This window comes from Uloborus diversus, unplaced genomic scaffold (assembly GCF_026930045.1).
Source record: "Uloborus diversus isolate 005 unplaced genomic scaffold, Udiv.v.3.1 scaffold_370, whole genome shotgun sequence".
NCBI classification, from domain to species: Eukaryota; Metazoa; Arthropoda; class Arachnida; order Araneae; family Uloboridae; genus Uloborus; species Uloborus diversus.
The window spans coordinates 1-144,179 of NW_026558539.1; the positions used below are offsets into that span (position 1 = coordinate 1).

The 144,179-nt window shown below is 34.8% G+C and overlaps 1 pseudogene; it reads right to left on the reverse strand.

Annotated features, from left to right (window-relative positions):
• Window positions 1-188: 188 nt before the first annotated feature.
• On the reverse strand, window positions 189-62,659 carry LOC129233389 (neurogenic locus Notch protein-like; annotated as a pseudogene).
• Window positions 62,660-144,179: the final 81,520 nt, after the last annotated feature.

The window sequence follows — 144,179 nt, forward strand, 5'->3', positions numbered from 1 at the left end:
TGAATTCAAAATTAAATTACCATTAAAAAAAATGTTCACTTCCTTATAAAACAGGAGAAAATAAGACACAGGAAATCGTTAAACAGAGCCACGTAAAATGTGAATAGATTATTAAATGAAATATCAGTTATCTTTACGAGGCAAAATACAAAATACAAACAGCCAATATAATGCATTAAATTACTAACCTTTGAAGCCTGGTGGACAAGAACAAGAGTATCTTCCAACAAGATCTTTACATGTAGCTCCATTATGACAAGGCTGTGAAGAACATTCATTGATTTCATGCTGACAATAACTGCCTTCATACCCAGTTACACAAATACATCTATGACTGTTGCCTATATCTTCACACCTGCCACCATTTTGACACAAATTTCCAAGTGAAATACCTACAAAGGAAAAAATAAATCTGCATTAGGTCTGTAATACTGGAAAAACAACTTTTCTCCGGTGGAAGGAGGTTTTGTCAATCATAGGTCCTTACATGAAAATGTTTTTCATGTAAGGGCCATGGGTGAACATACACAAAATTGCAAGGGGGGGGGGCTCAGATATTTTAACTATGGTTTAGCAGGATAATTTCCCCATGGAAACAGATTTCAGGACAGATTAGTGTCACTAAAATTTGAAATTTTTAATAACTTATTCATTAACGTCTGGAGAAGAAATGTTTTTACATTTTTTCAAAGAAAAAAGTACTGAAAGCAAGGAAGTTCTAGTTTCTAAGGGGGGCTCGAGCCCCCCCCCCTGCCCCCTTTATAGGCGCCCTTGGTATATAGGCGCCTTATGATTGGTATAAGCAGTGGCGGATCACCGCATAGGCGCATGAGGCGATTGCTGGGGCCTCTAGCAAAGCAGGGGGCCTCGGAGCCGCCAAGTGTTACATCCTCAAAATTATGGTTTTCCATGATAAATCCTCAAAACTCATGGAAATTGATAGATAATCATGGATTTTAGGCGCGGGATAATTGTTCATTGCTCACAGTAGAGATAAGGCCCCCTGAGTCTTAAGGGGCCCCAGGCTTCAGGTGCCTTTGTTTAGATTTCCCCAGGAGTTTGGATTTTGCTCATTCTTCCCAGAATTTTAGTACAAAATAGTATGTTTTTAAATACTCCACAAAACTATTTAGTACTTTCCGATAAAATGCAGTTAGTCTTGCTAGAATAATTTTTACCGTTCCAAGCAGTTTTTTGGCTGAGTACTCCGTACACTCAGTCACTTACTACTCGGCTGAATAAAGAATATTCATCTTGTTTAAAAAAAAAGAAGTATTGATCACGAAGATATTTGCTTTAATTTGAATAGCCAAGGACAGGCCCGGATCTGCCCCGCAAATCCCGCGGTGCGGGGGTGGGGGGGCACCTCCGTAAAGGGCCCAACGGCCCATGAAATTGAAGGAAAAATTAAAAAAAAAAAAAAACTAGCACTAAGGCTTATTAACATTACAAATATACACTGCTGACCTCTAGAGAAGGGCCCTACAGATTTTGATGCAGGGGGGGGGGGCCCAAAATTTATGGATCAGGGTCTGGCCAAGGACGTGTCTAGAGGGGGTTAGACCCCCCCCCAAACAAACGATAACCAGTCGTCATTTGTCGCAGCATTATATCAGTCCTCAAAATATCCCAGTCGTCATTTGTGAGATTATGCCCGAGTCGGTGTTTTTAAGGCAAGTAGGACTTTTACTAAATGGGATGTAACTCGACCTCTTCCAATGGTCACTTTTCTTGACGAACTTATATATTGCCCTTCCATATCTAGAAGGGAGCCTAAGGGAGCAGACAGATCTGTGGGGGGTCCAGATCGAAGCCATCGGCACAATGGCACAGCTGTGTTTTCTTTCTTTACTTTTTGCAAAGTTTCCCGCTTTCCCACCAGTAACCAACCCGTAACAAGATAGCTTTATGACGTATTTAGTTAAATAAGTAATTTGGAAACGGCGGGAATTTTTTCTTTTTCTTTTTTTGGAGGAAGAACGAAGAACGTTCGTCATTCGCTGTTTTGATTCACTCGTGGTCGTGAACGTGCTTTTGCTCTGTCTTCAATCCAGTGGCGTAGCTAGACCCGACTTTCGGGGGGGGGTTACTTCTTTTATATATATATATATATATATATATATATATATATATATATATATATATATATATATATATATATATATATATATATATATATATATATTATATATACATATATAATATATATATATATATATTATATATACATATACATATATATATATATATATATATATATATATATATATATATATATATATATATATATATATATTATATATACATATATAATATATATATATATATATTATATATACATATACATATACATATATATATATATATATATATATATATATATATATATATATATATGTATAATCGCTTGGATTTTTTCCCTTTTCTTCTTTTTTTTTTCTTTCTCTTCTCTCTTCTTTTTCTCTTTTTTTTTTTGAGACTAACTTTTCAGGGGGGGTTTTGTCCCCAAAACCCCCCCCTTAGCTACGCCCCTGCTTCAATCAACGACAAGACCATTCTTTTTGAAATAAGTTCAATAATATGTTTTAACAACTTTAATTTTTAGAATTATGCTGCTATCATGATGTTAAATGATGATATGGTGTTTTGAATATAATAGGTTTAATGGTACAAAGGTATAGCTTTTGGGAAAAAAAAAATACTGTTCATTCTTCTTTAAATTATATTTCCATTACAGAGAAAAGGAACATCTGTTAATTCATTGCAAAAACGCTTTATAAAATTACTATAAAAAATTTTAAACGCCTCTGCTGCGAAAGTAGTTGATTTTGAGTGTTCTCCTTCTTTCACTGGTGCCATTTGTTTGTAATATATTTTACAATTTCTACTTCATAAAGATTGTTTTTTTCATTAAAGACAAACGTTTTATATATAAAGTGTAGTTGGGGCAAACCTAGCCTGACAACGTCGTAATGCAATAATTAAGAATTAGACCTGCGTAACTTTCACAATGCTGCCAGGTTAGGTTTTCCCCAACTATAGAAGTGTTTCAGTTTTATTTTCAGGAGTGTACATATGCCATATCCTATGCAGGTAAAGAGCGTGTTTTAATGCTTCGAAAAAAATGATGGTAATGATTTTTAAAAAAATTTAAAAAAAAAACATAGGCTTTAAGGTTTACTTGAAAACTTCTGCAGAATAAGGATTTTCGAATTTTGAATTTCAGAAGAAAATAAATAATTCCAAGAAAATCTTCTTCATCAGCACAACAGCCTGGTGCAGGCCAAGGCTTTCTCCGTCTGCTTCCTCCAGGCTCCAAAAATTGCCCGAAGGATCTTTCTTTCAAAAATGAGAAGTCTGTTTTCCTCTGTTTTATTAATTGCCCATGTCTCACTACCGTATAAAATGATCGGTCTTATGAGGGTTTTGTATAGGTTTATTTTTGTATTAATGGAAAGGAGCTTAGAATTTAATTGGCTCTTTAAGCCATAGTAGCATCTATTTGCCATCAAAATTCGATTTCCAATTTCAACTTTAAACTCATTATTACTGGTAATAAGCGTACCCAAGTATTTAAACTGGGTGACTCCTTCAAAAGTATAGTTTCCAATATTAAATTCCAGGAAAATACTGTCAAAAAATCTGGATACTCAGAAATTCTGATGTTTCTTTTATATTTTTTTCATTCTGTAAACGTAATACGAAAGAAATTCATCATTCAACTGAAGTCAAAAAAAGAAAAAAATAAATAAATAAATAAAGGAACGAAAATAAAAGGGCTTCATTGATGACTTATTAAATGACCCTCGAAAAATTACTGGCCCTAATTTTACAAAATATGGACTTAAAAATCGCCTTTTTAAGACTTAAATTTCAGGAAACATTCGAACAAAGTTCCCCGAACTGCCTTCCTTTAATATTATAAGAAAATCAAGTTTTTTAAACTACACTGGCGCCATTTGTTTGTAATATATTTTACAATTTCTACTTCATAAAGATTGATTTACTCATTAAAGGCAAAAGTTTTATAAACTGTAGTTGGGGCAAACCTAGCCTGACAGCGTCGCAATGCTATAATTAAGAATTAGACCTGCGTAACTTTCACAATGCTGCCAGGTTAGGTTTTCCCCAACTATAGAAGTGTTTCAGTTTAATTTTCAGGAGTGTACATATGCTGGTGCAAAGAGCGTGTTTTAATGCTTCGAAAAAAAAATGATGGTAATGATTAAAAATTTTTCTTTAAAAACATAGGCTTTTAGATTTACTTGAAAACTTCTGAAGAATAAGGATTTTTGAATTTTGAATTTCAGAAGAAAATAAACAATTCCAGGAAAATACTGTTAAAAAATCTGGATACTCAGGAATTCTGATTTCTTCATTCTGTAAACGTACTACAAAAGAAATTCATCATCCAAATGAAGTCGAAAAATAAATAAATAAATAAAGGAACGAAAATAAAAGGGTTTCAGTGATGACTTATTAAATGACCCTCGAAAAATGTACTGATTACAAAATATGGTCTTAAGAATCGCCTTTTTAAGATTTAAAATTTCAGGAAATATTCGAGCAAGGGTCCCCGAACTGCCTTCCTTTAATATTATAAAAAAATCAAGTTTTTTAAACTACACTTAGAAAAAACTTAAGTGGAATAACCCCTGAGTAAAAGAGAAAAAAATTGCTGAAGCTTAGCACCATAATTTTTGAACAAATTTTCACGGAAGAGATTCAGCACCTATTTCTTGAAAAATTGTTTATCATGTAAAGTTTGTCTACAATTGCGTTTTTGAAATTTCAATTTCGAAAATTGGGAAGGGGGGGGGAGAGAGAAATTGATTTCGATGTATTTGTAAAAAAAGATTGACCGGGGGCACTCCCTTAGCTCCATCCCTTACCCTAACGTTGATAAATATGGCCTATAATCGCGTTTGTAAGGCTTCAATTTCTACTACTTTCCGCTGAGACACCTGCACCGTTTTGTCCCCAAGCATCAGCAAAGAAAGTCTAAAATTACGTTTTTAAAACTTCAAGTTTCAAAATTTTTCCGGGGGCGAACCCCCGGACTCCCCTTCACTTCTCAGATCACAGGTTTCCTCTTTTTTTTTTTTTTTTGTTAAGTGCCCCGCCCTCCTAAGACTTTTTTCTGGTTGCGCCACTAAATTACACTTGCATTGAAAAACTGGGTAAAGCTGGGATTTTGCTAAATGCCAGAAATCGGGGTTCGGTGGAAATCTCCTCTTGCACTGACTAAGTTAGGAAAAAAATATAGTTTTTTTTTTGTCAGAAATGTCGTTTTTTCCCTTTTAAAGAAGAATGTAACTGATCCCCCACTTCTTCCAAAACTTGTTTTTTATCCAATATATATATATATACATATATATATATATGATTTTTGCATTGTGAATATTGATAAACTATATCGTTTTTGTTGTGTCAATAAGAGGGCCTCCGGATCAGGCTGCGCCTGGGGCCTCACAATCCCATGATCCGCCACTGGGTATAAGGCCCCTATATAGGCGCCTTATGATTGGTATAAGGCCCCTATATAGGCGCCTTATGATTGATGTTGTGGCATGAGATTAGAGCTCGAAACCATGACCTTATCGGCGCATTGTTTGTCACACAAAAGCAGTACTGTTTGGATAAACCAAATGAATGTATTTTGTGTTTAGTGACTGTGTTGTTTCTTTTTTTTTAAACTGTTTTATTTCCTGGTTCGTTTAATACTGTGTTTGTAGGAATCTTCGCTAAAAATACATTTAGTACACAATTTTTATGAGCTACAAAATGCACATTTTCATATTAAGACGTTTAAAGATTTGTCAAAGACCAAATCTAAACACAAGTGGTTTTTAATGATGTAAAAAAAAACTGTATACAACATTAACAGTAGAATTAGCAAAACAATGCCAGCATCAATTACTACTTTAATAAGAATACTAGTCGACCCGTGCGGAACTCCGCACTGTGCTTCAAATCGTTTCATAAGGCATTTCGCTCTTTAAGAATTTCAAAGAAAGAACATTATGAAGAAGAACCGAAAAAAAAGTAAGCGCAGAAGAGAAGGCATGTAATTTAAAGACATCAGTAACAAAACCTCGTTAAATACAACGTTGTGATAATTTGATCATAGCTCCCCTTTTAATCGTACATATTTTCAATGCAAACATGAATGTCATTAAAAGTGTGGCTGAGTGGTGACTCGTGAAAAAGCAATAATTGTGCATGTGAAAAAACAGGTTGTGGCAAATACAGTCCTGCACATGTCAGCATCTGACGGGAAAAAAAGAAACATTAAAGAGATATTTATTGGCACGTATTCGAATTGGCGCCATTCTGACTAACAGCCCGACACCCCAACAAACCTAGCAATTGCGCCTTCCTTTTCGAAAGCTATTCATTGATGGAATGCGTAGTAAAAACAGCAAAAAAGCTTTTTTCCAAAAAAAAAATAATAATAAGATCATGCATCTGTGTTTTGTCATTAACCAGCATGATACGATTTAAAATTATTCGCAAAGCATGGAATTTGATTAAAGAATGACGAAGATTTCACGTAGCGATTGAAACAAACATTCTAGAGAAGTAATAAATTTGATTGAAAATAAGTGTTTTTATCTTTGAATATTGAACTATTTCAGGTAAAAGGTTGCTTTAACCGTTACGGCTTAATGCCCTCACATGTTTCTCTTTTAATCGAACACTTCAAAAATTCAAAACCAAAACCAGTTGAACTGAGTCCGTTCTTAAGTGTAATTTTTCGAACGTAGACAAAATGTATTTTTTTTTCAGCAGAAAGCAGAGGAGTAGAAAATAATTTCTTGCTAATGAAGTTGATAATACTTTTAATGCTTTATATCGTATTCGCGCGAATAAAAAAATAAAGGTTTACTGAGTGAAACTCATAGTTTTAATCGGGCGTAGTATTTTTTCATTTGTACAAAAGGTCGAACACTGCTATTAGAAACATGTACATTTTAGCATACAATAAAAATGTTTTTCTGCACAAAAAGGATTTCTTTAGGTAAATCAAATACTTTTTTATGCTTACATTATGTTGAGTGGTCTGGCTGTAGTCAAAGAACACAGTTCGATTAACAATCAAATTATCCGAATGATAACTGTAGCCTGCATAAAGGAGTCGAAACACCAAGTAGCATTCCCACTGCATTTATTTTATTAGGTGTGTTTGTTATGAGCACATGTAATGCGTAATACTAATATAAATTTGATATTATGTCGGACAGCCCAAGCTTGCCCGAAGTTCAGATAGTTTATAGCCGAACGCTCTACCGATAAAAATTATCAATTAAACCGAACAACTAAGTCCAGTGCTGTTAAGCTTTATTAAAATATGAACACACACAAAGGCTATATTATTTTTTTTGCCGAAAACGACGTAAAAATTGGAAAACTGCATTAGAACTTTGCTCTAAAAAATGCATAAGAAGAACTACAGGCAGCATCAAGGTTTTGAAACAGCAAGAGGCGATTTCGAAAACTTGAATTTTCGACCGTAAGTCTTTTTTTCGTCATTGGACAGCCTGATAAGTTTTAAAATGAGAGGGGATTAGTATATAAGATAAGATATTGAAGAAAATTTTTTTTTTTGAAAATTTTTACAATTTGTTATCGCAGGCTGCATAAACCGTTATAACTTAGGTGGCAGCACGTGTTCATCATTTAACAGCACGGTTAAAATAAAAAATAAAATGAACTATGCTCTTTTTTAAGCGTAGCTTTTCGAATGTAGTAAAAATGTGATAAGCTATTTGTTTTTTAGCAAAAAGAAGAAAAAATATATATTTTACCCTTCAAATTGAGGTAGTATTTTATTTATTTGTACAAAGAGTCAAAAACTCATTAGAAGAATATATATTTCAATATACGGTTTATTATTTTTTTTCTGAACAAAAAACAATTCTATTGTAGTCTGAAATCTTAAACCTGTTACGTATATTTTCGCTTACATTATGCTTTAATTTTCTTTCCAGAGACAAAGCTTCAGAAAAAAAAAACCGTGCAATTTCGAAGTAATTTAGCACAAAATCACTGAATGTTTTCATATCAGCAAGGAGCATTTCCTTCGCATTTATTCTATTCCCTCACAGGTGTTATTCATTTAATTCAGTATTCATGTAATGCGCGATATTTCTCTAATTTTTTTTTTGCAGCTTGTCCGGACGTGGGCCCGAACACGTAATCTCCTGGTTACGAAGAGAACGCTCTGCCGATCAAGCTACTCAGCTCCGTCGGTCATAGCGCAAATTAAAGTTATAAGTTTGACCGAAAACCTTATTCTGGTTCTTTAAAACAGGTTTTTCGGCTAAAAGAAACAATTTTTAGACCTTGGGTCTATTTTTCGTCAGTAGCCAGCACTATAAGCTATAAAATTAGCCGTAAATCAAAGAAATCGATCAAGAATTGAGGAAAATTTGGCGTAGAAACCAAAAACAGGCTACAGAAATAATATATAAAGATTTTCTTATAACTTTTTACTTTGCTTTCAGATTTACTTTTAATTTATTCTAGTAGAAAGAGCATTAGTTTATTTAATTTTGAAAAATACAGTGAAGCACCATTTATACGTTTCTGAAGGGACTGTATGAAAAAAGCATGCAAATGAAAAAAACGTATAGCAGGATACATTAATATGTATTAAACTCTGCAGGGACTAAATTAAAAAATGTATAAATGATAAAAAGGTATAAAAGAGAAACATATAACCGGTGCTTCACTGTATTAGTCATAAAGGTTACAAGTAAAATATAAGTACATGAACATTTGGTATCAACATTTTACAAGCATTGCTTATTTTGAATGACTTGAATAGCTTAACTTTTGTCCATATGTTATTCCAGCGCACTGCCACTCAAAATTATGGAAATGAAATTTCTTTACAGTTATACTGGAATTTTAATTTTTCCTTTTAAAAAGTAATTTCCTCAGATTTGGAAAGAGAGAAGACGCAATGAAGGAAAAGATGTAACCAGACCTGTAATCAAAATAAAAACTAAAATGATACCTTTCTTCAAAGCTGCATCTGAGCAAGAGACCATGCTAACATCACATAACAATCCCGTCCATCCAGGCTTGCATGTGCATCCATAAGTATTATTAATCTGCTTACATGTTGCTCCATTCATACAAGGACTTGTGCTACACCAATCTACAAAATTCTGCATAAAAATAAAAAATGAAAGAATTAGAGAGTAATAGAACAGTAAATTCAAAATGATTTATATCAGTAGTTCACAGCCTTTTTGAATCCATTGTCCTCCTCTAGAGGTTGTCTGACACCTCCGCCCCCTTCTTCCTTGAAAATAACGTAACATGCCGCAAGTGGACAATTATTAAAAATATAAATGTCTAATTTTAATTATAAATAAAATCTATGTGGTGAACAATTTCATCCAAACTTAATTAAAAACAAAAATAAACATAAAAATAAACATCTTTTGTACTTTTTTTCTTCTTTCTTTTACAAAATTGACAAATATTTGAAGGGAAACACTTAACTAAGATCATTGACAAACTTTTTAGAAACAGAAGTACATTTTTTATGAAATTACTTTCTTTTCTAAATGGGAGTTTGGAGGAATTAAAAACTCTGACACTTACAATTAAAAAAAAGTGAAAATTTGAAAATTCATTAACTTTGAATGAATGATAATATATGTACTTACTTATGGCTCAACTGAGGCGTGAGGAGGAAGCTTATGAACTTTAATTTGTCTCTTTTTTAACTTGTGATTCCCAGTCTGAACTCTGAACAATAAGTTTCATATAAGTTTTCAGTTTTGATATTTGCTGGCTTTTTATTATTATAATTCTACCTTTTAAATACTCATCATTCCCTTATTGCCCCCTTGAGGAGCCAAATCGCCCCTTTGGGTCCAATCGCCGCCCAGGTTGGGAACTACCGATTTATGTCAACAAAAGATGTTTGTGGATAATAAAAGATTTAACAAAAGAAATAAAATAATAAATGCAACTTACTTCACACTGTAAACCTGTGAATCCAAATGGACAGTGACATGTAAAAGAGCCGATGTGGTCAACACAAGTGGCGCCGTGGCGACATGGTTGTGAATCACACTCGTTAATATGAAGTTGGCAGTTACTTCCAGTATATCCAGGAGCACACCGACAGGTATAATTATTTATGCCATCAATGCAAGTGCCTCCATTAATACAAGAGCTAAAAACAAGGTTATAAACAGTGTATTAGTATACATTTTTAAAACAATCACATTTATTTTGTAGTAAACTACCGCCCTAAGCTAGGGCTAAAGCAGAAATACTGAAAATACACCACCAGCTCTCATTCCATCCGAGGACTGCAGTGAGTTGAACAGCACCATTGCTGTGGTCACTCATCTGGTGTGCTAATTCTACATGAGCTATCAGTTTGTTTGGCTCTGTTGGCTCTCTTAAGAGGTTTTTCGCCTCCAGCTCATGTGATTCCTATTCCGAACTGATGAGTGCTAAAAAGCACGAAACTGCAGCCCTCGGATGGAAAAACTGAGCTGGTGGTGTATTTTCAGCAATTACATTTATGTTTGTGAGGAAATATTTATTTCCTCATTATCACTTATGTAAATGTAGTAAAACCTTACATTGGTACACATTTTTAGAAAAAATACATTTATGTGTTTGTAGGGAAATATTTTTTTCCTCGTTATCACTTATGTAAATGTAGTAAAACCTTATATCTAATGTAGTGCTATCAATATAGACAAAAGCATTCAAGTCATGACTATAGTATTTAAAAAACATAAACAAACAAAACCAGACCTGGACTTGCCAATCTTACAAAATTGAAAATCAAGAAAAATAAAAATGAAAAAGTAAGAGAATTTTTTGTACTTGAAACCAAATGATTGTTCATACAAAATTGATAGTTTTCATGTTCTTAGACACAAATCACAAAAAAAAAGACATTTTAATTTTTAAATTCAAGATTTATTTACCATATTACAACTTTAGACATAAATCACAAAAAAAAATAAATAAATAAATAAATACAGTAGACTCCCGATTATCCGCGAGCGGTTTATCCGCGAATCAATCAACAATCACGAACATGTATTTTCGCAGTAAAAAGCGAATACCAGTGGCTTTTTTTTTTTTTTTTTGAAAAATTGTAAATTTACACTCAATTGTTTTTGCTTGATTGATTCAATTTAGTTTTATTATTATTATTATTTTTGTGCGTTCTTCATCGTACATACACTTGTTTGTTATTGATGCATACACTTGTTACTTCCTTTTACAAAAAAGGAAGTATTGTATTCGCGAAAAAATTTTCACTCAAAAATCGCCCTTAATTTCCATTTTGCTCACCCCCAAATGAATGTTGAGTTTTTTTTTCGATTCGACCACATGCGGAAAAGTGCCTAAGAATGTATAGACACGCGAAATATCCATTTTGACCATCACCGAGGTAATTACAACGACTTTTCTCGTGACGTCTGTATGCATGTGCGTATGTGTGTATGTGCGTATGTGCGTATGTATCTCGCATAACTCAAAAATGGTATGTCCTAGAAAGTTGAAATTTGGTACATAGACTCGTAGTGGGGTCTAGTTGTGCACCTCCCCTTTTGGTTGCTTTCGGATGTTCCTAAGGGGGTCTTTTGCACCTTTTTGGGGGGAAATCATTGTTAATATCAATGCAAACTTAAGTGGTGTTATAATTTGGTAAACACTTGGTGACGTATCGCCAAGCTTTTGGTCGCCAAGTTTTTTCGCCAACTTGGCGACGATTTTTTTTTTTGTGCTTCTTATAAATTAATTGTTCTCCTGCCAAATATACCTAGCCATTCCTGATTTGTTATTTTATAAGAATGAGATTAAAAAAACATATATTCAGCTCAGTGGTGACTCTTTTTTACTTCCTTTTACAAAAAAGGAAGTATTGTATTCGCGAAAAAATGTTCACTCAAAAATCGGCCTTAATTTCCATTTTGCTCACCCCCAAATGAATGCTGAGTTTTTTTTTTCGACCCGACCACATGTACATATGTACCTAAGAACGTATAGACGCTCGAAATATCCATTTTGAAGTTTCCCGAGTTAATTACAACGAGTTTTCTCGTGACGTCTGTATGTACGTATGTGCGTATGTATGTCGCATAACTCAAGAACGTAATGTCCTAGAAAGTTGAAATTTGGTACGTAGACTCCTAGTGAGGTTTAGTTGTGCACCTCCTTTTTTGGTTGCATTCGGGTGTTTCTAACGGGGACTTTTGCCCCTTTTTGGGGGGAATTCATTGTTAATTTCGATGCAAACTCAAGTGGTGTTACAATTTGGCGGACACTTGGCGATATATCGCCAGTCTTTTGGTAGCCGTTTTGTTGCCAAATTTTTTCGCCAACTTGGCGACAAATTTGGCTATTTTTTTTTTAAATCTGGTTTTAATGTAGCCATTGTTGGTGATATTTAGAGAGTTAGAGAGAGAATCACATTAAAATTGCAATAATAGAGAAATAACATTAAATTGGTGTAAAAGGAAGTCATGTGATGCACACATCAGCTCGTTTGTTATTGATGATAAGTTCGGTTGTGCAAAAATCCAAGCATTTGTACCGTACTCTCTATATATTTTCACTGTTTGCTGCAGAAAGTGTTATGCATCAATACAGTTAAGAATTTGAGATAGGACAATTTTTACCTGATTTGTCCCTCTTTTTAGTCTTTTTGCGGTTATCCGCGATTTTTATTATCCGCGGCACTTCTGCCACCCAATTCCGCGGATAATCGGGAGTTTACTGTAAATAAATGAAAATAACAATTCACAAAATATGACATTTTCAGTTTTAAGTTCAAGATTTATTTAACGATCAGTTAGAGACTAAAAATAAAACAGTGAGTTAAGCTATGCTTTAATTCACTTACTTACAAAATAAGTAAATTAACTATTCATTAAAAACTGGAATATGATTTCTCACCTTAGATTACAATCTTCATCGTTAGTCTGACAATTGGTGCCACTAAAGCCAGATGGGCAGGTACAAGTATAACTGTTGACATAATCATTGCAAGTTGCTCCATTTTGGCAAGGATCACTCGCACGTTCGTTGATGTCAGTTTCACAATGCAAACCCCCAAATCCGTCCACACAAAAGCAAGTGTATTCACCAACTCCGTCGAGACAGGTGCCACCATTTTGGCACGGAACTAAAAAGAAATAAGCATATCATTATATAATGAAGTTCATTCAAGTCATTTTAGGTTAAAATATCAATAGTACTTCTACAGCTATAATGAGGAATATTTTTTTTACTCGCAAAACACAAGTCAGTTCTGAAAATTTATAGCTGTAAATATTTTGCAACTGAGTTTTGAAAATAACAGCGTAATATAAGGATACTATACTGATCACATAAGTGTTTTAAGGAATTAAATGTACTAAGGCAGATTGTCAATATTTTCATTGATAAAGCTTTATTACATGAATTCCAAACGAATAGACTCGGCAGTAGGCTTATTCAGACCCGGCATTTCAAATTTTTCGAGAGGGTGGGAGGAGGAGGGCAAGGGTATATACTCAATGCAAATTATACCAAAAACTATGCTCACTTTAATGTAAGTATATTAATATTTCAAAATTCAGGCGGGGGGCATTGACCCTCCTCAGGCCTGGGTTTATCATGCAAATTAGAACAGTGGCTTTGTAATTGTTCTGATTTACAATTGCTGTTTTGTAATTTGACAATTAAACATAAAAATTATTTATTGTAGTCAATAGATCAATAAATAAGGAGCTAATTAAATTTTTAAAAAGTTTCAAAATTAAGAATTCTTTAGTAATGTCCTAATTTATTTTGAATGAGGAAAGGAACTTTGGTTAGGCAAAAATAGCTTTAGCAATCAAAATATTTTTAAAAATTGGGAGAAAAACTTTTCAAAGGATAATAATATAGTCAATAGATCAACGGTTTAAATTTAAAATAAAAGGAAAAAAAATGATTTTCCAAAATTTGGTAAATAAATCAATAAAAAGTTATTAAGCATTATTGACTTTTTTAATGTTTGTAGCAGGTGCAAAGCATTTTAATTGGGATCTTATTTGTTTACCATAAAAAATAATACATTTTTACTTCCTTTTACAGAAAAGGAAGTATTGTATTTGCGAAAAAATTTCACTCAAAAATAGACCTTAATTTCCATTTTACTCACCCCTGAATGAACAGAGTTTGTCCCTGAGTTTTTTTTTTCGACTCGACCACACATGGATAAGTGCCTAAGAACGTATAGACACGCAAACTATCCATTTTGACGATTCCCGAGTTAATTACAACGATATCATTCAAATGTACAGCTGTCCCTCGCTACTTTGTGCTTCGAATTTCGCGACTTCACTACATTGCGGTTTTTTCGTTTTTTTTTTAAATATAGTAATTAGCCTTTTTTTATGCACTCGTGTAAACTTTTTCCTACAAAAGAAGAACATAGTACGTCTTCCAAGTAAGGTAAGCTCTTCTGAGGGGCTGTAGTTGTACTAGTTGAGGAAGTGGAGGTATAAAATCGCCGAAGAAAGTGTAGGAATCGCTATTTCATTTTAACTGTTAAACACTATAACTGGAAAGTATGCATCACCAGTCGATAAATTCATCTGTAATTGGTGTTCAACAGTGTACTAGCTTTTTATGTTGTATGCGCAATACCTTTAATGAGGATAAATGTAGAAGAAGAACGGGGACACATATGATCACTAACTGGCAATTAATTCTTTATCGAACAAGTTATGCTATTTTCATAGATTAGTAGTAGTGTGTAAGAACTGCATGTGTGTATGTAGTAGTTTTATTTTCCAATAAATAACTAAGTAATATCTATTACATCTAATATATCTCATTTTCTCATTAAGTAATGCAAATGTAATGGTGGCTTAGGGTGCTTTTTTATGTCTAGGGGGCTCTAACTATGCTAAAAACCTATTTAAATTGCCCTAAATAAGTTAATGCGCTCTAGTTAAAAAAATATTCGGTTTATGAATACAGAATCCTACTTCGCGGAAATTCAGTTATCGCGGTAAAGCCTGGAATGAATTAACCACAATAAACTAGGGTTGATTGTATCCACCTTCGTGTAGCACAAATAAGGTCTTCGCAATGGAAGATTTTATTTATGCTACAGTGGAATATAACTAATAAAATATAATGAAAAATCCACTTACATGAGGCACAGTCATTAATTAGACAATCTTTCCCTTCATAGCCCTTGGAACAAGTACAGGTGTAAGATCCATTAGTATTCACACATGTGGCCCCATTGCGACAAGGAGATGAAACTTCACATTCATCTATATCCTCATCACACAATCGGCCTGTCGGAGAAGAAAAGACGTTTTAATGATTCACAAGTTATTTTAGAGATTATGAAAAATATTTTAATTTAACGAAAACCACCCTCCTCGGTTTATAGTTTTGGCTTATATCGGCTTCCCATGTCCTTTCGTTACAAGTTTTGAAACTTCTTTTGGTTTTGTAAAGTATTTATTTTCAATATGAACAGAAGTAAAAATTAAGTAAATAGCACTATGGCCTAGTTGATGTTTAATTGGAAAAATAATATAGTGACATAATATTATATCCACGATTAAGATTTGCATACCAATGCACAATCTTACCTTACTGAGAGATAAAAGCGCAGCTGGTACTTGGGGTTAAACAGCACATGCGATATTTTACACAAAAATAATGTAATACATTTATTTTCTGTTTTCATTTGGTTTTAAAGTTATTATTTATAGTTTTTTTTTTTTTTTTTTTGAGCAATTAGCTTTGACTTTTCTTACAATGAAAAGTGCACAGTAAAAAGTTTGAATCTAATGTTGTAAAGTTTCCTTATAATAAGAAATCAAGTCAAAACCATCATTGTAATTAATGACTGATTCTTTCATTAATTTTTGTTAGGTAATTTTGTTATCTTTTGATTGTAACTAATAACTGTTTTGAAAAGTAAAAGCCTGTGGTGAAAGGCGGTGGTCACTGTGTCCAGACCCCTCTCTGTGCAAAATTAAATTATGCCTGCTTCTATTTACAATTCAAAGTATCACACTTTTTTTATGCCTCCTCAGTTGAGAAATTTCTTATTAGATCTCTGGTAAGCAATCAATGTATTTTCTCCCCTTAATAACAATATCTCCAATTGTGAAAAAATTATTGTTTCCTTATTACTAGACCCGGAAAAAATAAATAAATCAAAATGTTCTTACCAGTATAGCCTAGATTACAACTACAAGCAAAATCTTGGTAGTTAAATGATGGAATGCATTTTGCACTGTTTTTGCACTTGTTTGGACTGCATGGATCCAATTCGATTTCACAATTTGTTCCTGTAAAAGGCACTTCACATGCGCACTGGTAACTGTTGACAAGATCAATGCCATGAGCCACCATTTAAACAAGGATCAATTGCACAGTCATTAATGTTGATTTCACAGTTCTTCCCAGAATATCCAGGAAGACAGGTGCATGTGTAGCTAGCTAAAGAGTCTCGGCAACTTCCCCCATGTTGACAAGGGTTTGACTGGCATTCGTCAATATCCATTTCACATCGGCGTCCCTCCCATATCCTATAACAAATTTACATAAATTAATGATGGTCAATTTATGATAACAATCACTGGTGATTCACCAAAAATATTGAATCCTTCACCAATGTCTTTGTTATGTGAACATTAACATTCACTGGCGGATGTTGACATTGACCAGTTTTCTGTCCTTCACAGTAACATTTTAATATAATTTATTTTCTATTCTATACAACAAAAGCTTTTTTATTTATTGCAGTCATAGTTAGGAACTTAGTTAGTCTCTAAACAGACATAAACAAAGAAGAATTGCATGATCTTTTCCATTTGTTAAAAGGAAGTAATTTTAGTTAGCGTATTATAAAAATATTTCATAAACTAAGTTAAGAGTAAAGAAGAGATTTTTTTTGTTTGCAATAAGTTTTATGATTAAAATAGGACTCCTACATAAAAAGGAACAAAAAGAGTCAGAGCGGACATGTTTCATATTCATGCACATATTCAAGGAGATAAATTTAAATTTAATTCTTTACAGGATTACATTCAAGCAAAAGGGCTGAAGGGTCTATTCTGATTCATTAGAATTTTGTGAACAGTAGGTAAGAGTTCCGATTTCCTCTGGCCAGACCATTGTAATAGAAGAGTTGAACTCATTCAGAAAATTTAAAAGAAGTTAGTGAATTCAAGAATAAGTCTACTTTGCCTTATTGTAAATTCAGTATTGATTAGGAATGTGTTGCACAACATAAACTCACCAGGAGGGCAGTGGCATATAAATCTATTAACTCCATCTTCACAAGTTGCTCCATGGCGACAAGGATTACTGGCACATTCATTTACATCGGATAAGCATCTAGCATCATAATAACCACGAGGACATTCACAACGAAAACCATCAATAAGGTCAGTGCATATACCACCGTTAGCACATGGATTACTTGCACAGTCATCGATATTTGATTCACAATGTAAACCTAAATAAGTTTCAAATAATCACATCAAAATATATATGCACTAAACAGAAAAAATATATAGATAGTATATATGAATAAAAATGCAATAAACTACTAGTAAATGTAGGCCTATTTGTGAAAGAAGAATGTTTTGTGTTGTTGTTGTGCCTTATTCCCCCTGATCTAGTTGAAGCTAAACCAGGTCCATGAGTTTATGTATTGTTAGAAAGTTGTACACTAAAAGCGGATTAGTCGTTAGATCTTTGTATGTTAGTCCCAAACAAGCAAGAAGGTGGGAAGGAGAGGCCTCAGCTGAAGAATGTTTAAAGATTATTCTTTCCTACTGCACTGATTTTGTTTCGATTCTTGCACACAGACACCTTGGCCCCAGAAGCAGTTTTTTTCTTCTTTTTTTTTTTTTTGTAAAATTGGGCTGTATTACTGACTTTTAAATATTATTGATTACGTAAATTAGAAAAACGTGGAATATGGCATCAAAAATCGGGGCAGATGGCCACCTAGACTTTTCCCCTTTTCATTCCAGTTTTAATTCTTATAAAATAAGATGAAAAAAGTCCATTTATTTAGAATTTTTAATTTTCACTTTCATGAAATAAATCAGTCTACCTTATAAAATTTACTTTTCAATTGATCATTAATTTCTCGCTCCGAAAAGTGAGGGGGAAAGGCCCCTACACATTTGGAAGTGAGGGGGCAGTTGACGCCCCCCCCCCACGAGCTACCTATGTATAGTATGGATGAACATGCAAATGCTGTTTCACAGAAAATGTTTAAAAAATTGCACATATTGACATTTTTTTTAAGGAAGCTCATTATTTACCCTAGCTTTCTTTCTCTAGCATTTTTTGATTATGCTGACTGGGCGATAATAGATTCTGTTACATGTGAAGCCGACATTTTTTTTATCATGATGTTTTAGCTATCATACTTATCTCATCGTGGCATTTCACTTGCATAGAACTTAAAATTTTTGCTGTTGGGAGATATAGGACAGCAGGTGCATGGGGTTTTTCTGGCAGAAAATTTTAAAAAATATATTTGAGTTTGTAGATAGTTTTACATTTTATCAAGAACTGGTGAAGAAATTGTTTACAGTTTAAAAAATTACCAGTAAATCCAGGATGGCAAACACAGGTGTAAGAATTTATTCCATCCTTGCAGTTAGCTCCATTTCGACCAGGATTGCTGAAGCATTTCATTCACATTGTGCTCACAGTTAAATCCAGACGTTTCCTGGAAGACACCTGCACTGATATCCATTCACAAGATCTTCACACATGCCATCATTCTGACATGGGTTGCTCAAGCATTCATTGATTTGGGTTTGGCAAAGTCTTCCAGTGTATCCTCATTGGCAGTTGCAGTGGAATGAGTTAATACCATCAACGCACTCCCCATAACGACAAGGAAAAGACTGACAGTCATTGATGTTGATCTCACAATTGATGCCAATAAATCCTGAAAATGAGATTAAATTTCCATTAATTTATTGTAAAGTTTGATACGTGTTGTACTGATTCATGCAATGTAAGTCTACAGAAAATTATGCACTTTTGATACATGTATAGCATGGGCACCCATGGGGGGGGGGGCAAGTGGGAGTATGATCAAGCCTTCCTCCCCCTAGAAATTAAAGCTTCTTTGCTTTTAGTACTTTTTTCTTTGCAAAAATGCAATAACATTTCTTTTGCAGCCATTAATGAATAAGTTATTAAAAATATCAAATTTTAATGACTCTAATGTGTCTTGATATCGGTTTCTATGGGGAAAATATCCTACTAAACCATGGGGGAAATATCTGAGCCTTCCACCCCCCAACTCCTTACAATTTTGCATATGGGCGCCCATGATGTATAGTGCAAGAAAATTGGAAATAATACTTAATTGCAAAGAAGGTGGTAAAAAAATAAATTCTTTAACCAGGGTCTAAGAACAAAGAGATATGCTGACTTGAGCAGAAAAACAGCAGTATCTACAAATTTTGTGTATGTTTTTCTTTTTTTTTCTTTTTCTTTTTTTGCATATTTGGCATTATCTTACTTCAGTTTTACTGTACATTCATGATGATTTAGTTTCTGTTGAAAATAAAGCATTAAACAAACTTAAAAATTCAATATTCACTGTTTTTTTTCGGGAATCAAAAATATATATCTTCAAAAATCTCTATGATTTTCTTTTTTTTTTCCTAAATTGTAGTTACTACCATTTCATTTCGCAACATTTTAGCAAGGTAGAAAAGCGGAATAACTGAACTTTTGGGGCTAAGCAAATTGGTGACAAACAAATCAAAATTCCTTTATAATTGAGATTATAAATACGGTTCATTGCAATTTCAACAGATTCTGTTTTTGAATGCATAACATTAAAAAAGATGAAAAATTAACTAAAATGGAGTGGTAAAATTTGATCTCTAAATTTGGAAACAACCTTAATATGTAAATCATACATATGTTACTCAAAACGTATGAAAAATCATATGTAAAGGGTAAATCAAACATAAATTATACCTGGAGGGCATTGGCAAATATAGCTGGCAATTGCATCAATACATCTGGCACCATTTTGGCAAGGATGACTTAAACAATCATCTTCATTTATTTCACACTTTTTCCCAGAAAATCCTATGGGACACATACACTGGAAACCATTTATCAAATCAGTGCAGATGCCATTGTTAAGACAGGATCTTGAAGAGCATTCATCAATATCTTCTTCACAAAATATTCCTTTATAACCTGAGAAAAGAAATATAATTGTGATAAATCAAAAACTTTTATTAAAAACCATCAATAGTTCATTTAAAAAAGTATTTCATGCATCCACCAAAGTCTTTGCAAAATTAAATATATAAAAAACTAATGTATTTCTTGAAACTTGTTGATGATTTATGATCTACAGAGTTGGCTAGCATTTAAATTGTGGATGAATCCAACTTGTTTTCAGTAACAGCTTAGGAAAAAGATTTGTATTTTCATAAGAGATAGCTGAAACTAGTTTAAAGCATAAAAATATCCCTTAAAAAAGGAACTTAAGTTATAAGCGCCATTACACAAAACATGACTTATGATCGCCTAAAAATTTTAATACTTTAATTTTGGAAACTTTTTGAAAAAATCTTCCTACACCCTTCCCCCTTGAGTCATCCAAAGATAGCCCAAAACAAAGCTCTTAAAATTTCAGAAACTAAAATATTTCGGGCTGGGGGTGCGGAATACCCCCCCCCCTCTCATTGTGTTTACTAAACGCAGTGTAAGTTTTTTGTTTAAGATTTATTTTTCTATTGAGAGAGCAACTCCCTTCCACACATCGCCAAAGACAACCCAAAGTTTTAAGACTTCAATTTCAATGCTTCGGGGAGAGAGACCCCTTCCCCCCGAACTCTTTCCTCTAAGGTCACTAAATTTTATTTAAATTTGCGGTTTCCCCCTTTTCATCACCGAAGATTTAAGAATTTAAATTCTAAAACGTATTGAGAGAAAGCCTTCGCATTCCCTCTTCTTAAATCTTCCAAAGATTACCTAAAGCTGAGTAGTGAATACTTTAGCTTGGAATATTTTTCGGGAAAGGAGAACCCCGAACCCCAAGACGGTCCAAAGTTGCGCTTTTAAGACTCCAGTTTCGGAATTTCGCCTAAAGAGATCCCCCCTCCCTCCCTTTTGACATTGACAAAGACAGCCTAAAAGATTTAAGACTTCAGTTACAAACACTTTTCGGGAGAGGGTCGCAAATGCCCTTTAACTTAAGTCATTTCAGTATAGCCTCAAATAGTTTTTAATATGTCAGCTACAAAACATTTTCATGTTAGAACACCAAAACCATCTCGCATAAATTCACCAAAGATTGCCTAAGTTAGTGTTTTTAAGACTCCAGTCTTCGATTTTTTTAAAACACACTTTTACATCATTAGAGATAGCCTAAAACTTTTTGACTTTTAAATTTTTAAGAGGTTGCAGAGGAGAAATATCGAATCACTCCTAGCATCAAAAATATTTTCAATTCAGTTTTTCGATATTTTATACTGTACACCCCCCGTGAGTAAACCCCCCCACCCCCCCCAGATTGTTCAAGATATCAACGTTTTAAGACCCCAGTATCGTGGGTTAATTTGCGGACAGATTACCCACTTTGCAAGAGCAGCGTTTTTTCGCAAACTCGTGCTGCCGTCATTTTCCTCCCCTTTCCTTTCTCTCCCCCCCCCCCCCCCATCCCATATTTCCATTCTAGCGAGTGTTTGATTCAATGACATTAGAATTTAGTGATTCCTCAAGTCATTGTCAAAAATGCAGGAACGGTTGTCCATCGGTGTTTCCAACCAGCTTGAAATCCCCCCCCCCCCCGATTATTTCCCAAAATTCTCATTTTCATTAAAATCTTCAAAATCCTTGATAGTTTCTGTTTTACCTGGTATGTGGACGCCCTTTGCTTTGGCGAAAATATTTTCATTTATTTTTGTCAATCACTCTCATTCGGTGATGCAGATTCAACTCTTAAGACATTTTAAGAGCGTACATAATTTTCATTTATGCGTGTAAAGTTTGCAAAAAAAAAAAAAAGCAAATGAAATAAACGAAAGAATGATTTAAAATAGCATGAGAAAAGGCTAAATTTTCAATTAGAGCCGATTGCCTCGAAAAATCAGGGAGAATAGCGAGCAATTCCTCGGTCTGCAATGCAGTGAGTTGGGTATAACAAAGCTATACCTAAAAAAAAGTCAAACGGCGCGAGTCAAAAAGCCACTCCTCCAAAAGCACGTTGCAAACAAAACAAGCACATGGCGGAAAACCGAATGAATGTCAATGTAAATTCGTGGTTATGGAACGGTCCAGTAATATTAAAGCATATTTTTCAAACACTCAATTTTTCTTTTTTCATTAAAAACTAAAAGAAAGTCATTGAATTTCTTTCCGTCCCGACCTCCGTCTCGGAAATTTTGTCAAGACAGAAATCCGTCCTGAGACGGAAGGTCTTGCACCCATGGATATAATTATTTCTATATCAGGTTGTTCAATAGATATCAGGTTAGATATATCAGGTTGTTGAGAGACAACACCACTGATTATAAAGGAATATAAGTTGCTCTTTTTTCTTTTGTTTCATTGAAATTATGATTGAAATCAAACTTAGTTAATCGTGCAAAATGGGAAAATTTCATTTTACAGTTATTTTTGAAAAAGAATCAAGTCCCTGCTTTGAGAAAAAAATGTCTTCAGTTTGGCAATTTTTCAGTTAAGATATAAAATATTAATGAGCAATGCATTTTTCCCTGCAGGGTTTTTCAAAACCTAATTCTAATCTTAAAACAAGTGTAGGGAACCTTAAGTGGTTCCCTGTTTCCACTTATGGAACGATCCTTCCACCTTTGATCTTTCCATGTACGATATATGAGAGTGGATCAAAAGAGGCCAGTTTCACTAACCGGTATCTCTGTTAGAACTTCCCTTGACAAAGTCTCTCGTTGTTTAAAGATTCGTGAGACATATTGGGTAAGTACAAAAGTTCACGAGGAGGAGCAAAACATGGCGTTAGCGTTGTTATTAATACGCAGCTTTCATTTCAAGCAAAATAATTTTCGTACATACAAACCGCGATCAAGCACCAGCTTAATGAACTGCGGAAGATGGTTTACGAAATTTCACTGCGGAGAGATCCTGAAGACGATCTTCAGGGACGGTCGACGGTGTTGTGCGCACTTTAGTTCAGAATAAATACTGCACTAGTTTCAACAGAGGCAACTCTATTTGCTCAATGTATGGGTGCCCCATTCCACTAATCACACGCCTAATCACCATGTGATTTTTACTCACAATCCCTTTTATTTCATGCTGGTCCAGGCTGAGGATTTGTGGTGAAGAAAACCTTTTGTAACACCAACTTATTTGTACAGCAGATAAATTTGCAGGCTCTCTGCAATTTTCTAATTCAACTTTTCATTGAATTTGTCCCACATGACACAATACACTGATGAATACAATAAAACACAATGAAATACAATAAAATTATGTACATTAATATACAATAAGAAGAAGCAATCCTTCGATCGATTCGGAATTCTTTTCCCATTTGATTTGGAAACACGAGCACAAGGGTGCAGCGAACTTTTTTTATGCATAAAATTTCTAACGGTGCGGAAAAGTGGCCTCGTATAGAATTGAACTAAGGATTCTAATTTAAAAGAGTTATAATATTAAAAAGACTATGAAATATTGCAAAATTAATGGCACTGGAGGCAACTGAAGGTATCAACTCGGATCAAAAATTGTTGGCACAAATACTAACAATAACATTTGGATACTTTACCGGGCTATTGCAACTAAGGATTCCAATTTCTTACTTTAAAGAATATACATTGAAAAAACGATAAAATTAACAAATTTTGTGCGATGGAAGGCAGCAGAGGCAACTGAAGATGTTGACGAAGATGAATAAAATTTTGCGACGTAGGGGAAAATGACCCATATTGGACCACTGCCCGAATTGGATTTCAGACATAAAAACTAATGTAACTCTGTGTTGCATTTTAACAAGGGGAAGGCAAGAATTTTTGGGGAGCAGCATGGAGAGAATTCTGGGGGAGCATTCAGACTATGCTACCCCAAATTTTGAGCAGAATGATAAAAAAATAGATAAATTCAATTTTTGTAAGTCATAAATCAGTGTTCGTTGAAAAAAAATCTCTCTGGTTTTCAGTAATAGTTGATTAAACTCGGCACATTTCTAGGCACGAGCAAGTTTTTTCCCGTAATTTGACGATGACTTGGGAATTCATGAAGCATTTTCTTGCCTTTTCAGTACAGAAAAAAAATGACGGAGAACCATGGTGAGCTTTAACTAAAGAAGTAATTTTCCTATATAGGATAAATACTTCATTTTGTGTGTCCAGTGTAACGGTCAGGCCCAGATCTATGACTTTTGGGCCCCCCTGCAACAAAATCTGTAGGGGTCCCTCTCCAGAAGCCAGCAGTGTATATTTACAACGTTAAGTCTTAGTGCTAGGTTTTTTTTTTTTCATTTCCCCCCCCCCCAATTGGGCCGTTAGGTCCTTTAAGGATGTGCCCCCCTCCCCCCTACACTGTGTGGTCTATGGATACACAGAACGGGGTCTGGAAGGATAGTATATATATTATGAGAGTAGTAATAAATTCAAGATCCTTAGAAAACAATTTGGATAAAATAGTCAGTTGTTTAGCACATTAGCCTCTAAAGTAAATCAAAATAAGATAATATTCTAAAGATTAAACTTAGCATTTTTAAAGACAATAATTAAGAATAATTCGAAAAAAATTGCCACATTTTGCATTATTTTCAACAGTTTACATTGCAATAAGCATCCAATTCCTTTTTGAAAACGTAGGCACTTAAAAGGCTTGCGTACCAACATCTCAGGAATGACCAAGCTTGGCAGCTATGCCAAGAATTGAGATATAAATTTCTGAATTTGTTGCAAAAAAAAATTTAAAATTCTCATGAGACTACACTTTAGTTGAAAAGTTTTTAGCGCTTTTGAGTCCAAAGCAATGAGGATAAAGTGAAATTTTAAATTTTTCCATTTCTTAAGAAAATTAGTTGAAAAAAAAAACGATTTGATACACATTGAGTTATTTTCATTACTTTGCAGTTAAATAAGCATCCAATTCTGCTCTTCTTGGAAAACTTTGCCACTTAAGCGTCTTATCTACTTCAATTTTGTGAATGACCAAATATGGCGGCTATGTTTCTTGCTGAAACATCCATCGCCTTTCCGGTCAAAAAACGATCTCCAAACGATCTTTGCCCTAGTTGATTTTTTTTTCTTTTATTTTTTTTTCTTCTTCCTTTCTATCTATTCTTTGGTAAAATTATCTGCAGGCCGTTTCTGCTACCGGGACTAGCTGGAAAATAGTTTCTTACTTTTTTTCTTTAGAAGATGATATTGACGTAACTTAAATGAATCAGTATTAAAATTTTTACGAAGTAGATTTCCTTTTACGTTAAACTGTTTTTTTTTTCCTTTTTTTTGGGGGGGGGGAGGTTAGTTTCAACTTTGTCAAACAACATTTCTTAGTTTCTTAACTCAACGTTTCTTAGTTTTTTAACTCAACAAAAGTTTTCTTCCAAACTTCACTTGTCGACCGATCATTTGTTACTTAAGGCTGCGTTCATTTTTATGGTTCTTAATTTTAGAAGGTGTAGAAAAAGGGAAAATAATGTGACTGGATGGATGAAATGATGGAAAAGAGCACTTTTGATTGTAGGAACAGTGACAATATTCTAGTACCTGTGCTAAACTTAAACCTTCCCCCGCAGACTCAATGACGTCAACATGAATGCTTTCGAAAATGAACAGCCAGTCGAAAAACACTTCTTCCCTTACGTAATGAAAATTATTTCGTCAACCATTCGGACGTGTGGGTGTCCGATTCGGACATCCGTCCTTTTGCTTTCCGATTGGCCCGAGCGAATAATCTATCGCACAGATCTGATCGAGCCGAAAGTGGAAATGGGAGAAAGCGATGGAATTCAATTTTTTCCGTAGGCAATTGCAGTTGAAAACGAATGCAACCAGAATGCTTAATGTAGAGTGGAGTTTTACCAAAGACTCCCAAAGATGTTGCCATGTGGGGATTTAATTGACCACCTTTTACTTTCATGTGAGAGTACACCAGTGAGATTTACCATTCAATACCAAATAGGAGATTTGTTGGGCACATTTAATGGATTAATAGCAATCCTGGGATTAGGTAGTGGATGGTTTTACCAAGAACAGAAAGTTTGCCTTGTGAATAGCCAGACATTCCAGTGGCGGACATAGAACTGAGAAGGAGACGAATATGTCACAGAGTGTGTGGCACTGAAGTCTTTGTCACACAAATAAAGTTAAAGCTATAATTGAGAGCATGAAATTTTACCATCAATAACAAGTCAAGGGGGCCCAAAACCAGAAAAAAGGAACTCTGTATAAAGCAACTGTACAGTTTTATTCTAATTTGTCCCATTTTGGAAGCGCAAGGTCCGTTTCAGGAATATATGTTCCTAATGGACTTTTTCAACTTTGATAGGAATATTTTATTAAAAAAGTACTTTCACATTTGGAGCAAATGTATCAACAAAAATTGGTTCATAAAATTTAGAATTATTTTTATTTTACTTTACATACAGCGACATCAGCCACCTGTCCTTAGGGGGTCCAAAAAAGACAATATTCCCCTACTATCCATAACAGAAGGCAACTTTTCCGCACTGTTGGAACTTTGGATTATGACTTCTCATTTTTTTAAAAAGATACTGACAAAACGATAAATTTTTAATTTTGCATAATGATGCACAAAAAGTCCAAAAAAGTCTCTGAATGTGCAAGTGCAACTGTGTTTGTTGACATGCTCGTTAAGATGCATTGGGAAAACTTTTTAAATTCCGATATCAAATTTCAAATAATGTGGAAAAGTAGCTTGTTTTTGTCGTTAGAATGTGTGCAGCATTTTGTTGAACTGAGTTGATATCTTCTGCTGCCTGTGGAGCCAATCATCACACAAAAATTCCTAAATTGTCAATTTTTCAATATTTTTTTAAATAAAAAATTGAAGGCCATCATTCCAATGTTGCAGAAAAAAACGCTTTACATTAGTGTTCAAAGGAAAAACAAAAATAAACGAGCAGATGCGTGCATCACATATCTTCCTTTTACACCAATTTAATGTCATTTTTTTATTAGTGGCAATTTAATGTGATTCAATAGTTGACTCCCTAAGTATCACCAACAGTGGCCAAATTGAAACCGGATTTTTTAAAAAATCGCCAAATTGGTGACAATAACTTGGCGACCAAAAGACTGGCGATATATCGCCAAGTGTCCACCAAATTATAACACCACTTGAGCTTGCATCGATATTAACAATGATTTCTAACCAAAAAGGTGAAAAAGACACCTTCAGAAATACCAGAGAAGGCAACCAAAAGGGGAGGTGCACTACTAGACCTCACTAGGATCTACGTACCAAATTTCAACTTTCTAAGACATACCGTTCTTGAGTTATGCGACATACAAACGCACATACCGAAGTCACAAAAAAACTCGTAATAAACTCGAGAATTGTCAAAATGGATATTTCGGGGTGTCTGTACGTTCCTATGGTACGTCCTGTGGTCGGATGGGATAAAAAACTCAACACTCATTCGGGGGTGAGCAAAATGGAAATGAAGGTCGATTTTTGAGTGAAAAATTTTTTCGCGAATACAATACTTCCTTTTTTGTAAAAGGATGTAGAGTTAAAAGTCACATTTCATGAAGAAGCACTTTATGTAGACCAATTTGCTCTAAATATGAAAATATTTTTTAAATAAATTATTTTTACAAAATACAAACTGTACGTACAGTTGTTCTACAGAGTTTTCCAAGTACAGTAGGACCTCGATTATCCGGAGGGGACTGCTACTGCCTCAGACTTGAATAATAGAAACTTTGTACAAAAACTTGTCAGGATCGCAAATTTCAATAAGTATAAAAAAAAAAAACACAAAGAATATTCTTAAGGGATGTAAATGAACGCATAAAAAGGAATGTTTTACAGTTAAAAAACTAAAAGTGAAAGTAACTTGTAAGCTTTATAGAGTCCAGAGTCCATTAAATATTTATACAATATAAAGTTTAAAACAGAAAAATAAAACTGAAATTTACGAAAAATAATTTTATCTCAAAATTAAAAATTCATCATTTTATTAATGTACATTCAGGTTTTTAAAAAAACACCTAAAACACCTGAAAAACAGAGAAATGAAACTTATCTTTGTCAGGGCTTACCTATCTACAAAAAATAGACTTCATCATCGGCTCGGTTAACAGAAACCTCGGTTAATAGAAGCTCGGTTAATCAAGGCTCAACTACCCGTGGTTTTTACCATCCTGCCCAAAACTGTCAGAAAGTGTCCAAAACGACATTACTAGAGAAACTTATTTTGCGAGGAGAAACATCAAAACATAACAAAATGTGTCAAAGTTATGTTTTATATTGATCATTCAAGTATAAATATATATGTAACTTATTTATACAGCTGATTCTAATGTAGTTACGTACAAGTTACTATTTATTAAAAATTTAAATTTGTACGCATGAGTTTTTTTTCCTCCCAGAATAGTAATCGAATTTTTCGACATTTGTGCATGCTTGCAAAAGAAAATGTTCAAAACAAGTGCAATATTTGATTTTACTACAAAAATTGTCATTTATTGCATTTCCAGAACATATATTGAAAATATGAATTAAAAAATAAATTGCACTAGTTTTAAAATATAAGTGCTATATTAAATCCATTTATTGTTCGTTAATCTATGATTTTTTTATTAAAATATAATGTAAAACTAATGCGTAAAATCCATTTTTTTAAAAATCAGCCTTTTTTTGCTGCATCTAAATATTACACATTTAATAACATTCCTTTGAGTTACAAACGGAAATGAAAGGAGTTGTCTTGGTGTGTGGTGAATTTCTTTTTATAATTCTACCTACTGTTACACAAGGAAGTTTTTAATGTAACTGAGTTACTTGCAATCTCTTAAAGTAAAATATTTTTTTAACGAGCATTTCGGAACAAACATTATCGAATACTCCTTAATTAAAAACCATTAATATTTATATTAATGCATCACCAATACTGTAGTAAACACGAATTGATTAGATTATACCCCTTTAGCTTTTGAACACTTTTGGACAGTTCAAGACACTTTCGGACAGTTTGAGATAAAAACCACCTGCCCTGTCCTAAACCAGTTTTGGACAGTCCAAAACCCAACCCTGCTCGGGCCTCTTTGGCATGTCATTGAGGCAGTCACCGGTAAGATTTGATGCACTAAATTTTTAATCTGACTTCATTCAGGTGACAAAGTCGATGCCACACCCTCTGTGAGATGTTTTGGGCTCTTTCTCAGTTCTATGTCCGCCAAAAGAAAGTCTGTGTCCATTCACAAGGCAAACTTTGTCCTTGATTAAACCATCCACTATCTAGTCCCAGGATTGCTGTTAATCCATTAAATGTGCCCAACAAATCTATTTGGTATTGAGTGGTAGATCTCACTGGTGTACTCTCACATGGAAGTACAAGATGGTCAATGAAATCCTCACGAGCCAACATCTTTTGGAGTCTTTGGACAGAACTCCAAACTTTGGACAAGCAAGTGCCAAACTCCACTTTAGCTACATTAAGCATTCTGGTTGCATTCGTTTTCAACTCTGCAATTGCCTACGGAAAAAAATTGAATTCCATCACCTTCTCCCTGTTCCCGCCTTTGGCTCGAGATCAGATCTGTGCGATAGATTATTCGCTCGGGCGATCGGAAAGCAAGAGGACGGATGTCCGAATCGGACACCCACGTGTTTGAATGATTGACGAAATAATTTTCACTACGTCAGGGAAGAAATGTTTTTCGACTGGCTGTTCATTTTCGAGAGCATTCATGTCGACGTCGTGGAGTCTGCGGGGGGAGGTTGAGGTATATCACAGGTACTAGAATATCGTTGCCACACCGCTGTTCCTACGAAAAAAAGCAAAAGGGCTCTTTCCATCATTTCATCCATCCAGTCGCATTATTTTCCCTTTTTTGACGCCTTCTAATATTAAGAAATGAGCACAGCCCTTAGGAACGAAATGATCGGTCGACAAGTCTAAACAAAACTTTCATACATTTAAAAAATCAAGGAATTTTGTTTGACAAAACTAAAACTTAAGCTTCTCTCCTCCACTAAAACAAAAAAGAAAAAACATCAATTTGAAGGCAGAAGCAGTTTTTAGGATATCTGCTTGATAAAAATTCTAAATGCGATTCACTTAAGTTACGTCAATACATGGTCCCAATAGATGGCCCTGACGCTCAAAGGGCCTCAACAATTCACGACTCTTCCGTGTCAAATGGATGCAGTTCATGCTTCCACCAATCAATGTCAACCTTTCAAAGTTTATTTTTGATTGGAGGTCCAGAGGCGCTGCGCACAACCAATGCATCCACCAATCAATGGCAACAAAAAGGGAACAGGTTTTCCTTGTAGCGCCCTCTTTGTCGCCATGAGTTTCAGCGACTGTCACGGCCAATGAGAATTAAGTGGGGACATGGTTGATTCTCTAAGGTGGAAACTCACTTTATTTTCATATTTTTAAAGCCGGCTGGGAAAAAACATCGGTCCAATAAAAGAAAGCGAGTCATTTTTTGTTCTGCTATTCAAAACCAGTTACCAAGGCTCAGCGGCTCGTACGTAAGTACATTGCTGTAATACCTTTTAAATACAATGTAAAGTACTATAACAGGGTTCATACACTTGTGGTTAAAAAAAAATTCCCTGACTTTTTTCAGGTTTTCCAGGTTGTTTTTTAGAAAATCCCAGGTTTCTAGCTTCATTCAAAATTAAGTTCAAAAAGCATAATTTGAAAAATAATTGAAATTGTTTCAAGTAGCCCCCAATGCAGAAGAACTGAAACTTTTCCCCTTAAATTAAAAAGAAAATAAAACAAATATTCGATCTAAAAATATTTGGGGGGGGGGGGGGAAACAAATACTTGAATTTTTTTTTTTCCTTTCTTTTCTCTCTCAAAATTTTAAGTTTTTTTGTAGTTGTTGTTTTAATTGAGAACTTTCAACTTATTTTAGCGGTTCTTCAATGTCACGTGTCATGCGTAATATTAGCGTCTTACTGGAGTCGTGCAGCCATCTTTTTGCATCCACTTTTGGTTTACAATTCTTCCTTTTATTTCTTATTGTTCACATATTAAAAGATGCTTACATTAAAACTAAAATTTTTCTTCTGTAGAAATTTTTTTAAATATTTATAATTTGTTGCACATTTTATGTTACTTTCAACAGTTTACATTGAGATAAATATCCAATTCTGTTATTTGAAGTTTACGTTTACTTCCACTGTGCAAAGGACCAAATATGGTGACTAAGTGAAAAATTTAAGATAAGTAGACTTTTGAATTTGTAGCATCAAAGTAATTATAAAAAAATTGATAATCCTGAAAAAACTACAATTGAGACAAAATAGTCTGTTTTAGCACATAAGTGTCCAAATCGATAAAATTAAAAAATATTGTGATGATAAAATTTTGAATTTTTCGGGTAAATAATTATGAATTATCCGAAAACAAAAGGCACATTTTGTGTTGTTTTCAATAGTTTGCATTGCAACTAACATCCAATGCCCTTTTCGGGAACTTAGGCACTTAAAAAGTCTTGTGTACTTCCATCTTGGGAATGACCAAATATGGCGGTTAAGCTCAAGATATAAGAAATAATGTTTTGAATTTGCAGCATGAAAACAATTTTTTGTAAAAAATCCATCTTCATGAAACTACAATTCAGGTGAAAAATTTTGAGCACATTTGCTTCCAAGGCAATAAAGGGTAAGATTAAAGTTTTAAAAATAAAATTTTTCATTTTGCAAGAAAATTTAGAACAATAAATAAAATAAAATCAATTTGCAGCACATTTTGTGCAATTTTCATTGGTTTGCAGATGAAAAAAACATCCAATTCTGCTTTGTTTTCGGAAACATTTAAAAATCATGTCCACTTCCATCTCGTGAACGACCAAACGTGGCGGCTACGTTTCACATGTAGCTGATAAGACTTTCGGATCAAAAAAAAGGACTTTCCACGATCGACCTTCCCATCTTCAGGCTTTGTGCTTCCGAAGCAGCCAAGTGTCTTCTCCCCTGTCGAGTTCGTGCATCATTGTTCACACGAGGAATTTTTTCTCGGGAACGATGGAGGGTCAAAAATGGCGACCGCAAAACTTCTTTTGGCTCGCCACTTTTACTGCTAGCATAAGTTTGCCTCAAAATTTTTACTTTTTTTCAGGACACATCTTACAGGCTCGAACACTTGTGCTGCCTTGAACTTTAATCCTCACTTCCAAAAATTTGTCAATTTTATCTTTTTTTTTCAATGCGTATTTTTTTAAAGTACGAAATTGGAATCCTTAGTTGCAATAGCATGCTAAAGTATCCGTATGCTACCGTTAGCGCGTGTGCCAACATTTTTTGGTCCGGGTCGATCCGGAAAGCCCATCCCCCCGTCCGGACCGAATGCGCCCCTTTCCCTCGTCCACACCAAATCCCCCCCCCCATCCGGACCGAAGACGGCACTCCATCTATCCCCACCAAATGTACCCCCCCCCCGATCGGACCAAATGCCCCCCCCCCTGTCCGGTCCAAATGCTAAAAGAGTCACCGGATCGATCGAAGGAATCCCCCGTGAGGCACTCACCTGCTCAGCGGGGGCGGGGGCGGTAGGTTGCAGCCCGCTGTCGCGGACGCCTGCTTGGGGGCGGCAGGCGACGAGGGCGAGGCAGCGAATTGGCGGGCGCCTCGTACCGCTCGACCGGACGCACCGCTCGCCGGGGAGGCAAGCAGGGCGGCGGCGGCAATACAGTGCGGCGCCGCCGCTTCGCTGCCACGTCCCCATCACCCACCACAGCAGGACGCCTCGCGGCAGGCGGGGGGATGACGTTCGAGGGCTGTGCATTGTCCTGGGCGGCAAAGTCCATGTCGACGGCATCCATGCCGATGTCCCCCTGTGGGTCTGAGGAGGAGGACGACGACGAGGAGGAAGAGGAGGAGGAGAGCCGCCGTCCGCGGCGTGCCGTCTGGGGGGTGGCGGATGATGAGGACCGCTGCCATGTGCGGCCTGCCGGGATTGAGTCCACAACCGGAGATGAGGTGGTGTCATCTGTGGGAGAGAAAGAAAATCATAAGAATTCAGTTCCCACGGCAACCGAGTTGTCAGGGATTGAGGGGGGATTGAGGGGGGATTGTGGCGTTCACTGGTGTTATTTATTATAAATTATTTAATTTTATTTTGTCTATTTTCTTTCATTTATTTATTTTGTGCATGTAAATGTGTGTATGTAACTGGCTTAGCACCAAACTTTTCTAATAAAATAATAGTCAAAATGCGTAATTTGATACGTAAAATTAAGGAAAAAAGTACCAAGTTTTTTTGGGGTTTTTTTTGTTACCGACGGAAGGATGCCGAAAACGCTCCCAAAATTGAAACAACGCATTCCTGCAACATAACAAACCACTAACAGAGACATGTTAGAAAAAGTGTGGAATGAACTAGATTATTGAACGGACGTATGCCGTGTGACAAGAGGGTCCCATAGCGAACATTTATAAGGTAAAAAAACTTGGTACTTTTCTCCTTAATTTTTCGCATTAATTATTTTATTCCATCGAGAACGTTTGAAAATACGATTTTTTAAAATCGTGTCCATTATTTATAGACACCCTGTATCTCAACGCCTTTACATTAAAAGACTCAGTAAAATAATTTTTTTCGGCATCATGGTTTCACAAGCCATCAGAATCGAAAGAATCTGCAACACCATTGCAGCTTTCAACCATGAAATTTTTCTACTTGGATATAAATTACTTGAAAACAATTTCCCAAACAGTCTCCTCAACAATGTTTTCGCTGGTATAGCCTTTGATCAACACTTTGCCTCACTGTAAACAGTTTAACTGTTTCTAATGTAATGACTTTTTTCTAGCAAACCACAACATGTGGACTTCAGTTAATGATGCTTTAAGGAATTAGTCTTTCGGTCGACTTTGCTCGTTTTATGGAACTGGTTTTTATGGATAAATCTTTTTATTTGAATGGATCTACGTATTATCGACTTGAATGCACAGACTTGCGGGACACGGTACAGAGCTCTCACCTGGAATATTCGGCAAGACCTTTGAATTTCTGCTGGTGGTACGGTGGAGGACTATTATCGATAGCCATTGGCATACTCGAGATGAAATCCCAGGGTATAGTTTTAGGTCCTGGTTCCGAGATGTGTTCATTTATCGCATATGGTGCGTTTAGCCCTATGTATTCCTGAATGCTAGCTTTTTCGGAACTGGACATCCTCGCTTTAGTTTTCAATTTAAAATTTTGAGTCTGTTGACCTAAGGATGAAGGTTCCACCACGGCAGAGGAGTTTTCTGGCTTCATCAACTTAAGTCTTATTATGAGTTTTAGTATTTTTATTTGTTTAATTTTGTAAATCCCTTATGTATATCCCCCTATATATATATATATATAATCTTTCTGCAGGATGTAGAAAGCATGTGCGGATCCAGGGAGCTGGCCATGGCCCTTTCAAGAAGTTAAACTACCCCTTTTTTGAGCAAAAATGCAAAAAATTTATCTTATAATACATACAAACCACGTTTTAAAAAATAACGTGTAAAAGTTTCCAGGAGAGGGTCCACTACCTCTCATTTTCCCCAACATCAATCAAGATTGGCCTAAATTTTGTTTTGAGTGCTCGAGTTTGTAAATGTTTCCAGGAGAGAACTCCTCCCTCCCTAACACCATCAAAAGTCTTCAAGAATTACGTTTCTGGAGCTTCGATTTCAAAAAATTGCTGGTCCTCTAAAAGTTACTCATGAATCATGGATTGCCTACATTTGCAATCTTGTTCAGTTTTGAAAATTTTTGGGAGTTAACTGCTGAATCTTGTAGAATAAGTCTATAAATTAGTAAAATTTCCTCGAATGAGCCTTTTAATCTCTCCAAACCTTAACATCACAAAAAATAGTCTGAAAAAGCCAATAATTTTGGGGGGAGTGCTCCAAACCTCTTCTCCCATACCATTACCAAAGATAATTAGAATGCATCTTTTGGACTGCAAATTAGAAAAATTTCTTGGTGTGTGCCGTCGAACTTCTCCTCCACGTATAATTACGAAAAGATTATACTAAACTGCGCTTTTGGCTCTACGATGGCAAAAAAGCCCGCCACAGAAACCCCGAACCTCCTTTCTGACACTATTGGAGATAATGTTTGCATTTTCAAAGTTTCAATCTTGAAAAATGGGCGGGGGGGAGTCTTACCCGAGCCCTTAATGTTACGAAAGACAGTTAAAATGCATTTCTAAGATTACAAATCAGAAAAATTTCCTTAGATGGGCCCTTAGATCTCTCCTCTTTCTAACATCATCAAAGACAGTCTAAAACTGCATTCTTAGAGCTACTATTTCGAAAAGTATACAGGGGAGGGACACTGGACCTCTTCTCCCCTCGCATTACCAAAGATAGTCTAAAATATGTTTTTAAAGACTTCAAATTCGAAAATTTTCTCCCCTGACCCCCTCTACTTCGAAGTTAATATTATACTTATGGTTGGTTCATATCGGCTCAATCTTAAATCAGAAGTCCTTTACAGTCGCCTCGGAAACACAGAAGTGATTACAGGAATACCACTTTGAGGCCACGCTACTTGCACATGTTTGTTGAGAAAACAGGAAAATTATTGGGCCGTGAACATTCCTTAAAAAATGCTCTAGTTAAAGGTGGACTATAAAGTAGAAGACCGTTATAACGCCGACCTATATAATGCAATTCTCTATAAACCGCACTACTTTTCAGAAGTAAACACTAGGTTTTGAAGTTTAAAAAATCCCTCTGTTTTACTTTGCAAACATAAAAATGGTTAGGCAAATTAAATTTTGAAAGTTTTTCATCTTTCCATCTGATTTCAAAGCTTTTAAATTGTAAATTGGTACTCATAGTAAACAGAAAATACCAGATGGCTCTGAAAAATGCAGCTGTTATGCCAACCATGAAGCTAGCAGAAGTGCAGGATTTTGATTGTGAAACATATTTATTTGTGAATGAATTACTCATTGTAATATTGGTGCTTTAACACTCATTGCAGATAAAACTAATTCTGAAGTGCTAATATATAGATATGTTATGAATATTAGTTTCAAAATTTGTGAAATGATCTATATAACGCAAAAACCTATATAACGCAAAAGCTCTGGTCTCAAGGTGTGGACTATAACGGTCTTCTACTGTATTGATATTTGTGAAAAACTCGAAAATTTTTCCAAAGCATCATATTTTTCCAAATGGCCCCCTTTGAGAATTCTGTCTGGATGCACCCCCGGTAGAAAGATTGAAATCTTGTTGATTGAATCGATTCCGGCAAAGCTAGTGTTCCGCCCAATCAAGCATGTTTCCCAAACGTAAGTTTTTGGCAGATATCCGGTAGAGAAGATTGAAGGGGGAAAATAGAAATAAGAAAACGGGGACCAAAAATTAAGAAAAATTGGGATGTTTTCAGTTGCAGGGGAAAATTAGGAGCGTTTTGAGGTTTGAAAAGGGCAAAGTAAGGAGGATAGTTAGCAGAAATCTATGCATAGCTGACATCAGATTTCATACTCAATTTGGGTGAAAAAATTTCATGACTTTTCCAAGTCTTTATAAAAATTTTCATGACCTTATTGCACAAAGAGAATAGTACCATTCAATGTCAAACTTGCCAATTTTCGGAAATACGCTTTAGAAAAACTTATGTGAATGTCACTACCTCATTGGAGCACTTGTAAAAGAAAAAATATCAGTGCACATTGCAGAAACTAATAAATTATTCTTGTTTGTATTTAGGATATAAATCAAAGTAAAGTAAAATATAGTGAAATGTAATACACTGATGTTTAAATGTCTAATAAGTATTTAATAAATATGGCAGAATAGTAATAATGGGACAAAAATCGAATGAGTCATTACTAAGTTTCCAATAATAAATTCACTTCATAAAAACATTGCCCCCCCCCCTCCCTTTGGTGTCAATAGTGCACAAATCACCCATGTAACTTGACCGTATATTTGTTCATTAAAGGAAAGCCACGTTTTTCAGTAAATTCATTTTTCTAAACCAGATATTTCAGCTGGCAACAATAATCAGTTTTGCGAGCTGTATATTGGGCATCACTGTTTTAGAATAATATAATTCCCTTATTTCCATGTTCTACTGCCTGACTAAAGTCTTCAATTTCGAAAGCCTTCAACATATTGAGATAAACTCTGATGAAATTATTAATGAATTTTTACAAGTAATTGAAGCGAATCGGATGCAATTTAATTGCACTTTTTGAGGGGGCGTGGCAAAATTAAAAACGTGCATGTCTACTAATACGGAACATAAAATATAAGAAGTGCTGAAAATGATGATGAATTCAAAATTAGTGATGCCTCAGTAGTAAAAACACATTATGAAAATAGGCGAGCGACTGTTACGGAAGCAGATGAAATTGGATTCCAAAACTCGGATTTGCTTCTGAGATCGTTCGATTTACATGCAATATTAATAAATCACTCAATATTTCTAGCGCTCTTTTAGCTACTGTTATTTTCTTACTACCGAAGACATTTTTCCATGACTTAAGAAAATATTAATTTTCCATGATTTTTCCAGGTCTGAATTTTTTTTTTTTTTCCATGACCCATACGAACCTTGCAACATGCCAACTTGAAAAATCTTACAATGTACACGGAGGCTATATTTTTACGCTTTTTTGAACATTGTAAAGCAATGTATTAAAATTTAAAATATAATATTTTCAAATCTTCACCTTTACTTGATCTGTGCTTTTATAAGCAAAAAAAAAAAAAATTAAAAATAAGTAAACTTTTATATCTTTGAACTAAAACTTTGAAACGTTCCCGACTTTGCAGATTTCAAAAATTGTCTATCAAAAACTTGTTCAAAATAATAGTTCCTCTGTAAGTTCTTAGAGATTCAAATGTTCTCCATGCTGTTATACCATAAAGAAAAACGCAGCTCTGTCTAGTCCTACATAAGTGAACTTTCGAATACCACGCGTAAATCTAATGATGTGCGTGATATGTAACGCGTCAGAGAGACTAAAACCTAAAAATCGTACAAATCTACCCTAAGACCTGTAGAGAGAGTCGTACAAAATGTCCGAAAATCTTACAATGTATGGTTAAATTGTACAAGTTTGCAGATACAGTGAAGCACCATTTGTACATTTTAAAGGGACTGCATGAAAAAAGCGTACAAACGAGAAAACGTATTAATAGGTATAGGTTAAAACGTATTAGACTTATTAACAGGGACCAATTTTAAAAACGTATAACTGATAAAAACGAATAAAAGAGAAACGTATAAACGGTGCTTCACTGTATGTCTGTGCATAAGTCATTAAAAAAAATTTTGTCGCCTAAGAAGTCGTAGCCTCAGGCAGCTTGAGTAGTAATCAGGCCCTGCTTGTAAAAAAAATGTCTTAGTTCTAGTGATGTTTAAGAAAAAAAAGGGGTTTTTTTGCTCAATTAGCAAGAAGCTGAATACTGAGACTGTATATCAACTTTTAGCATCTAATATCTAAAAACAAAATTCAGCAAAAATAGTTTTTTGCGTCAGAATCTTTCTGTAACTGAGAACTAGGAATGCGTTTCACAGGTTGAAGACACTCCCAAAGGTCCTTTCGTTACCAACTGTGCTGGACGTGAGAAATTCACCTATCGATGAAAATGTTTCCTACAAATATTCCGTTTTTTAATTTATTTTGGAAAATTCTGTTGATGAAGTGCAAAAACTGAGAAAAAGGACAGTGACCTATCAGGAACTGGGTTTGGACCCCCCCCCCTGCACATTAAAAAAATTAACTATTTACTTACCTGCAAGGACCTTATCCTCTTCAATGCGCTTCTTTTCAGCAGGACCTGAAAGCAGATAAAAGATATTTTTAATTCCTTTCTGTTGATTCTCCTGGTCATTGAAGCTTCAAAGCAACTTCAGCATCTGCCATTTTTACTTTCTTCTATATCAAATACATAGAAGAAAGTATTGGATTCGTGCAAATTTTCGAATTTTGACGTATTCGAACGTTTTGAGGTGTGCTGAGTCCATTTCGACTATTTTTGGAAAATGTCTGTCTGTCTGTGTGTGTGTATGTATGTGTGTATGTATGTGTGTGTGTATGTGTGTGTGTCACGTCTGTGTGTGACCAGTTTTTTGTGGCCGCTCTACAGCAAAAACTACCGCATGAAATCGAACGAAATTTGGTACACATATGTGCCCCTATGTGAACTTGTGCCCATTGGTTTTTGGCGCGAATTCCTCCAAGGGGGGTGGAGCAATGGGACGTTTTTTGAGTTACGCGTGCTTGCTGTTCCTCAGGAAGTAACTGGCGGAATCAGACAAAATTTGGTCCATATGTTGCCATTAACAGGAACAGGTGCTGATTCAATTTTGGTGTCAATAACTCAAACCGGGGGTTGAATTATAGAACGTTTTTTGTCGTCAATTGTGACTGCTGTATCTCAAGAAATAACAAACGGAATCAAACAAAATTTTTTTGACAAGTAGCCCTTAGTGGATATAAGAGCTGATTTTATTTTGGTGTCAACAGCTAAAAAGGGGGTAGCGCAATCGCCCGTTCTTTTTTTACATTGTGAGTGCCCTATCTCAAGAAGTAATGCTACGTTCTGGTTGAAATTTGGAATATATGTTAATCCATACGTAAACAGGCTTTGGTTCAATTTTGACGCCAATCGCTCCAAGAGGTGTTGATTTTTTTTTTTTTTGCGAATAAAAATAGCTTTATTAATGCAACAATAAGAAAGATAAATCGTAATAGATTGTCGTCTGCGTATTTCTCGTGATTTTAATTGTATGGAAATGATCGGAAATATTATTTCAATGATTTAAAATTTTTAACTGTTGCCATCTTATGTTTGTTAACAAATAAAATATTTGTAATTAATTCAAGCAAGGCTTTTAAAATAACTTTCAATTTTCGCTCTTTGCTTTGCTTTTACAATAATTCAGACAGTGGGATGGTCGTCAAGTTTTTGCATGTGTAATTTTGTTTTTGTTAGGAATATTGCTTCCTCGTCAAGCATGGGGAGGGATCAGAAAAGGAAAAATATAGAAGAAAGTTTCGTGATGGCCACAACATCCTAGTTTCCCTTGGTTCTTACCTTTTGAGTTTTCTGAGTACTCAGGACCCTCTCCCACGAATTTGCTTAAAATAACGCGTAAACGCGAACCCTGTCTGATTTTTTTTTTTTTTTTTAAATAATGGCAGAGTAAAAATAAGGACTTGGGACATTGAAAGAAGGACTTGTAAGCACTTATAAGGCAAAATATTAAAGTAATGACTTGCTTACCGATTACAGTAATTTTCTTTTATATTAAAATAAGTCAAATTATTTAAAAAATGGTCAGATCCTATGTTTTTAGTAGTTGCTACATTATAAAAAAGTACCGTAAAATGCCTCTAATGTGGACACTAATGGGACAAATTTTTTTGTCCGCAATAAAGGTGTCCGCAGGACAGGGTTTTAATAAGGTTATTTGCATTGGAACTGGGGAATTAAAAATTGTCCGAATAAGAGGGCTTTCCATTAGGAGGGGTTTTACTGCAGTTGTATTTTCCTAACTACATTTTCAAAGTAATTTTAGTTTGCTACAAGAAAAAAATGTAGTTTTTCTAACCACTGGGTTTAGCTATACATTATATATATATATACACATACACTACTAGTATATTATCTTTTCTGCAGGATGTAGAAAGATTGAAATCTCAAAAAAGGCATGCCGTTTCTGGCGAAACTAGCATTCGACATGCCCCCAAAGCATAAGTTTTCGGCAGATATCTTGTAAAATAAAGATTCGAGGGGCGAAAATATGAAGAATGAGAAAACAGAACCAAAAATTAAGAAAAATTAGGAATTTATTTTTCTTAACAGTTCCCTTAGGAAGACATAGCCAGCTTCAGTAGTAATCAGGCCCAGCTTGTAAAGAAATTGATTGCTCACCTTAATTCTTGTGATATTTAACATAAAAAGGCTTTTTTTTTTTTTTGCTCAATTAGCAAGAAGCTGAATACTGAGAATTAGGGCTTATGATTTTTTTTAAATAAAAGTCTGATTTTTTTATTTAAATCTGATTTCGATTTGAATCAATTTTTTTTTAATGTTCAAAAATTTGTAGACCTTTTTTTACCTTACATTTATAAACATAATATAATTCATACAATAAATGAATCCATTCAACTTACTTTTAAAATTAAGATAAGTTCTCGTAACTGTTCAATAATATTTTAAGATTTATAAATACATTATAATGCTTAGATAAGATGTGATTTTATTTTATGCTTTGCTTAAAGATATGCTTTCCTTGATAGCTGAAAGATATGCTTATCATGTACGTTTTTAGTGTCAAATAATGTGTTGATCAATTATTTTTCTGAACTAAATCAGTCATGGTGTATAAGAAAAGCTCCAAATTTTTACTTAGTTCTAAACTGTCATTTTGGAGTAAGAGCAATAGAGTGAAAATATGTTACACACACAGAAAGAGGGATCTAAATAGTTTTGCCTGTTGAAGTTAAGATAGTATAATGCAGTCCGGTTAAATTTAGGGCAATACAATCTAAAAATGTAAAATTAATTTATAAAAGTAAAATCAACTGATTTTAATTAACGATTTTGTTAAAAAAACTTAGTTAAAAAATCACTTGATTTAAATCATGATTCTAATCACTATTCAAGCTGATGATTTAAATCAGCGAACCCTGTATGAGACTATGTCAAACACATGTATTCAGCATTTGATTTAATTTTAATATATAAAAACGAAGTATGCCTCTATCAGCAGAAAGTTTGTTTGAATCAGAATCTTTCCGTTACTCAGAACTAGGAATGCGTTCCACAGGTTCCAAAGAAACCTCTAAAGGTCCTTTTGTTCCGAAATGTGCGGAACGAGAAATTTGTCTATCGATAAAAATATTTCCGACAAATATTCCATTTTTTTTTTCATTTTGGAAAATTCTGTTGATGAAATGCAAAAGCTGAGCACAGGGACAGTGACCTATCAGGAACTGGGTCGGGACCCCATGGACCCCCCTCCCTGGCTGCACATTACAAAAAATATGAACTATTTACATACCTGCAAGCACCTTATCCTCTTCAATGCGCTGCTTTTTTGGAGCGGGACCTGAAAGCAGATAAAAGAAAATAAGAATCATAAGTCGCAACAGGCAGAGAAAACGAGCAACCTATCTCGGCAAATCAGAGTTGAAATCTTTGCCCTGTCAAAACACAAGCTCTGGTCCAATAAAGGTTATTGCAAAACCACGCCTGCCGACATGTCGACGTTGAAAATCTTACAATGCATTGGTTAAAAAATTTCTGGCAGATTTAAATAGATATATTTTTGATGAAATAAAAAACATTATGAATGAACTGTTCTTTAAAGTATTTACTGTAAAAGGCATGTGACTGAAAATTACACTTTTGGAAGAACGCCCCAAATAGTGAAAGTATAGAAGTAATGTGGTTTTACTTACATAAATAATAAACATATTTGTGTACTATAAATAATAAACATATTTATGTACTATTAAAAACAACTGATTAGAAAAGTTTTTTATCAGTAATAATTTTAAAAACAAATAATGCTTCTTGAAATTGTGATTGCAGTAGAGTAATTACTTCAAGACAAAGAGTAAAGGCAAGGGGGCTAAGGCATTAATAACCACTTCCTCTATGCCTGTAGTGTGTTTTATGCAGCATGGGGAAAAACACAAGAAAAAACACAACTGTGTTTTTAAAAACACTTTACAGACACAGAAGCAATTAGGAATTTCATCCTGTGATTAATAAGTTAATATTCAATATTTTTATGTTGAGGAAAAAAGATGCACAAATATGCGACAGGGTATATTCGCACCTCATTAATTATATGTATTTTAACTAATAAAAACTGGCAAAAGTTAAATCCCCCCCCCCCATCCCAAAAAATTTTCATTTCCATGTCGGCCAGTAGCGAACTCCGTTCTGTGTGAATGAAGGCTTAGCTTTATTTAAAACCTGCTTTTAAGAATCGATATAATTTTTATTCTATGTAACATGAAAGTTCCAAACACATTCTTTCAGATGCAGAAAAAAACTTTATTTCGGTATTAATTTTCACCACAAAAATAGAAAAAAACTTTCGAGATTTTAAATAAATATATTTTTTAATTAATATCATCCAAGACGCAGCATAGCTAAAAAGACTCCATCAACTCTCTTTTCAAACAAAATTTTTTTTTTCAAAATTTGTCCATTCATTTAGGAGGCAGAGAGCCGCAGACAGATAAACCAGAGAAACACTTTTAACATGAAAACGCTCAGCAGGAAAAATCTGTTAACGCAAAGTCGCATAGCGGTCTGGACAGTATAAACTGCGTAATATAATACATATCTTTTAACACGAAATTCTTTAAACATGAAATATTATTTCAGTTCCTTAAGCTTCGTGTCAAATGTTTTCCACTGCACACCTCCAACTTATAAACCCCTTCCTTTGTGTGTATGGGTAGAGAATTCAGGTGCTTAATTTTGCAAAAAAAAAAATCTTCATTTAATCATATTTAATTTTGGTTATTTTTTCAAAATTCCCAGATATATCCCTGATTTATCCCGGATAAATAAAGCTCCTTGACATTTCCTTGAATTCCCCAATGTGTCACCACCCTGTACTATGTGCTACACTTTTTTTAAAAAATTAGCTATTTACATACCTGTATACCACTGCAATCTTTTCAAACTGCGGGGCAGCTTTTCCAAATCTGGAGCTAAAAGCAGATAAAAGAAAATCAACATCGTAAGGCACAAGCAGGCACAGTTGTTCAGAAATCAAGCAACGTATATTGGCAAATTGGAATTTAGAGCTTTGACCATGTCAAAATACAAGCTCCCGTCCATTATAGGTTATCGCAAAACCATACCTGACCGACATATGAACTTTGAAAATTTCACAATTCATGCCGTGGCTGTACCAACACACAAAAAACCATTACAATATTTTCAAACCTTAACCAGCAATTACTCTACTTTTATCAGCAAAAAAGAAAGAGAATCCAAGAAAAAGAAAAAACAACAGTGTTGATTTACAAAAGAAAAACAAAGGATTACAATTAGCAATTCGTTTTAAAAAATTAGGTTGTGCATTAGTAAAACATTGTTAATATTTTTCTCAAAGGTGCACTATTGATATAAAACATCAAGAATATTCTTTTGGGAGAACCAACCCACTAGCTTGTCGTACTTTTTATTTTGCAAATTAATATAGCCTTCTGCTTTTGCTGAAACGACTTTGACTGGAAGTTAGGCTTTCATAAGTTGCTGTCTTAATAGCTTTCAAAAATTCTTTGAAAAAACTGTGCATAAGTTTAAAAAAAAAATTATACTTCATTTTTATTATAATTTATTTACTTTTTTAGTCATAAGACATTTTCTTTTTTCCTTAGCAATGTTTAATATTTAATTCGGTACTTTTAATATGAATTAAAATTGTTACATTACTAATAATTTTATGAATATAAAATACGAGTAAAAATGGAATATTATATTACTTTGTTATATTGGATGATGTATGATACATCATAAAAATTTAGTACATCACTTTTTTGGTTATTTTTAATAATAAATGAGCAACATTATTATGATTAATATACTTTTAATACCATAGTTAAAAAAATAGTAAATATTAAAAATATCAAAACATCATGATATTTTCAAAATTAAATATACAGTATACTCCTGATTATCTGTGTGCGGATTATCCGGTTTGTGGATTATTCGTGCATCATTTCGGAATCACACTTTTCTAAAGCTTCGATGATGTTATCGATAATATCGATATCATTCTGGAAGGTAAAGAAATCGAAGGTTTCGAATCAGTTGACGCTAAAAATGTTGAAGAGTGGTGAGTGTTAAAAGTGACGAATGTGAATCAGGAATTCAATGTGTAACTGACGAAAACATCATTGAACTTGTTACTGAATCAAACACAAATGATACCAAAAACGAAGATGAAGAACATGAAGAAAATACAGTTTCACATTCTACTGCTCTACAATTTGTGGAACATTTATTGGATTACATGAGTGAAAGAGGTTACGATTATGGAGAAATAATTGCAGTAAGAAAAATTCGTACGGACATACGCAACAATTTAAACAAACAAAGAAAACAAAAATGTATCACCGATTTTTTTAAGCAATAAATATTGAAGAAAAGTTCCTGGTTTGTGTGAGTATATATATTATTTAGTTTTTTCTGATTTCCCCTCAAATAGTTACCCTGCATATTCCTTAAATGATTTTTCGGATTATCCGTGTTTTTCGATTATCCGTGCTACGCCGCCCGGCGATAAGCACGAATATAATCGGAAGTATACTGTATATCTACTGTATATCCTGACATACAGGGTGTTCTGTTTTAACCTGTAAGACCTTTATTTTCGCAGTCATAGATGCATACTTCCAGTTGCAAAAATGTTCAAAATCAGATGCCGAATTAAGATTTTGAAAATTTGAAGCAAAAAGAGAAATGAGTCAGAAAATACAAAAATTTAACTTTTTATAGGCGACAAAAGATTCCTATTCGGTTTCTTTTTTAGAGGCGACTCTAAAAACAAGTCAGGGGGCGCTAGGTCCCTTGACTTGTATTTTAATAAAAAAAATCTCCATTGAAAACTATTAATTGGGAAAAATTGGAATCTTTTCAGATCAGGATCATTATGAGGCCTGAAAGGTTCAAAAAACAGGGGGGAAAGATTTAAACGCCGACAGACAAATTAGGAAAAATCTCACCTCTGTGGCAACAAAAGGGCTACTTGCAGTCCCTGTTTTCCATTACATTGTCATTGATTGGTGGATGTACAGGAGGGGGGGGGGGGGGGCTTGGGTTCAGCTACTGTTGCAGTCAAAATGGGCAACATCCGAAACTTCGCATTTTTCGAGAGCAGATCATATCTGCATCGGTTTGGCACAGAAAAGTCAAATTGTCGAGGCCCGTAAAGAGTCGGCTCCATCTAGTGGGGCCCATGCATCGAGCTACCTTACGTTTATCTACACAAATGTCATTTAGCGAACATCAAAGAAAAAAAGAACAATTGAAGAGGTGCCATGCAAAAGCAAACAGGTCCACTTCAAAAAACTGTCGGGAAAACAAGAAAGACTATAATTTATTTAATGTTGAACTTGGCACCAACAAAAAGTTGTTGAATATCGTTCAGTTTGAACCTAGTTATGTGTAGGACGTTTTCCAAGACAAATATAGCACACATTTTGTGAATAACTTTGCTATGATAAAATTTAAAAAATACATAGTTTATATTATCTAATAATTCTTGCACTAATTATTTCAGTCATTCTAACTGCTTACAGTTAAAAAACTCGAATAAAAATTGTAACATATCTAGAATAAGTTTCCTGTTCCGGAAAAAAACTGACTTTCGTAGGAAAAATATTTTTTAAAAAAATTTGAACAATGTGACATCTATTTACTTTTCGTTACAATTATTGATAACATGATTTAAATCAAGATACAAATGATATCTTGCTTCAAGGTCATCCGCCATCTATCTGCGGTCAAGCTTTAGTCCCAACTTACCAGGTTCAGGCTCCTGCCTTTCTTGTTCCCGCCTGTTTCGATGTTCTTGTTCGCGCCTTTCTTTCCTTTCTCGCTCCCGCTTTTCTCGTCTTTCTCGACGTTCTTCTTCCTGCCTATTTTGTTCTTCAAGCTGCGCCTGAAGGGCATCCCTCTCTGCATTCAGTTCTGCGAGAACTGTCGAGAAGAGAGAAAGTTTTCAGACCCCGGAAAACGTACATAATATTTTTCACATATTCAGGTCAAGTTACATCCACTTATGTACAGGGAGAATGCTTGTACGCAGGGTTCGAAAATATCGTGATATTTTCCAAAATATCGAAAATATCCGATATTTTGATATCCATCCAATATTTCATTTTACATTTCTATCAATTTTAATGGAGTTCATTTAGCATCAGCTGTTTTACTCCTTTTTCTTCTATTAGCTACTTTTACACAGTTATATGATTCAAAAATAAAAGACATGCATCTGTCACTGCACAATCATAAGACATTTTCAATTCTTTTTTGACCAATGACAAAGTGCATAACTTTTGGTTATTTTTAATAATAAATGAACAACATTAGTATGATTAATATAATGTTTACATTGAAAATACCATAGTTGAAAAAATAAATATTGAAAATATCAAAATATCATATTTTCAAAATAAATATCGGATATATGTTGTGATATATATCATGATATATATTGACTGATATATGTTTGTGAACCCTGATACGTATAGTAACTTTTGTTTGTGATACACAAGTCATTCCTGATCAACCTTCAAGACCTTCCTTTTCGCTACTTTTCGGCCCAAAACGCTTACTTCCAACTACAAAAATGCTCGAAATGAGGTGCAGAGTTAGGATATTTAAAGTTTGACGTAAAAATGGGTCAAAAAATACAACATTTAACTTTTTATAGGGGCCCTAAGACCCCTAACTTAGGGAAATAATCTCCATTGAAAGATATTACTAACACTAAGAACTTTATATTTGTGCAGCCAAAACTTGGAGATATTCAAAGTTTCAAGGGGCCATACAGAAGATGAGATTGGTACTTATCGCCCTTTCAAAAGAATGACAGGTTGTCCAAGTAAAAAGAAACAAAGTACTATTCAAATTTTTCATTGCTATTCAAAAATAAATGCATATTTTATGCCATGATACTCAAAAACTCTCTTTACCGGAAAAGTAAGCAATTGCAATTCTGATTTATACACAATGTGACTTGAGGCTGTGAAGATCTCCTACTCTTTACTAGTCACAACGTTCTCTTTTTTTCCTACCGTAAAATAGGATTTTACAGTACTGATGATAAAGCGTTATCAACAAGCCATTTTTAACCACCAGGCAGTTGTTGCAGAAGAGTGATGTCATAACCAGCTGATCTTATTTTGCAATAAGTTTTGTTTCTACACGCATAGCTGCCAACTTGAAAAATCTTGCAAGGTACGTGGTGGCTCCATTTCTATTGATTTTTTTTTTTAACCATTATAAAGCAAGGTATTAAAATTTAAAAATTTATAATATTTTCAAGCCCTTACCTTTACTTTATCTGTGCTTTTATAAGCAAAAAATAAATTTAAAGAAATATAAGTTAATTTATTTACTTATTTTTAAACTTTGAAAAGTTGAGACTTAGCAGCTTTCAAAAATTGTCTATCAAAAACTTGTTCAAAACAAGTTTTTCTGTAAGCTCTTACAGATTAAAAATGTCTTCCATGACTTATCCGATAAAGAAGTGTGCAGTTCTCACACAAATCACACAAAATCTTACAAATTTGCCATAAGACCGTACAATACGTTCGAAAATTTTACACTGTTGGGCTATATAGTACTAGTTGGCACCAGGGCTGGCAAGCTTTTGGTCACTATGGTAAAAACCACGGTAAAATCCTGGTTTTGACCACTTTTGACTGACCTGGTTTTTCTAAAACCCTTGTGTCCAAAACTGTCTCAAAGTGTCCAAAGCTATATTTTTTGGAAATATTGTATTTTGTGAGTAAACATTAAAAACAGAATAAAATGTATCAAAGTACTGTTTTATATTGAACATTTATTTAATGAGAACATTCAACTTATTTATGCAGCTGATTTTAATTTATTTACATAGAAGTTGAATTCTTGATTAAAATTTTAACTTGTATGCAACTTGCATGAGTTTAATTTATTTTTTATTCTTTGATAATAGTATCAGGGATGGCAAGGTTTTTACCATCCTGTTCAAAACTCTCGTGTTCGAAAGTGTCCAAAACTATTTTTTGAGAAACTATATTTTGTGAGGAAATATCAAAACCAGAACAAATTGGTCAATTTTTTTTTTATATATTTATTCAGTGTGAACATTCAAGTATAAATTATATTATGTATTTAATTTTTTTGGCTGATGTTAATTCGTTACATAGAAATTAAATCCTTCATTACAAATTTAAATTTGCATGCACGAGGTTTTTTTTTTTCCATTAACTAAATTTTTCGATGTTTATGCATGTGTGCAAAAGAAAGTGTTCATAACACAGTGCAATAATTGACTTATTGCAATAAATTACAATTTTTTTTAGTTACAGAATGTATTACATTTTTTTAAAAAAAAATCAAAAAAAGAATAGCACAAGTTTTATAATATTAGTGTGTAATCATCAATTTCTTTTTCTTTAATCACGAGAAAATTATCGAAAAAGTTTTGGAGCACCTGTCATGGTGGCAACAAAATCCTGGAAAAAAGTTCTCCGATTTTACAATCGTGGCAAGCAGTAGATTTTAGTTTGAAAAATATGAGGAAAAACAAGATTTTTAAATCAGAAAACAGTAAGATTAACATTAAAATACCTGAAGTCTAAGCTTTTTCAATTCAATTTTTTCCAGTTTAACACTTAACTTTCGATATCTGAAAACCCGCACTCAAAATGATTAGAGAATTTCAATTAAACGCTTCCGAATTGAGGTTCAGCAAAAGGTTATAAACTAATTTTATTTACAAGCCTTCTAACAAAACTTAATAATCGGAAATTAATAAAAAAAACTCCAAACACATATGAAAAAAATATTGAGATCAGGAATATGAAACAAAATATCAAAATAGTACTAAAAATGACAGACACTACCATTAGAACTTTTGAGTGCGGCAAAAAAAAAAAAAGTGTTCCTTATCAAAATGTAAAGAAACATCAGGGAGGAAAACTTCAGAGGTTTGGCGGTCAAAAATTATATTTTTCCCTGATATTTTAAAAAAACTTAAAATACCCTGATAATTCCCCGATTTTCTCCAAAAATTAAAATTTCCCTGAGAATTTCCAGGTTGTGTTACCAGCCTGCCTGTTCTATGCATTAAAATGAAAGAATGATTCAGGACTATGAAAAAGATGTAAAAAGAGACGTATAAACGTGGTTTAATGCATCAGTTGATCCAAAAAGAAAGGAAGATGAAGCATTTAGCCTTTGAGAGAAAGAGATCAACTTACGTTGGTCGTTGGAGGCTATGCCTCGCTGGAGCTCTTTCAGTTCAGCCCTGATTTCGTGCAGTTGGCTCCTTGGGATTAGGAACTCCTCCACTGAAAGTCAAAAGGAAAGGATTCAAAACATTTCCAAACAACCACCAAATAGGGTGGTATCAGAGCTACACACAGTAGATCTGAAAGTGAAAAATCCGAAGCACAAAAAGCCTGAATGGAGTCCCATGCAGTTTTAATCCTTTACACGCCGCTCTATGATTCAGACATAAAAAAAGAAGTTACCTCATAAAAATAAGATCCCTTTAAGCAATTAAAGAAATTTTCCAAAAAAAAAAAAAAAAAATTCTCATATTTTGGACATGTTTCCATTTGGGAATATTGGCGTGTCACATGAAGCTTTTTTTACTGAGGCAATTAATGGATTACGCTTTATGGTTTTAGCTATGATTTTGTATTTATGCAAAAAATAGTTGATGTAATTTATGCTATTAGTTACATTCACATGAATTTCAAATGGTAAATAGTAAAAAATAAATATAAACAGGAAAAAATTAGGATAGTTATTAATCATTCATAAGTAATTATATAAACTTGCTAAAACCAGTAACAGACATGCCTGAGACATCGCTCTCAGGTTAACTCTATTTTCTGAGCCTTTATTTTTAGATCTAAAGCCTCGTTAAATTCAAACGAACATGAAACACCGGCAGACCTCGTCTAATGGTTGCACATTGAAAAAAAATGAAATAACTGTTTACATACCTGGAGCGTTCTCCTCCGCATCCAGATGCCTCCTTTTGGGGGCGGGGCCTGAAAGAAGAAAATAAGAATTATAAGACTATATTACATTAAGAGTTGTTTAGAAATTAAGCAACTTATATTGGCAAATTAGAGTTTACAGCTTTGCCATGTCAAAATACAAGCTCCCGTTCATTACAGGTTATCGCAAAACCACATCGGCCCACACGGGAACATTGAAAATTTCGCAATGCATTCCGTGGCTGTACATTTTAAACCAACACGCAACAAATCATTAAAATTTATAGCATTACAATATTCTCAAACCTTAACCTGCAATTAATCTAATTTTATCAGCAAAAAAGAAAGATTATCCAAGAAAAAGGGGGAAAAAAACACTAGCAGCGTTTATTTACAAAAGAAAAACATAGAATTACAATTAGCAGTAAGTTTTAAAAAGACAGGCTGTGCACTGCTAAAACATTGTTTAATTTTTTCTCAATGGTGCACAATTGATGTAAAACATCATTAATATCTTTTTGGGGGAACCTACTAGCTTGTTGTACCCCTATTTCTTATTCTGCAAATTAATATAGCGATATGCTTATGCTGAAACCATCTTTCAAAACAAGAACAGTGAAGCATCGTTTATACCTTTTTGAAGGGACAATATGAAAAAAGCGAACAAACGAAAAAACGTATAACAGGTATAGGTTAATGTGTATTAGACTTTGCAGGGACCAATTTTCAAAAACGTAAAATTGATAAAAACGTATAAAAGAGAACCGTATAAACAGTGCTTCACTGTATTTTTACTTTCCTTGGATTTTTGACTTTCTACCACACTAGTAAATGCCCAAAACGGTTCAATCAACTTTGATGACTGTCAGTGGTGAAGGGATGAAAATGCCAAAATTAAGAAATGGGAGATAACTAGTTCACTTTTAAGAGAACTTCTGTTTCTGGGCTATGTTTTGTGCTACTAACACTGCTGCTGATGCGGTTCGCCGATATATATCACAGTATATATCCAATATTTATTTTGAAAACACCATGATACCTTGAAATTTTCCATATTTTTCCGTAAATAAGATATTTTTAATATAAAAATTATGTAAGCCATATCAATAGTATTCATTTGTTATTTCAAATGACCAACAAGTAATATTTCATACTTATACATGATGTATTAACTAACCTATCATAAATATGTTTGCATTGTATCTCATACAATGATGTTTATCTGTGATATTTACAGAAAACACGTAAATTAGTTAATAGTAGTATGTAATTAGTTTTACAGAGTATATGAATAAAAATCCTAACATGCAATGCCAATAAGTTACACATAATAATCTATTTTTTAACATTAATAAATTTTTACATGAAATATAGACATAAAGAAATTATTATATATCATCGTCTCAGAGCAACAGTAAGATATCCAATACCAGAAATACACTAAGATGACCTTACTGTTGCTCTGAGATGACGATATATTTCAACAATAATATAGGAAGTGAAATGACAGTGATTTGAGGTGCATTTACTAAATCCAAAGGCTTTAGTTTACGTTGATTGAAAATATTAGATACATACATATCAAAATATCAAGATATTTTCGAAAATATCTTTTTGAACCCTGGTGAAAGCCTACCCTAGGACTTTGAAACAATATCCATTCTTAGCTATGCAGTACGTGTACACATACAGTGTGTCCAAAAACTACGTGCTGCACATTGAAAAAAAAAATCAGCTATTTACATACCTGGTACACCCCCACTGCTCTCCAACGTCTTCCTTTTTCCACCGGACTTTGGCTTACTCGAGCCAGGAGCTGAAAGCAGATAAAAGAAAATAAGAATTGTAAGGCATAGCAGGTACAGTTGTTCAGAAATTAAGCAACATTATTGGCAAATTCCGAGTTTAAAGCTTTGCCATGTCAAAATACAAGCTCCCGTCCCCAAAGAAAATTATGCACTAATAAATTCAACTTTATAAAATTATGTAATTCAACTTTTAAAATACAAACTTTAAGTTAAAATGTTAAATGCTCAATTGCTTGAATTTAATTTCTTTTCAAAAAATCTCTAATAACCGGAAATTAGCAAATTATAATTAAAATCAAAATTGCAAAATTAAGATAGTGATTAAACAAAGCAAAAGTAATTAAATTTTTAGTTATTAAAGAATAATATCAAACAAGCTATTCCAGCGTCGCCAACCTTCTAGGAACTACTTGAGGAGCATTTGTGGTGATTTTGAGGAGCATTGTGAAATTTTGCGGAGCAGCTCGGTAATTTGCATATCGATATTAAAAATTTAAACCTTTTATCTGAAATTGTTTTTGAGCTTTAATAATCATTTTAAGCGCTGGCATAAGAGAATAAAAATAATTACTTTTAAATAAATAAAATGGCTTTAAGCACTGTCACGCTTTGAGTATTAGAATTTTTAATTTCTCATGTTTGCATGCCTGTCATAATAAACTAGCAAAATATAATTTTAAAAAATTTAATTTTACTAAAAGAATGTGGTAAGCCTGGTTAGAATTAAGACCAAACGGGAAATGCGGAGCAAAATAACTCCTTTACGGAGCTGCGGAGTTTTGCTATTTTTGAGGAGCAACTCCGCAAAATGCGGAGCAGTTGGTAATCTTGCTATTCTGATATAGCATGTGTCAAAATAATTTCTAATTCTAACCCTAATATCAAATACAGTAGCCCCTCGTTATATCGCTCATTCGGATATATCGCTCTTTTCTTCTGTCTCCCGAAACATTAAAGCAGAAAGAAACAAAGAAAGGACGAACGATCTAGACGAGCAAAAGTTTTCTGTAAACAATATGGTTACTTTTACTTTTCACATCCTTTCTACAGCAAGTCAAACGGATTAGAATGTTTATTTTGAATAAGAGGGTACTGGAATGCTCACTCGTCTTGCGGCAGCTCAGAAAGATCGTCTTTATTCGCCATTTGATGTTTTCAACTTTCTGACGGTGAAAATTTACTTAAATTTCAATCGATGTGATACTACATTCGTGAACTACATCAAAACCTTTAGAAAATCATGTCGAAAAGAACGAATGCTAATTTACTTGTGCATTGGACTAATAACTATTTTTAATGACCTCCGTTATTCGCTCATTCGGATATATCGCACTTTTCTTCTGTCTCCCGAAACATTAAAGCAGAAAGAAACAAAGAAAGGACGAACGATCTAGACGAGCAAAAGTTTTCTGTAAACAATATGGTTACTTTTACTTTTCACATCCTTTCTACAGCAAGTCAAACGGATTAGAATGTTTATTTTGAATAAGAGGGTACTGGAATGCTCACTCGTCTTGCGGCAGCTCAGAAAGATCGTCTTTATTCGCCATTTGATGTTTTCAACTTTCTGACGGTGAAATTTACTTAAATTTCAATCGATGTGATACTACATTCGTGAACTACATCAAAACCTTTAGAAAATCATGTTGAAAAAAACGAATGCTAATTTACTTGTGCATTGGACTAATAACTATTTTTAATGACCTCCGTTATTCGCGCTTTCGGATATATCGCTCTTTTTCTTTGTCCCCCGAAAAGCGCGATATAACGAGGGGTTACTGTACATCAAAATATCGGATATTTTTGAAGATATCATGATTTTTTTGAACCCTGGTGGAAGCCTACCCTAGGATCTGCACTTTGAAGATGTTTTATGCCAAACTTAAAAAACATCAACTTCCATCGCTGTACATTACAGCCAGTACAGTACAGATTCAGGGCCGTAAATGATCCCTTTAGTTAGGTGAATTCCATTTCACAACACTACAAATTCTTAGCTATGCAGTATGTGAACACATACAATGTGTCCAATGACTATGTGCTGCACATTGAAAAAAAAATCGGCTATTTACATACCTGGTGCATCTCCATTGCTCTCCAACGCCTTCCTTTTTAAGCCAGGTTTTGGCTTCTTGGAGCCAGAGGCTGAAAGCAAATAAAAGAAAATAAGAATAAGGCATAACAGGTAGATTAGTTCAGAAATTAAGCAACTTATATTGGCAAATTTAAGTTTAAAGCTTTGCCATTTCAAAATACGAGCTCCTGTTCATTATCCTATATACTCACGTATATGTAGAGAAAATTATTACAAAAAATGATGTTTAAAGTTGGGGGTCAACTTAAAAGTGGATCAGAATTTCTGAAAATTTTCGCCGCTACTTTTTTTGGAAAAAATGCTTGAAAACGAACATTTTCCCGGTTTTATTAATCCATCCCTTTGAAGCAAACGCTAAAGAAGTAAATAAGCTATGATTTTACATGGCCTGAGTGTGAAATAAAGAATCTACTTTTATCAGCAAAAAAGAGAATCCAAAAAAAAGAAAAAAGCAACCGTGTTGATTTACAAAAGAAAACATGTGATCACAATTAGCAATTAGTTTTAAAACAACAGGCTGTGAACTACTAAAACATTGCTTAATATTTTTCTCTAAGATGCACTATTGATATAAAATGGATTTTAATAGGAAAAGTGATACCAGGGAAGAAACCAGGAAAACTTTACATTCACTCTTTATATTATAAATACAAAAGCATAGTCCTTGGATAACTTTAATTTCAGGCAATTATATATTTAATCAAAGATTTAATTATTCTCTTCAGTTGTTTGCTGGCCAAGAAGCAGCATTGTAATTATTGTAAATAAAAGAATTATTTTATTTATGATGTGATGTTCTCTGTTTTAGTTTAAAACTAACCTAAATTGAACGGACAGCATCATGCAAAGAGTATATATAAGTTGCAAATAAAACAGTAAAGCAGGAGTGTCTACCTGTTTCGCATTCCTAATCAGGGTTGCCAGGGTGTAAAAGGTGCCCAAAAATGAGTCATTTACCCATATCGAGCTTTCCATAATTAATATCATAAATTAAGAGTAAAAGTCACAAATAAAATGGTAGAGTAAGGGTGTTCCTTTTTCAGGATATACCTTAACCTGGATTGCCAGGGGTTGAATGGCGCATAAAAATAAATGAATTTCCCTCATCGGAATACCACATAAATATAAATATATATATATATATATATATATATATATATATATATATATATATATATGGAGGTGTAAGTAACATGTAAAAATGCAGATAAAACTGTTACAGACAGGATGTAAACTGTACCAAAGTCCCCCGCTTTTATGGTATGCAAAAGTTCTTTATTTGTAGATCTAAAACCTTTAATAAGGGTTTAACTCATTTTCTAATTCCATTTCAATCTAATTCAAATTAACATTAAGCACTGGCAGACCTCTTCTAATGGCTATACATTCAAAAAGAAAATATTTACATACCTGGAGCTTCTTTCTCCGCATCCATATGCCTCCTTTTGGGGGCAGGGCCTGAAAGAAAAAAAGAATTATAACATATAAATATTTTATTAGAGTTGTTCAGAAATTAAGCAACGTATATTGGCAAGTTATAGTTTTAAGCTTCGCCGTGTCAAAATACAAGCTCCCGACCATTATAGGTTATCGCAAAACAACATCTGCCGACAGGCGAACATTGAAAATTTCACAATGCATTCCGTGGCTGTACGTTTCAAACCAACACATGACAAACCGTTAAAATTAAAAGCATCATAATATTCTCATTCCTTAACCTGCAATTAATCTACTTTTATCGGCAAAAAACGAAAGCGAGTCCAAGAAAATGAAAAAAAAAAAAAAAAAACAATAGCAGTGTTGATTTACTAAAGAAAAACATAGGATTGCAATAAGTGTTTAAAAGACAGGCTGTGCACTGCTAAAACATAGTCAACATTTTCCCTCTAAGGTGCACTTTTGATATAAAACATCATGAATATGTTTACATTGTATCTGATACAATGATGTTTTTCAAGGGCGCCCATATGCAAAATTTTAAGTGGGGCTCAAAAATTTTCCCCATGGAAACCAATTTCATTACAGATTAGAGATTAAAATTTGACATTTTTAAAAACTTATTCATTAATGGCTGGAAAAGAATTTTTTATACATTTTTGCAAAGAAAAAAGCACTAAAAGCAATAAGGAAGTACCGATTTCTAGAGAGGCTTGAGCCCCCCTATATGGGGGCCCTTGATGTTTTTCTGTGATATTTACAGGGAACACATAAGTTAGTTAATAGCACTATGTAATTAGTTTTACAGAGCAAATGAATAAAAATCCCAAGATCCAGTACCATTACAGTCGACGCTCATTATAACGACCACACATTATAAAGACCGTCCCATTATAACGACCAGTGGTAAAAGTCCCAACTTTGTTCCTATCAACTCTACGTTAATTTGCCTTCGTTATGACAACCGTTCTGTATCGTCTAATCAAATACAGCGACCGAATTCAGCGGACGTTATTTCTAGTGTTCTTCCCAATAAAACAAATTTGTAGCTTGAAATGGCCTTGATTATTGTTTACGGACATCTGCCTGAAGTTTTCAATGTCAAATCCAACTTTGAGAGGGGGTGCAGGGGGGATTACCATTCACCGCAGCTAGCACAAAAAAATTAATGGGAGGAAAAATCGAGAAATTTCCAGGTTCCTAAGAAAAGGGAGTTTACAGATGTGTTGCTAGTTTGGTATTTGAATCTAGTGGTTTTAAGATTTGGGGGTTCTCGAGGGACTTTTAAATGTTTCTTTGAAAAGCAAGAAAAACACAATTTATCACCTATATCTGAAACAGAAAATAATGTTTTGCAAAAATCACGTCTGCTAAAAAGGCAAACATCTGTTTCTAGTTTTAGAAAATGTAGTGCTGTAGTGGTAGCAGTAGTAGTAGCAGATTTGTAAGTGTGTAACATTTTCCTCCCTATATCTTCTAACCGAAAATTTCTTTAATGTTCTGTCATAGTATTTTGCACACGATTTTTCTAAAAATTCCTATGATAAAAATAATTTGAGCATTTAACTGGAATGTTTGAAAAAGTACCGTTTTTTTTTTTTGGAACAACAGGGCGTGAATGATGACTGTATATATATTTTTAAATTATACCTCTTATAATGACCACTCGTTATAAAGACCTTTTTCTCTGGAACCGAGATGGTCGTTATATCGAGCGTCGACTGTATAAAGTTACGCTCAATAATCTATTTTATTAAACTATCAGATTTTGCAAATAATTGTAAATATCATTTTAATAAAAATACTATTTAAAGTACCGAAATTTTTATATGAAATATAACTTTAGATATAAATAATGAAAGAAGTTATATATTGTCGCCTCAGAATAACAGTAAGATATCAAATCCCAGAAATAACACTAAGATGACCAAATGTTGCTCTGAGATGAAAATATATTATAAGAATAATACAATATATCATAACAGTGATTTGATTGAAAACATCATACATATCAAAATATGGAATATTTTCGAAAATATCATGATATTTTTGAATGCTGGTGAAAGCCTACACTATGATCTGCACTTTGAAGGCGTTTAACGCCAAACTTAAAAACGTCTACTTCGGTGGCTGTACATTACACACAGTACAGTATCAGGGCCTTAAATGATTCCTTTAGTTAGGTGAATTCCTTTTCACAACACTACCAATTCTTAGCTATGCAGTATGTGTACACATACAGTGTGTACAATAACTATGTGATGCACATTTTTTAAAAAAATTAGCTATTTACATACCTGATACACCCGCATTGCTCCCCGATGGCTTCCTTTTTCCACCAGTTTTAGGCTTCTTCGAGCCAGAGGCTGAAAGCAGATAAAAGAAAAGAATTGTAAGGCATAACAGGGACAGTTGTTCAGAAATTAAGCAATGTATATTGGCAAATTCGAGATGTAAGCTTTGCCGTGTCAAAATACAAGCTCCCGTCCATTATAGGTTATCGCAAAACTATACCTACCGGCATGAGAACTTTGATAATTTCACAATGCAGGCCATAGCTGTACTTTTTAAACTAACATACAACAAACCATTACAATTTCAAGCATTACAATATTCTCAAACCTTAACCAGCAATTAATCTACTTTTATTAGCAAAAAAGAAAGAGAATCCAAAAAAAAGAAAAAAACAAGTATTGATTTACGAAAGAGAACACATGATTAAAATTAGCAATTAGATTAAAAGACAGACTGTGCACTACTAAAACATTGCTTAATATTTTTCTCTAAGGTACTACAAATGAAAATTTAAAGAGCAAATTTCAAATATTTTTAACAGTGTTGAATTTAATGCACAAAAGTAATGAACAATAGTTTTAAAAACTTTGTTAGGTACGATGCCAGTTAGTTATGCTCCTAGATAATATGATTGTCATTTAATGTTGTAAATGAGAGAATTATACTTAATGATAGTCCATTAGCAGAGATCATTAACCAATTCAACAAGTAGTCTAATTTCCAACTTGATCTTCATCCAGTTTTTAAAAATTGCCATCATTAATGAAGAGTAAGAGTTGCAAATAAAACACCAAAGCAGGGGGGATCTCTACCTGTTTTGCATTTCTAATCAGGGTTGTCAGGGGCTAAAAGGCAGTGTTTCTTTCAGGCTTTTTGCTCGGGGAAGGGGGGGGCACTTTAAAAGTTTGAGGGGGCAAGTGCATATTTAAGGGGGCAGGGCACTTTAAGAGTTTGGAGGGGGTCAAGGGCGTACTTAAGGACTAAGACGCGACCCATCCCCCCTCCCTCTCCAAGAAATAAATTCAATATTACCCCCCTCCCCCCGATAGGCATTTCCATTACAGCCTGCCAAAGGTAACACAAAATAGCTCACTATTCCCGCCCCCTCCATACAACAATTGCTATCCAGGATGCTTTTGACATCCAACCAGAATGTAGCATGAGTGCCCAGTGTCCAACAAGTACATATCAATAGCTGTCAACATGTCGACTTAAAAAATCTTACAATGTACACGGTGGCTATATTTCTACGCTTTTTTTGACCATAATAAAGCAAAGTATTAAAATTTAAAATATTAGGTAATATTTTCAAATCCTAACAAATTAAAAACAAAAACCTAAAAATCATACGAGTCTGCCATAAGACCTTACAATCGTACAAAGCGTCCAAAAATCTTACAATGTACGGCTAAATCGTACATGTTGGCAGCTATGGATATCTTAAGGTCACAAACCAGACTGCTCCCACGCATTCTTCGAGTTTACATTTAGATAGATGCCATAGTTCCAACCACCTCATCCAAAGTCAATAGCTATTCAATGAAAATGTAACTGTCAATTGATGATTGTTTACGAATTCAGGTACCATAAAAATAGCGAACAGTTTTATGTGTATGTAACGTTCGCCACCTGCTAGCTACAGAAAACTTCCTAGTCAATTAATTACTAATAGTTTCTCCGTAACACCACAAGTTTTCACGAAATTATTGAAACTTAAACAATGGTGAAAACTGTGATTTGCCCAGATTGCTTCATACTATTGTTATACAGGCGTCCCTTGCATAACACGGTACTCGTACAAAACGGTTTCGATATTACACAGTACCAAATTTTCGATTATCATAACACTGTTTTGATATTACACAGTACCAAATACGCGATTATTACAGCACATTTTCAATTTTTCACGGTACGAAACTTGAATTTAATACTTCATGGCTTTGATATAACACGAATGTTATCTTTAAAAAAGATGGAATTTTATTTTTGTTTAATACATTCTATTAATGTTTGGTAACTCGAGTAAGGTTTTACTTTGTTTTTATGAAACTTAGTTTCGATATCACACGGTACGCATCCCTTGACTTACATTATTTCTGAGTCTCGTATAACGCGGTTTCGATACAAAACGACACATAGACATGATTTTTACCATGCAAATGATTAATTAGTGTTTAAAATAAGTTAAACCATTTTTAAGAAAGGCTCATGTATCACCGTTTCGATAATACATGAAACAAATTAACCGTGTTTTACTGGGATGTCAGTATTTATCATTTCATTAGATATTTTTGTCTCCAAAAAATAAATAAATAAATAAATAAATAGATCATTAAAAATCTTACCAGAAGTTGCCTTTTTTCCTCTTCGTGAGGATGGCGGGTCTGCTCCGAAGGCCCGCGGCTTCTTACTTCGAAGATGGCCTAAAAGAAGGATGTAAGTTGAGTGATTGTCAGGACAGACGGTTTGAAATGCAGAGTTTCTGCTACGGTCACATTTCTCATAAAATGCCAAAACACCATCTAAATTACGAAAATCAAGCAAGGCGTTTGCACTTTTACGCTCAAAAAAGAAAACATGCACTATCCGAGAGAGAAATATGGAGCTTCATCTTTTTATAAATCTTAGCCGACAAGATTAATGTATCGTTAAGTTCAACAATACTTCGTCTTAATGGGCATTACGTTTCCCCCCAATCATTGCATCATTGGTGTTTTAAAAATCAAACTCGTGTCCTCTAAATGCTACACAGGGTTCAAAAATATCATGATATATTTTTGAAAATGTCGAAAATATCCGATATTTTGATATATATCGGATGTTTCGATACAAATGGGTCATTCTTCAAAAAATAACTTTTCTGTCGCACACCTTTAACAGAAAAACTTTAAGGAACAATTCATTTAACAATGCTTTTTAATTTCGTTAAAAATATATCTATTCAAACCTGCCAACAGTTTTAATAATTATTTTTATTTTAGAACATTTTTGGTTGACAACCTGTGAATTCTCACCTCTGTGACATGTTACACACCTTGTGTGACTGTTAATGCTGTTTAATAAAATTAAAAGTATGTATTTATTTGTTATTCCTTTCACAAGTATCTCAAATACTAATTGTTTAAGCATATTTAATTTTGCCTCATTTGTATTTTTTTCTTCAGTTCAAAAGCTGTCTTTATTACATTAAAGTCAATGTTTGCACTATATTTTAAACACTTTCATTTGCACACATGCATAAAAGTCGAAAAATTTGGTTACTTTTAAAGAAAAAAAATTCATGCATACAATTGAAATTTTTAAGGAAGAATTCAACTTCTATGTCACTAGATTAGAATCACCTGTATAAATGAGTCACATATATATTTATACTTGAATGTTCACTAATATTTAACATCCGCTGTGTTTTACAATAAATATTTATCAACTTCTCGTCTAAAATGTGTATATTTCTTTGTGTTAATTTAATTATCGACTGTTCGTCTTTTTTTTTTTTTTTTTGTAATGGCAAAGATAATAGAAAATGTAGAATAGTGGAAATGTTTTGATGAAATATGAATGTTGTCGGCAAAAAGTATTACTTTATATTTTTACACCAATAATTGTTCTTTCTTAATTTATAATAAAAAATATTTGTGAATGATGGACTATTATTGGACTAGGAAGTCGCCCGTCAAGGTTTGATTTGACAGGTAAAAATTGCTTCTACTCTTCCACATTTTAACGAATCAATTACCTGTCGGGTGATATTTTGCTGGTCGAAATTTTAACCCTAACTCCAGTAGGTAGCGGGCATTCTTGACTATTGGGGACTAATAACTGGACTAGGACCAGCCTAGCTGGGCCCAGAGCCTGTTGCTGGTCGTCGCATTTGTATTTGCATAAATAAAGTATCAATAAATTAATCTTTGAGTATAAGTGCTAAAAAGACGCTTCTAAATCTACTTTCAGAAAAGTATAAAAAAAGAAGGTACTTCTAAAAATGAGAAATTTGTACTTTCAAATAAGGCATTGAACCTTTTAAGTAATGTACATTTTAAAGTATTTTAAATAATGAAAAGGAAAATTTTCTCACCGTGATCCTCTACGATCGTCATGGTCTCTAGGTCAATGACGTCGTCCTTCTTGAACTTGCGGCTATACTAGAAAATTAAAAATACAACAGTTTTTAGATCGTTGTTTGTTAAATCAATTGTTGATGCTAGAAAAAATATGTCTAGCATCAACAATTAATAGTACAGTACAGCTGCCTCATACACACGCAAAATGTATTTCATTCCTCCACATCAGGGCTTCTCAAATGGTGGGTTGCGACATCGGGGGGGGGGGGGGGAGTGTCCAGGGGGATTGTGAGATGTGGAAGAAAAGTTTGAAGAAAAATTTATTGCTGTGTTTTTCGTACCTGCGTGCAATTATAGAACTTGAAGGAGCTCAATGTCAATAACTCTCATAAAACTTCTTCAAGAATATAAAATCAGTTAAGTCTACAAAGGTAACAGACATGCTTATGCTTAAGACATCGATCTAACTCGGGGTCTCATGCAACTACATCTCATCTAACATTTGGCTGCTTCTGGATCCTCTGAATGAGTTAATTTGATTTTTAGCTGTTCAATTTCGAAAAAAGGTCCGACCCCAGTAACAGACACCAACAATTCTGATGACACCCAGCAACAGACAGGGTGAGGGAAGGATGAGTCATGGACGAAATTCCCCTTTTCTCTCCACAGTGCGCAAACGTTCTTTATTTTGGCATCTGAACCCTTATGGACATGAAACACTGCCTCGTAAAAACCAACTGGCTCATGAAATTCACTCGAATGAAACTAGTTGGTTGCACCGTATTCATGGACCACAACAACATCCGTTTCACCATCCTAGAAATCTCATTTAAATCCAAACTTATACTGTGTTACTTGCCCATTACCCTAGTGTCTTATTATAAAATAATTCAAGACACAAAAATTCATCTTTATTTTACTAGCTTCTTGTGTTTTTAAGGATAAAACTTAACCATTTGTTTAGTTTTTAGTTATTGTATTAGCATTCAGACAGAGTTAAAACTTCGGGTTTGGCCGAAATACTTTAGTCTGAAAAGGGGGGTCACCATATTTAAAAGTTTGAGAACCCCTGCTCTACATGTTGTCAGCATCAGGAGATTAATACCAGGGCCCAATACAGGTTGATTTTACTACCCCTTTTTGGTATTTTCACAAAAATCTTATTTTAAAATCGGTACTTTCACAAAAATCAAGTTATAAAATCAGCAGCTTTACAAAACTAACTTTGAAAATCGACACATTCTAGAAACAATATTTAAAAAAAAACGAAAGTTTCACAAAAACCCGTGCTTTAAAATAGAAAACATGTTTTTTTCTGTTTAAAACATAGTTGACTCATAAAATAAAATGCTAAGATGATTTATATGAACAATCGCTTATGTAACAACTTTTTCATAGTATTAAACTCAAGTTTCACTAAGATAAATAAATACCTTTGTGCTGAACAGTAAAGTAAGACAAAACAACGTTAGAAGAATTGTCGGATGTCTTTTCATCCATAAGCTCATTATTTTTTGCATTGAAAAAGGCGTTCCCTGTAACGCCGAAACACGTGTCTGCTGTAATTTACAAATAGTCTGCTGTAATTTTGTGCTTCTTCTAACGTTGTTTTGTCTTACTTCAAGTTTCACTGTTTTTCGCCAAATTGCTTTTAAGCAAACCCAAAAAAAAAAAACGTTCGAAATATTAGTTAATGATATTTGCACTTTTCAAACTAACGTTTAAATTGCTCTAATTTTCCGAGACAAAAATTAGAATGTGCCTTTAAAAGATCACAAAATCAATGTAAATTTAAAAAGAAAATTTCACAAAAGTAGAATATTGATACAATACTTTTACAAAAATAGGTAGCGAGAAAAAAATCCTGGATTTGCCCCTGAATACAGTAAGGCGTAGTTTATTCATCTTTCAACGAACCGACCTGAAACGACTTACAAATGAGAACTACGTACAATCGGAACACTGACAAATCACTTTGATTTTCACAAGTTCAAACAAACAAATGCAAATTTCTGTAAGCATAAGTTTTGGGGGTTCTTACAAAGGATTCTATATAACCCATATAAATTGGTATCTAATAGTTTTACGCTAAAGATGAAGGACTTTTGCAGCAACCCCCGAGAAAGCTTTTGAAGTAGAATTTAAAAAATGAGATCATATAAATCACACCTTTACTGCAGTGGCATCGCTAATGGGGGGGGGGGGCAGTTCGCCCTAGGTCACACCCAAAATGTATTTAAAAGTTGATGAAAAAAATTATTTTGCAATTTTCCTTAAAAATTAATGTATCAAAATTGGCCCCGGGGGAGACAGCGCACTTCTGGGGGTGACACACAAATTGAATTTTTGAGTTTTAATGGAAAGTACACATACTTCACTTTTGAAAAATTTCTCTATTATTTTTAACCAATATTAAACTTAACGAAAGCAGTAACATCACTACGGGGGTGTTAGTGCCGGGAGACACTCTTGAAATGATATGGATTTAAGAGTTGATGAAAAAAATATTAATAGTTCAATTTCAACCCCCCCCCCCCGCAATGTTTTTCATTATATTTAATTCATGAAACTCTGTAGAGTCACTGGGAGGGGAGGAGGGGGTATCACCCAGATGGACTTATCACTCCCCATTCAACAGATTAATTCTTTACATGAAACACAACCGCCAGCTCAGTCATTCCAGCCGAGGATTGCAGTTTCGTGCTTATTAGCACTCATCAGCCCGAAATAGGAAATGACCGGAGGTGGAAAACCTCTTACGGAAGCCAAGAGTGTCAAACAACTGGTAATACAGAATTAGCGCGGACCAGGCGAGTGACCGAAGTTCGGTTCAACTCTCAGATTGAAGGCAAGGCATGGTCATTTCTGTAAGTTACCACCCAGCCAACAGTCGGGGCTAAAGCAGAAATACATGAAATACATTGTATGCAACTGTATTTTGTGTATTTCTGCCTTAGCCCTGGCTATAGGACGGTAACTTACTGAAATTATCAGTTAATTCTCAAAAATGTCACCCTATATTTAAATTTACGTTTGAGCGATCCAATGCTTTAAATTTTATTGCTAATTATGAGTTCATTGTGCAATTGCTCTCACTGTCTTTTTTCAATTCTTTTCATTAAAAATTTTCTTTCATGTTGTTAAAGTAGTGGAATCATCATCACTCGAACTAAATAAGATAAAGTTTATGAAATTGAATCAATATAAAAATTGAAGCAGGGGTGCAGGTACAAAAGGTTATTGCTATATTGCATTGTTTAGCCACTTCATTTTTTTCTTTCCTTGTTTTAAATCATAGTATGTATTTATTATAGTCTTATCCTGTACTCTAATTACTCAATTTCTCATTACAGTAGACCATCGTGTTACGCGGGGACATTTTACGCGGTTAAGAGATTTGACACCTTTATTTTATTGTATGCGGATGAGTTTGTTATCCCAGTTATAAGCGTCCGGATATCAATGACATCATCGACCGGGTCTTCCACTTAATACTAGAAAATGATAAAACACACAACTTTTTAAACAACAAAAAAAAATCTAGTATCGGCACTCTATAATAACCCAGTAAAGCTACTACAAAATACACATACAAAATGAATTTTATTCCTTCATTTCTTTTTCAACATTAGGAGATAAGATCAGTATATTCTGCATTGGCATGAAATTAACAACAAATATGCTCGTCTGTTCGAAGAATTTTTTTTTTTTTTTTTTTGAAAGAGAATAAAGTTTTACCAGGCAAAATTTTTAATTTTTTTGTGTGAATTTATACAAGTATGAGGGGGTTTTGTCAGAAACTCTAAAGGAAGATTTTGCAACAATAGTTGAAGGAAAAGAATCAGGGATTTAATCTCTGCCTAATTTAAAAATAATTAATCTAACTAACAATGTTTTTGGAGCATTTAGCTAGAATGGATAGTATGCAAAATATTTTCTTGAAAATATTATCGCATAACGAAATGAAAAATGTTTAACTGTGAGAAAGAACGTTTAGCATTTGAACTAGTGAAAACCAAAGTTGAATTTTAATTGCTAAAATAGTGTGCTAACTTAACTTTATTGCCTACATTATTGGCTGAATAATTCTCGCCAACAATTTCTTTAGGGTTATAGTTTTAGTATTGTGCGAGCAAAGAACCCTTAGCGAGATTCAGCAGTTATTTTGAACCGTTTACATGATGTGTGAATTAAAATGATAGAAAGATAACAGAATTCAATAAGTTTATAAGAAAACTACCATCATATCTCCATGAGAATTTTATTGATGATTTGCATAGCATTATAGAATAATATCATAATTCAGAAATTAGAAACATATGAAAGAGAGAAAATTAATATTAACAGATTCGGTAATTTGAGAAATAACTCTGCTACAAATCTTAAATAATTAGCGCTTGCCAAACAAAACAAAGAAGCATTGTCTTCCTCTTTTGATAAGAAATTGTAATGTCATATATTTAAATTATCTAGCATTAAATGCTATTCTTGTCAGTCTTATGGCCACAGTGAAAATGTATTTCTATCAAGAATTGATAAATATGGAATTCAACATCGTGGAAATGGCTGCTTTCTACGTGGAGCAGAATATCCACAAGACTTAAAAAATTACGTTAAAAAAATGAAACAAAAAAATAACTAGGCATAAAAACAAAAATTACTAGTCTTAATGCCATTTTATACGCTACAGCATGCATTTGTTTTATATTTCTCATCCGCCATTAGACGACGGCTGGCTGCAGTGCCCTGTAGTTAGCTGAAGTTGCGAATTGCTAGGTATACCAGGATCGCCTTAGTGTTAAAAACGCAATTTTAAATTTTCTTTGCGGATGCGAAGGGGAAAAAAGGTGTAGGTGTTTCAGTAGAAAATGTCTAGAAATTGAAGCCTTAAAAACGCTTTTATAGGTAATATTTATTGACATAAGGGAGCTCAGAGACTATATTTAATCAAACAGTAACATCACTACAAAACCATTTGCGTCGGGCGACACTCTTTTGAGGGGCAACACTGGTATGGATCTAAGAGTTGATGAAAAATATAATTACTTCGATTCTAAAATCCCTCCCCCCAATTTTTTCTAGTAATATTTAATTCATGAAACTCAGTAGCATCACTGGGAGGGGAGGGAGTGCACCCGAATGGAATAAACACCCCCACACATAATATCAATTTTTTTTTTTTGCAAAAATTCCTGCAATATTTATTCCCCCTATTATTCCCCTCTATTTCACAACTGCACCGACTTTTTATTTATTTATTTTCAACCATTTTTGTTAAAATATTTCTTTCATGTTCAGACAAAAAAAACATGCCCTTCACTGGAGACTGCCCTAGAGACAGTACCTCGGAAACTCATAAACAACTTGATTTGTATTTTGTAATTTTTGTAGCTTTTTTTATTGGTTAGTTAAACTGGGGTTTTTGGTACAAGAGCGTTAGTAGGCTATTAGCCACAAAAATTCTTCCCAGTGAAAATTTTTGGAGTGACCTGCCATGGAAGTCAAGACCTTAGATCAACAATACCCTGCTACCTGCCTGCGGATTGGACCGTTTGGCGAGGGATGACACCACAGCCCCAAGTTTTATCAAAGAATTTCAGCTGGAAATTAAAATATCTTACCTTGGCAAAAAACCTTTCCCATTGATCCTCTCTCTTTTTAAACCATGCTTCATCCAGTAAATCCTGAAAGTAAAATGCATGAATGATCAGAATTTGAGCGAACAAGAGCAATGTTGACCGTTTCTAACCCAATGGGTTTTTACAAAAAAAAGCCATTCAAAATTCCCATTGTTCCACCCGCTTTAGTTCTCAAATTTTTAAGAACTTTTGATTTAAACAAACAGAATTAAATACTTAACACTCATTTACTAGCCTCCAAGGCGGTTAGATTAGTTGCCTGGAAGACTTATCTAATAACTTGACATGTGTACAAAAATTCAGAACTATAAACATCATCCTTACCCATGATTAAATGCTGAAAAAAGTTTGCCAACGCTGTAATTGAAATTCATGAAACATAAGTTCCGTTTTTGGAGATGGCCATGTACAAGGCAAACCATCCTCTTCAAAAAAAAAAAAAAAAAAAATGCTGCTAATCAGTCTTGCATAATATAGACGAACGCGCGAACGGCGTTTGCAGAAAATGTTTGGCTCTGCAGAAATTTTTTGTCAAACTGCTAATGTTAATAAAAAAAATAAAAACAATAAAAAAAAATTTAAGTAAATTTTTTTTTAAAAATCCCAGTTTATTTCTGTTGAAGCCTTCCTCCAAAAGCCTTTTAAAGCACATGTGTGAAAAAATAACGGTTTTAGCAGTTTTCTTCAGTTGGTGAAAATTAAGAAGAAACTATGTTATTGTAAAAAAAATTAAATGATTGTTTTTAGCTTTTTTTTTTGTCTTTTGTCATATTTGAATATAAATTCTTAGAATTTTAATTCTTTATTCAAGGGTGAGTTAGACAAAATAATTATTTGCATAAAATTTTCCAGTTTGGCTTTGTGTTTGCGATGCTTCGTGTGGTAATCGAGAACTCGAGATCTGATAATCGAGAAACTCGTGATAATCACTACTAGGCACCGTAACATGAGTGATTATCACGAGACTCAGCAGAGGAGCTGTTTCGCAGTGCTGCCATCTATGTTCGAATACTCGAGCTAGAAACTCTTAAAGTCATATTCCGCTCTTGGGGCAAAAGCGATTTTAGAAGCATTTTGAAGTTATTGACTATCTTTGCGTAGTTGTTACAAAGTCAAAAATATCTATCTGACCATGCACATTTGACAAGAAACGGTTTTGACAGGAAATGAAAAAAAGATTGGGGAGTTACGTCCCAGAAACGAAAGTTATTTGGTAGTGCTGCCATCTACACTAATGACAGGAAACTACAAACGGACCCCATGCAGGTCTATAAGAAACGAATTGATGTGTGCATCACATGACTTCCTTTTACTATAATTTAATGTCATTTTCTCGTTATTATCAGTTTTAATGTGGTTCAATAGTTGACTTTCTAAATATCAGCAACAGTGGCTAAATTGAAACCAGATTTAAAAACTTAATTAAAAAAAATCGCCAAATTTGTCGTCAAGTTGGCGACTAAAAGACTGGCAATATATCGCCGAATGTCCGCCAAATTATAACACCACTTGAGTTTACATCGAATTTAACAATGATTTCCCGCCAAAAAGGGGCAAAAGATCCCCTTTGGAGAATCCGAATGTAACCAAAAAGGGAGGTGCACAACTAAACCCCACTAGGAGTATAAGTACCAAATTTCAACTTGCCAGGACATACCGTTCTTGAGTTATGCGACATACATATACGCATATATGCTATGACCTACAAAACAAATCCGCGAAACCCACGTTTTCCCAAAATGGTTCACGGTGATGAAATTTAACGTGATCACTGTAAAAACGGTTCGAAACCACAGTACCCGTATTTCTGTTTTATGGGGCTGACCCACTTCCCCCAACCAACACTAACTAGTATTAAAAAAACATGCACTCACCTGCACCTCTTTCTTCTTATCAGCTTTGCCTTTCCCTTTCTTCGAATTCTTGATATTATCTATTTGAATAAAATCAAATTATCAACACATTTCATACAACTAAATTCCGTCACAACTGCAATATTCACATAAGACAGCCAAATAATAATTTGAAAAAAGATATTTTGCAACACAGCAGAACGAGTTGGAACTGTCCGTTCCCGAAGCCACTCTCGAACGATTGCATTTTAGAAAGGGGCGATGGGCCGAGGAGGCGCCATTTCCGCACACCGAACTTCCGATTATCCGTGTGCGGAGTATCCATCCACCTGTGGATTATCCTAGCAGCCAAAAATTTAAGTAAAAAAAGGCAAAACTACAAAATTCAAGCTAGAAATATGTCAAATTTTATTACATACTAGTGGTACCCGCACGGCTTTGCCCGTAATAGAAAAATCAAAAGGTCTTTTGGTTCGCCTGTATATTTACAAATAATGCATGGTGAATTCTCTCGCCAGTTGGCTTGTATCCGCGTTACGGTTCTACGCTATGATAATTTCGTATCTCGCCAATTGGCTTTTGCCCACGTTACGGTTCCACGTTATGATAATTTTGTACCTCGCCAATTGGCTTTTGCCCATCATACGGTTCCACGTTATGATAATTTCGTATCTCGCCAATTGGCTTGTGCCCATGTTACGGTTACACGTTATGATAATTTCGTAATTTACTCGTCCATCTTACGATATTTTTTTCTTAAAATTGGAATAGAAAAAGAACCACATCGAATTTTCGAAACATCGCTTCGAGGTGCACACCCCCATGCTACATACTAACTTTGTGCCAAATTTCATGAAAATCGGCGGAACGGTTTAGGCGCTATGCGCGTCACAGACATCCTACAGACATCCAGACATCCTCCGGACAGAGAGACTTTCAGCTTTATTATTAGTAAAGATTTCATTACTAGTACAAATGCATTACTTTTTGTATTAGTAGAGAATTGTAATGACACCCGATGTATTTTATGTACATTAAATTTTTACGTAATTTACTTTGATAAATAGTTTTCTATTCATAATCAGCAAATTACTTATTCGTGTTCTTAGTTTGATACATATGAGTAATTAATTCAGCATTTTACTGGGTAAATATTTGGATTTTTTTTTAACATTTCTATTCTTCGAATAGTTTTTGGGTTATTAATGTTTCACAAACATTAGAAACAGATTCATTGCTTGTGTTTTTACAGTGTTCGCGCTCAACTATCCGTAACATGGGTCCCGGGGACCCATTAATGAAATAGATTTGGGTCCTTTGGTGGAAAAAATGAGTCCCTTAAATTTTAAACAGAAAATCTTAGTGTGTAAATAAATAATATAAAAATATTTATACTTGGGGGGGGGGGGGGGGAAGGCATGAAATAAAATAAATTGGTTATTTTTGTCCTAATTTTTTTTGTGATTTTATCATTGTAAAATTATTTTCAAATAATACACTTGCAAGACTCAGTTATGTGAGAAACTATTTGGTCAGTTACAATGAGATTAACTCAAAATTTACTTTAAAAATGGGTTTTAACATAAAATATAAAACAAGTGCCCCTGATTGATCAAGCAAAAAGCACTCCCTTAACTTTTGTTTTCCTGGAAATTTTTCTTAGTGAAAAAAGCAAACAGACCCCCCTCCCCCTTCCCAATTATCATTGGCAATTACATAATAATAATAATAAATCGCGAGCGAATGAACCCAACGCAAAAATCGCGATCGCAAAAACGAAACATTTTCTCATATGAGTGTGAAAATTGCTCATTTGCAATCTTAAATCAGTATATTTGACTTTATTTTGACTTGTTCAAAATATCTGTTTTGATTTTTGTTCTATTTTTTAAATCGCGCCATTTTGAAAATGGCGTGCAAAAATGGCGCGATCGATTAATATCCGACTTTTGCAAGTCCAAATAAAAATAACCCATCAGAAAGAGATGAATTATTAGAAAAAGAACAAGGTTAAAGTGCTTTTGTATAAAATTCAAGTATTCATAAGCAATTTAAGAAGAAAAAAGTAAAGTTCCGAACTCTTTGTGTTTAGCGCGATCTGGAAAATGTTCGCCATTTTTTTTCTGGTTCTTATCTTTTGGGTTTTCTGGGTCCCTGGGACCCGATTTTTCGCGGAAGTTGCGTCCCTTTCCCGCGAATTTGCGTAAAAAACCCGCTATAGCGCGTAAACGCGAACCCTGAGTTTTAATTGTATTATGCACGGCCCTCTGATTCTCCAGTTCATTAATATGTAGAAAATGCTAGCAAGCGTTCAAGCGCGTGATGCACCGATGTTGCCCCGGTGAAAAAATTCCACATGCTTATAGCTGTTCTCATATTTTGTACATGGTCATCAATGGTCTGTATCCTTGCCTGAAAGAGAAGGGGGTCGTTTCAAAATTTTAAAAGTATTTTTTTTCTCTGAAAGAGCATGCTTAAAAAAAGATAGGATCTGACCATTTTTCAAATAATTTATTTAAGTTTAATATTTTTTAAAAAACTTACTTAAATCTGTGCGCTTTCGTTGTTTACGCTTCTGCCAGTGACATCACAAAAGATGAAATGCCATTGAGTGTTGCCATTCACGGAGCAAAATATTTAATTCTCATCTTTACTCACGTGTATTGGCAACGATAGGGTTGATTGCATGCGTAAAGAGCAATTTTAATTCGCTTCTTGATCATCATAACGTGGAAACGCGGAGAGATGCGCCGAAGTGCATCATTTGTGACGTCATCAAGACCACGCCTCGTTCGAAAAATCGGACATTTTAAAAAATTAATTAATAACATTACTGTTGGGAAAATGAAAATATTTTCTGGGTATGTTATTTATTTATTTATTTTTGAGCAATCACGATTGCTTATTGTTCTCCAGGTTGCATCCATGTCCTACACACGCGCATCCATACACAACTACACACGCACACACACATACACAAACACATACATACACCTATACACACGCATACATACAGAAAATTATAACTACTTTTCCAATTCCAAACCACCTTACATTCACTCCTGGACAGATTTGCCCAAAACAGTTCTTTCCTTTCATGAAAGAAATCGATAACAAAAAAAAAAAAAAAAAACAATTCTGCCTCCCCACCCAAAAGTTTCCCCTTCCATCCGGAACAAAAAAGCCACCTTCTTGGTCAGTGGCGTTGACAAGGTGGTTGCCAAAAGCGCCGCCCTCCACAAATGCATCCGCTTCCACGAAATACTGATCATAGGTTGAATGGGATGGGTATTTCCATAGCTCAATACTGGTTTGCATCTTCAATTTTAATTTTTCTGCTCGCACTGTTTATCGCACGGGCTCCCTTTGCCCGTGCCCTGGGCATGACATTTCCAAGAAACAGGCCCCCTTTGTTTACTTCATCTGTCGACTCTCGCTGATTGGGTTTAGCAACCTTTTCCTCAAGAATCCAACATTAGAAGGTGGGAGGGCAATGGGAGGGCAATTTTTCATACTTCATTTAAATTATTTTTCAAAAACTATCCCAGTGCTTTGAAATAAATTCTTTAATTCTTAGTATTCCTTCCTATATTGTTTTCCCTTTTTCGTTCGGTGAGGGGGGGGTGTAGTTTATAATGAATTTAAAACAAAGAAGCAAAAATAAAATAACTAATGACTAAAATTAAGAGCAGCTGCAACATAGGTTTTGGTATAATTGGAAAAAAAGGGATCAGACAGTGATAGGGGTGGACGGGCCCGCCGGCCGATGCGCCCTCAATGCACCTTCGTTATTATTATTTTCTTTTTTGCACCCTCAAATTTGTGTGACTTCGGTTTTTTTTTTCCCCATTCATTCATTTTTTTTTTTTTTTTTTTTTTTTGCACCTCCTCAATCCTGAGCCTCTTCTTTTTCTTTTTTTTTTCTTGCTTCCTCAAACCTAAGCTCAGTTTTTCTTTCATCCCTTGAACCTGTGTACCTTCGGTTTATTTATTTTAGTTTACTTAATTTTTTACGGACTAAAACCTGTGCGCTTTAGGGGTGTCCCCCCCCTTAAACCTGTGGGCTTTCGAGGGTTTTTTTTTTTTTTTTTTTTTGAAACCTTTGGGAGTCAAGGTTGGTTCTATCTTGGGGAATCCTGTTCGCCCATGAATAGTTATGGATTTCAGAGTGGTTTTTTAAAAATTACCTATGAATTCAAAATGTTATGCATTTTTTTTGTTATTTCATAATCAGTGATGTTTATTGAATGAAATTATTTAAGAATGTAAATTAATTGGAGATTAATAAAAGATATGCATATATTTGATGACTTGTGCATCTTTTAATTAATTGTGCATCAAGTCGAAAACATGAAAGGGTTGGCGGTGCATATCTTTGATGTTCAGTTTCGTATAACGCATATTTTTCCATCTAGAGTTGCGCATATATTCTACAAATGCAATTATTTCAGTATATGTATTTATTGCAGCTTATTTCATTTATTTGAATCATAAACATCAGTAATTACATAGTTGATCATACTTTGAATGTTCATCAGTGGTATCCATTTGAAAAGTCACAGCCAATAGTTCTTGGAAATATCAGTTTAAAGTAAAGGTTTGATCTTAAAAATATTTCATCGGATAATATTTTTGGGGGGTTATTAAAGAAGCGTTATGTATCAACCAGCTTCTGATATTCCGTACTTATTCCTCTATAGTTATTTTAATATTCTGCAAAAATAATATTTTAATATATGTATTTGTTGTAGTCATTTATGTACACAGCTATTTGCATTTTGAATCAACATAGTAGTTCCTTATACACGAATCTTTCCATTATACACGAGTAACAGTACTTGGGAAATATCTGCTTGTAATAACAGTAATTGCTTTAAAAATGCTTCATGAGATATTTAATTTTTTTCATAAAAGACGTATAAATGAAATATTACCATGTGGTAATCAGTTTCTGAGTATTTGTATTTTTCCCTCTATGTTGTTGTATATATTTTATAAATGTAAATATATAACTATTTTGAACTAATATAGTTGCTATATATTATTAAATTCAATCATTATTCATTGAAAAATTCGTTTTTTACTTCTTAGAATTAATATTAATTTATTATATTATTAATATTAATCATGATTCTTTCTCTCTTCTACAAATTTTTGGATGACAAACTTTAAAGTAAATGAATAACAGTAATTTCTCTTTCAAATCAGGAAAAGATTTTTTGTAGTAGTTTACGAATTTAATGACTCAAATAGATTACCATTTTCTTCTAATAAAATTATTTTAAGTTGTAGTCAAACTTGGTTTAGTTTCATAATAATTATCGTTTGAAATCACTCATGATCAAGTTTTGTTTTTCCATTTTATTTGAATTCAAAATAATTCTCGTAAAATATGGGTGAGACACTAGTATCAAAAAAGGTAAATTAAGACACGAAGACTTATTTTTTTTTTCCAAATTATGCTTTTATGTCCAAAAATAGGAGCGAAGCAATGCCATTTCCTATTGAAATCGTCTTAAAGTGCTCCGCGAGTGCTTCCAGAGCTACGTCACCAATTTCATTCCCCCACAACCTGTTTCGGGAGATGGTCCAACCCTAGTCTCCTCTTCTAAAGACCCTGGGGAGAAAGCGCGATCCTTTGCTTTTTGGGTTGTAAAAAGTAAACGTTAATCAGCAAAATGGTCCGACACATTCTCGAGAGGACCTTTTGATGGATTCGATGGAATCGTAACCCTGTTCCGCAGACAATGCCAGCGTTGAGCTGAACTATGACATTGACAAGTGTCAAATCCTAATTTGAAGTCTCAACTCCAGAATTGCCGCTAAACGTTTTTTGAGAGTGTTGGAACATGGCTATCTGCGTAGGGCAGGCCAATCGCAGACAACCGTGGTTGGAAGGATCACTTGCCATGGTGGGTGAACTTGCATCCCCTTGCTTTGAAAAAAAAAAAAAACTTCAAAAAAATAATGATTAAAAACAATTTTTTACACTAAGAAAAAAAAAAATTAAGCAAATGACAGACGCATGAGGGTGCGCTCTCACGTAAAGGCCTTTAAAATAAAATTAGTTATTTAAGAAAGGATTAACTTAAAAATGCTGCAAGAACTGCAAGTTGAAATGATAGTTTGAGACACCGAAACTGGTAGTACAAGGTTAATTCGACGATTTGAAAAAGAAAGGGGGAGGGAGATTGCTTATCAACTACTCATATAGATCATAACCATCCGATATGTAATGAAAAGTTATTTTAAAGCTATGATTTTATTACTTTTAATACATAATACATTTATTAGACAATTTTTAATTTATGAGAACTTTAAGGTTAGGAGCAGCTCCCCACATCGCACACACACGCGACTAGGATCCGCAAGAGGGCGTCAACAAAAGGTGCAAAAAGAAAAAACGATGATACACAGGTTTACGAGTTTAAAGAAAAGGGGAAAAGAGCGAATGCAAGTCGCACAAGTTTGTGAGCGAAAAAAAGGAAAATTGTACGAAATTATTAAAACAATAAATTTAATAAAAAACGTTTTTTAACTAAAAAAAACGTTTTTTGAATAAAAAAGGTGTTCAGGCTCGTAAGGGCGCATAGGCGGGAGGGTTCATTGGCCCGCGTCCGCCCCTGCGCTAAGAATATTATGTCAGCATATAACATTTTGTTCAATGGTAAACCATGTAATTAATTGAGCACGAGTTGATTTCTTAAACTCCCAAAACTGGACGTTATGTCCTAGCTGTCTAAAAAATGTGGACTTTTTGTCCGTCGGACCTTATGTCTGCTGGACGCAGGGCCTGATAACTGAATAGGCCAATAAGGCTATGGCCTAGCCCCCCCCCCCCCTCACTTTTTAGTGCCCTTCAAGTGGCTATTTTTGTAAACCAATAGCTAAAAATGTTTTCGCCAAAATACCTTAGCTTTGCCATAGTCTTTGAGTAGAGCCGCACCATTGTTGCAGTCGCTCATCTGGTTTGCTAATTCTGCATTAGCTTGGCTCTCTTGGCTGCCTTAAGAGATTTTTTGCCTCCTGCTCCTGTGATTCCTATTCTGGGCTGATACGTGCTAAAAAGCACGAAACTGCAGTCCTCGGATGGAATAACTGAGCTGGCGGTGTATTTTAAGCTTTTAAACCTTGTTTGTACTTTATCATTTAGGGGGCTAATAAGTTGTCAAAGGGGTTTTCCCTCCGCATGCCCCCCCCCCCCGTAACTCCGCCTATGCTTCGTGTATAGTTTAACCTGAAGTGCATAACACAACAAGAATTTTTGAATAAAATATTATTAATAAACTGTCTAAGAGGGAGGGGTCCTACTTACCCCGTAAATTTTCGTTATAACGGATAAGAAGCCTTCACTATGGGCCCGGTAGCAGAAACTTTCTAGCCAGACTGCGACACTATTTTGGGGACAATCAGGGTTGGTTTTCTGCCGGCAGAAACTAGTTTTTGCCGTGCCAGTGGCAGAAACTGGTTATAACCGGTAAAAACCGGCAGAAACTGGCAAAAACTTAAAAGCGTCTTTAATAACTTAAAGTAATTATTAAATGATATTTGCTTAAGCTAACTAAAAAATGAAACTATTTCATAATTTTAAAAAATAAAATCCTATGTTAGTGCCCTTGATTTAGTTCAGAAAGGGAACTTTTCAATTGCAGATGCTAGAAAAATTTGGATTGATATAACAAAGGACGACAAATAATACGGGTGTTCAGGAAAAAGGAGTGACATACAGAATTAAACAGGCAATCAGTGATTGTAATTTGCTAGCTTATACGCTTCATCTAAATTGCTTGTGATTGAAATTATTGTATGTTTCAAGAAAGTGCCAGAATTTTACTTGCCAATATTAACGTAGATTTTGTCGCTATGTCACAGCTTTATAAAATAAATTGGCCCTATTTCTCAAAACTTATTCCTCCAGTCAAATTTTTACCATTACCCCAGTTACTGCATGGTGGACCAGTTTAGAAAAAATATACAATAGATGAAAGTTTCACAAACATTGCTAGTTCCTTGATGCATTGCCTTCTAGCTCTTCTGTAGCAAGAATATTTCAAAATTTCTTGTTTGTGCACATTAAATTGAGAAACTGTTTAGATTTTAGAAAACACATTTTCTAAGAGGCAACTGCAGGGTTAAAACAATGTCACATTTAAGTTTTAACTGTGAAGATATTGTAATAAGTGTGCTTTGGGGTTAACAACTATTTATGTTTTTCCATGCATTTTGCATTTTCTACTGTATGTCAGTAATTAATTTTTTTTCATTTTGTGAGTTTTTGCCAGTTTCTGCCGCAAATGTGGAAGAAAGTGGTTTTTGCCATGCCGGTTTTAACCGGTTTCTACCAGTGGTTTTAACCGCCTCGGCAGAAACTTGCCAACCCTGGTTACAGTTTAAAATAATCTGCCGCGTTATTAGTTTTATTTTCAGTTTTCATAAAATACGCAGGTCCCGGGTAAAGGTCAAGTCTTAAAAATTCTCCAACTGGCCAGTGACCACTAGACCCAAAAAACTTAGTAGAGTCGCCGACACTGTCGCCGAGTTTCAAACATAAAAGGGGGGGAGAGCAATTTTCACTACTTTCACAAAAATAAATAGAACTCTGCGCAGTATGAAAAACAGTTATTCAATACATGTTTATTTAAATCTGGAAAATTTAAGTTAAAATAGTTTTTTTTTTTTTAATGAATAAATAAAATCCCGAAAGTAACACCCCCTATCGATTATAGCCCCCCCCCTTTTCTTGTGGAAAGTGAAATCACTTTAAAATCCTAAATATACCCCCTCCCCTTTCACCTGAAAGTTTTCCCTCCAAAAAAATAAGGATAACATTTTCTGCTTTACTTGATGGAAAGCATTTACAAAGGTTTAGTTTCCCGCGCCATGTGCAGTTTTGCTTTTCTATAATAATAATAAAATTTAAAAAAAAAACACAATGATTTAAACAAAGGAAAAAAATGGTCTCCACGGTTTATTCCTTCCAAAACGTCTAGACTCTTTTTGATGCAAGAGCGCCTATTTTTTTTTTTTTTTTTTCATAAGTATTACAAAAGAAATTTATACGATTGTACTGCTTTTTTATTCAATTTGGAAAGAGCATTTTTGTTGTGATTTGTGAAACTGAACGATCTTCAACACGGCGCCATTTTTAAAACGTGTTGTTAAAAAAGTAGCGAAACTTAAAAATACCCTTTTTTTAAAGGAGAAATTAATGTAATTGAACGAGTTTAAGATCATCAGAAATGTAAATTTTACTAAATCGAGTAAGAGATTTGTCTGTGGTTGCGTTCGCGAACTTTGTAAAGCTCGGTTTTCGAAATTACGATCGTCGTGCGAATTTGCGGCCGTGATTGCGATTTTTGCTTCTATTCTGAAACAAGAACATTAAGATTTTGCATATTTTACTGTAACCTTATTACATTCAGTACATAATGAATTTTCACGCCGAAAATCCTTTCTTTCAAAAAAAATGGCGCCTTCACGCAATTTATTACTACAAGCAAAGTATGAAAGGTTTTTATTAATTAATTGCTCTCTCTTCATTAATGTCAACTCTTATTTACTTATTTCTTTTCTATACTCGAAAATTAATACTACTAAAAACAATTATTTTGGCGAATTTTTCAGAAAAATCTCGATTATACCCTCCCCCCTTCTGAAATCAGGGGGGGTCGGTCACTTTCGGGATTTTACTATGTAAAAGGGAAGTTGGCAGGAAACTGCATTTTAGAGGAACGTTTTAGCTTCACAGCAAAGCTTCCAAAGCAATGAGAATCAAATACAATTGTTCAGATAACAATCACATGTATCATGAAACGAATTAAAAATATATATATATATTAATTTGAATTTTTTGGCATCTTGAATTCAAATTATGTTTTTCGCAATCACGAGCGTGTGTGTGTATGAATGAATGCGAGTGTGTTTGTGGTAGGCGCATGTATGTGGGTGAGTGTATATGTGTGTATGTATGTGCGTGTTGTGTATGCAGTGCTGTGTGTGTACGCGAGCGCGCGTGTGTGTAGGCGTTCGTGTGTGTATGCAGGCATATGTGTTTGTGTCTGTGTGCAGGCATGAGTGTGTGTATGTGTAGGCGTGTGTGTCTGTGCGCAGGCATGAGTGTGTAGGCGTGTGTGTGTATGCGTGTGTGTGTAGGATATGGACGCAACCTTTAGACGGTTTTCGCAAGAGGAGCAGCATCGTGAGGCCAGTCGACGCGACGCACAGTGAAGTATTTAACTGAAAATCCTGGCCAAAACTAGTTAGAAATTTTCACTCTTCTGAAGGCGACATCCTTGTGTGCGTTTGTGCGCTGTACGGCGAAGCTATCCCACTTATAGACATGAAACTTGGTATACAAGTTGTCTGAAATGTCTAATGTTACAATTTGAAACTCGATTTTTAAAATTTGAATTAGAAAATGAAATATTTAATATTTTTATCCACGGTTTAGACTTTTGCATGTTTACGACCGTAAAAACGATCCTAGTAAACGAAGAAAAAAAACCCAATGCATCACTAGATAGGAAAAATAATTTTAATCAAGATTATGGTTTGTTTGAAGTTCTAACGTAATTAACTGAATTTCTAAGAATTTACAAAGGGAGGTCACTTTTTCGACTTTTTTCAATTATTCAATCCATGTAAACTAAAATTCTTGCATCCAATATTCTAATAATGTTATGGCTCTGAAACTTTTTAAGGAAATAATATAAACACCTTAACTTCATTTACAGCGAAAACGGTGAAGTTATGTTCTTTCACTGATTTATAATGAATTTTTTTTCAATGAGTTGAAATAAAAATTTTCAATCATTTTCACTCGATCCAAAATGAACGCCACGGTTGGCTCTTTGCCAATAATGCTTAGACAAGTGATAAGTAAAACATGTTCGATGCGAATTGCTGTTTTCCTTTGAAGATTTGTAATTAAGTGCACTGTTCGAGGGGGGGAAAAGAGCAAAAAGCGGTTAAAAAAATCCTAGTATTCTGTACAAAACACTAATTTGAAACCAAAAAAAAATAATCAATTTTATTCTTTTCGTTTGGTTTCAATTATTAAAACCCTGAGTTAATCATGCACAAAAAGAATTAAAGACAAGGGTTTCGGGGTTACAAAGAACCTTTCTTCTATTGAAAAAAAAAATAAATAAATAAATGAACTAGGATATTATAACTGTAAAAACACTCGAAAATGGATATTCAAAAGCTCTTTGTTTTTGAATTGTATATATTGAACTCGTACCTTGGGTCGATCCTTAGTTTTACATCGTGTGATGTGTCCCGCTAAAAATTGTACGAACAAATTTGGAACTAAAATTTTATATAACTTCAATTTCACAATGAGTAGGTAAAATGTCTTAAATATGGATAGCTCGCTAGCGTAGGAATGTTAGGAGACAATTACAATTGTCTCCTCCAAGTGTGTGTGGGGGGGGGGTATTTCCCCCCTTTTGCTACGTATAAGGGGGAAAGACCCCCTCCCCCGGCACATTATTTGCAGCAATGAAATGAAAAAAATATAAATATTTATTTATTTTATCTAAAATCTATCTCAATTTTAAGGAAGAGCAAATTTTCTTAGCGAGATCACCAAAATAATTTAATTTATTAACTCATTAACGTACATGAGAAAATTAACATAACTGAACGCTAACACGTGTTTTAGGGGTGCAATGAATTCCTTTAGCGAAGCATGAAGGCTAGCATTTTCGAAATTAATTGGATGATTCTCATTCCATAACTTACATCTTTACACATTGATGAAGCGTTTCTCATAACCATGAAACTCGTGTCTGAAAATTTTATTGTTGTTTGTGCGCTCAAATATGTCGATCTTTTCATTCAGTAGTACTTATGATAACTTTTTTTGCAAATTTATTAAATCTTTTGTAGGTAAATTCAGTTTAAAATCATGACTTGTCACAAAAAGATCGGATTATGCACTTTTTTTTTAAAAAATCATTTAAAAAAGGGCAGTTGTAGGCGGAAGATTTTTTTGCTTAAATTAGCACTAGAGACTTTGCCAAATACGATGCAACTTTCAAAACAGCCCGACCAAGCCCGACACCCATTTAAAAAGCTTTCTCTAGTTATAAATTAAGGCGAAAAGCCTTTAAAAATCTCACGTACCAAGTTTTCTTTATTTTTTTCACTAAAAGAAAATAAAAATATTTACTTTGATTTATAATTAGCACTAAGCCCTGACATTTCTTTATACCGTAAAATTGGTTTGGTTCAATTCCATTCATTTAGAAAGCCACAAAAAATCTACATTGAAACGTAATAATTAAGCTGAAACGTAACAAAAAAGCGAAAATTCTTATAGAAATCTCATTTTTTACTGAGGCTATGAGCAATTGTATGTGACTCAAGTTTCCAAAACAGGTGCCGATCGATGCACCAGTTAGTCAACTATCCGACCGCCGCACTCAGCCGTGCGGGGGGCCCGCTACGCGGACCCCCCGGGCGGTGGAACCTAAGGCCTACGGCTAAGAGGTGGGGTGCGTGCGGAGAAAAGTTAGTCAACTATCATGGAATAAATTTTCACAAAAATCGAGTAAATTCTTAATTTTGGACTTTTGGCCAGGATTTTCAGTCAAATACTCCACTGTGCGACGGTGGTGCTGGCAGACGGTGCTGGTGGGAAAATAAAATCAGCTAACATCAAAAACAGTCAATTGAGAACAATAAGCAATCGCGATTGCTCAAAAAAACATGATTTATTGTACATTTTATGTTATCTTCAATAGTTTGTACTAAGGTGAAGATCCAATTCTGTTTTTGGAAACTTAAGCAAGTAATAGGCTCGACTATTGCCATTTTGCGTACGACCAAACATGGCGTCTAAGCAAAAAATTCATGCTTATAGATTTTGATTTGTTACATCAAAATCCTTAAAAAACGACAATTTAGATGAAATATGAACTCAGTTTTTAGCACTTTAGCCTCTAAAGCAATGAAGATAAGATAATATTCTAAAGATAAAATTTTGCATTCATTTTCAATACAGTAATTAAGAATTATCGGGAAAAATGGCACATTTTGCATAAATTTCAATAGTTTGCATAGCAATAAACATCCAATGCCGTTTATGAAAACGTAGTCTTTCGTACCGACACCTTCGGAATGACCAAATATGGCGACTGCGAAAAAAATTAAGATACAAATTTCTGAATTTGTTGCAAAAAAATAATTAAAAATAAAAATCCTCATGAGACTACACTTTAGTTGAAAAGTTTTTAGCTCTTTTGGGCCCGAAGCAATGAGGATAAGGTGAAACTTTAAATATAAAATTTTTTATTTCTCAAGAAAATTATTTTAAAAAATTAAGCAAAAAACGATTAGCTGCACATTTTTAGTTCTTTCCATTAGTTTTTAGTAAATAAAACATCCAATTCTGCTTTGCTTTTCGAAACTTAGGCACTTAAACATCTTATGTACTTCCATCTTGTGAATGATCAAATAGGGTGACTATGTTTTATGTGAAATGCTGTCATTGTTCATTACTAATTACAAAACTTCTTGCATAGGTGATCCCACGAGAGGGGCATTAAAATTGTTATTTGGGTGTTTTGGGGATATTTTCGGGGGGAGGTGAGTCCTCGTTCTAGGGAGGGGTTCCTCGTTTTTTTTGCGTGTTTTATTGACCTTAAGAGGGGGAATGGTCTTTTTTAGGAGAGTAGTGCAGGGTGCCTTTAAGTGAGATACGTAATACTCTAAAATTACGGTCCGGGGGTTTCTTCCCCGGAAAAATTTCGAAAAAATGATGTAAAATTCTGCATTTTGAAGCCTTTTAAGGGAAAATTGGAACTACAAAAATATCAGAAAAAAATAGACAAACAAAGCTTAGACAAATACACAAAAAAGATAAATATTATAAAGATATATATAATCGTCAGAAAATTAAGATAATACACAGTAAATATTGCTTTGGGGTCTACAAATCAATGATTGCAGTCGGCAGAGCGAGGAAGGAGAAAAAAATTGCTTATGTTTCTTGCTTACATCAACTTTCGGTGTGTGTGTAAGAAGGTGAGTGTGATTTTAAGAACCTATTTTTTTATATTAGAGGAAGGCGGTTCGGAAACCCTTGCTCGTATATTTTCTTAAATTTAAGTCTTAAAAACACGATTGAAGGACCATATCTTGGTATACTAGGGCCCGGAAATTTTTCGAAATTAAAGCTCAAAAAACGCAGCTTTTTTTGAACTTGACCAATAAGCTGCAACTATTAAATATTTTTAATTCAAAGATTTCTTTAAAAGAAATTAAGATTTTCCCCCGGACAGTATTATTTTTTTAATTGAAATTTACGCTTTGTTTTCCCATTATACGTGTTCTTTTTTCCTCTTCAATAATAAAGAATAGTTATGAAGAAAAAAAAAACATTTAGCTCAGCATTCTGGGTGGGGGGGAGGTCTGTGGGGGTCCCTCTTCTGGTTGCGTTACTGTCCTCCAACCAAAAATCTTTTAATAGTTTCAAATGAATTTTGCAAAAGGAGCCTGTAAAGCTTTTGACATTTTTACTTCAACTGAATACATTTCATTGACTTTCCTGCTTCTTTTGAGCGAATTAAAATAGTATTGATTCCCGATACACCACTGACAATATTAAATATTTTATTATAATAAAAGGAAAACATGATTTTTTTGGATGTATAATTATATTTAAAAATTGTGATTACCGTACCATAGTCTACAAGACATTGTTCTTTTGGTCAAAATTATGACCACATCCGAAGCTAAAGTAACATGGCTAAACATAAGAACGTAATACTATAATGCTATCTGCAAGTAACGGAAAATTTATAAATAATTGTGAATAAATTTTACAAAATAAGTAAATGAGCTGAAATCAATAACGAAGATTGTGGAATCAGGTAAGAGAAGATATGAATTAATAATACATGTACATAATGATTAAAATGGAAAAACGGACATTTCCCTCAAAAATGTAAAAGGTTATAAATATAAAGTTTGGAGGAATAATTTAATAAATTATCACACAATGATAAAAGTTCTCATTTCTTGACTTCACATAGTTCGTCAATATATTTTTCATTGTAAATTGCAAGAAGTTTCTGTTGTCTAAAAATTCAAGACGGCAAAAACAGATCTTTCTAGAAAGGTCCTCTTCTTCTGGGGCAGACCCAAATCTACGTACCCGCAGACGCTGCAGTAGAGGGGGGGGGGAGATAACAGAAAAACCCACGGTCCGAGTGACAGAAGAATATTTTTAAAAAATAAATAAAAAATGTGTTGTTAATTTAAAAAGTTGAAAATATTTTCAACATTATTATAAAAATCAGGATTAAAAGTTCCTCATAAATGCTCAAAACCTTAAACTAATAATAATTACAAATAAATTTAAACAATTTAAACAAATGAACTCATAATTAAGGTAGAAATATTGAAGCAGTTAAAAACAAACAATCACTCGTTTAACAGAATAGTCATTGGGGAGGGGGGGGGGCTATACAGTGGCCTGTTGGGGGCCCTGAAGATTTTTTTCAGGGGGGGGGGGGGCAGAATTTTTAGAGGCGAGGAGTTTTTTTTTTAAGAAAAAAAGACTTTTTGTCGCAATAATGTGAATGTCGTGTAAAGCGCGGAAATATTTATTGTTACAAGAGTTACAATAAGGCTGTAGGACAGTTTAAAAAGACTGAAGGGCGCAACTAAAAACGCAACAGGGTGCTTTGCTTAAAAATTAACGAGTACAGGTACGGTGGGGCGGAATGTTGGTCGTTAAAAGATTGGGAAAAAACCTCTCTTCTCTGAAAACATTTTTTTAAAATGTTTTAAAATGTCCTTTTAAGTCTTTTTAAAATGCAAGATAGCAAAAACGGACCCTTCAAGAAACTTGTAGCGTACGACAGTATATAAAAAATGGGATTAAAGACCTGAAAAACGGAGGTGGGGAGAGGGGGAGTTTTTCAAGGGAAAAAGCGGGTCTGCGGCGGCAATTAAAAAAAAATTGACTACGGCTCTGATTCCGACTCCGGAAACTTTAGAAGCTTCGACTTCTACTGGTTTTCCCCCAAAAAGAGTTCGACTCCGACTTGGACTCCGCAAGCTCTGTCAGAGTTGCGGACTTCAGGGGAAAATGAGTGACTATTTCTCTAACTTCAACTCTTGAAATTTTAAACCTTCGACTCCCGAATCCGACTCCTTCACCCCAAAATCAGTCCGACTCCGGCTCTTCGACTCTGACTCCGCAACCTGGAAAAAAGACATTTTTGTCGAGTTGTCGCGATAACGTGAATTGAAAAGACTGAGGGCGCATCTAAAAACGCAACAGGGCACTTAGAGACTAACAATTGCAGGTATGGGATGTTTGTCTTGATTCTAGATTTAAAGAGCTCTCTTCTCTGAAAATGTTTTTTTTTTTTTTTCAATGTCTCAAAGTGTCTTTTTAAGTGATTTTAAAATTCACGATCGCAAAAACGAGACCTTCAAAAACTATTCTTTTAAAGACCTGAAAAAAAGAGGGGGGGGGGTCACAGTATGACTGCTGGGTGCTTCAGTATGAAGACAGAAGGGCGCACCCGGGCGTTAAAACAACAACTATTACAGGTATGGAGTGTTTGTGTAAGAAAAAAAATCTGCAGGGCTCTTTAGAAGGCAAAAGTGCGCTACAGGATGTTGCTTTCTACCAAATAAAGAGGAGTCACCTCGAGATGCTCGTTAACTGTGTTAATGCCATCGGAGGTACGAAAGCAAGAAAATTGATGATTAAAATTGCAGTAGAAAATATTACGATCCTGATACACTGTTACAGAAACAAAACAAGCTATACAATTTTTATTTCAGAAAAAAAGGGAGGCAAAATATAAATAACTATTAAAAATGGTAGCGTAATATACAACTGATAATTACTTTTCAGGAAGCACTCAAGAAAAAGGCTGAATAATCTTCTCTCATGTCTACCCACTCTCCTCACTCCAAATCGCCTCTATTAAATTTCCGCCAGAATTTCGCAGGTGATTCTGGGTATTGAGTAAGCTATCACGGTTCCTAGAATTTATGATTTACTCGTCAAGATCCCTGTTCAAGGCAGTGGGGGACCAAGGATTTTGACCCCCAAATAACCTTCAAAGTCGCACCAGTGAGCAGTGACAATGATTGAAAAGAAAGGAACAAGTTTTGAAAAGAAAGGCAAAATAATTCCACGTTCTTCAGTGATTATCCAAGACATATTACCGTAAAACTTTTGTACTTAATAATTTTGAGGTGTCAGGAAAAGAGAGAAGAAAAATCGTCAGTTAAAGGGGGAAAAAAATTTTTAGGAACAAAAAGAAAGGGGGGGGGGATAATTCTTTTGTAAAGAATATTTTTGAACCAAACAAAAAATATATATTTTCTGGCGTAGGGGCGCATCGGCCATGTGGCCGGTTGCCCGGCGGGCCAGTCCGGCCCTGGAGACTGGAGTGCGGACTCTCATAAGCTTTTCTTATTTACTAATTTTTAAATATACTCGAGGACAGACAGTAAACGCCGTATTGGCTGAACAACTAATACATACATACGAATAATTGATTTTCATACTCAAATGATTTGTGAACCTCTAATATTTTAGAACTTAATAGTGCAACCTGAAATTACTTTCTGGGTGATGTTTTTGTCTTAACCTCCCGAGGAGGGGGGGGGGGTGTTGACTTCAAAAAATCTTCTCTGGCAATGCCATTGGACTTTGATATTTTGGTTTCTTCCCATAAAAAAAAACTTTCATGAGTGCTTTTAATATTAATTTGCTGATTCTAGAAAATATACTTCTTTGAATACGGAGATTGCAAAATTAAACCTCTTGAGATCTGCTTCTCTTTATAACCGAACTTTTCCAACATTTTCAGAAAAACTTTCGACACTTTCATCAAAGTGTCTGTTGTAATAGAATAAGCAATTTTGTTTTGCTATACTTTTTTGTATTATTGCCTTATTTCTATGTTTGCCGTAAATGAAATCTGAAGGCAAAATTTTGAGAACAAATTTATGATATTGCCTTGAAAAAAATTTTTTTGCCTTGAAAAGTACTTGAAAAGTGCTTGAATTAATTTCTCCCTGAATGGTATGAACCCTGATATTTTTTAGCAAAAATTAATTTTTAATCAAACTACTGTATCGCATTTAACAGTTTATTAAAAATACGAAATGCAACTTGATAGAAAAGTGTAAAGCAAGTTGGATGTGGGGGGGGGGGGGGCTACGTTCTTAAGTTTTGCTTCACCTCGGAAAATTCCTAGCGGGTAGGGTAAATTCATGTAGGGTAAAGGCACTGCCTTTTACCCTACATGAGACTTAGTCGCTGCTTTCTCCTCAGCGCGAAGAAATCGAGTTGAGAGTTCTTGCGGGATCCCAATTCAAAATTATCAGTGAAGAACGGAGAATCATACTTGTTCGAATATAAAATCGTTCAAAGGAATCACTCAAAAAAAAAAAAAAAAAACATTCAACAAAAATAGCCCGATTCAGAAGGCAAAGGACTCTCCTTTTGTGGCTCCTACTACGGAAGGGGGAGGGGATAGATAGCGCACCACCCCAAATGGGAGAGGTAGGTCAGAGATTCCCCCCTATCGATTATACCCCCCTTTTTGTGAAAAATGAAATCATTTTAAAATCCTGAATATATCCCCCCCCCCCCTTTTCACCTGAAAAAAATCATCTTCCACTCCCTCCAAAAAAAAAAAGGATTTTACAGGAAAAGCATTTACAGAGGTTTATTTCTCTAATCAGCGGCCATGTGCAAGTTTTCTTTTCTAAAAAAAACAGAAAGAAAAGAAAACAGAATGATTTGAACAAAAAAGAAAAAAAAATGGTCTCCACAGTTTATTCCTTCCAAAATGTCTAGACTCTTTTTGATGCAAAGGCGCCTGTTTTTTTTTTTTTTTTTTTTTGTTCATAGTATTACAGCAGAAATTTATATGACTGTTCTGCTTTTTATTCATTTTGGAAGGAGTATTTTTGTTCTGACTTGAGAAAATGAACAATTTTTAACACGACGCCATTTTGGAAATGAGTTCTTTAAAAAATAGCGCGAAACTTAAAAATAACCTTTTTTAAAGGAGAAATAAAGTAATTGAATTAGTTAACCATCATCAGAAATGTATATTTCACAAAATCAAATAAGAGATTTGTCTCTGTTTGCGTTCGCGAACTTTGCAAAACTCAGTTTTCGAAATTACGATCTTCGTAACGATTTGGCGGCCGTGATAGCGATTTTTGCTTTTATTCTAAAAAAGAACATTAAAATTTTGCTTCTTTTACTGTAACCTTATTACTTTCAGTACATGACGAATTTTCAAGCGATAAATTATAGGGCCCCCCCCCCTTTTGCCAATTAAGGTACAAAATCCTTTCTTTCGAAAAAATGGCGCCCACATGCAATTTATTACTACTAGAAAATTGACAGGTTTTTATTAATTAATTTCTCACTCTTCATTAATATTAACTCTTATTTACTTATTTCTTTTCTGTACTCTAAAATTAATACTACTAAAAACAATTATTTTGGCTCATTTTTCAAAAAAATCTCGATTATAACCCCCTTTCCCCTTCTGAAATTAATAAGTTTTGTTTTGAAAATAGTGGGGGTTACTTTCGGGATTTTACGGTAATTGTTTTGCAATTGCTCCGTTAGTTAATTCACGTTTAAAATTTAGGATTCACTGAAAAAATACTGGGCTACAGGTGACTATAAAAATGGAGATAAAAGGAAAGATGAGTATGTTCCATCGTTTTCGGATATACAAACGCATCGGGAAAATTATTTACCGCAGTCAAGATACATTTACATTTAAAATGCTGATATATATTTCAGAGATTATGCAGATGATGTTAGGACTCTAAAATCAAAGCTTTTGGGAGTGAAACCAAGCTGGAAAATATCTGAAATTTAAGAAATGAACACCTCTTTCATTTAAAGAGATTAATATTATGAAAGAAATAGCTTATTTGCTATGATCATGAAGATGATGCAATTAAGATTCCCCTTAAAAGTGTTCGTTCTAAACGCATTATTGAAAGCAACTCATTCATTAAAAAACTAGTATGTTGTGGCCATCACGAAACTTTCTTCTATATTTTTCCTTTTTCTGATCCCTCCCCATGCTTGACGAGGAAGCAATATTCCTAACAAAAACAAAATTACACATGCAAAAACTTGACGACCATCCCAATGTCTGAATTATTGCAAAAGCAAAGCAAAGAGCGAAAATTGAAAGTTATTTTAAAAGCCTTGCTTGAATTAATTACAAATATTTTATTTGTTAACAAACATAAGATGGCAACAGTTAAAAATTTTAAATCATTGAGATAATATTTCCGGTCATTTCCATACAATTAAAATCACGAGAAATATGCAGACGACAATCTATTACGATTTATCTTTCTTATTGTTGCAATAATAAAGCTATTTTTATTTGCAAAAAAAAAAAAAAAAAAAAATCAACGCCTCTTGGAGCGATTGGCGTCAAAATTGAACCAAAGTCTGTTTACACATGGATTCACATATATTCCAAATTTCAACCAGAACGTAGCATTACTTCTTGAGATAGGGCACTCACAATGGAAAAAAAGAACGGGTGATTGCGCTACCCCCTTTTTAGCTGTTGACACCAAAATAAAATCAGCTCTTATACCCACTAAGGGCTACTTGCCGATAAATTTTTCTTTCATTCCGTTCATTATTTCTTGAGATACAGCAGTCACAATTGACGACCAAAAACGTTCTATAGCTCAACCCCCGTTTGAGCTATTGACACCAAAATTGAATCAGCACCTGTTCCTGTTAATGGCAACATATCGACCAAATTTTGTTTGATTCCGCCAGTTACTTCCTGAGGAATAGCAAGCACGCGTAATTCAAAAAACGTCCCATTGTTCCACCCCCCTTAGAGGAATTCGCGCCAAAAACCAATGGGCACAAGTTCACATACGGGCACATATGTGTACTGAATTTCGCTCGATTTCATGCGGTAGTTTTTGCTGTAGAGCGGCCACAAAAAACTGGTCACACACAGACGTGACACACACACACACAGACAGACAGACATTTTCCAAAAATAGTCGAAATGGACTCAGCACACCTCAAAACGTTCGAATCAGTCAAAATTCGAAAATTTGCACGAATCTAATACTTTCTTCTATATATTAGATATAGAAGAAAGTAAAAAAGACTTTACTGTTTAAATAATATAATACTAAATGCTACAGGAAAGGTGATGCACAACCATAGCAGTTGCATCTAAATTAGGCAGCAGAAAGAAAATTTATAGAAATAAATGAGCATAGATTAGTGTATGCCCATTTATTTCTATGGATTTTATTTCTGGTGCCTAAATCAAATGTAACTGCTAATATATGCCCATTTATTTCTATAAATTTAATTTCTGGTGCCTAAATCAGATGCAACTGCTATGATTGTGCATCTAGGACATTAAATTGAAAATACAATCTGAGAAATATTTGGGTGGTTGATAACATCCTGCACTTGTACTAAGAAAGCACTTTGATCAAGGATTTTAGTGGCGTGTGCAAAGGGCAGGCCCGCGCCGAGCCTGGTCGGCGCCGTCGTGCAAATGTCTTCCGAGCGCTTTTATGTAGTCGCATTCCGGAAAAAAAAAATGTGGTTAACACCCGCAATAAGGTTTTGTAGACAAATACAAAATGGAGAAAAATACTTTTGGCATTTAATTTATTAAAAAACAATGCGTCAATATTTATTTTTGGAATACAGTGTACGTTTTTTCTTCATGTTTCGAAATTATTTCGAGTTCAATAGCTCCTCTGATTTGCTAATGCGTTTTGGAAGAGGAAATATTTTAAATATCAAAGTTAAACGCCTCCCAAAAATATCTCTCTAATCTCTAATTGATGGATAATTGATCAAACTCTTACGCCTATCAAATTATGACAAGCGAGTCCACTTTTTATTTCTAAACTGAAGTATAATAATGTAGAGGATTTCCCACCATAAAATCTGAAACAAATAATTCTAAAGTACAGAATCGGTGAAAGGGGCTTTTTGAAATATTTACACATAGTTAAAGAAAAGGAGGGGGTTGGAAATCGAGTAATTGTGGTCATGTCCAGTTCCGGAAGAACGTCGATTTACGCCCCAGACCAAACTTCGTGATTACAACCCACTTCACATTTCTGAAGTAAATCGTATCCCCCCCCCCCCCCCCCCCAACGTTTAACAAGAAAAGGCAAAGGATTATGTTTTTATTTTATCCGAAGTTTTTTTGGAAAGAGTTCGGTTATGCTCGCCTTGAAATTTTTTCCGAAATTGAAGCTTTAAAAATGCAATTTTAGGCCACCTAAGTCGATTTTACGGAAAGTAACGGGATTACGGAAAGTAACGGGATTCGGAACTCGACCGGTAATTTTTCGAAACTGAAATCAAGCAAACGCATTTGTAGGTCATCTTTGATTATGGTAAAGAGAAAGATGAGTTCAGGGATTCTCGCCCCCCCCCCCCCTAAAAATTAAAATCTTAATGACAAAAAGTTTGACGATCTTTAATGATTTTGGGGGAGGGCGTAAGTCGGGAGCCCTCTACTGTAAATTTTTCGATATTTAAAGTCTTAAAACGCAACTCCAGAGTATCATTTTTTGTTGGGGGGGGGGCGGGGATCGACTCCTCGAGCGCAGAAGTTTTTTAGAATCGAAGATTAAAAAACTATAGGACACCTTTTATCACGCTGTGGAAATAGATGGGTTTAATCACTCCTCCCCAGAAATTTCCGAAATTGAACATCTAAATGCGCAATAGGAAACCATCTTTGATAACATCAGGAGAAGGGATTAGATTCGGTAACTCTTCCGTAAATATTACCAAGTGGAAGTAATAAAAACAAAATTTTAGATGATTTCAATAATGTTGGAGAAATGCGGAATTGCGTTCTCTGGGAAAAATTTGAAAATTGAGTTTCTAAACACGAAACCTTAGACGATCTTTAATGAGATGGGGGGCAGGGCTGAAGTCCATGTCACCCCGCGAATTCACAAGAAAACAATACACAAATGTTTTTATGTATGATAACATGAAGCAGTTGAATGATCACGAACAATAGCTTGAAATCACAGACATATTGCAAAGTCTAATACAACATAATTCAACTCGAGAACCGAAATGGTGAGCAGCAAGTTCAAGAAATTGGCCTCGTATGCTCAACCTTATGTAGTATCGAAATAGCATTTACGGCTCCACATTAGGAAGAAAAATGCTAATGCACGCATTAAAGTAGCATTACGTGCTCTCAGTGTAATAAACTTTTGCGCTTTTGAATAGTATGTTTACACACAACAAGGCAATAGCTTTTTCTTTTAGATAGACAGCGAGACAGATTGCTTGTTTCTCCATCAGCAGTATAATTTCATCACCACCATTAGATATAATAAAAAGGAAAATTTTAATTTTTTTGTTTGGAGATCTTCTCCATTTGGAGCATTTTGAATCGGTAGAACTCAACGTCTTTGAGGCTGGCGCCCGCACATAAGGACGGCGCGGCCCTGGCAATGGGGGGGGGGGGGATGAGGCAATATCACCTCCTGAAAAGCAGAATTTGTCCTCTTTCGACATGGAACACGACTAAAACTACTCCCTCCCCCATTTAACCATATCTATCTCATATATAAGAAATTGAAGCTGAAAATCTCTTTTTTCACTTCTTCAATGAAAGGAGTTTCCATGTGATAAATGGTCTAACTCAAGGTGGTGCATTGTAAAAAAAAAAAAATCACAAATTCGTGGATTAGGCATACTTAATTACGCATCTTCTGTCGAGTTAAAAAAAAAATGGTTTTCATGATCTCTAAATACTCTCAAATGGATACTAATTGTGTTGGGAAGGAAGATAAAGCTGCATGTGCTAAACTTTACTTTGATCGAAATATTTTCTGAGGTGAAACTTCATTTAAAATATTGAATCTTTTGAAGACTCGCTTTACTTCGCTGGATATTTTGCAGAATGATACAAAAATTAGTTAAGACTCTTCAGCGCTAAATGGAATAGAGACATTTTCTAGAAGTGGATTGTTGATTCCAGCAAAGGCAGAGGAGAAACGGTGAGAAAAAAGGGGGAAGTTTACCAATTTATCAACAATAATGAGAAAATAATTCCAAATCTAGCCATATTATATTTAAATTTCAAATATGCGCAAGGATTAATTTTCTTCCTTCCCCATAATTTATTTATGCAGAAAAAAATAATAAAATTAAAAAAAAAAATAAACACCTGTGAACTTCCAATGAGCTAGAATTTTCTTCTCATGATTTACTTTATCTTGAATAAATGAGAAGTTCATAGTTTGAAGAGAAAAATTAACTATAGTTTGAAGAGAAAAATTAACTAATCTAATAATCTAAAACTAGGGCAAAAAAAATACAAAAGGTGAAAAAGTTAATAAATATTAGAGTAAGAGAGAAACCAGACCACGTCATAGCTTCCACCGCATGGAGACCGCCCGCTGTTTTGCAATCTCTGATCTACCTACTCGGGGCAATCTCTTCTGAATCACTTTCTTCACGCTACAAATTTTAATAAACGCGCTGGCTGCGTCGCCCGACTTTGCACGGTCTACCTCGAAAATAAAAGTTATATCAAGTGACGCGTGTTGAACAATAGGCTTGAACAAAAAAAAAAAAAAAAAAAAAAGTAAAATTTTGTGGCAGATTGCGGAAAAATAACCATAAAAGTAAAAATTTTAAATCCCCTGGTAACAGGAGAAGCTTGAAAAGCCAGAATTTTATTTGTTCATATTCGAGAAAAAAAATGGCAATATATCTTTCGTTTCAATGTTTTTCTTCACGCTATAGCTTTTAATAAAAGCATTGTTGCGGAAAGTTGAGACGAAGCACTGAATAATCATTTAAATGGAGGAAAGTCTTCGAAAAACAGGCATTTTATGTCTAAATGTAAGTAGCAGAATTAATTAATAGTTTTTGATTCATATCTCCATTAATTACGATCGGAGGATGATGCTAAATAGTCAACCATAAAGACGGGAAAATGACGAATCCATCAGGCTCGTTGGTCAGTTTACTGGCGTGCGGGAAAAGTAAATCGGGCATAAATACATAAGTACTCCGTACATACATACGCTCACCTTTTAATTATATAAGATTGTTGCGGAAAGTTGAGATGAAGCACTTAATAATATGAATGGAGGAAAGCCTTCGAAAAATAGGGATTTTATGTCTAAATCTAAGTGTCATAATTAATATAGTTTTAAATTGATATCTCCGCTAATTATCAGAGGATTATGTTAAATAGAAAAACAATAAGACGGAACAGTTCAGAATTGACTGTACTGAGTCAAAAGGAGAAACTGTCGTTTGAAGTTTTGATACTCCATGTATTTGATTCAGATGCAAGTTTGTCAGAATTTTTTTTCTACTATTTCCTATCTTCCATAAAAACACTGTATTTAAGTCAAATATGTAACAAAGAACCAGGGGTGGGGACTGTAGCAAATGACTTTTCAGCGCTCCCCTCCATTTTGTTTACCTCTTAAAATTATTGAACCCCCTTCACGCTCGGGACAACAGGTGTCCTCCCCCCCCGCGCACGCCCCTGCAAAGAACCACAGGGTGACCGTAACTTAATTTTTATAAAAAGTACTAGCTATACCCGACGCGCGTTGCTACGCCAACAAAAAAATACATCATTATACTGATTTTCATGACAATCGGTTGAACGGGGCAGAAGTTGCTACTCTGCAGGGCCACCTGGTGGCGAGTGGCTTCTATGAGCATATTATGCGCTCATTGAAATATACATATGGAGTGGAAAAATACATATATAAAGCAATTTTCATAGTAATCGGTCCAGGTATCAAGTAAAGCCGTGACTATACTCAAATTTTGCACTCACGCAGTTTGCAAGATCAATCCATCGCTAAAAATATCAAATAGAAAAGTTTAAAATCCCCCCCGTTGCATGAAAGGCCATAAAACAATAAAGAAAGAATTTATTTGTTCAAACTCAAGAAAAATGGAAATTCTTATCAATGAGATCTTTCACGCGAATTCATTTCTGCAGCCGATCATTTTATTAGTATTTATCCAATGGATTGTGACTTAAATTGGAATAAAAAAGGAACGATCGATCGGATTTTTTTCCAACTGGTCTATAAACATTCCCAGTACAAAAAATAACAAACGGTGAAAGTTTCAGCCAAATCTGCCGGGTAGTTTTTGAGTTCATGGATGACATACAGACAAACATTCATTTTTATATATATAGATAGATACGACTTGTGCTTAGCCGGCAGAGGAGCTACAAGTAATAACATACCATAATAAAATATAAAATACTAAGTCAAAAACAATCTAAATTATCACTATTCAAAAGTAATGTGTAACAGGGTTCGCCGATATATATATCCGATATTTATTTTTTAAATATCATGATAAACAGTGTAAAAGTAGCTCAGAAGAAAAATGAGTAAAACAGCTAACGCTAAATGAACACAATTCAAATTGATAAAAAAATAAAATGAAATGTTAGGTTGATTTATGAAATAAACCCTAATTTTAAGTCTATATATTGTTATAATAATATGAAAAAATAATGAGTGATTTGAGGACAAATTTACCATTTTGAAGATTTTAGTTTAAGCAGACTGAAAATATCGGACCCTGATGACAAACAAGTCACACAAAAAAACTTAATAATCAATATTAAAAAAAAGAGATTTGACAATTTTTTAAGACATTGAAATTCTTTTTCATCAAAAGAATTTCTATGTCCTAAAGGAACAAAATGAGAGGGTGCCTCCTACTTTTAACACTAGAATGACGACGGTCTCCCTTTACCTAGAAATAAGGCGGGAGTCATTTTGAGACCCGAAAAGAAAGAAATCTGCATAATTCCCTAAATAATGTGGTACATTTGTAGTTAAAAATAAATAGATTTATAATAAATGTCGTTTATTTAAGGGATGCAGAGATTTTAAGGATGTATACCGAAGCATTTAAAAAAGGTTTAAAAACCCTTGAAACAACCAGCGCTGTTTCATTTGCATTCAGTAACTAGATGTTATTGCTCCCTTTTATTTGGAAAAACATTATTCTAGTGTTTAAAAAAAGACACTCCCGCATGCAAGAAAAACCATTTTTAAATTATTTGGAAAAAAAAAGTGCACTTACGCTTTGGCATTCTCCTGATAGTTCTTGAAAACTAAAATCACTGGAATCATAGAAGCACGTCGTCCAACTTAGTCGGATTATAACTTGAAACTGACCCCCAGAGAATTCATCGATTCCCAACTCTCGAACAGGGTTGTACACTGAAAAGGTTTGAAAATAGCCAAAGCACTACTTAAAATCCGCCAAAAAAAAAAAAAAAAACAGACATCTTTGATTTAAAAGCTTCAACTGCTTGAACCCACTTAAATACTAATTAATTAATAGCTCATTTCCCTATTTCCGCGTTCATTTTAAGGTTACACAATAATTAATACTTTCGTATTCTTTCACTCCCCCTCCGAATGTGATTTTTCAAGAAAAGCCAAATTGGCAATTTTTTGCCAAATAAAGTGACCCTTTCCTACTCGCCGAGCTACTTGGCGATAGCGCTTTTCTCTTCCCCCTCCCCTCTCTCTTTTTTCTATCCAATAGGAATCTTCAGCAAGATTGGTTACGATAATTTTTAACCCCCTGCACACAAAGGAAGGGAGTTATAAGTTTGACGTGTCTATTATCTGTGTATCTGTCTGTCTGTCGTAGTCTAGAGCAAACGGATGGACCGATTTTGAAAAAAAAAAAAAAATGTTCCAAAGGAGAGTTCATCAAGAGTGTGTTCTTAGCTAGATTGCGTCTTCTGATGACATAACGAAGATATTAATTAAAAACCTCCAAAAGGTTTTTCGCGATTTTTGCAGTGAAAATATAGTTAAAAATTTTTAAATTTAATACCAAACTAAAGAGAATTTCTTCCGCGTCTGATGCAATGTGTTTGGAACTTCATGTTTCATAGAATTCGAACTATAACGTTTTTCTAAAGCAGATTTTAATAACGCCCTAGCCATTATTCACGCGATTGATCACCGAATTCACTGTTGGCCGACAAAAGCAATGATTTAAAATTATCTGTTGCCAGTTTATATTTAACAGCAAATAAAGTACTTGACATTGATTTTTAATAGCATAAGGCTTTTGAAAGCATTTCCAATTTTCCCTCTTGATTCGTACGGTTGCGACTCAGTCGGGAGTTTTTTAATTTTTTATTTTATCGTTGCTTGTTCGCTTATAATAAGACGGTGTGACTGAAAGTAACTGGACTAACTATGTAACTATGACTAACAGGATTTTTGCACTCTGTATATATTTTATTTATCTGTACTGAAGATTCTTGCTTTTTTTTAAATATATTTGTTTATTATTATTATTATTATTTTTTTTTTTTTTTTTGAGCAATCACGTTTGCTTATTGTTCCCACTTGACACTTTTGATGTGCTATCATTTTATTTTCCCGCCAGCACCACCGGCTTTCACGATGCTGCTCCTATACCGAAAACCGTCTCCAGGTTGCGTCAATATGCTACACACACAAGCATACCTACACACACATATACACAGACATATATACACACACACACGCGCATACATACAGACACCTAAGCATGCCATACACCTACACACAACTGCCCACACTCTTCACACTCATGCCTACACACAACTACCCACACACTCATGCCTGCACACAGACACAAACACACATGCCTACACATACCCCCAACACACATACCCCCCACACACACCTAAACACACATGCCTACATACACACACACACACACACACGTGATTGCGAAAAACATAATTTGAATTCAAGAGGTCAAAATTCAAATTAATGTTTTTTTTTCTTCTTGCTAATTTAAAAAAAAAAAAAAACGGGACATTTGTGTGTCCCGGCGCAATGTGTGGGGATAGCAGGACAAGCTGTCTGAAAACGGGACGCATGTCGCTTAAATATGCAGTAAATTACGAACATTACAAAGGAATGGATTATACAGAGAAACACTTCGCTAAGTGAATGCACATTTGTGCAGTTGAACTTGATTGGAAAAACTTCATTATAGGTATCTCTTTAAAATGGGGTTGATTTCATCAAAGTACTACTTTTAGACACTGAAGTTGATAGAATGAGCTAAGAAAAGAGCAAAGCATGGAGCGAGAAAAATCTTTTGTTTTCGAAACGTTTAATAATTAATTTTTTAAAATATCCGATTTTTCAAACAAGACATAGTCTTTATGACGTCACAAATGGTGAACTTTGGCGCTTACTCTACAGGCGAACTGAATGCTGACGCTTGCTGTCTACCGCGTTTCCAGCTTATCAGGGCCGCAGAGAGCCAAGGCGGGCCCCTCTTGTCCCCCCCCCCCCCAAAAAAAAGAAGAAGCAAAATAACGGGAGAAAAGAAGGGAAAAGAGGGGGAAGAAAAAAAAAAGAAATTAAGAAGACACAACAAGTAGACAGAAAAATTTAAAAAAAAATCAAAACCGCTTACTAGAAAACAATTAACTCTTATTTTATGTGCCACAACAGTAAATACCAGAAAAGAAGATTTTACTTCATATTTACGTTTTCGCTTATTCGTAGTTTTTCCTTCCCTTTTTCTTTCTTCCCTTCCTTTTTTTTCCTTTCTTCATTTTTCATTCTTTCTTTTTTTTTTTTTTCTTCGCGTCAGCGTCGCCGGGTCTCCCTAAGGCCCGGGTCTCTAGTTTCCCACTAGGCTGACAAGGCCTCTTGTCGGGCCTGCAGCTTATGATAATTCGGAAACGAATTAAATATTGCACTCTCTCTACTCTTGCTATCAACCCTATTGTTGCCAGTACATGTGAGTAAAGATGCGAATTTAATATTGCGTTCTGCGCTAATGGCATCAGTGAATGGCATTTTAGTATGTGTGATGTCATGTGCGGAAGCGAAAAAAATGAAATTGAATTTGTACACCGATTGAAACAATTGTTTTAAAATATCAAACATTGTCAAATTATTTTTAAAAAATGGTCAGATCCTATGTTTTTAAACATGCTCTTTCAGAAAGAAAAATTATCTACTTTCAAAGTTTCGGCGTGTTGTAGTTTGAGCAGTGGTTTCAAAACTATGAGTTTTATGACATCTGGTTGGTCATTTACGATAATATGAGTCAGTGGCGTCGCCAGAGGCAAATTTCCCAATAGGCAGAGTAGGCAATTTTTTTAAGGGCGGCAAATTTTGCTTTAATCTAATTTTTTTTAATTATATTATTTTTCTTTACTAATAATAAAGCTCAATGTCTGGATGTCTAGATGTCCGGATGTCTGTGACGCGCATAGCGCCCAGACCGTTCGACCGATTTTCATGAAATTTGGCACAAAGTTAGTTTGTAGCATGGGGGTGTGTACCTCGAAGCGATTTTTCGAAAATTCCATGTGGTTCTTTTTCTGTTCCAATTTTAAGAACAAAACTATGATAAATTACGAAATTATCCTAACGTGGAACCGTAACATGGGCACGAGCCAATTGACGAGATACGAAATGATCATAACGTGGAACTGTAACGTGGGTACAAGCCAATTGGCGAGAAAATTCACCATACATTATTTGTAAATATACAGGCGAACCAAAAGACCGTTTAATTTTCTATTACGGGCAAAGCCGTGCGGGTGCCACTAGTTGAAAATAAAACATCAGTTCTTTTTTAATTTTTCCGCAAAACAGCGACATCACTGATCCGTCATCGGACTTGGCCGTGTCATTGTCGAAACCACAGAAAATGCGGTGTGACAGACTTCCGGTAATGGGTAATCGGCTTCATTTTTAGCTTGCGGCAGGGACGGAGAACACCCCCTATGGAAAACACACACTTTGATCCGTGCCTTCCAATTCCGGAGCGCATCAAGAAGAGGGCCTTAGGTAAAAACATCTGGTTTTTCTTAAAAAAGACTTGTGCACGTCCGCCCTGGCACGAATCTCAACTGGAGTTTGTTGTAAAAGATGAATTCTTACAATACAACAAAAATGGAGAAGTAATGAAACAAGATTTCAACGATTATATGCAAGACAATACTAATGCAGATATTTTCGCTACGGATGGATCGAAAATGAACAACAAAGTAGGTTTCGGAATTGTAAAACACAGCAATGAAATCATAAGGAAGATAAAAATTCCAGACATATGTTCTATCTTTACAGCCGAATTAACAGCTATCTACTATCTAGCTAAATTCCTAATAAGCAACATGAAATCAACCATTATATTAACAGACAGCTTAAGCGTAATTAAAGCAATTCAAAACAAAAAGAGAAAAGAAGACAATTCAATTACGGCAACTAGAAACATCCTAAATATTTTAGCAGACAAAAATAATATCAAAGTCGTATGGGTCCCCAGTCATACTGGAATTCAACTAAATGAACAAGCCGACCTACTAGCAAAAGAAGCAACAAGCCAGGACTATACCCCAAAAATTCAATGCTCCACGTGGAAAGACTGTCAAAACAAAATCAAAACTGACTTAAAAAATGAAAGAGAAAGCAAGTGGAAAGAAAGCAAGTATTTTCTAAAATTCAAGGAAAGACAGCTTCCCCTCAAGAATAAAATCAAATGCCGAAATAGAAGAGAAGAAATTCTGCTAAACAGACTAATCACCGATTGCTACATTACTCAAGAAAAACTTTTTCGTATGAAAATTGAATCATCACCAATGTGTTCTCACTGTAAAGTGACAAATACAGTTAGTCATCGTATTCAACAATGCAGTAATTTTCGCAGGGCAAGAAACAATTTGCTTAACATTATCCCTCCTGAATTTTCTCATTTGACAACTAATTTTCTGGATTCGCAACTTTTATCGCTGGACGGCGTTCCGTCTGCGATTTTGTCCTTTTTTGTTTGATTTTTTTTTTTTTTTTTTTTTTTGTGTCTCCTCCGTCACCTTAAAGCTCCACCTGTTGACGCAAATAAAAACTTTAAAGTACAGCTAGATGGCTCATCGAATAGGAATAGGAATAGGACTTGTGCACGTGCAGCAGTGGAAGAGCTGAGTGACCATTTTTATCTCCTCCTGCGTTTATTAGAAAGAGTACTATTTTATTCCTCTTATAACCCTTCAAAGTGTTCATCACGAAACATTTGGAAAGTAGTTTGGGATTATTACTTCCGCTTAGTAAGTTAGTTAAAACCTACTCCGTTTAGAAAAGCTTAAATACTGTTCTGTCCATAATTTGTAGAAACCTTTTATTCAGGGCCTGATTAACGCACGGTCCGGCGGGTCAGTGGACCTGGGCACCATAAATTTAGGAGCACTAAAATAGCTTAAATTAACTTAATTCCTTCCTTTTCAGCTTTGAAAAGAATCAAAAATCGTTTGAGAAGCCGCGTTTCTCAGGATAATTTACAGGCGTTTTTCTTATCGACCATTGAAAATTCTGTGACACCAAAACTAGATTTCGATGATGTGATCGTCGCATTTGCCTCTGTTAAAGCCAGAAAGAAGCCTATTTACAGTTTGATGTCAGAATTACTTTTTTTTTTTTTTTGCTATTTTTGTAGTTTAAATTGTTTTTTAATTCATTTTCACCTTGAGGTAAGACAATTTTAACTATGATTAGTATGGGGACTATCAAGCGTTTGGTATTCAAATCCCAGGTTTTTGTAGTAATGTGTAGGTTTCTAGTGCATTAGGTTTCTAGTACGAAACATTAACTTTGAAATTGTGCTGATTTTCTCATTGTGGGGCACAAATTTTTTTCTCAGGACCTGGGCACCAGTTTGTTTTGATCGGGCCCTGCATTTATTTGTAGAATGAATCAAAACATTTTTTAATTGGTTAATATGTATTGTTTGTATACTGTAGATGGGGACGCTTGAAAGCGCCACAATTTGATTGTTTTAATGAATGTCGGACAGAACGTCCAATATTTGAATATTGAAAAAGAAAGTAAGTAAACCGAAAGATTTTGAATTGACGGTGTTTTTTATTGCTCGGCTAATTATGTTCGGTTATTTTGTTAACGAAAAAATGAACTAAATTCTGTTTTTGTCACCTTAAATGCCGTTGTCACAGTCTTATGAAAGTGTTTAAAATCGAATGCAAAATTTCAGACGTACAAATATTAAAAGGCAGAATATAATTGTAATAAATAGTTTTTGAAATCTTTTCAAACGAACGAAAAAGATTTAAAAAAAAAGTCTCTAAGCCTTGTGCAGATTTAAAGCCCCATCGAGATTCAACATGACTTACAGATTGCCCGAAAGGTTTCTGATTGCGAATTTTAATAGTAATCAAAATACTTGCAATATTTAAAAGGAAAAACATGGGACGCATGTACTAAATCACTATAAGAAGTATTAAAAGTACATACATGTACATATGTGTATATATTTTAACGAAAATAAAGTCATTGGTGATTTCGCGTTTAGAATATCTTGTAAATTTACTATTAACAGAACCGAAATTTGATTACAATATATATTCAAATATTTCGCGAGTCTTAAATTTTCTCTATTACGATGGGCTCGTGAAAATTAAAGCCTTGTGAAACAAAGAGTGCTTTTTAGTATTTAAATTGGCCTTGGATAAATCACGTAAGTGGAGGGGGCGGCGGATTTCAAATCTGCCTAGGGGCGACATGTAATTAAATTCGGCGCTGCCCCTTGTTCAAGCATATCACCAAGAATCATAACCTTTTTTTTTTAATCAGAAACTTTCTTTTTTTTCCCCATCTTCACAAACTTAAGATGAAGGTGACATTATATTTCATCAACTTTAATATTTAGAATGAAAAAAATGAACAAATGAAAGTTGCCGAGTAGTAAGTTGATGCACTAACAACGCGATGTTTTCTATGGGAACTTTCGCTGTCAGTGATGCTTAAAGGAATGTTATAACATTAACGAAATCAATATTTAGTAGCTCATAACGAAGCCGATCATTCTTATAAAAAATCTCGTCTTGTGGACGAAAAACTCGCGTTAGCTCTAAAATACGTCGTGATCTGCAAGTGAAAAATTCACGTTATAGCCATTTCGCGCAAGTCAAATCGCGTTGAAGCGGGAGTCGACTGTACATCAAAACGAAGATCTAAGTAAAATTGGGAAATTCGTATATCTGAAAACATAGCTTGTTGGTCCGGTAAGTAATGTAATAGTTTCATTAGAATTAAGTGAAAAGAATTTTGATGAGAGTGGAAAAGGAAAGATTTGGGGAGAAAAGATGTTATGATTAATCCATTTATGAATACATTGTTTAATTTGGAACCAGTAGAAGGTTCAAACGATGTTAAAGCGTTAAGAAGGTCACGTGGTGTAATTGAACATTTTTACAGTTAAACCTGTAAAATTGACCACCCTTGTAAGTTGACCGCATTTTTCAGGTACAGAATGAGTATTACATCATGTAAATAAACCTCTATAAGTTGGCCGCCTGTTTAAAATGGCCACTAAATTAGTGCACCGCAAGTGATCAACTAACACAGGTTTCACATTCCAAATTTGGAAGCACAAGGAGTTACAAAAGGTTCCTTCGGTCAGTCAGGGGTGCCCCCCCCCCCCAGTTCAATGGTGCAAATCCCTCCCCCCCCCAAAAAAAAAATCTCAATCCTCTTTCTCTTTTTTATTTTTTATTTTTAGCTGTGTTTTTATATTTGATTTATTTAAAATGAAATTTTATTAATCTATTTTTAAAAATATTTTATTTTTTATTTATTTTTAAATAGTATTATTATTTAATTAGAAAGTTCTGTACTGCACCCATAACATACACACAACAACTAATAAATAAATGAAATAATATATGAACAGAATAAAAAAATAAAATAAATAATTCAATTTAAAAATAAATCAAAAAATGAATTTAAATAAATAAATTTTAAAAAATTTAAATTCCCCCCAAAAAATTTATGGCGCGACTTGCGCCATACCCCCCCCCCCCTTGTGGGACCCCTGTCGGTCAGTTATTAAAATCTTTCCCATTCGTTCTGAAGTTAAATAGGCAGAAAAAAGCTATTAAAGAAAGAAATGTCACGGATTTGTTAGAATTTTCAAGAACTGAGATTGCACGTCGCGAATAGTCGAATTTGGTGACGCAGGAGCAAAAAAACACCTTTCTTCCACGTTTCGATCGAGCAAAATGGGATAATAAAAGATTGTTTAAAAATGTATCCGCGGCTGCCAGTTTGAATACTGTTGATAAAGGGGGCGTTCCCGAAAGTTTACAAGTATTTTTTTTTTTCTGAAAGAGCATGCTTAAAAACATAGGATGTAACCATTTTTTTAAAAATAATTTGACAAAGTTTAAGATTTGAAGCGACTCATTTTAATCGGTGCGCAGATTCAATTTCCTTTTTTTTCACTTCTGCATATGACATCACAAGTGAAGAAATGCCATTCACTGATGCCATTAGAGCAGAGCGTAATATTTAATTCGCTTCATTACTCGCGTGTACTTGCAAAGATAGGGTTGATAGCAATCGTAGGACGCAATATTTAATTCGCTTCTGAATTATCATAACCCGGAAATGCGGTAGACTGTAAGCGTAAACATTCAGAGCGCCAGTGGATTGTGCGCCAAAGTTAAATACTTTTGACGTCATAAAGATCACGCCTTATTTGAAAAATCGGACATTTTAAAGAATTAATTAAAAATTAAACATTTTGAAAATAAAAGATTTTTTCCTAGCTCCATGTTTTTTTTTTTTTTGTTTGATTTTTTTTTTTTTTTTTTTTGTTCATTCTATCAACTTCAGTGACTAAAAGTAGTATTTTTGACTGATGGAAGCAACTCCATTGTGCATACGCTTACTGTGATAAGTCTCATAATCCATTTTCTTGCGATAAAAAGAGGGAAAATACAAAAATTAAGAAATGAAAATCGGTGCTTTGTTTTCGACAATTTCACAATGGAAAATTTTGTAGGAATAAAAGTAATTGTTTAAAATTAAAGTAACTGTTTCTAGAGTACTCATCATGAGTCAATAAAAATAACGCAAACAGAAATAAAATGAGACCGGCCTCAACTCAAAATGCGAAAGAATTAGAAATGAAGCCGCGAACTTCAACCGATGAAAACCAATATCTCCACCAATGATCACAGCAAGAAAAGTGCTTTGTGAGAAATATGTTCAGCACCAGCTTGTTTTGAGGGCAAACCCCGAATTAACTAGTATACTCCCGATTATCCGTGTTAATCACAGGGCGGCGTAGCACGGATAATCGAAAAACACGGATAATCCGAAAAATCAATTAAGGACTATGCATGGTAACTATTTAAGGAGAAATTAGAAAAAACTAAATACTCACACAAACCAAGAACTTTTCTTCGAAATGTATTGCTAAAAAAAAATCCGCGATACATTTTTTTTTGTTTGTTTGTTTAAATTGTTGGCGTATGTCCGTATGAATTTTTCTTACTGCAATTATTTCTCCGTAATCGTAACCTCTTTCACTCATGAAATCCAATAAATGTTCCGCAGATTTTAGAGCAGTAGAATGCGAAATTGTATAATCTTCATGTTCTTTATCTTTGTTTTCGGTATAATCTCTTGCGTTTGATTCAGTAACAAGTTCAATGATATTTTCGTCAGTTAGACATTGAAATTCTGATTCACATTCGTCGCTTTTAAACCACTCCTGGACATTTTCAGCGTCAACTGATTCGAAACCTTCGATTTCTTTAACTTCCTCAATGATGTTATCGATATTATCGGTAACATCATCGAAGTTTTAGAAAAGTGTGATTTCGAAATGATGCACGGATAATCCGCAAACCGGATAATCCGCACACGGATAATCGGGAGTATACTGTAATTTAATTCTTGATGTGGATCAACTTGGAGCTTTATTCATGTAAATTTAGAAAATAAATTTTGTGAATTACTGGTGAAGAAAGACTTTCCGTTTTTTCTTTCGGAATGAAGCGAGCGACGCCTAAAACTTAATTAACATGCCATTGTGGAATTCTTCATTTCTGACAGAAAGCAGAAACGGAAAATAAAATACGGTGTCACAATAACAGCTGCAGTTTCCGACCCCTGAAGTAGCCACGTGCGAAATGGAAGTTTTGAGATTCTCACAGGCATAGATCACTACTGGCAAGCAGTAAAAGGGGAGGGGAGAAAGTACAGTACAGAGGGGTAAAAGTACAGATAAGGAGTGATTCGTAGGCAGTTTCAACTTTGTTTGGAGGGATCCCAGTTCCAATTGAAAATGAGGACGGCAGGTTTCAAGATCAAGTGAAAGAGGAGCATAAAAGTTATTGCTGACAGATCCCGCCCACCCGTTAAAGGATCTGCTGAGGCCTTAGAGAAGATAACCTTCACGCAGAGGTCATGACCAGGGAGCTAGGGAAAGTCGTAAACACCCTTCATTTAAAGCGCAAAACAGTTAAATTCAACACCATACGCACGTGTCTTATTTTCGCCTGCTCCTTGCTCTCCGCGCCTCAAAACAGAGAGAGAGAGAGAGAGAGATGAGATTGGGGTGAAATGCGATACAATGTGATTTATTGACGGTTTTCTTTCAACTTCGCTGGGCTTCGTGCAGTGACGGATCCAGACGAGCCATGGCCGTATCCAGAGGGGGGGCCTGACGGGCCCGGGCCCCCCCCCCGAAACCCGAAATGTTTTGTACCATAAAACAGAAGAATGTTTTCTTTTCTTTTTTTTTTTTTTTAAATTCCTATTGTCAGAAAAGGAAAATTACAATTTTTTTTAATTCTTAATTTTGCTACTATTCAAAATTTATAATATTTTGAAGAAATACAGAAAAAGCAGTTCTAGTTCTCATTACCTGCAAGGCACGCTTGAAATTTAGACCTTTAATTAGGACTTTGTCAGTTCGGTAGTGACCTGTGCACTTCCTCCTCCAGAGGCGTGCACAGAAATTTTGGGGTTGTCACAAATGCTTTTTTTTGGCCCCCCTCCATATTGTTTACCAATATTTCAACCCTAGGTTTAAAAATATTGGGCCCCATTTAAGCTCAGGCCCGGGACAACAGGTGTCCCTTCTCCCCTCTGTGCACGACCCTGCCCTCCTCCCCCTAAAACTCTTATAAAACACACTGTACTGATTTCGAGCCGGGGACTCCCCAAAGGCTGGGCCCCTAGTTTCCGATTAGGCGAGTATCTTGTTACCAAGATGTGCCAAATTCAGCTCCTTGATACATCCTGAGTAAAAAATGCAAAAATCACGATTCTCGCGTTTTTGTAGCATAATTTTCAAGATCATTTTTGTGACTGATATGTTTCTTGTCTTGCATTTATTTAATGCCGAATTCAGTGTCATGGAAGTTCTTTTGTTATTGCTTGTTTTTTTTCTTACTTCTACTACATACTGTTAATACCTTAAGTAAGAGAAAAAAATAACACTTACTCTACTCTCTTTCATTTTCTGCACTACTTGTGATTGAAAAAAAGTCGTTTCTAAAAATATTTCGTTGCATTTATTTTTAACTTAAAACGGGTGTGTCTTACAAAGTTATAATCGTTTTGTAAGACTGTGCAATCAACTTCTGAAAAATGTAAATAAAGAGCTTCAAATAATTTCAACTCTTCGAGAGTCTTTGAAACTAATTTAAGTTTTTGAAATTCCTTGAAAAGTTCTTCAATTTTGTATCTTATCAAGAAAATAAAGTATGAATTGTCCAAATGGCTAGAATATTACTCTTCCGTTCTTATTTTCTGAATGTTTACACCATTTCTTTTAAACTGTTTTGTACAATTTTCATACTGTAGGGCATTTAATGGAAAAAAAATGGGAGTAGGGGGAGTGATCAAAAACAAACTTCACTAAAAGCCGATATTAGCAGATGGCGGGGTGCTTCTCTTTTCTCTTCTCTCGTTTTTCCTCTCTGTCCATTAAGTTCCATGATTTGTCGAGCAAGCAATTTTTATTTTGTTTGATCTTGATTTGCAAAAGAATGTATAACTTTTAAAAGACTTTGTTTGCATATTTTTTTTTCATATTTTTTTAGTCTCAATTACCTAATATAAGGCCTCAAAATACAGATTTTTTTTCAAAACTTTCTCGGGGGAAAAACCCCTGGACCCCCTGAAACTATGGATGTTCTGCATCCGACTTAAAGGGACACTCTCCTGTTATCCTTACCACTACAAGGTGAATAAGAAAAATAAAAAGAAATTAAAATAACAACAGTCCAAACAGTGGAATCATTAAAAATCGAGACAAAAAGTCTTCTATGTTAACATTTTTATGCGTTTGGTGTGTCTATATATACTATATGTGTGTGTGTGTTAGGGCGGAGTGCTAATCCGGGACCCTCCCGAAAAAAATTTCTGGATACGGCCTTGAGACGAGCCTGTTGGGAGGGCCGAATGAGTAATGAATTATAGGGGGTGGAGGGGGTGGCTAATGAAAATAATTTTTTTTAAAAATTTAAGAACTGAAACATGACGTGTTTTTTTTTTTTTTTTTTTGAAAAGTGTATTGATTAACATAGTTTAAATTAAAGTTGTTTCGACTGCTGAGAATAAAAAGTGAAAAAAAAAAAAGAAGGAAGAACATCTACTAATATTCTTGATCCATTATATTTATATAGAACTGGAGAATATTCAGTGTCCTAGTCGCATACTTCTCACCAAGTGCCCGGACATCAGCTCTTGGCGCGTCGGCTAGCTTCAGCAAAAAAGTGAAAGAGAAAAAAAATAGGTACAAAATTTTGCTAAGGATGGTTATACATGCCCGGCGTTGCCTGGGTCAGTAATAATTGTGAGAAACAATTGCCACTTTCATTTGTTTTCTGTTTTAATTGAAAGGGCTCAAAACACCCCGCTTCGTGTGATTCAAAACCGAACTTCTTCCCTATCCATGAAAGCAAAATAGCAATAAGTTTAAAGAACGAAACAGTATGTTCAGTTAGAAACGAAAGCACGACATTTAAGCATATACAAGATTGAAGAATATCCAAAATATGAAATTTCACTTGTTTAAAAAGATTTATTAGTTAATTTTTTTTTTTGAACTTAGTCTAAAGCTTTTTCAATATGGCTATTGAAATACAAACGGTTTAAAAAAATTTAGCGGCCCGTAATCCCACTACTTGCCTTAGTTATTTTGTGAATATTTCAATTATCGTGAGTTCTTGGTGCGATTTAAAAATGTTACCGAATTTGTACTAATTGTTTTGGGATACCTTGGATAATGCCCCCCCCCCTCCCTACTTTGTAAAACTGCCTGTTACTAATTTTCGTCAATGAGATATTGTCGCCAAATGCTGAAATATTTTTTCTGACCATAAAATGATGCTAACACTTCCTATTTTCTAACTATTGACAAAATCAATTGTCTTTTTACTTAGTCCCGGTATCGATTATTGGCATAGATAAGGATAAAAATCTTAAGAAAAAGCAATAAATTTTATGCTTGCTCCAGAGAAGATTTGATTCAAAATTTTCATCATGATTACTATTAATATTGCTGTTGTAAGGCAACGATATTTTGTAACAATGGTTTTTATATTTGATCATTTAATGGGGAAATTACATGACATTGACTGTTTTCCGTCATAACTTTTTTGAACTAAGTTTTTTTAGGAATAAATTATAGGTTTGGTTGCTTCCTGATAATGTAGCTAGCTATTGTGAAAAAATGGTTAAAATAGGTCCAGCAGTTTTGAAGATTACCCCGGATTACTTACATACAGAAATAGCTATTTATGTATATTAATAATATAGCTATATGCAGAGCTGCCAACTATTGAAAATCTAAATTCGTAGCAGAGTTTTGCGCGGGGGGGGGGGGAAACGAAGCGTTTTATAGCAAATGAATGAGTTGAGTTAATGTATAGTAATGAATAAGTTACGTTAGTATAATCTAGAAAGTACCCCCCCCCCCTATTTTCAAAACCAAACTGATAAATTTAAGGTGGAGGGGGGGGGAGGTAATTATCATGATTTTTTCAAAGTTGTTTTTAGCTAAGTTTTGCAAATATTTTTGCAACTTGTTTTCCACAGACTCATGAGCATAATACTAGAGCGCAGTTGCAATCTCTGAATGTTGTAACTGACCTTTCCGGTGTTTGCTTGCAATTCCATCTTAGCTCTGGCCATGGGGCGGTAATTTGTAACTTTATATCCAACTGAGGTGCATATAGTGTTTTCAGACCGTTAAAATGTTCGCGAAATTATTTATATTCTTCAGTATACTATATTAGTTTATTTTAAGTAAAAAGCCGTATTTAAAGTCCTAAATTTTTTGGGTGAGGGACCCCTTGTAGAGAAAATTTCATATTGTTTAAACAGGGGTGTCTGCCCCTCTAAGAACGATGCCCCCCCCCCCCAGGGCCTGATTAAGGTATCGGGGGCCCTACACCAAACAGTTTTTCGGAGGCTCCCCTGGAGCTAAACCATGCATTTTTTAATCAATTGGGGACCTCTTAAAATCGAGGACCCTAGGCCACGGCTTAGAAAGCCTGTTCAGTAATCTGGTCCTGCTCCCCCCCCCCCCCCCGAGATTGAGAGTACCCGCAAAAACGACGAAAAAGAACCTTCAAAACAATGACTCCCCACTTGGACCAAGAGTAGCCCCCCCCCCCTGCTCGAGTTTTAAAGGGTGTCCCAAAATTAACGCAAGATTTGAATTTGCCACCATTTTTTCCATAAATTGTTTGCAGTCATGAAAAAAGAATAATTTGACAGTTGAGAGTTTAGGGTTAGTAAAAATGGGGTGTTATTGTACTATACAGCTAGAGAGAGTGAAACATTTCAATGACTGCATGAGGCATTTCCTGGTCATTTCGGTGATCAGAATTGGCACCCTAGATCGTGTGATTTAACATTTTTAAATTTCTTCTTATGGGGTTATTTGAATTCAAAGGTCTATGTCAACAAGCCCAAAACCACCCGTGCATTACCGTGTTGCGATACCGAGCGCCAATAACAGTAACTGCTTGACCAGCCTCAACTTTCATTATTTTTGAAACAATTGTTCAATAATGAAAGCGCGTTATTGTACCGTGTAACGCTCCATTTTTGATTACCCTAAACTCTCAGCTGTCAAATTGTTCTTTTTCGGGGTTGCCAACCATTTATTGCAAAAATGGCGGCAAATTCAAGTCCCAAAAATTTAAGCTCGGGCACCCCTTTATTTATCAATTGGTATTGCCACAGGAAAAAATCGCTAATTACATGCCTGTGTAGACAAATAAAAACGCTTCCTGTGACAGCGCTGTTGACTGTCGAACGGAAATCGGAAGAAGAAAGATGAGCATCAGGCTTATCTTTTTACGATCCAACCAACACTCGGAGCAATTTATGACTCTTCTAAAGTAATGTCCCATTTCTTTTCCATGGTTTCCAAGAGTAAGAATGGTCTCCTGATCCAAACAGCGGTCTTTTAAAATGCCAACTAAAAAGCCCCCCCCCCCACCCCTCTACCTTTTTTTTTCTCTATGGGAGGTCAACAACACCCTCCCCTCTACCACCCCCGTTCGTAGAATATTCGGATGGTTTGGACCATTGAAATAAAGCAATTTCCCATTAGCAGTTTTTCCTATAATGGCCAAAATAAAAGAGTGGCTAAAGGAGGGGTGAAACGGCCGTCTCTGACGTCATCCTGGAAGCACTGACTTGCGTATTTCCATAGCTCAATACTGGTTTGCATCTTCCATTTTAATTTTTCTGCTCGCACTGTTTATCGCACGGGCTCCCTTTGCCCGTGCCCTGGGCATGACATTTCCAAGAAACAGGCCCCCTTTGTTTACTTCATCTGTCGGCTCTCGCTGATTGGGTTTAGCAACCCTTTCCTCAAGAATCCAACATTAGAAGGTGGGAGGGCAATTTTTCATACTTCATTTAAATTATTTTTCAAAAACTATCCCAGTGCTTTGAAATAAATTCTTTAATTCTTAGTATTCCTTCCTATATTGTTTTCCCTTCTTCGTTCGGTGAGGGGGGGGGGGGTGTAGTTTATAATGAATTTAAAACACAGAAGCAAAAATAAAATAACTAATGACTAAAATTAAGAGCAGCTGCAACATAGGTTTTGGTATAATTGGAAAAAAAAGGGGTCAGACAGTGATAGGGGTGGACGGGCCCGCCGGCCGATGCGCCCTCAATGCACCTTCGTTATTATTATTTTATTTTTTGCACCCTCAAATTTGTGTGACTTCTTTTTTTTTTTTTTTTCATTCATTCATTCTTTTTTTTTTTTTTTTTTTTTTTTGCACCTCTTCAATCCTGAGCCTCTTCTTTTTCTTTTTTTTTCTTGCTTCCTCAAACCTAAGCTCAGTTTTTCTTTCATCCCTTGAACCTGTGTACCTTCGGTTTATTTATTTTATTTTACTTAATTTTTTACGGACTAAAACCTGTGCGCTTTAGGGGTGTCCCCCCCTTAAACCTGTGGGCTTTCGAGGGTTTTTTTTTTTTTTTTGAAACCTTTGGGAGTCAAGGTTGGTTCTATCTTGGGGAATCCTGTTCGCCCTTGAACAGTTATGGATTTCAGAGTGGTTTTTTAAAAATTACCTATGAATTCAAAATGTTATGCATTTTTTTTGTTATTTCATAATCAGTGATGTTTATTAAATGAAATTATTTAAGAATGTAAATTAATTGGAGATTAATAAAAGATATGCATATATTTGATGACTTGTGCATCTTTTAATTTCAATTCGTATTAATTCGTATCGCTTCATAATTATTTCCGTTTTATAGTTGCGTACCTGAGTGGTTATTCTTTATTTTTTTTTTTTTTTCGAGTTTAAAATCTTCTTATGAAACATACTTACCTGTACATAAGAATCAAAATATTTAACAAAAATTGCTTAACATAAGTTCGAAATTTCTTCAATTGAGCATCAAGTCGAAAACATGAAAGGGTTGGCGGTGCATATCTTTGATGTTCAGTTTCGTATAACGCATATTTTTCCATCTAGAGTTGCGCATATATTCTACAAATGCAATTATTTCAGTATATGTATTTATTGCAGCTTATTTCATTTATTTGAATCATAAACATCAGTAATTACATAGTTGATCATACTTTGAATGTTCATCAGTGGTATCCATTTGAAAAGTCACAGCCAATAGTTCTTGGAAATATCAGTTTACAGTAAAGGTTTGGTCTTAAAAATATTTCATCGGATAATATTTTTGGGGGGTTATTAAAGAAACGTTATGTATCAACCAGCTTCTGATATTCCGTACTTATTCCTCTATAGTTATTTTAGTATTCTGCAAAAATAATATTTTAATATATGTATTTATTGTAGTCATTTATGTACACAGCTATTTGCATTTTGAATCAATATAGTAGTTACAAAATCTTTCCATTATACACGAGTAACAGTACTTGGGAAATATCTGCTTGTAATAACAGTAATTGCTTTAAAAATGCTTCATGAGATATTTAATTTTTTTCATAAAAGACGTATAAATGAAATATTACCATGTGGTAATCAGTTTCTGAGTATTTGTATTTTTCCCTCTATGTTGTTGTATATATTTTATAAATGTAAATATATAACTATTTTGAACTAATATAGTTGCTATATATTATTAAATTCAATCATTATTCATTGAAAAATTCGTTTTTTACTTCTTAGAATTAATATTAATTTATTATATTATTAATATTAATCATGATTCTTTCTCTCTTCTACAATTTTTTGAAGACAAACTTTAAAGTAAATGAATAACAGTAATTTCTCTTTCAAATCAGGAAGAGATTTTTTGTAGTAGTTTACGAATTTAATGACTCAAATAGATTACCATTTTCTTCTAATAAAATTATTTTAAGTTGTAGTCAAACTTGGTTTAGTTTCATAATAATTATCGTTTGAAATCACTCATGATCAAGTTTTGTTTTTCCATTTTATTCGAATTCAAAATAATTCTCGTAAAATATGGGTGAGACACTAGTATCAAAAAAGGTAAATTAAGACACGAAGACTTATTTTTTTTATTTTTTTCCAAATTATGCTTTTATGTCCAAAAATAGGCGCGAAGCAATGCCATTTCCTATTGAAATCGTCTTAAAGTGCTCCGCGAGTGCTTCCAGAGCTACGTCACCAATTTCATTCCCCCACAACCCGTTTCGGGAGATGGTCCAACCCTAGTCTCCTCTTCTAAAGACCCTGGAGCACCTTTTTTATCTATCTCCTTGAGAGATCTACTATTGGGATCTTCGCGCTATTGTGTTATCAGATACTTCTTTCTGAGAATCTAAATGCGCGGCTGGATTGGCGAAAATCGGAATAGGTTTCTGTGCTATAATCAGGACCGTCGCCATAGGGAGGGTGAGGGGGGTGTCTCACCCTCCCAATGATTTCATCCAGTCGGCAAAATCAGTTCATAAGTCGGCATTTTCAATGTTTCGGAATTTCAAAGTTTTAATTGACAGAAATTAAAAAAAAAAAGTTATCATATTCATACAAAGTTATACATGTAACCTTTTCATACTTTGCGCAAGAGAAAATAATGAATGGTGTCTCCGTTTACATTCAGTTTTACATTGCTCACACTATGCCGATTGCTTAGTTTGCGACTGCTCATTTTGCCGAGACAATAAGCGTCCACTCAGAAAATTCAGCTAGAGTCGGCATTTTTTCTTTTTCAGTTGATTCTGTATTCTAAATCTTTGAGTAAAGTAGTATGTGGTTTGACCATGTGCACGTTTTCACCTTTTATTGAAAAAGGAAAAACCAAAAAACATGTATATTTTGCGTACTGACGACTATTCATCTCAAAGCCCACCTGAAAGACATAACCAATTCGCCGACTGCTAATTGCACAGTATTCTCAATTTACCGACATTTACTTGAACAAAGTATTATTTTGCCGACACTATAGCCAGGGACACCCCAAACTTAAATTCTTGGGGAAAATCCTCAATTTTCCGAATGATAAAATACGGATATGCAATGCACACATGAGAAGGGACATTCAGGAATTTTTAAAAAATGCAATAATGTCTTAAAACTTGCCGAATAATCAGACAAATTTGGCCGAATAAGGTCTTTTATGGAGGCCACTGGGACCTCCCAATGGGCGCCGCCTTCCTGTACTCAGTCGGCAATTTCAGCTACAATCAGCAATTTTTACTTTTAGAGTGAATTCAAAGTTCACTATATCTTTGATAAAAGTTAAATGGAAGTGCATTTGGATAAATGGAAGTGCACTTTTGCATTTTCTCATTTTAACAAATTTACAATGCAAATCATGAGTTCTAATGACTGTTTATATTGTAAATTTTAAAAAGATAATTCAATCTTAAAATATTATTTAGAAATATCTGCGAAGCTGTATCACACATTAAGATTACCTGTGAGCAGCCGAGATGTAAGATTCAAATATTTTTTTCAAAAATGGTTATTCAATAAACTGCATAGAAACCCACGGAAAGTCTCAGTTTAAGAAACATGATAGCTTTAGATAGTGCACAGTAGACACACTTATAAAATTGAATCATCAATAAAAAAATTCACAGCAAAGTGGAGAAATGCATAGGGTGCTGAAATGATAAAAAAAAAAAAAATTAAAATAGAGAGAAGGATTTTATTATAACACTAAGTCCCATTGGTATGTATTTCTAAGTGTTTGATTTTGAAACGAACTTCTGAATACACATTCAGCACCGTTTCTCCTTTTTCTAGGCTTACGGGTAAAAACCGAAGTATTCTACTCGCAGGGGTTATGCCTATTTGTCGACCACACAAGTTTATTGTGTAACTAAAGCAAGACATTTGTCCGCCAATTGTAACACTCAGAAATGCCGTCGTGGAGACGGCGTGGCGTAATCGCGTGTAGGGGTGACATTAGAAATGTCAGACCTTCAGGGGTCTTTTCTGTTAAAAACCTTTCTCTGGAATCTGGAACTAGGAGCTCGAGGGAAAATTAGAGAAGAGTTGGATCAACTGTAGTTGTGTGCTTAGGACGGTCTGTCCGGGCCCTGCTGTGTGAACTTTCTGCCTGAAGAAGGAAAAAGAAGGTTATTGGCGTTGGAGCCTTGAAGAGATACGAATTGAGTTTGTCCGGCTCCCGAGTTTGGCAGAAGATTTGAGTGACTATCCTGCATAGCTATTTTATTCATTATGAATTTCAAAAGAAAAAAAAAAGACTAGTTAAAGTTTTTGAACTTTATTCTCATGATGAATGAACAATAATTCTCATTGTGGCAAGTAAGGAAAAATCTGAAAAAGCATTTTACTTGAATTTGAGAGAAAAAAAAAAAAAAAAAGCTTATTGAAATGCAGCAGAAAATGTATGATTATTTTAACTAATATTTTCAAAGCATTATTTTAATCTTTCTCCATTTACATAAATATATATATATCTTCCGTTAAATATTGAAAAATAAGAGTTCTAAGTAAGTTGCTGGGATGAAAATTTTTTTTGTGAAAAGTTTCAAAAAAGAAAAGAAAAAGAAGAGGGGGGGGGGGGAGGGCAAATGAATGGTTTTTTTTTAGCTCTAAAATTTCAGAAGAAAATGCAATTTAAAAATATTATTTAGAAACATTCAAACATGTACAACATCATTAAAATTACCATTTACCAAACCAAAGACAGCTGAAATACGTTTCAAACATTTTTTCAACCAATAGAGAAAAAGAATAGCCAGAGCGTTATAGAATTGCATAACAAGTTTCAATTTAAAAAAAAACGATAGGTAAATAAACATGATAGCTTCCTAAGGCACACCCGTGCAAAAATAAGGTAAATATGTTTCAAATAGAGGAAAAGATTCAAAATCTTGTCTAGAAAAGTCACACCAGTAACTCTAATGAGTGTTTAAAAAATGAGTTATAAAAAATTAAAGTAAAATGAAAGTTATCAAGAGATTTAGTATTTCTGATATTTAAAAAAAGTAAAAAAAGGTATCTTATTAGGTATCTCTAAAAAATACCACCTGTATTCAAAATGTTAAACGTTTAACCCCTTCCTCAAGTTAAAATATAAAAGCTTTAAATTATCTTAGTCTGTAAGTTCAAAATGTTAACAGATTGTTTTAAGGTTGCATAATTTTGTACTTTAAACAATTAAAAACATTAGAGTGAAAACTGAAAATTTCGTCGTGAAAAACTAAAACAGCTAAAATGTTTTTTAAAAAGAAAATCTGGAGGAGGATCTCCTACCTTTTTTTCTTTTAATAAATAAAATGATTTAGGGAAGTAGCTTAGGAGGGAGGACGGAGGAATCGCAGAACCTAACCATTTCCTTTTATCTTATGGTAATAAAATGTAATCTAAGTTGCGTTTTTAGAAACTTACTGCAGGAGGGTCCTATGAAATCAACGAAGATCGTCTGAAACTTCGTTTTTTGGCATTCAATTTCAGAAAGTTGTCGAAAGAGAGAGCCTCTGAACCTCGTTTACCACTAATGGCCTACAATGGCACTTTAAAGATCTCAATTTTCAAAAAAATTTCGATCGAAATCACTTTGTATCACCTTCTCCTAACATCACCAATAGTTGTTTAACGTTTAAAACTATATGTTTAGCACTACAATTCAAATAACGCTTGGGGAAACACTAGCCGATACTCCTTTCTTAAATCGTGTGGTGTAGCAAAGATTCTATTTCGGAAGAGGCCCAGGTTCTTAGGTTCTTACCTCAAGGAGATTATCACATTAATTATTTTTCATTGAATTGCTAAATTGATCTCATTATAGATAATGCTAATTAGTTATATCTGCTAATTATTAATTAATAGTTATTTAAAACACCAATACACTCCTATTTGTTAAGTCTGGGTATTTTAAAAAGTGATAAATAACCTCAAAACTTATGCATGAGTTATATTCTTAACTAGAGGATAGAAATGCTGATATGTTTTCTCCTTCAGTATTTCTGAATATGGTGTTTGGGAGCTGACCTGCTAAGAACATTGTAAACGCTATGGTTTGCTAAGTTGGATGAGGGGGAGGAGTGGAAGGTCTTGCCTAAAAATGTTTAAAACTTAAGACCCGAAAACCATTTTTGAAAACATTACGGAACTGCTTGGGAATCGGGGGCTCGCACCCGAAAATCTCCCGAAGTTAAAAGCCGAAAAACAAGGTTATAGGCTCTCTTAGAAGCGTTATGCCCTCGGTCCTTCTCCCTGGGCGCTGGGCCCCTCCCCTGGCTACGCAGCTACCCAAATCGATCAAAGTTGTCTAGAGAATTTTTTTTTTCAAGACTTAAGTCCTTAAAATTTTTAAGGGGGGCAGCCCCCAAACATCATTGCAGATCGCGTAAAAATACATTTTTCGAACATCATTCGCAGAAAATTTCCGGGGAGAGTCTATGAAATCCACTCTTTTCCCACAACACTAAAAAATTTCATTCCCCTCTCCTTTCCTTAATATCACCAATAGTGGTCTATGATTGCCTTTCTGGAACTTTAATTTCACGAAATCGCCTAGGGAGTGACCCTGAGCCCCAGTGGAACCAAACATGACTTACTATCACCTGTTTAAGTCTTCAGTTTCCAAAAATTTCCTGAGCCTAAACTCCCCCAAACATCGTCAAAGACTGTCTAAAGTTTCATTTTTAGAATCTTCAGGAGCAGAAATCTCCGAACACCACTTTTTCTAGCTTAACATTACTAGCATGATATAACTCATTTTGCAAACTATTTCTCCCACACAAAGCAATTTCTCTGATTTGTATACTTAAAATCCCTATTTGTGCGCCATGGAAATGTTCAATCAGAATCAATGTACTCAGAGATACTAAAACGAATGATTACCATGAGGGTCCCCCCTCCCCCCCCAAAAAAAAAATTATGTACAACATAATTAATTCACCATTATATTACAAAACTTTTTGAGTAGAAAATGTTCTTATGTGTTAAATTTTATATGGATAAAGTACGTTTTCTTTTTCTTTTTTTCGAATTTCCCCAGAATGTCTCCTCCAAAATTCCTTGTAATTCCTCACTGCCGTTTTCTCTAGCTAATCTGCCACTGTCCACTGGACATCTGTAAATACCTACCCTCAGTGCCGGATTTAAGGGGAGGAGGAGACGGGGGTTGCCAAGGGCGGCGACTTTTAGGAGGCGGCAAAATCACACTATTTTTATGTTTTTTTCGTTGAAACTCAATTTTAAAACTTGAAAGATGGATAAAGGCGGCAGTTTCGATATTTGCCCCGCCTCGGAAAAAAAATGTAGATCCGTCACTGCCTACCCTTTCCCCAAAAGTATCCTTAAATAGCCTAAAACTGTGTTTTAAAAACTTTAATCTCAAAAAACCTTCGGGGAGGGCCCCCGAACCCCCTTTTCTTTCCTTCGCGTCAATAAAGATAGCATAAAATCTTTGTTTTTAGAAATTTCTAAGGAAGAACTCCCGAAAACCACCTTTTCTAGAAAAAAGCATATTGACTCCAGCGAAAAAAAGATGAGAATGAATCCACGGTCCTCTTGCTTCTTATATAAACCAAAGCCTAAAATCATGTTTTTAGTATGCCAATTTCAGAAATTTTTCGGAGGACAGCAGTCTATCTTGCCTTTAATTGAAATTAATGCATCCCCTTAGTAGCACTGAAGCACGTCTACAATTGCATGTTCCAGACTGCAATATGTAACGAATTCTGGTCAGAGACCCTGAATTTATATATATATATATATATATATGTGTGTGTGTGTGTGTGTGTGTACGTATATATAATGTGTGTACGTATGTATCTGTCGGGTCGGCAAAATGTTAGGAGTCAGTCGGCAAAATCAGTTTCAACAACCCCCCAAACGAATGTACCTGGCGACGGCCCTGGCTATAATTTACACAAGTTTTAATGCTTCCTTTCCACATATATTACAGCTGTTTTGGTCGACTTCTGGGGGGGGGGGGGCTTGAGCCCCTGGAACCTGGTCGGCTGAGCCTGAGCCCCTTAGCCCCACCTCTCCGTGGGTGCTCCAGTAGCGGATTTTGCGGTGGTCTCAGGGGCCCGTGCACCCACCAAAAATAGGAAAAATTAATTTAACTATTTCATTTTTTAAAAATTGACTTCTAAACTTCTATCAATAACTTCAAGGAATGTTTTTCGGTTATTTAAAAAGAACATAAAAGACAATAATCTTATTGGAATAAAATCATTTTTATTTGCTAAAGAAGTAATACTGGAGACCAGAGCGGCAAAAATAGTCACAGACCAGAGCAACAATTTAACTTGCTATTTTCGAATTCAAAGGAACATGATTCATCGTGATTCGTCAATTAATTCTTCTTTGATGTAGTAGTTGTGATGCAATCATTGACATTTTTTTTTAAATGCACGAAGATGTGCCCAGAAAAGTCATTTCAATTCAAAAAGCTATTTGCGAAGTAATATATTTTTTTTTTTTTTTCATCTTATGAAAAATGCAAAATGAAATAAATCACATGATAGTTTCTTGGCAAAACCATAATATTAATTGAAACGGCATGTAGTGTTTAAATTTTTAAGAACAAATCAGCAACTGCTTAGAAATGCGCAGAGAAGTAGCTTCTGAATACTTCAATAAAAGCTATAATTGTCTTATTTACATCCTATTTTATAGTTAAAACATAAATTCATTTAAAAAACTCAAATGAAGTACGGGTTTGTTTAATAACCTTACTCGTGTCATAGTCATTATGAAAATGTTCCTAGTTAAAACCACTCCTTTCACAGCATCTCTATGAAATTACATAGTGTTTAATTGGGTTGAAATGGTAAAGCTATTTTAATTCCTCATTCAAAGTAGAAAAGTACATAGTATTCATGTACTTAGAAGTATATTAATTGGCCTTAAGGGATCCTGACCCTCCCCCCCCTCACATTTGAAAATTTCTTGTTTCAAGTCAAGAAAACTTCCCTATGAAAAACTTAAATGGGGCAGAGAGAGGGGATGAGCTTTTTTATGAGTTTTTTCAATTTCTTGGACCCCCCAAAAATTATGTATCCGTCCCTGGGGTGCGCCACTACAAGCCATCAAGTCAAACCAAGTGGTTCTCTTTGGAAGTAAAAATTCGATGTTTGCATTTTTTACAGAGGCTGAAGGGATGTCTTTTTGTTAAATTTATTTATTTGGTTGATTATACGTGGATGTTACTGGCCCACTTATAATCAAGCATTTCTATTTGCTAATAGTTTATGAGGGTTCATTCTTTCTGCAGAGGTAGCCCATCCCACCAAAAGCAATTGCACGCCCCTCAAGGACTAACTAAAATTGAGGCCCTAGCTACAGCGGAATGCAGTCGTTGATTTATAGGTTTCGGTCCCGTTGGAATGCCTTTTTGGGGCCTCTTTGTCTATCACAGAGCTATGTAAATCATTGATCATGTGCATTTATGAATCTCCTTCAGGGCCCCTCATAGTCTCAGGTCCCCCGGTTTTGTCGCGACCCACCGTTTGAGATCCTGATCCAGAAAAAAAAAGTCACTTTTTTTGTCAGCCGGTGTTGGCAAGTTGGGATCCGGACAAAACGTTAAATCCAATTTTCGTGTTGCGGGCGAGGAATTCGCGTTAGATCTAAAATTCTTGAGAAAAAATCGCGTTATAGCCATTTCGCGTAAGTCGGATCGCGTTGTAGCGGGAGTCGACTGTATAACTATTATATCTACTGTGGGATCCGGACAAAACGTCCAGATCCAAAACGTCCATGGACATAACGTCCAGGTCCAAAACGTCCGAGGGACAGAACGTCTGACGGACATAACGCCCAGCGGACATAACGTCCAACGGACACAATGTCCGACGGACAAAAGGTTCAAGGACAGAACGTCCACATTTTTGGACAACTAGGACATAACGTCCAGTTTTCCGAGCAGGCTGGACAAAACTTCCGGATTTTAAAGTTTTTCCTTTGTCTCAACCAATTTTGTTAAATATATTTGTGTTTGTGTGATATGGTGGTGTAATCACCAGCAAAAAACGTGGAGACGGCCTTAGGCCTAGCACCCCTACCCTCTTTTTTCAGTCATAAAGAGAAGGGAAGGGGGGAGGGGGGAATAAGAAGAAGTACAATCGAACTTCCATATATCGAACTCCCACATATCGAGATTTTCTATTTATTGAAATCCCTGCATTTCCATGTTTAATACATGGAAAAACTGTTTATATAACATCGAAAAAATCTCTATATATCGAAAAAAAAAATTGAGACATTCTTAGATTTTTTTTTCACTTTAAACTGTTTGGCTCGTGAAAAATGAAGGTTAGGGGAGAAAAGCATGTTCACTAAATGTTGCTACGAAACTTGGGGGTTAGGGGTGTGTAGATAGGTCGTTGTTCCGTTCTGGAGTTCTAAAATTCCCTCAGGTTAATTTCAAAGTTGCAACCAGTAACACTGTAAAATCAGTTTCAAGTTATCCCTTTTCTCTGTTAATTATCATTCCTAGTCCTTTTAGCTTCAGTAAAAATCATTCAAGTTAAGTAGTTTGATTTTTTACCTTTCTCTCGATTACATTGTCAAAACGAAAATCCTCTAATGTAGCGGATCAAGTTAATTGTTGAAGAATGAAGATGTATGAAGGCGCACAAATGTAATTTCTGTTACTTTTTCAATGATTAACTTTCATTTAATCCGATGCTCGTATAAATTAGAAATTGGATTTCATGCACGAGCTAGCTTTAATTTTAATGTTTTAGGAGATTTTTATGGTAAAATAAGATCGTTTCGATGTATTGAAATTTCTATATATCGAAATTTTTTCTCGGCAATTTGCTACTTCGATAGATGGAGGTCCGACTGTATCTTCAAGAAGGGCTGCTTAGCATTAGAATTCTGGGTCTTCAGCTTGAGGTTGATAAATAAGTTCCTGAATTGAATGGGATCAAGTGAGGAAACCTGTCTTCGGCAATTTATGACTCTCTGGTTTCCAAGAATAAGAATGGTCATCCTCCTGATCCAAACAGCACACTTTTAAAATGCCAATTAAAAAGCTCCCCCCCCCCTTTCCCTTTTTTTTCTCAATGGGAGGTCAACAACACCCTCCCCTCTACCACCCCCGTTCGGAGAATATTCGGAAGGTTTGGTTTGGACTATTGAAATAAAGCAATTTCCCATTAGCAGTTTCCTATAATGGCCAAAATAAAAGAGTGGAAATGTGATGCGAACCGGGGGGTGTTGACAGACGGGGAGCTTCTTTTCTAGTGTATCTTGTATCTCTGTGAGAGATCTACTATCGGGATCTTCGCGTTATTGTGCTTTCAGATATTTCTTTCTGGGAATCTAAATGCGCGGCTGGGTTGGCAAAAATCGAAATAGGTTTCTGTGTTATAAATTTACACAAGTTTTTATGCTTCCTTTCGGCATATATTACAGCTGTTTTGGTGGGCTTCTGTGTGTGTGGGGGGGGGGTTGAGCCCCTGAACCCAGTTGGCTTCTGGGGGACCCTGAGCCTGAGCCCCTTGCCTCCCCTCCCCATGGGTGTGCTAGTAGAGAATTTTAGGGGTGGTCTCAGGGGCCCGCTCACGCACCAAGAGGAAAAATTAATTTAACTATTTCATTTTTTTTTTTTTAAATTGACTTCTCTGTATAACACGAAGAAATGTTTTACAGTTATTTAAAAAGAACATAAATGACACCAATCTTATTGGAGTAAAATCATTTTTATTTGCTAAAGAAGTAATACTGGAGACCAGAGCGGCAAAAATAGTCAGAGACCAGAGCGACAATTTAACTCACGGGTTTCGAACTCGAAGGAACGTGATTCACCGTGATTCGTCAATTAATTCTTCTTTGATGTAGTAATTGTGATGCAGTAATTGACATTTTTTTTAATGCATGAAGGTGTGCCTAGAAAAGTCATTTCAATTCAAGAAGCTATTTGCGAAATAATAATTTTTTTTTTCATGTTGTGATTGATTTCATTTTGCATTTTTCATATGATAGTTTCTTGGCAAAACCATAATATTAACTAAAACGGCATGTAGTGTTTAAATTAAAAAAAAAATAATGAATAAATAGGTCATTGTTTTCCAAAACCTAAATCTGATATACAGCAGAGCGTTCTGGTCATGGGCCCAGCACCCCTACCCTCCTTTTTCAGTCATAAAAAGAAGGGGGGGGATAAGAAGAGGTATCTTCAAGAAGGGCTGCTAAGCATTAGAATTCTGGGTCTTCAGCTTCAGGTTGGTAAATATAAGTCCCTGAATTGAACGGGGGATCAAATGAAGAAACCTGTCTCGTTGAGTTTTTTCCCAGTACTTCAGAATGGACACCGGAAATGAGGCTCGTTTTCTAGAACTGCATAAGCATTTACCTCCGACAGGTAAAAAGAGCGCCGGTCATATGGTTTTGCTTAAAAAGAAGTTCCATTTGCGAAGGGCAGTTTCTGGAACGGTGTTTCTTTACGCTAGGTCTCCATGGAGTTGAAGAAAGCAATTCATTATGGAAGGATTTATGATTTTCATGCTTTCTAGTTAAAAGGACAGGAGGTTCGAAATAAGATAAGAGTGGACTCCTGCCGCCACGACGTGGGAACGTATTCCCTTGATGAAGTTTCTTGATGAAGTTCCGGGGAAACTGTCCCCAGCTTGTTCTGCGGGTTTTGAAGCATTTTTGTTGGACATTTGTCCGACACTTTGAAATGGCAATAAAGAATAAGGAAACTGATTCTTGGGAAGCTGATCAACTTTTAGCGCTTGAAAGCTTGAAACGATTAAATCTTCATGGAAAAAATGAGTTATTGCTCTAGACCAGTGGTTCCCTAAACCAGGGGCGGATTTATAGTCTATTCAAGGGGGTGGCGGTTGAAAATTGAAAACCGTAAAAGCCATTCCCCCCCCCCCAAACCAGTCATGGCCAGGGAGTCAATTCCCCCTCCCCCCCATCATGTCTTTTAAATACTAATCCGCTCCAATCGCCCCTCACAAACTTCTCGCTCCCTTGAAATGTCAAATCTCCTTTTTTGGGGCTATCAACCCCAGGGTTGGAAACCACTGTTCTAAGTCATAGCGATGTATTATCATACCAGTATAGCGTAGTTCATGGGAAAAAAATGATGGAAGATATATATATATATATATATATATATACAAAAATTATTAAAGTTCAAAAAAGGTGGGAGAGGCGAGCTTGAGTTTAAACAAAAAAGTGGGTAACGCTGTCCATCCTCGACTACACTAGCTGTCTAAACTTAATTTGAAGCAAATTTGTTTAATGTACTTGATTGAAATTAGTAGCGATTACTAGTAAATCCTTCAATTCTATATTATTGATTTTAGAAAATGACGGTCATGGAGGGGGCGGTCACTCCCACCGCCCCCTAGTAAATCCGCCACTGCACGCCACTGCCCGCTCTTCCAAATCGTGAACAGTTTGAAAATTTCTCACGGTACTCCTAGTCATTTACTATTGTGTGTATGTTTGTATAATATGCAGCATTATGCTTGCACATATGTTTAATTTTGTGAAAAAAAAATCACAAAATGTTCAGTCCCATTTTAATTTCAATTGCGTTGCTTGAGTTCCGTTATAACGATTCTTGTCACAAATAACAAAATTTGCGGTTACTAGAAGCTTTTACAGCTAATACAGTCCACTTGAGACAGGAATGCTATTTTGTACACTTTTTTGTGAAAAGTCCGGCACGTCGGACGAAATGGACGAAATGAAAAATCAACTGATTATCCACACATAAATTTATTGTTATGGTGTAGTAAAATTAGTATAAAATTCTAATAGGTATATTATCTATTATAAATTAATCATTTAATTAAAATAGAAGGATTGTTAACTTTAGAATTTAATAAATCCAAAAAAAAAAAAAAATAATAATAATAATAATAATTACACAAAATTAAAATTTGTGAATAATCTATTGGGCGTGATTACACTATTATATATTACAATAATAGAAATTAAACTCAGTAGAAAAGTCAAATGAAATGCTTGGAGACATATACATACAAAACGAAGATTTGTGCAAAGACATGTTTTTATGGATATGTTAATGTCATACAAATTATTCGACTATAATGAGCAAGGGATTAGATAGCTTTAAATGGCCATCAATCTTCATTGAGGCCTAATAAATTGACTAGGACCAGCCTAGCTGCGCCCAGAGCCTGTTGCTGCTTATCACATTCCTATTTGTATTACAAGAACAGATTTTACTTCATGTCAACATATTTCCTTTATTTTTATCAAGCAGTTTTTTTTTCTTCTCTCTTTTTTTTAAATATGACTTTTTATGTTTTGAGACTCCAGCCTTTAAAAACTTTTTATTTCTATTTCCCATGTTATAAATGCAATAATGGTACCCGTCCGGCTTTGCCAGTACTAGTAGAGAATCGAAAAGGTCATTTGGTGCGCCTGTATATTTACAAATAATGGATGATGAATTTCTCACCAATTTGCTATTGCTAGTTCACGTTATGGCAATTTACTCGTTCACGTTGTGGTAATTTGCCCGTCCACGTTGCAATAATTTTGTCGGTAAAATGTTCTTAAAATTAGAATAGAGAAAAAACAAAATCGAATTTTCGAAAAATCGCTTCGAGGTGCTCACCTCCATTTTACTAATTAATTTTGAGCCAAATTTCATGAAAATCGGCAGAATGGTCTAGGCGCTATGCGAGTAGCAGACATCCAGATATACAGACTTTCAGCTTTATTATTAGTAAAGATTTATTATGAGCAATGAACCTCCATATCACAGATAAGCATCTTAAAACGTACAGCTGATGCTTTTGTTTTTATAAATGCTATTAGATGCATTATAACTTATTAACACTCACTTGATTTATATACACAATTACATGAACTTCAACTGACTTAATTTTTTCATTTTTACTTTGAAATATTTTTCAATCAATTGTTTATATGCAGATTTATGTATGCTGTTCTTTTTATTAAAATTTCACTTGAATAGGAAGAATCTATATAATTATTTATTATATTCAAACTTCAAAGTTTTAACTAAAAACTTTCAATTTACCGAATTAGTGGACAAAACGGACGAAATGGACAAAATGACATTTTGTCCAAAACGGTTTTTTCCAGGTTTTTTCCGGGGGAACAAAAGAGGACAACCCTGGCTTGAAATGACATATGACTCGTGTTCTTCAATCATTTATTTTTTTGGAATTTTCAATGCAGACCGAATCGGGGGTAGCCACCTTGGGGGAGGGGGGGGGTCATGGCGCAGACTGCGCCATTGAAATTTTTAAGAAGTGGATGTTTTGAGTGGTACTTTTCTCCTTTTCTCTTCTTTTTTTTTGGGGGGGGGGGAGAGGCTTCGTGATGTTGGGGGGTCCAAAAATGCGGACGTTTTGGATTCGGACGTTATGTCCGGCTCACTAAGAAAACCCTTGGTCGTCAGATGGCATAGCACGTTCTCTTGTTTTCAAATCAATATCTTCTAAACCTTTGAATTTTCGACTGAAGATTTTCGCTATTCCCCTGAGATATTGAGTCAAATTATTGCTATGATGAAGGAACAAGCTAAAAATCTGTCCCAACTCCAGACGTTAACAGTTCTTTCCACTAGCGCAGTCAGAAATACCTTCTGGAAGGGGTTTTTGATCAAAAAAACTTATTATTTTTTGTAAATGTAAAATATCTTCTGAAGGGGATTTTTTCAGCAAAAATACCTTCTGCAGAGGTATTTTTTGATCAAAACAGCCCTTTCACATGCATAAAATACTTTCGGGGGTGTTTTCACTCCCCCCCCCTCGCTGCGCCACTGGTTCTTTCATTTGATGAGATGAGTATTATGCGCTACATTTGCTACTATCATGTCACAAATACAATTTTAGGACCGCATAAAAACGCTCAAGTTGAAGCTCGTGGATTAACGCATAATTGGAAGCAGCCCATTTATTATGATTTCGAATAAAAAAATGACTGTTAATTGTTTGAATAGTATAATAAAAGCTACGTCAAATAGGATAAACAATCGTTGCAGTTGTGTCATATTTGGTGCCGGCCGGAAACCAAATCTTATGGAAGCAAATGGGTATTAGTGCGGAAAAAAGATGTTTTGAAAATCCCGCAGAATGGCCAAAGAAAAGTTTGGGTATTCGCTGACGTACCCAGTGGCGGATTTACTAGGGGGGTGGCGGGGGCGACCCCCCCCCTCCGTGGCCGTCATTTTCTAAAATCAATAATGTAGAATTGAAGGATTTCAGTAATCGCTACTAATTTCAATCAAATACATTCCACAAACTTGCTTCAAATTAAGTAGACAGTTAGTGTATAGTCGAGGATGGACAGCGTTACCCACTTTTTTGTTTGAACCTAAGTTCGACCCTCCCCCCTTTTTTGAACTTATATAATTTTTGTATTTCTATATGTGTCTTCCAACATTTTTCTTCCACGGCCTACACTATACTGGTATGATAATACATTGCTATGACTTAGAACAGTGGTTTCCAACCCTGGGGGTGATAGCCCTCAAAGAGGAGATTCAAGGGGGCGAGAAGTTTGTATAAGGGGCGATAGGAGCCGATAGCCGATTAGTATTTAAGAGACAGGATAAAGGCTTAAACCATAGAGAGATAGAGGAAGTCAGCGTGTACCAAGTGACTACGACCTCTAGGATTTTGGCGTTTTCTTCCTATGTGTCTCTATTCTACGGGAGATTTCTACTCTTCAATACGCCTTATTTGAAAACCTAGAAGTCCTGTTTTGGAATACGAAGCGGAAGAAAATCATGTCTGTACATTACTAAATTAATTGCCGACAAATATTTAAATATTCGGATGCACCACTTCGTGAAGAATATCAATGAATCCAAAAGTACACCGAAAGTACGCAGCAAATGCACAAAGTTAATTTTGTTCAAAAATCAATTAAAAAAAAAATTTTTTCCTCGAGTCTTGTGTTGCAATTAATTTTATTAGCAAAACATTTTTTCTCTAAACAATTACAAACTTTGAAGATAGCATGTTTGGATAACGTTATTTGAAAGTTGAATGACTTATACTGGAAAGTGAGAATTAATTTAGATATAGAAAGAGATATAGAATTTTTTTCTCTGTCCTTTAAAACAATATCAACACTTTAAAAAAATCCTTCAGAAGTTATTTTTGATCAAAAAATCCTCTTCAAATGGTATATTTGATTTTTAAAAAAATCCCCAGAAGGTACTTTTGATCCAAAAAAAAAAAAAAACCCTCCAGAAGGTATTTTTGGCTGCGCTGGTGCGCCTAGGGCAATTTATCAAATAAGCATTGATGCTTTTTATTGGCAATAGCCCACTTAAAACAATAGCACGCGTACTCAAGTAGAACGCACAACCAACGGAATTGCAAGCTACGCAATCGTTTCACGCTCATTATCAAAAATCCACGCATACTCCAAACAAGGAGAGAACAAAAATTCCCCCCATTAAACTTTCAGCCCACTCGCCTGGGGGACGATCTAGGGTAGGAAATCTTTCCACTACCGAGAAGAGGTGACATTCCGCGCAGGCAATTTTCCCGCGCAAAAACAAAGCCTCCTAAAAAAGGGTACACCATTCCAATATATTTCTCCATGTAGAAGATAAGGGGTCGGTTCAAATTATAATTTTGAAACACAGAAACGAAGAATACAAGGGTAGTCCGAAGATTTAAAAAAAAAAGGGGGGGGGGGGAGGGTGCACATAAACTGCACATTTTGATTTCAAAATCTAATGCGTAATAAAAAGTACTTTTAAAGCTATAATTTTATTACTTTTAATACATGAGACATTTATTAGACAATTTTTAATCAGCTCTATTTATGAATATACTTTAATCCATAATGTTAGAAGCAGCCCCCCACCTCGCACACAAGAGAACAGAATTTGACTGAATAATGAACGACGTTAAGAATATTATTTTAGTACAACCTATTGTTCAATGGCAAATCATGTAATTAATTGAGAAGTTTAAGAAACAAACTTCTGAAACTGGACGTTATGTCCTAGCCTAGCCTAGCTGTCCAAAAATGTGAACTTTCTATCCGTGGACCTTTTGTCAGTCGGACCTTATGTCTGCTGGACGTTATGCCCGTCGGACGTTCTGCCCCTCGGACGTATGAAGGTATTTTTGATTTAAAAAAAACCCCCTCCAGAAGGTATTTCTGGCTGCGCTAGTGCATCTAGGGCAAGTTATAAAAAAAGCATTCATAGTTTTTATTTGCACTAGCCCACTTAAAACTTGCTGATCAAGTTTATCCTTAACCATTTGTCTTTAGTGTTACATTTTGTCTAAAGCGTATTGTCTCGTCCTTAACTATGAAGTTTTCACCTTATTTTTCCATTGATTAAGCTTTCTTGATTTTTTTTTTTTTTTTGAAATTTTATTCTTGTCACTGATACAGTTGAAAACACTGGTGATTTTTCTTTCTTTCTTTCTTTTTTTTTTCTTTGTGAAAGTCACTCGTTAAATAGAAAAGAAAAACTATTTATGTTATTAACTATCTTAATTATTTCTGGATTATCTAAATTCACTAAGTATGAGCAAAGGGGCGATTCTCGAAAAACTGTCCCCTGCCTATTGCTAAGTTTTTTCTTTTTTCCAGCTAACTGAAGCCTTCAAAATATAATGCTGTTGGAGAATAATACATGCTTTAATATAGTATCCAAACACAACAATTAATCCCAAATTCAATTAATAGTTACTTGAATAAGATTAAAAAAACTTATCGTTACGCACGGGACAGTTTTTCGAGAATCGCCCACAGAGACGTGCACAGAAATTTCGGGGCCCGTCACAAACGACTTTTACGTACTCCCTCCATATTGTTTACGGAGCCCGATCATTCTGATATTTGACACGGGGCACAGTTCTATTTCAGGACCCCCCCCCCCAGGGCCAGACTAAGAGTTTTGAAGACACTAGGTATGAAATTTATTTTGTGCCCCCTCCCCCCGTTCCCGCTTATTCTATATAATGAATTATCTATGATATAATTTTTAATAGTAAATACAGACTAAAATTGGAGCGGTTTTTAGGATTTGGAAAGAGAGCTAGTTTTTAAGGGAAATTTTATCAATAAATAAGAGATTTATTGCCTGTCTTAGCATTTGCACAAATATCAATGATATCATTGCACTCTAGGTACTAAGTGAAATCATTATTTATTTTTAATTATCATGATAAATTAAGGGGATTTTGGGCCCCCTGAAATGTAAGAGGAGGGACCTGTGCCCCTCATGCCCCTGCGGTAATCAGGCTCTGATTGTTTACAACAACGTCCCTTCACATATTTCACCCCTCATTTAAAAAATATCCGGCCTCCTTGAAGCTCGGGCCCGGGCGAGGTCCGTTCCCCCCCCCCCCCTGTGCACGCCCCTGAGTTTAAGTACTTTTATTTGCAGTCACAATTTTGTTTACAAAATAAGATCTGGACTACTTGCATCCAAGAAAAGTTTAAACCTTGATTAAATAAATATTTCTAACCGGAGGCCTTACATGAGATAAGTATTATTTAAGAACTAAAATACTCAATTTGGCATGGAATTATGTAGTCGACTTTCTTTATAAACTTCTTCATTTCTTAAAATTTGTAAGCAAAATAAAGTGCTTAGTAATTTACGAAATTTGCATAATGAAAAAGAAAATAAATATAAATGACTTCATGAACAGCAAACGTATTTAATTTGGATTAAAAAGAAGTCTAATTCTAATGGCTGCAGTGCGATAAGGCTCAGTTTTCAATTTCAGATTTAAGATATGTTTTACTTTCCAATTAGTTCCACAAAAATTTAATGCTGATTTTTATTTTTCTGGCAACAAGAACTTTTATTTGGTTTTTTTGAAAGAGTTAACATCAGTGACTTAAAATGATAAGGGATTAAATGCAGGAAGAGTTTTATATAAATAAGCTTTCTTCAAAAATATAATTCTTCAGAAAACGCATTTAAATACAACTTCCGGTCTGGAGTTTCGTTAATGAGTCTTAGGGTGCCCCTCCTAAGAGCAAGGACGCACCCCACTAAATATCAGGATACCCCCCAAAAGCAAGAGCCCCCCAAAATGAGCAAAAAACTCCCTTAAAAATTTTAACAGCGCATTCTGCGCTATGACACCATTTAGGTGGGCACCCCTGCGTAGAGTAAAAATTCAGACAGTTTTGGAAAGCAAATGTAAAATCATAAAAATTTAGGAATTTTTGTTGACTTTAAAGCAGTCGGATACCTTAAACTGGATCCAAGGGCGCCCATGTGGAGGGGGGGGAGCAAATGGGGGCTCAAGCCTCCCCTTTGAAATTATAACTTCCTTGCTTTTAATACTTTTTTTCTTTGGAAAAATGCAAAAACATTTCTTCTCCAGCCATTAATGAATAAGTTATTAAAAATTTCAAATTTTAATTTCTCTAATCTGTACTGAAATTGGCTTCTATGGGGAAAATATCCTGCTAAACCATGAGGGAAATATCCGAGACCCCCTCCCCCTAAAACTTTGCATATGGCCGCCCTTGACTGGATCCATTGTCCAAAAGACTCTTTAGCTTTACTCTTTTACTATTATATTTATTCTCGATAAAACTATTCGCAGTACACAATAAATTAGTTTTATTTGACTCTAACGATGAAAAAACGGACTCACTAGCTGATTTTTTAATCGTACCAGAAAGCACATTCGAAAGGCTACGACTCTTTAAATTGTTCCATGTGGATCAGACAGGACCGGATTTAGGGGAGGGCAGGCAGGGCTACTGCCCCGGGGCCTCCACAACAAAGGGACCCCCACAATAAAATTTTTACAAAATATCCTAACTTTCGCGGATCGAAAACATCGGATATATACATAGATATCAAATTATTCGAATATATATCAAAATATCGGATATTTTCGAAAATATGATGATCTTTTCGAACGCTGATAAGGGGCCTCCACTCCTTCGTTGCCCCGGGGCCTCCACACTTCCAAAGCCGGAACTGGGATCAAAGAGTTATGACCTTGATTACAAAAACGACTGCTGTATTTCGATCTGTAAGGGAGTTAATGATTGTATGAGCAGTTTTCACACAAACTTTATTGTCGCTAACGAATTGTATACAATCATTAACAGGCATTGATAGAGAGATAGGACATTTGAAAATTGGATGAGATATGTTTTTGCATAAAATGCAATTCGGCTTTTGCGAGGGAATTTTAACCTGATTCATTACAAATGCATTTGATTTATTATTCATTTGAGTATGCGGTCTGGATTTACCTACACCGTCAACTCCCGACTACAGTCGACTCTCGCTACAACGCGATCCGACTTACGCGAAATGGCTATAACGCGATTTTTTCACCAGTAAAAGAATTTTAGGCCTAACGCGAATTCCTCACCCGCAACGCGAAATTTTTCGGAGGGGAATCGTGGTGTGTAAGTATTATCTTTGTAATTGGCTACAATATTTTTTTCGTGATAAAAGACCTTCATCCCTTTCGCATCACTGAACAGTGAAACAACTGTTTAAAAATATATTAGTTTAACGGTTTGATTACGCAGCATAAATCATTATCATCTTCACTTTTTTAAGTTACAAATATCATTTGTACTGGTGCAACTATAGTGCATTAGCTTTTCTTACTGTACACTGTACGCACCGTATATTGGTTAATTGTCTTTCTTTCCCATTGATCATTGATTTTGTGCGTTGTAGCAGTATTTAACGTTGAATAAAACGTTTTTTTTTTTTTAAATATAAGTTAACATTCACTTTTTTATGTAAGAAACAGTAATGTTTAGTTACGAAATGGTTTTTAACAGTTGAGGGGGTGTTTACAAGTGTCTAAAATAATTGGATACGTTTATAAAAGTTTTTACACAAACCCTTTTCCACAACGCGAAATTTCGACTTACGCGAAGGACCTTGGAACGCATCCCTCGCGTAAGTCGGGACTCGACTGCATTCGCGAAATTGGGTGGCACCAGTGACGCGGCTAATCAAACCGCAAAAAGGCTAAAATGAGGGACAAATAAGGTAAAAATGGTCCTTCTTCAAATCAAAACCTTGGCTGTATCGATGCATAATACTTTCTTCAAACACTCAAAATACACACTACGGTTCAGTAAAAAAATTGAAAAGTTTTTCAATTTTGCGCAGAAGAACTTAACATCAATAAAGAACAAATGTATGTCCGATGAAGAAAGCACAAAAAATAGATAAAACGAAGAGTTAATTTACAGTTTTTCGACAAAAAACAGCCATTGGTATTTGCTTTTTGCTGCGAAAATACATGTTCCTGATTGTTAGATGATTGGCGGATTATCCGCCCCGGATTATCCCCCCGCTTGCGGATAATCGGGAGTTTGCCGTATTTACTCTACTATAATTGATCTCGAAAGCAAAACGCTTAATTCAGTGAATAGTCATCCCACGTGACAGCAGATTTTTTTTACATGTTTACGCCAGTCAGCTTCAGGGATTCATTCCTAACAATAGAACTGGTCTTCCTATGTAAATCGCTTGAATTCCGACGAAAATGAGTTCCAGATTCTATTATAGGTCAGTCTGCAGAAGAATTTAATACTCGGGAATACGAAAGAACAAACTTTCATTCCAGGTTACAGATAAAATAAATAACGTGTATTGAGAAAAAAAAAATCTTTGGGAAATCTTTGTTCAAATTCAACATTATTTCAATAAAGCGGATTGTTTTTAATTTTCCTTCGTGTTGTTTCTCGAAGCGCGTCTGGCGTCGAATCTCAGGAGAAAAGGGATGAGCGCATGCGCGCATAATTAATGACCGCGGGCTCTTGAAGTGACTCCCGCTTCTTATCTTTCGCGCCATGTTGATACGATGTTGTTTGGATGAATGCGTGTCAAATCAGCTTGATTCAGGGCCAGATTACTGAAAATAGGCCAACTAGGCCATGGCCCCCTCTTTTTTGGGGACCCCAAATGGCTAAAAATTATTTAAACAGTGGCTGAAATTGTAGCTACAGGGGACCTCTGAAAAAACTGTTTGGCTTAGGGCCCCCCGGTACCTTAATCGGGACCCGGTTGGATTCTTCTTCATTCAGGTCAGAACTTTTATTTCATTTTCTCATATTCATTAAGTATATAATATTAATGTTCTTGAAGAAAGACGCTTTTCATTAAATAAATTCATAAGAATTCATGAACATTCTTTGAATGTTTATGAATTCTTTCGGTGAAATGACTATCGTATTATGAGCTCGCGCGCATTGGCACTTCTGAGATTTTCAGGTTTCTAATTTTGTAAGAAATTCATTAGCACTTAAAAGTTGTGGTTAAGTAAAAGTTGTGGAAGCACAAAATGAAGGTCACAGTCTTACCAATGTGTTGTTTTTTACGCCAGAAGGCTATAAACCCCTTGGAAGGGCACGGGAGGTCCCCCGAGACCTCCAAAGAGATTATTTGACACTTTTCTCTGATATTCGGTAAATTATAAAATTCTCGTGCAGAATTTCGTTTTATTCCCTGTTTGGCTTGTATTTTCTACGCATAAGAGAGACAAAAATGCATTTTATCATTTGGTAAATTTTGAAGTTTCATTCTGCAATTAGATAATTTTCCCCCTCCAAAAATTTAGGTTCGGTGCGGCCCAGTTGGTACGGTGACCCACAGCTACTATCGCTTGTGCGTTTATTGTTGAAAATACACCGTTTTATTTTATCGGGTAGAATTCAAATAAAATAAGTCTGTGGAAAAATGTTGCTTTATGTACGTGAAGGTTTGGTTGAAAATAATTCGTGCACATGAAGTGGAGTTGTAAAAAAGAAATATTATTTGTTTACTCACTTTTAACTTGGAAATTTCTTAAACGTCCATTGCTTTATTTGCTGTTTTATATGCATTATCAAATAACTATTTTATTATATTATTAATACTATTATTGCATTTTTTAAAAAAAATCTCGTACGATTTTCAGCTTCGGGTTTCGAAGGGGTCATTTACGGAAAGGAAGAGGGGGGGGGGGTAATACAAGTGTCGTTTCTGGACATAGATAGGGTGCTTGGATAGCAGTCTGATAAATGCAGATTTATGTCCTTTGGTCCCTTAAAAGAGGAGGTCTTAAACAATGGGACCCCCCCCCCCGCTTCTGGATCCGTGCCTGACTTTTAATCGGGGGGGGGGGGCAGAACCTGTTTGGAATGTCCCAGGGGTGCCCATTTGCCCCAAGTTCAATGGCACAAACCCCCTAAAAAAAACTCAAAATTTCTTTCCCTTTTTTATTTTATTCATTTTTTGCTTTCTCTTTTAAATGTTATTTACTTTTTTGAAAAAAAATATTTTTTTATTTACTTTTAAAAAAATATTCTTCAATTTAAATTTATTTTTAATTATTTTATGAGAAAAGTTCTGTGCTGCGCCAATGACATACACACAAACATAAAAAAAATAATTGAAATATAACATAAACAGAATAAAATAAAATTAATAAATTAAATAGTGTAAATTAAAATTCAATATTTTCTTTTAATTTTCAAAATCCTCTCCCCCCCTTGCCCCCCAAATTTTCATGGCGCAACTTGCGCCATAATCCCCCCCCCCCCCATGTGGGCACCAATGGAATGTCCCCTATTTTAATTTTGAGTATTTCAATGGGGTGTCACATCAACTGATTGTATTCCCTTGCAAGGTAGCAATTTAGTTTATTTATAGAATTAGAAACAATTTTTAGGACTTGACTGCTTTCGGAGAACACTGTGGAAAAGATGGCTTTTCCTGTGATGAAATCATTTTAAAATTGAGTTTTGAAAAGTGAATTTTTTAAAATATTTAAAAAATATATGCTGGGTTTTGTTATGGGGGGGGGGGGGGTCGTTAAATATTTCTTATTGTCTCTTTTTCTCTAAAATTATTTTTTTGCGTTTGTTTTAGAATAGGGTCATTTCATATCAAAATGATCCAAAATCTGATAAAAATTTTCCCTCGCATTTTTGTATTTCTTTGAAATTTGGCTCATCGATTGTTCTGTTCGAGGTTATCAAAAGTCCAAATTTTTAGATTTTCATCTCTCTTATTTTATATAGCGCTACCTGCACGGCTTTGCACGTAGTAGAAAATGAGGTCATTTGGTTAGCTTGTATATTTAAGAACAATAGAAATATTTTTTAATGTGTACATATTGTCGTGCCTAAGTATTCTTTTCCAAAGTATCATTTTTTTCTTATTAGTGGTTCTGCTGTCCTCGTAGCTCCGGTGTCATGATGGTTATTCTCCCTCCGGTTGATGGTTACTTCAAAGGTATGTTCCTTTTATTTGAATGTGATCTCAAAAAGTGATTCAGTTTGTTTAGCTAAATGTTTTGAATATTTTTTACTTGGCAAGTTTCTGGTCTTTATTTTACTGAAGTGTTATTGATAGGTTAAGTGTTGAATCTTTAAATTAAAAGCATTTATCTCATCTTCAATTTTGCCTCACTCTTACAAAATAAAGAGCAAAAATCTTCAATAGATTACACGGAAAAATCAATGGTCAATTTTTGCAATTTTTAGATTTTCTTTTTCCGTAAAACACGAGAGAGGAATCTAGTTTAAAACAAATACTGGAAATTTCGATTCCACAGCTTTTTTGTAGTAAATGGACCGATATTTTTATGTACAGTACTGTAAAAAGATGTTTCGATGATGTAATAAGACAGGAACACTTGATTATACCAGCAAATGGTGTGGTTTTAGGTCAATTCTTTACTTTTCATTGCCGAATCTTGAAAGAGGAAAGCCGACTTGAAAAATGCAGACTGATGGGAGCTTCAAACATGAACTTAAATTCATTTTTGAAATGTTAAAAGATTAATCTTTACATTGACAGCAAGTTTAAATCATGGCAAATATTTCGTATAAGATTGCTGTTTAAATTGTTCGCTTGGCTGCTTACCATTTCTGCTTGCACAAATTGAGCTGTGAAGAAAATAAAAAAAAGGGGGGGGGGGGACTTTTTAAACCAATAAAATCCGATACTTTATTTTAGCAACTTTTTACCGAAACTCTATTTATTGGAAACTCGAATGGGTAAAACCTTTTTGATCCTATATTTTGCTTGGAGCACCAAAATAAACTTTGTACTAAATCAAAGTGATTTGCATATTACTTTGTATCATAATTTTTGTAGTTAACAGAGCGTATAGCATTTAATTCTTAAATTTGTCTTAAATTTTGTGTACATTGAAAGTTCTTTCGCTCAGTATTTTAAAATAGATTATAATAATTTTAGTGCAATTTAAGAGTGATAATTTTTTATTTTCAACTTATCTTGTCTCTCTACTCTTATTAATTACTAGTGTTTTATGTTTTTTTGAAGTGATATAGTTATTGTCATAAATAGTTTATTTAGCTGTATCGTAATTGTAGATAACATTTCATTCATTGATACTAAATCTTTCTCTGAGCACATTTTTCCTACTTTCTTCTTTTCAATGCATGTGCTGTAGGGTTGGCCGAAAAAATTGAAATTCTGCAGAGCATTTAGCCTTAGTGCGAAAAATTAGACTCCGTAACACTAATTCTGTGCAAAATTTCGAGACTCTGAGTTAATGTCTTTTGCTCTGGCAAGAGAATTGAATTTTTCAGATTTAAAAAAAAGATTCAGTAAAGAGAATTAACAAAATATATAAAATTCCGCGAACTTTCATCTTTAGTGCGGCATTTTTGAAACTTTTTAACACAAACTACTGCGTAAAATTTTCAAGCCTGTGGGTTAATTATTTCTGCTCTGGCAAGAAGCCTGAATTTTAAGAATTTTGTATGACCCCTCCGCCTAACCCCTCAAAAGACGGATCTGGTTCAATGGGTGGTCTGATATTAATGCGATTGAAAATTCGAAGTATTTTAGCGTATTAGGTTGGTACGTAATCACAAGTCCATATTTATTCCCAAATAAATTATGTTTGCTGGTTTTTAGAAAGTCAACTTTGCTGGTTGTTCCGTTCCAAGTCTAAATGGTCAAACAGTTGCTTCGGAACGAAATGAGCCTATTGTGTAGTATAGCAACGTAGACTGTAAAAAAACTTTTTCTCAACTTGATTTCTTTTTAATAGTTAATGCAGGTTTTTGAAAACAAACTTTGAATAATTGCAGAAGTTGTGTTTATTTAAAACAGTATAAAATTCTTTTGCAACTGTCAGGTGTCCGAGGTGGCGAGTGGGGCTTGTAAGTGCGGGGCACTTTTTTTAAAAGGGAGGTGAAGACTACTTTAGGCTATCTTGAGTGACTGGGGGGGGGGGGGGGCTTTTGTTGCTTGTCAACGTTTGAGGAATTTAGAGGAGTTTCCAGGGCTGTCCCCGTAATGTTTTTTTAAAAATAGTCTAATGATTATATAAACGAAGAAGTTTAAACTGTCTTTGGTATTATAAGAATAAGGAAATCTCTTCCTGGAAGAATTCATAAACTGATGTCTTTTGATGATGACGTGCCATCTTTAGTAAACTTAGAGCAGGGGGTTTAGGATACTCTCCCGGAAATTTTGCAAAGTTTAAAACATTTTTTAAATGTCTTTTAAAACGTTATTTCAGAAGGAGGAACAAAAGGATTTGGAAGTCCTCCCAGTTTTTTTTTTTTTTTGAACTGATGAAATCTTAAAAACTCAGTCTTGAACATCCCTTGTCAAACTCCAGAAAAAGATCTCCGAATTTGGAGTCTTAAAAGCGCAGTTTTACGCTATCTAGGGGCGTTCTCTTCCTAAATTTCTTTCCTCAAACTGTAGTCTTTAAAGCACCAATTTAGGTCTTTTTGAATTTAAAGAAAGGAGGGAGTGTGCTTGGGGGATTTTCTCCTGAAAAAGTGAATGGGGTTGAACTTGCAGCATAATTACAACGTTGAAATGCATGCATTCTAAGGAAATAAAAAATGCATTCCTAATCATTTATATCGAAAATGTACTTGTTCGGAACTATTTCTTGTGCACCGAAAGCACTTGAAATTAAATTAGTCCATCAATTTAGTACAGTATTAATTCCATTTAGGGTCATTTTTTTTTCTATTTTAGTCACAAAGACTAAAATAAATTAAAATCATGCATGCACTTATTTTCTTGTTGATAAAAATTTTGCCTTTAGATTTCTGAAGAAAAAACACTGCAAATTCTAACGTAATTATGGATGTGGTTTTTAAAAACCTTCAAGAAACTAAAAGAATCGACCAAAAGTATCCTTTTTAGTGCCCATAAAAAGTCCTTTTTAGTCTTCTACAAATGATGCACAGGGCCCGATTAAGATATCGAGGGGCCCTGGGCCAAATACTTCTTTGAGGCTCCAGTATTGAAACTTCCTAACTTAAGCCGTTGGCTAAAACAATTTTAGCCATAGACTAAAGTAATTTCAGCCATTTTGGGTACTCCTAAATTTGGGGGACCCTAGGCGAGGGCCTAGTTGGCCTATTTAGTAATCGGGCCCAGAATAAGATTTTTAAAGGTGGGATATTCATGAAACTGTGAGTTTGTATGAACAACGATGCGATGGTTCCAAAAGCTGAATGTTACGCATTTTGGTTGAAAAAGCGGCATAGTTTGCAAAATAGTTAATTAAAAAAAAATCAGGCCTTTATATTCACAATATTAGAGCTATTGCTTGAATAAAATAAAATCATTAAGCCTAAATCGCAATATTATATTGATTCCAAAATAAAAATTCATTAAAAAAACATCAACTTAAGTTAAAACCTCAAATTGGTCTTTGGGTCAAGTCTCGTTAGTTAGCTTAGGTCAAAGTTCCCTAGGTAGTTTTTGTCAACCTTAAATTTTTAGAAACTCGGATTAAAGTTATATAAAACTACTGCATATCAAAATATAACTGGAAAAGTGACTAAAACATGGAAACTTTTGAACTTAATTTCCTTCAAAACCAGAGGTTAAAATCTAAAAAATTCCAACTTCTTCAAATTTTACTTGAAGGGTGCAGTATCAATAAAGACTAAATTTCTTGAAAAGCACTGATAATTCTGAAATGGCTTGTCCCTGCAAAATGCTGTTGTGTGACTGGTCCACAAATAATGACTATAATTTTTCCTAAATGTCCTTTTCATGGAAAAAATCCTCATGGATCAAGCCTCCCTTAGGGTCAAGTCTCCCTAGTTTCCCCTAACTTTACCTCTTTATGTCTCGCCTAGATGGCTGAAAATCCATCAGTTTTGGAAACGACAGTGTTTATTCAGGGGTGCCCCCTCCCTAAGAGCAGGGGCACATGCCCCTAAATATCACAAAAACCCTCCTAAAAGCTAGAGCCCCCCTCAAAAAAGGGAAAAAATACTCCCCTAAAAATTTCAATGGCACAGTCTGTGCCATGACCCCCTTTAGGTGGACACCCCCGGTTTTTTGAAAAATCTCCGGTTTGTCGTCGATGAAATTCCTAATGGTCAAGATTTGCCATTTGACTTTCACCGAAATTTACTTTCAATGAACTGCATCTTCCTTTTCAATTTTCTTTTGGTTTTCTCTTAAGTTTTCGTTGAACAATTAACCGAGTGCAGATATATTGAAGAGCCTTTAATGGTTTTTGTTGTTCTAATTGAGGTAACATGAAGTGTCTTAATGGTTTCATCAGTATTATATTTTCGTTATTGTAAAACGTAATCGTTAACAAATAGTTTTATTTAGTTTGTATTTAGAGCATAAAAAGGTGCTTCGAGCAAAATATTAGATCTTCAACTTTCGAAGACAATGTAGGTTATCGTCTGCTTTATCAATTCAGATTTCCTCTGACCATTTTCACATTTAATACTGGTATGCTTCAACACATTTTTTTACACTTAAGATTCATAGGGGTCCATTTGTTTGGACTGCTTATTCAGAGCCAGGGGCATTTTGCATTTAGAGAGGGAAGGGACACTAAATACAACATTCTAGACACATACAAAAATGCACGCTTTCCGAGTATTTATTCACACATTAATTTTCCCACTTATAAAAATATTAACATTTGAATACTTATTGCCAGTCATTGAAGCTTATACTGTATCCTTCACAATAACATTTTACTCTCTCAATCATTCGCATAAACAATTCTCATACATTTCCTTTTTTTTTTCTAACAAGTATCTTACACAGTTCCTCCAACCTTCATCCCTCCACACTCCTTGCCATAACATATATCAAGCACACAACATGCACTAATACGTTTCTTATATCCTAAGCTAAGTTCTACATTTTCGCTGCACACACTTTCTCGTCATGTGTACACTGATCACACGCGGGTGTAAATGCAAAATGTCCCTGGCCATGGTTCAAAGCCTCTTTTCGTGATGGATCAAAAAGTACCTCGGCCGAGCTGGGATCAAATTTGTGATTTGAGGGAAAATAACGGATGTGTTTTTTCTGTGCTGGTTGACATTTTTCGAGCATGGAGATTCGAATACCCTCCGGACCCGGGGAGCTGTGCCCACAGGTGGGTGTCCGAGTCTCGGAGCCCTGGTTTGGGGGATGGAGTCGATGGAACAATCGGCGGGGGGGGGGGGAATCGAGGAGTCCAGCGCATGAAGGTTGAAATTCGAAGCGGAGCTTGACTCTTTGGAAAAGTTGAAAAGGGGGCGATTCTACAGTATTTGGCTGTGAAATGTTCCGTACTTAACACTAAATCTCGAAATGCAGGGAAGCCCCGATTTTATATTTCTCAAGGGACGGATTGAAAAAAGCGGCATACACAGGAAAACATTGAACAGGAAACAATAAAATAGAAAAGACTATGCAAAATATCAAATATATATAAAAAAAACCTTTAAATTTATTTTTAGCAGTAGTCATTGAACATATGAATTCATTGACAAGAGTGCACATATAGTGCACTCGGCACACATGGAGAGAGAGTAAAATATAAAAGTGCAACAAAGTAAGCTATAAAAATGTAAAATGTAATACGTAAAAAATGAAAAGGTAGAATCAACAAATGTAAGATTGGGACATTGTAAAAAGAATAATGAAAAAGAAATAAATAAAAAAAACCTAAAAGTAATAAAGATCTCTTACAAAAGGTGCAGTATACTTTACAAAAAATAGTATTTTACGTATTATTTTGATCATTTCAGAATATTTAATTGCGAATCCGGGCCTTCGGGTTGAAAATTGTCCGTCGTAGGAGATTGTTTCTTAAGTCATTGAATTCTAAGTTAATGCAGCTTTTTCGAAGGCTGAAATGCTTTGTAAGTCCGGTCTTTATAAAAAAGAAGTCTTTCAAGGTTTGTAAGCTCTTTAATCCAATGTTGGAAGAAGGGACGGGCAGTTCTTCTTGTTCATCTTCATTGGCGGGCACAGTGTCCTTGGGAGTAGTGTCCATAAGGACGGCTACGGAAAGGAATTTTTGTTTTCATAAGTAAA